This window comes from Salmo trutta, unplaced genomic scaffold, assembly GCF_901001165.1.
Source record: "Salmo trutta unplaced genomic scaffold, fSalTru1.1, whole genome shotgun sequence".
NCBI classification, from domain to species: domain Eukaryota; kingdom Metazoa; phylum Chordata; class Actinopteri; order Salmoniformes; family Salmonidae; genus Salmo; species Salmo trutta.
Window position 1 is genome coordinate 11,657,981 of NW_021822911.1, and position 144,179 is coordinate 11,802,159.

Below are 144,179 nucleotides of genomic sequence, written 5' to 3' on the forward strand. Positions count from 1 at the left end.
AGTTGCCATGGATAACAATTTATTTTGAGTGCACGTTTTTCCATATTGGAGATTAATTTTGTTTGGGCTCGTTCCAAGGGGACGAGAATTCTAGAAGCTAGTGAGTTTTAGGAAGACGAGAGTTCTAGAAGCTAGTGAGTTTTAGGAAGACGAGAGTTCTAGAAGCTAGTGAGTTTTAGGAAGACGAGAGTTCTAGAAGCTAGTGGGGGGGAAAATATTTGTTTTTTGTTTTTAATTGTTGACAGCCAGTAGACACCATGTTTATATTGGTGAAGGTGAAGCATTGTAGATGATTATTATTTCAAAATTAGTTTTGGAAAGAAAAAGCAGAAAACGAATAAAATTGTATTATTTAGAAATGTGTTTTTTTATTGTTTTTAATTGTTGACAGGAGGTGAAGCATTTTAGTTGATTTTAATATGAAATTGACGTTGTTTTCTGTTGGTGGTGAGAACTTGTCCAACAAAAATATAGGATATATTTGTTGTCTTAAGGGGGAAGGTGTTACAGGCTTTGGGTTTTCCATTTATGTTTTGAGGTTGGACTTTAGCACGTATAGCTCCTTAGCACGTATAGCTCGTTAGCACGTCTAGCTTGTTAGCACTGTGAGGGAAATTTCTATTAAACCTTACTAATGCTGGTGCAGTAAAATATAATTCTTTAAGCTGAGGCATTGGGCTTGAGATTGTTAAAGAACCTAACTCCTATAACATAGAACAGGCCTCTATCAACACACTTTTCTAACTGTTCTGGGTGTGTAGAATGAACCCATGATGTTCTAACTGTTCTGGGTGTGTAGAATGAACCCATGATGTTCTAACATTTCTGGGTGTGTAGAATGAACCCATGATGTTCTAACATTTCTGGGTGTGTAGAATGAACCCATGATGTTCTAACTGTTCTGGGTGTGTACAATGAACCCATGATGTTCTAACATTTCTGGGTGTGTAGAATGAACCCATGATGTTCTACCTGTTATGGGTGTGTAGAATGAACCCATGATGTTCTAACTGTTCTGGGTGTGTAGAATGAACCCATGATGTTCTAACTGTTCTGGGTGTGTAGAATGAACCCATGATGTTCAGACACTCAGCCAAGAATACGAGTAAAACATGACATATTATTTCCTAACCATTCACAATGCTGGCTGAGGTACGAGTAAAACATGACATATTATTTCCTAACCATTCACAATGCTGGCTGAGGTACGAGTAAAACATGACATATTATTTCCTAACCATTCACAATGCTGGCTGAGGTACGAGTAAAACATGACATATTATTTCCTAACCATTCACAATGCTGGCTGAGGTACGAGTAAAACATGACATATTATTTCCTAACCATTCACAATGCTGGCTGAGGTACGAGTAAAACATGACATATTATTTCCTAACCATTCACAATGCTGGCTGAGGTACTAGTAAAACATGACATACTATTTCCTAACCGTTCACAATGCCGGCTGAGGTACGAGTAAAACATGACATGTTATTTCCTAACCATTCACAATGCCGGCTGAGGTACAAGTAAAACATGACATATTATTTCCTAACCATTCACAATGCTGGCTGAGGTACGAGTAAAACATGACATATTATTTCATAATTGTCAAAAAATCACCACTCCTTAATCAACTAGTCTCTCACTGTTTAACCAGAATAACATGAGTTGTGTCCTTCAAGCTGTTAGACTGTTAGTCCTTAATCAACTAGTCTCTCACAGAGACAGCTTTGATGACCCAATAAAAAAAACAGTACGTTTCTGCCAGCCAATGTGATAATTCCAGTACAGTACATGTGTAGAGGGATAATTCCAGTACAGTACATGTGTAGAGGGATAATTCCAGTGCAGTACATGTGTATAGGGATAATTCCAGTACAGTACATGTGTAGAGGGATAATTCCAGTATAGTACATGTGTAGAGGGATAATTCCAGTACAGTACATGTGTAAAGGGTGTAGAGGAATAATTCCAGTGCACCGGTTATTGACTGGAGACTTAAAATGCTGAAAACAGGTCCCTAGTGGAATGACAACAACATGGCTGCTTGTTAAAGAAGAGATAGAGAGGTAACCATATACATTGCACATGGACCGTAAGAAATCCTGAATGTATTGGAATGCCTGGGCTCGCAGGGGATGTGGTAATTCATAACCCATCATTTATGCCTGTTAATTCATAACCCATCATTTATACCTGTTAATTCATAACCCATCATTTATACCTGTTAATTCATAACCCATCATTTATACCTGTTAGTTCATTACCCATCATTTATACCTGTTAGTTCATAACCCATCATTTATACCTGTTAATTCATAACCCATCATTTATACCTGTTAGTTCATAACCCATCATTTATACCTGTTAATTCATAATCCATCATTTATACCTGTTAATTCATAACCCATCATTTATACCTGTTAGTTCATAACCCATCATTTATACCTGTTAGTTCATAACCCATCATTTATACCTGTTAATTCATAACCCATCATTTATACCTGTTAGTTCATAACCCATCATTTATACCTGTTAATTCATAACCCATCATTTATACCTGTTAGTTCATAACCCATCATTTATACCTGTTAATTCATAACCCATCATTTATACCTGTTAATTCATAACCCATCATTTATACCTGTTAATTCATAACCCATCATTTATACCTGTTAATTCATAACCCATCATTTATACCTGTTAATTCATAACCCATCATTTATACCTGTTAGTTCATAACCCATCATTTATACCTGTTAGTTCATAACCCATCATTTATACCTGTTAATTCATAACCCATCATTTATACCTGTTAATTCATAACCCATCATGTATACCTGTTAATTCATAACCCATCATGTATACCTGTTAATTCATAACCCATCATGTATACCTGTTAGTTCATAACCCATCATGTATACCTGTTAGTTCATAACCCATCATGTATACCTGTTAATTCATAACCCATCATGTATACCTGTTAATTTATAACCCATCATTTATACCTGTTAATTCATAACCCATCATTTATACCTGTTAATTCATAACCCATCATTTATACCTGTTAGTTCATAACCCATCATTTATACCTGTTAATTTATAACCCATCATTTATACCTGTTAATTCAGGGGCGGTTCAGGCAGGCTGGCACGCTCCCTAACCATACTCGGCAGGAACTCATGGGGATCCATAATAAACCCCAGGAAGAGTAGCTGCTGCCTTGACAGGAACTAATGGGGATCCATAATAAACCCCAGGAAGAGTATCTGCTGCCTTGGCAGGAACTCATGGGGATCCATAATAAATCCCAGGAAGAGTAGCTGCTGCCTTGGCAGGAACTAATGGGGATTCATAATAAACCCCAGGAAGAGTAGCTGCTGCCTTGACAGGAACTAATGTGGATCCATAATAAACCCCAGGAAGACTAGTTGCTGCCTTGGCAGGAACTAATGGGGATCCATAATCAATACAAATACTTGCATCAATATATTTGTCTCTCTTTACTCTCGGATTCGAAAAAGCTAATTAGCATCAAAGTAGACGACATGCAAGACTACAAATCCCTGCAAGCTCCTGCATGTCATCTCTAGCCGACTCCTTTCACAGAACAGTTCACTGAATTGTCCATTGAAATAAATTTTTACAATTTAATCATTGCTACATTAAGGCCTGATTGCTGGAGTGCTGCAGAGATGGTTGTCCTTCTGGAAGGTTCTCCCATCTCCACAGAGGAGCTCTGTCAGAGTGAACATCAGGTTCTTGTTCACCTACCTGACCAAGGCCATTCTCCCACGATTTCTCAGTTTGGCCGGGCGGCCGGCTCTAGGAAGAGTCTTGGTGGTTCCAAACTTCTTCCATTTAAGAATGATGGAGGCCAGTGTGTTCTTGGGGACCTTCAATGCTGAAGACATTTTTTGGTACCCTTCCCCAGATCTGTGCCTCGACACAATCCTGTCTCAGAGCAATATGGACAATTCCTTTGACCTCATGGCTTGGTTTTTGCTCTGACATGCACTGTAAACTGTGGGACCTTATATAGACAGTTGTGTGCCTTTCCAAATCATGTCCAATCAATTAAATTTACCACAAGTGGACTCCAAGTTGTAGAAACATTTCAAGGAAGATCAATTGAATCAGGATGCATCTGAGCTCAATTTCGAGTCTCATAGCAAAGGGTCTGAATACTTAAGTCAATACATTTGTAAAAATGTTTTTTTTTAATTATTTTGTTTTGTCATTATGGGTTATTGTGATGTCATTATGGGGTATTGATTATTCAATTATAAAATTATTCAACTTTAGAATAAGGCTGTAATGTAATTAAATGTTTAAAAAGTGAAGGTGTCTGAATACTTAATGAATGCACTGTATACCCCTTGCAGTTTTGTACACAGTCATGTGATACGTGGTATAGAAGAGTCCAATCTTAGGAGAGTACATGGGAGGCACTATAATGTGTGTCTGCAGGTGTCTATCTGGTTAAAACCACTGTTACAGGAGCCCCTCCACCCTCTGGTGGGATGGATCATGTCTACAGAGAAACCTAGATTCAAATACTTAGATTTGTGTGTATTGGGTAAATGTTGTGAAATTGTTAGATATTACTTATTAGATATTACTGCACTGTCGGAGCTAGAAACACAAGCATTTCACTACACCCACAATAACATCTGCTAAACACGTGTATGTGACCAATAAAATGTGATTTTGATTTGAAATAAACGTCCTATTTATCAAAGGTGCTTTTGTCTGGGGTCAAAATGACTCCAAAGGATTTGAATTTGTTAAAAGTCCATATTGATATAGAAACACTAAAACATGATTTAGATTTATTAAGAACAAGTTTATTGACAAAGTCATGAAAATTTGGTAGAATTGAATAAACCACAATTTGACTATGATAAAAGATATGCCTCTGGGGTCAAAATGAACCATGTCAGAAGTATGGTTCAATGAGAATATGTAGTGGGTGTAAAGTTTGTTTTAAATTCTCACTCATTAAACACGAATCTATCAACACATGCTTCTCTTTGAACGACTTAATATAATATAAAACCTTTTCTGAAATAAATTAAAAATCACCGTTTGGTTCCTCAACTGCCTTTTGGAGTGGGTCTGTGGACTTTTCCATGTGAATATTAAAGTCACCAAAATTAGAATATTATCTGCGATGACTACAAGGTTCGATAGGAATTCAGGGAACTCAGTGAGGAACGCTGCATATGGCCCAGGAGGCCTGTAAACAGTAGCTATAAAAAGTGAGTGAGTAGGCTGCATAGATTTCATGACTAGAAGCTCAAAAGACAAAAACGTTGTTGTTGTTTTTTGGGGGGTAAATTTAAATTTGCTATCGTAAATGTTAGCAACACCTCCGCCTTTGCGGGATGCGCGGGGGATGTGGTCGCTAGTGTAACCAGGGGGTGAGGCCTCATTTAACACAGTAAATTCATCAGGCTTAAGCCATGTTTCAGTCAAGCCAATCACATCAAGATTATGATTAGTGATTAGTTCATTGACTATAACTGCCTTTGAAGTGAGGGATCTAACATTAAGTAGTCCTATTTTGAGATGTGAGGTATCACAATCTCTTTCAATAATGGCAGGGATCGAGAAGGTCTTTATACTAGTGAGATTGCTAAGGCGAAAACCGCCATCTTTAATTTTGTCCAACCTAGGTCGAGGCACAGACACGGTCTCAATGGGGATAGCTGAGCTGACTACACTGACTGTGCTAGTGGCAGACTCCACTAAGCTGGCAGGCTGGCTAACGGTTGAGGGCACATCGGACGGAATTACATCGGCATCTTCCGCGCCTGGCTCGAGGCTAACTGGTGCTAGCTTCGGGACAAGGGCGTCACCGACATCCTGCAAAGGCCAGTTGAGGGCACATCGGACGGATTACGGTGGCAGACCAGTCATGATGGATCGGCGGGGCTCCATGTTTACAAAGGGTCCAGGCCAATTGGCAAAAGAGGTATTGTAGCTGGAGTAATTTGTTTGCTAGCCGGGAGATGCACCTGGCTCGAAGCTAACTGGTGCTAGTTTCGGGACAAGGGCATTAGCCACTATAGCCACTCCGGTGCAAAGGTCCAGAATTTCCGGCAGGAATCCGGTGATGTAGTGTCTTCTAGTCGTCTTAGTGAAGAGTCTGGGAGGCATCAGCTGTGTAGCCGAGTGATCATAGGGTCCACTGAGCAGGCCGGGAGATGGGCCTGGCTCAAGGCTAGCTTTGGGGCTGGGTCACTCGGTAGCAGCTAGCTAGCTGCGATTATCCGGTGTAATGGTCCAGAGCTTACGGCAGGAATACGGTGATGTAGTGGAGAAAAACAGTCCGATATGCTCAGGGTTGATATCGCGCTGTGAAGACTGGCATGTATTATCCAGGCAAAAAGCGGCTGGTATCTGAGCTAAAAAGGTAAAGCAGTGGCTAACAATGACTAAATAGCTAGTAGCTAATTAGCTGGTTAGCTTCTGATGGCTAGCTGCTGATGGAGGTTCTAGCTATAAGGTCTAAAATATAGCAGATCCGTATCACATTGGGTGAAGTGTGTTGCCGGAAGGTATATTTAATTTAAAAATGGAAAAAGAGATTGAAATATTTTGCAATATATACAAAAAAGACGAAAAGAACATAACATTTACAACAAACACGTCTTACTGCTACGCCATCTAGGATTACAAGATGACTCTCAGTTAAAAAACATTGGATTTAGCAAATTCTGAAATTATTTAGTATTTCTGTGCCCACGAAAACTGTTTTCCCAGCATAACATAAGGAGCCACTAAATGATACGTAGTTCGAGTGCATTTCAGAATACAAAAAAGAACTGTCGGACAGCAAGATCCCGTATTTAATTTGAAGTTCATCACATGACAAGCGTAACGTTATGACTATAACTATTGTTCCCTTTCAGTCGGTCAACTTCAGTACAACATACTATTGGAAAAGATAATCATTCCCCATTCCGACCCAAACGGACACTAAATGAAGCGGCCCCTGGCAGACCACCCAGATCTGACCCCGCAATTTGCGTCAGTTTTGCCAATTTATTCATTGTCTTTGTTTGAAACACTCCTGTCAATGTTGAGTAAGGACGCACACCTTATTACGCATATAGAAGTAGGACTAGTCTACCTGGCCCGTGTGCAAATGTAGGCCTATAAATGTGCCCAGTTGGGGATGTCTGATAGTATTTCTGATTGTCTTAATGCACCACCACTAATGAGCTGTGGAGCTTCTCAAAGCTAATTTTTCTTCACCCCAAACAGCAAGTAAACAAAGTCTAATCAAAATCAATTGCAAATGACAATAGTTCCTCAAAGTATTTTCGTTAAATATTTCCAGCAGCAATATTTCCACCTTTCGATAACCACTCAGCATAAAAGGGAAAAATGTAATGCTTTGATCCAGTGGAAATGTCATAAAATACCTGATTACTTCTTATTCTTTGCACAAATAGCCTACAGCTGTGTCTGTCCAGAACTCACTGGAGCAGGAAACTGAGGGCCCAGAATATTTGATACAATGTTGCAAGCTGCTATCTGAGTTTTGCTGACCCAGTTGATACAATGTTTCAAGTTTGTTTTAGACAGGCCATGTGCAGCCAATGTGATTTCTATGATATTTATTTTTATCAGGATATTTTCTACCTGCAGAATGCAATGTTTTTATTTGTTGGCTTTATGTAGGCTATTTTTTTACATAGTTGGCAATGGCAATAAAAGTTACTTTTAGATTTGTAAAATTTTCTTTTAGATTTAGATAGAATGTAGATTAATCACAGACAATAATTTTGAGATACTATTATAAATTAAATGAAACTGTTCCACGAAAATGTGCATATGAAAATCATAACTGGCACACAGATTGGTAGAAATGGTCAGATAAATTGGCACTCAAACTGGAAAAGGTTGCCGATTGCTGGTGTAGTCAATTACTGAAAATTTCAGGAGCAGAACGGCAGAATTTACGAAGTCCAGCAGCAGAGGGGGAAGGGGGGCTCCCTCTAGTCAGGTTATGTTGACGACTGGCTCCCTCTAGTCATTTGTGTGTCTTATTTATTTAATCAAACAGCGTGCTTAAAGCATCAGACAAGTTCAGTACATATAGTTGATTGTATAAAAACACATGGGGTGATTGGTAGAAAGAACAGATGACTCTTGGTTGACCAAGATGTATTTTAGTTGGGGACAGCACTAGAACATGACTTTGGGGCTCCCGAGTAGCACAGCGGACACTGCATCTCAGTGCTTGAGGCGTCACTACAGACACCCTGGTTCAAATCTAGGCTGTATCACAACCGGCCGTGATTGGGAGTCCCATAGGCCGGCGCACAATTGGCCCAGCGTTGTCCGGGGTAGGCAGTCATTGTAAATAAGAATTTGTTCTTAACTGACTTGCCTAGTTAAATAAAGTTTACATTTAAATACATTTAAAAAATAGAGTTTCCTGACAATCCATTTTTTACAAATCCGGCAAGGCACCAATTTTGAGAAGGGTTTAAAACAAAGGTTTCAAACCAATTCATGAATGTAATTGAATCTAGGTATGTCTTGCCTTTAATGTAATGGCATGAAAAACAATTGGCTGAATATTATACAATGACTTATCAACAGCTCTAATAATTTGCCTCCACAGGAAATCTACACTGGCAGTTATAGAATATACGATATATCCTAGAAACCTGGTTAAACTATCATTATGACATCATGGATGAATTCTAGAATATACTATATATCCTAGAAACCTGGTTAAACTATCATTATGACATCATGGATGAATTCTAGAATACACTATATATCCTTGAAACCTGGTTAAACTATCATTATGACATCATGGATGAATTCTAGAATACACTATATAGCCTAGAAACCTGGTTAAACTATCACTATGACATCATGGATGAATTCTAGAATATACTATATATCCTAGAAACCTGGTTAAACTATCATTATGACATCCTGGATGAATACATTTGAGTGGTTACACTCCTCCTTCCCCCATCCCTCAGCTGTTTACCAAACCAAGCCTCTGGGCAGCCATTTTGTTACTGTTGAATAAACCCACACAACCCAGCAATCTGCAGTTCATACAATAACAAAGCTGTCATTCCACCACTGTTTTGGTTATAAGATGTTGATGTGGTTGGAGAAATGTAACTACTCTCAAATTCATAGACAGACCTATGGATGCAAGGACTGACCATCCATGATATCAACATTATAGTTTTAACTATGTTGAGGCTATACAGTGTTGGTTTACATTTCTAAACATTGGAGTAAAAAAAAGCTTATTTGGGGTTCTGATGGGGTAAACAGTTGAACTAAGCTCATGAGGCATGTGTTATATTCTTCAACAATCAATGGCTATAAATAAATAATTTAAAAGTCACAATATGGATGTAGCTATTGCATATTTCCCCTTTAACACCACACATCAGTTCAACAACTGCAGAGTTTGTGCCTCTGTTTTTAAGACAGTACTTACTAGTGTTAATCAGGGAACGGTTTCTCAAAACCATCTTATTGCTAAGTTCACCGTTAGAACCATTGGACGCCTTAAGATGCGTTTGGGAAACCGGGTCCAGATATCCAGTTTCCTCCTCTTCTTCCTCCTCCTTTTTCGATGTGATCTCCTCCTCTTCCTCTTTCACTCCATAAACTGCATCCTCCTCTTTCTCTTCCTCCTCTCCTTTTACTGTAACGTCCTCCTCCTCTTTCACTCTGAACGCGTCTTTTTCTTCTTTCACAGTAACGGCCTCACCCTCTACTTCTTGTTTTACTGTGACATCCTCCTCCTCTTTCACTCTGAACGCGTCTTTTTCTTCTTTCACAGTAACAGCCTCACCCTCTACTTCTTGTTTTACTGTAACATCCTCCTCCTCTTTCACTCTGAATGCGTCTTTTTCTTCTTTCACAGTAATGGCCTCACCCTCTACTTCTTGTTTTACTGTGATGTTCTCTTCTTTAACAGGAGAGTAGCTTAGTGAACTCATGGTCGGGGATGTTAGCTAGCTAGGCTAATGCTAAGTTAACCAACCCGCTAGCTGACCAATAACAACAACACCGTAAATATGAAATTAAATCGGAGGACTAACTAGACGACAGTAGTGGGTTTAAAACACTGTGGCTAATATACACTAAAGCGTTTAAAGAGCTTTATTGGTTCGGCTATTTTGTCTAGCAAGCTACCGAGGTGGGTGACGAACTGTTGTTGCTGTTGAAAGAAGAGTTCCGTCCACTAGATTATACGTCACACCAACAGCATTACCTTAAATTCCCAGACCGCCATCTGCTGACTGGAGTGGGTAACGCAGTTGAGTAAAATGTACATTTTATTTTCAGACAAAAAGTTAAAGTGTAGGAAGCATGAGTTTTTACTCACCAGTGTAACAACACAGTGTGGTTAAAGACTTAGTAAGCTAGTTGTAGTCACGATCTGGTTCCCTATAAGTACAAACAGTTATGTTTTTGCATTATTACAAATGTATTAACTTATTTCGGGAAATCTTCTAAACTACCCACAATGCACTATTTCCCAACGTCATATGTATTATCAACTCTATGCTACCGAGTTTGTATGCCAGTGTAACGGTGTAATGAAGTTACATTAAAAAAAATGTATTTAACCTTTATTTAAACATGTCACAGTATCTAACGAAGGTGGCGCCCCTCCTCGGTCGGGCGGCGCTCGCCGGCCTATTAGCTGCAACCGATCGTTGTTTCTGTGTCTTTTGGTTTTGTCTGTCTATCCCGCACCTGTTTTGTGTTTGTCATTCGTGGGGGGTTATTTAGTGTGTATTTTCAGTTGGGGTTCTCGTGCGGGATTGTTTATTGTTACTCATTGTATCCTGTTAGTATCCATTATATTGCCGGGCTGCGCCCCGTGCGCTGTTTTTTTCCAGTGCGCTTATTTTGGGTGTTTTCCCCTGGCGGACTTCGCCACGCGCCCTGTGCCCTACGGCTATTGCATTTTTCTATTATTATTAAAACACAGTTGCTCCGGCCCTCTGTCTCCTGCTCCTGATTCCACATCTCCACTGGTCCTAGACAACCGTGACAAAACAGGCAAGCCAGCTAAGGACAAATTCTTATTTACAATGACGGCCAAACCCTAACCCAGACGATGCTGGGCTACTGTGCGTTGCCCTATGGGACTCCCAATCCCGGCCTGTTATGATACAGCCTAGTTTTGAACCAGGCTCTGTAGTGATGCCTCTAGCACTGAGATGCAGGGCCTTAGATCGCTGCTCGTGTGTTTACATTACAGTCAGTGATAAAGGTATGGGATTCTGGGTAATCCACAGCAGATTTATGGAGAAATTGGAAATTGAGTGGTCCTGGGATAGAAATGTATAAAGTTGACATTAGATCATAAAATCCACCTTTTACATCATAAATTAGCAATTTATGTTTTAGTAACTTCTGTTGTTGGTTTGGCCTCTCTTTATATGTTATTTGCCGAATCTCAGTTTTCCATGTGGGTTTTATGCAGAAGTTCCCTCTTTCAAGTTGGTAGCAAACTGGAAAATGCATCTTCTATAGGAGTGCTATTTATATCCTGATCATTCATCCACACTGCATCTTCTATAGGAGTGCTATTTATATCCTGATCATTCATCCACACTGCATCTTCTATAGGAGTGCTATTTATATCCTGATCATTCATCCACACTGCATCTTCTATAGGAGTGCTATTTATATCCTGATCATTCATCCACACTGCATCTTCTAAAGGAGTGCTATTTATATCCTGATCATTCATCCACACTGCATCTTCTATAGGAGTGCTATTTATATCCTGATCATTCATCCACACTGCATCTTCTATAGGAGTGCTATTTATATCCTGATCATTCATCCACACTGCATCTTCCTTAGGAGTGCTATTTATATCCTGATCATTCATCCTCACTGCATCTTCTATAAGAGTGCTATTTATAGCCTGATCATTCATCCACACTACATCTTCTATAGGAGTGCTATTTATATCCTGATCATTCATCCTCACTGCATCTTCTATAGGAGTGCTATTTATATCCTGATCATTCATCCACACTGCATCTTCTATAGGAGTGCTATTTATATCCTGATCATTCATCCACACTCCATCTTCTATAGGAGTGCTATTTATATCCTGATCATTCATCCACACTCCATCTTCTATAGGAGTGCTATTTATATTCTGATCATTCATCCACACTTCATCTTCTATAGGAGTGCTATTTATATCCTGATCATTCATCCACACTGCATCTTCTATAGGAGTGCTATTTATATCCTGATCATTCATCCACACTGCATCTTCTATAGGAGTGCTATTTATATCCTGATCATTCATCCACACTGCATCTTCTATAGGAGTGCTATTTATATCCTGATCATTCATCCACACTGCATCTTCTATAGGAGTGCTATTTATATCCTGATCATTCATCCACACTGCATCTTCTATAGGAGTGCTATTTATATCCTGATCATTCATCCCCACTGCATCTTCTATAGGAGTGCTATTTATATCCTGATCATTCATCCTCACTGCATCTTCTATAGGAGTGCTATTTATATCCTGATCATTCATCCACACTGCATCTTCTATAGGAGTGCTATTTATATCCTGATCATTCATCCACACTGCATCTTCTATAGGAGTGCTATTTATATCCTGATCATTCATCCACACTGCATCTTCTATAGGAGTGCTATTTATATCCTGATCATTCATCCACACTGCATCTTGTAAAGGAGTGCTATTTATATCCTGATCATTCATCCACACTGCATCTTCTATAGGAGTGCTATTTATATCCTGATCATTCATCTTCACTGCATCTTCTATAGGAATGCTATTTATATCCTGATCATTCATCCACACTGCATCTTCTATAGTAGTGCTATTTATATCCTGATCATTCATCCTCACTGCATCTTCTATAGGAGTGCTATTTATATCCTGATCATTCATCCACACTGCATCTTCTATAGGAGTGCTATTTATATCCTGATCATTCATCCACACTGCATCTTCTATAGGAGTGCTATTTATATCCTGATCATTCATCCACACTGCATCTTCTATAGGAGTGCTATTTATATCCTGATCATTCATCCACACTGCATCTTCTAAAGGAGTGCTATTTATATCCTGATCATTCATCCACACTGCATCTTCTATAGGAGTGCTATTTATATCCTGATCATTCATCCACACTGCATCTTGTAAAGGAGTGCTATTTATATCCTGATCATTCATCCACACTGCATCTTCTATAGGAGTGCTATTTATATCCTGATCATTCATCCACACTGCATCTTCTATAGGAGTGCTATTTATATCCTGATCATTCATCCACACTGCATCTTCTATAGGAGTGCTATTTATATCCTGATCATTCATCCACACTGCATCTTCTATAGGAGTGCTTATTATATCCTGATCATTCATCCACACTGCATCTTCTATAGGAGTGCTATTTATATCCTGATCATTCATCCACACTGCATCTTCTATAGGAGTGCTATTTATATCCTGATCATTCATCCACACTGCATCTTCTATAGGAGTGCTATTTATATCCTGATCATTCATCCACACTGCATCTTCTATAGGAGTGCTATTTATATCCTGATCATTCATCCACACTGCATCTTCTATAGGAGTGCTATTTATATCCTGATCATTCATCCACACTGCATCTTCTATAGGAGTGCTATTTATATCCTGATCATTCATCCTCACTGCATCTTCTATAGGAGTGCTATTTATATCCTGATCATTCATCCACACTGCATCTTCTATAGGAGTGCTATTTATATCCTGATCATTCATCCACACTGCATCTTCCTTAGGAGTGCTATTTATATCCTGATCATTCATCCTCACTGCATCTTCTATAGGAGTGCTATTTATATCCTGATCATTCATCCACACTGCATCTTCTATAGGAGTGCTATTTATAGCCTGATCATTCATCCTCACTGCATCTTCTTTAGGAGTGCTATTTATATCCTGATCATTCATCCTCACTGCATCTTCTATAGGAGTGCTATTTATATCCTGATCATTCATCCACACTGCATCTTCTATAGGAGTGCTATTTATATCCTGATCATTCATCCTCACTGTGTGTCTCATCAATGCAGGTAATTTATGACATGTATAAAGTATGTGTTTTGGAGTGATGCATTTAAATTTAGGGGTCGCTTATCAAAGGAATGCAAAACTTATTTGTCATAACTCATCAATATCATGCTAAAATCATTTGTGCAAGAGGAGGGAGATGAGGTTGCACGTCCTGTTAAAACTAACAGCTCAAAAACCACACGGAATCTGGGAAAAATGTGTACATCCCTGGTTAGAGGACAATTTGTAGAAAACATCTAGCTACATTTTGAGGTGATGCATTTTGATTCCAGTGGGTCACCAACGTGGTATGTGTAACACAACTCTTTTTTTGTTAGTCACTTTTTATTAAATCACATAAATACACACAAAAAATGCATGAAATGAAATGTATGAATTCACTACTGTAAGTCGCTCTGGATAAGAGCGTCTGCTAAATGACTAAAATGTAAATGTAAATGTAGTAACTCGTTCAATTCAGAGCCTGGATTTTCCCCCTGAGGCTAATATTCATATCATGTTGAAATCAATTGAACAGGGGACAAACGTTTATTGTACATTGTGACATCATTAAAATACTCCTACAATGTTAAAACATTCTACATTGTGACATTAATTCATTGATATCATGAAACAACTCCTTCATGCATGTATTTTCTAATATTTGATCAGAGATCTTTTATCAGAATATCACTGGTCACAGCTACGATGTTTCTCTTGTGTGTGTGTTCTCTGGTGTTGTACCAGGTTGTTTGACTGAGTAAAACTCTTCCCACATTGATTACAGCTATACGGTTTCTCTCCTGTGTGTGTTCTTTGGTGTCGAGTCAGATTAAAAGAACCAGTAAAACTCTTCCCACATTCATCACAGCCATAGGGTTTCTCTCCTGTGTGTGTTCTCTGGTGTGATATCAGGTTGCTTAACTGAGTAAAACGCTTCCCGCATTGAGTACAGCTATAAGGTTTCTCTCCTGTGTGTGTTCTCTGGTGTGTAGTCAACTTGCTAGACATAGAAAAAGTCTTCCCACATTGAGCACAGCTATAAGGTTTCTCTCCTCTGTGTGTTCTCTGGTGTCGAATCAGATTGCTAGAACCAGTAAAACTCTTCGCACATTCATCACAGCTATAGGGTTTCTCTCCTGTGTGTGTTCTCTGGTGTGATATCAGGCTGGTTGAACGAGTAAAACTCTTCCCACATTCATCACAGCCAAAGGGTTTCTCTCCTGTGTGTGTTCTCTGGTGTGATATCAGGTTGCTTAGCTGAGTAAAACTCTTCCCACATTGAGTACAGCTATAAGGTTTCTCTCCTGTGTGTATTCTCTGGTGTAGAGTCAGATTTCTAAATGCAGTAAAACTCTTCCCACATTCATCACAGCTATATGGTTTATCTCCTGTGTGTGATCTCTGGTGTGATATCAGGCTGGTTGAATGAGTAAAACTCTTCCCACATTGAGTACAGCTATAAGGTTTCTCTACAGTGTGGATTCTCTGATGAATTATAATGCCTGCTGTCGAGTTGAATCTCTTCCCACAGTCAGAGCAGCAGTGAGGTTTCTTCCCTGTGGATCTCTGCGGGTGTTTCTTGAGGTGTTCGAATGTGGAGACACTCTTCTCTGCCTCTTCAGCATCATGAGGTTGTTGAGGCTCCCCAGAGGATCCACGATAGTCACGTCTCTCTCCTGTGTGAATAACAAAGTCAGACAGATGATTAAAGGCCCAAAACAGCAGAATCCACTGTAAAAGGTGATTCCAACAGCGGAGCCATGATATACAACAATTGACGTCTGTAATGAATGTTACAATTATTTAATTGTCTTAAAATGAGCAAGAATAGTCATATTTAGTCTTGTTTTCACATTAGTAGTAAAACTGATGATTGTAGGCTAGAAATAAATTATTAAAGTTGTTGAAATCCTAAGCAGTGTGCCAAACGACTTTTGGTCTCCAATACAGGCCCCTTTCTGTGTTTGCTAAAATTGCGACACGAGGGCAATTTGGTTGTAGAAACTCCTCCCTGCTAATGAGGAAACCGATTGTTATGGATGTAGTATATCTGGTAATGAGGAAAATTACTAGTTATAGATGTAGTATATCTGGTAATGAGGAAACCACTAGTTATGGATGTAGTATATCTGGTAATGAGGAAACAACTAGTTATGGATGTAGTATATCTGGTAATGAGGAAACCACTAGTTATAGATGTAGTATATCTGGTAATGAGGAAACCACTAGTTATGGATGTAGTATATCTGGTAATGAGGAAACCACTAGTTATGGATGTAGTATATCTGGTAATGAGGAAACCACTAGTTATGGATGTAGTATATCTGGTAATGAGGAAACCACTAGTTATGGATGTAGTATATCTGGTAATGAGGAAACCACTAGTTATGGATGTAGTATATCTGCTAATGAGGAAACCACTAGTTATGGATGTAGTATATCTGCTAATGAGGAAACCACTAGTTATGGATGTAGTATATCTGCTAATGAGGAAACCACTAGTTATGGATGTAGTATATCTGGTAATGAGGAAACCACTAGTTATGGATGTAGTATATCTGGTAATGAGGAAACCACTAGTTATGGATGTAGTATATCTGCCTGGAGCAAAAATGGTGAGCAAAGATTTTAGTTTTTCACAATGTATTCTGAATGTGAATAGGGGAAAACTCAGGGGAGTAACCTTCATTTCCAGGTTGCTTATGAGTACATTTCACACTACTTTGGATTATAATTGTAAGGCTCGTTTGAATGTCCTGCTTAATATAATGTTTGTGTCATCATCGCAAATCAACCGCATTGTACTTAAAAAACACTTCAAACAGTAAAATGCTCTTTGTCTAGCTTTTCTATCAGTATGAAAATGAGGGTTTGCACACTGTTTGCCAAATTGGCCCATAACTTCACCTAACAACAAACATACCTATGTAATGAACGAAGAAGCACTTTGGTTGTTGTTGCATGACACACATAGTGTCCTCTAGGACCCATAACAATAACATAGACCTACTGTAGGACCCATAACAATAACATAGACCTACTGTAGGACCCATAACATCACCTAACAATAACATAGACCTACTGTAGGACCCATAACTTCACCTAACAATAACATAGACCTACTGTAGGATCCATAACAATAACATAGACCTACTGTAGGATCCATAACAATAACATAGACCTACTGTACGACCCATAACTTCACCTAACAATAACATACCTACTGTAGGACCCATAACTTCACCTAATAACAACATAGACCTACTGTAGGACCCATAACATCACCTAACAATAACATAGACCTACTGTAGGACCCATAACTTCACCTAACAATAACATAGACCTACTGTAGGACCCATAACTTCACCTAATAATAACATAGACTTACTGTAGGACCCATAACAACAACATAGACCTACTGTAGGACCCATAACTTCACCTAACAATAACATAGACTTACTGTAGGACCCATAACAACAACATAGACCTACTGTAGGACCCATAACTTCACCTAACAACATAGACCTACTGTAGGACCCATAACATCACCTAACAATAACATAGACCTACTGTAGGACCCATAACTTCACCTAACAATAACATAGACCTACTGTAGGACCCATAACTTCACCTAACAATAACATAGACCTACTGTAGGACCCATAACTTCAACTAACAACAACATAGACCTACTGTAGGACCCATAACTACACCTAACAATAACATATACCTACTGTAGGACCCATAACTTCACCTAACAATAACATAGACCTACTGTAGGACCCATAACTTCAACTAACAACAACATAGACCCACCGTAGGACCCATAACTTCACCTAACAATAACATAGACCTACTGTAGGACCCATAACTTCACCTAACAACAACATAGACCTACTGTAGGACCCATAACTTCACCTAATAACAAATATAGGAAAATAGCTCTGTGTGTTGTACAATAGCCTATCCATCAAGGAACAGTTCTCTACACATTATGAGCAAAGTATCTGTGTGCAAACAGACTAACGAGACCCTACTGTAAATTAAACAGACAATAACACATTATAAACATCAATTTGTTAGGGATGTTGGATCCAACATGGAGCACAGCATAACTGTCTTTACCAGAGTAATGAATGAAGAAGCACTTTGGTTGTTGTTGCATGTCGTGATGTTTGTTGTTGAACTAAGGCACGTGTTATATTCTTCAAGAATCAATGGCTATAAATAAATAATTTAAAAGTCACAATATGGATGTAGATATTGCATATTTCCCCTGTAACACCACACATCAGTTCAACAACTGCATAGTTTGTGCCTCTGTTTTTAAGACAGTACTTACTAGTGTTAATCAGGGAACGTTCATCGTTAGAACCATTGGACGCCTTAAGATGCGTTCGGGCCCAAATATCCAGTTTCCTCCTCTTTCATTCTGAACGCGTCCTTCTCTTCTTCTTTCACTGTAACAGCCTCACCCTCTACTTGTTTTTGTATTGTGACATCCTCTTCCTCCTCTACTTGTTTTACTGTAACATCCTCCTCTTCCTCCTCTTTCACGACAACGTTCAGCCACAGTCCCTCTTTCTCCGTCCAGCTGACCTCCTCTTCTTTAGCAGGAGGAGAGTAGCTTAGTGAACTCATGGTCGGAGATGGTAGCTAGCTAGGCTAATGCTAACTTAACCAGCCCGCTAGCTGACCAATAACAACACCGTAAATATGAAATTAAATCGGATAACTAACTAGACGACAGAAGTGGGTTTAAAACACAGTGGCTAATATACACTAAAGCGTCTAAAGAGCTTTATTGGTTCGGCTATTTTGTCTAGCAAGCTACCGAGGTGGCTGACGAACTGTTGTTGCTGTTGAAAGAAGCGTTCCGTCCACTAGATTATACGTCACACCAACAGCATCGACTTAAAGCCCCACATGATGTATTGTTACACCATGTAGGAGCAGTATAGACCTAGTCTGTTCATTATATACATCTACATGATGTATTGTTACACCATGTAGGAGCAGTATAGACCTAGTCTGTTCATTATATACATCTACATGATGTATTGTTACACCATGTAGGATCAGTATAGACCTAGTCTGTTTATTATATACATCTACATGATGTATTGTTACACCATGTAGGAGCAGTATAGACCTAGTCTGTTCATTATATACATCTACATGATGTATTGTTACACCATGTAGGAGCAGTATAGACCTAGTCTGTTCATTATATACATCTACATGATGTATTGTTACACCATGTAGGAGCAGTATAGACCTAGTCTGTTCATTATATACATCTACATGATGTATTGTTACACCATGTAGGAGCAGTATAGACCTACAGTACCTGGCTACTTATTAAGATTTAGTTTGACTTAGTGAAACTGTCTTAAATGTGCTGTAGTAAACATTTTTTATTCTCACTAATCAACCAACACATTCCTGTCTTTCTATGTCTCAATATAATAGTATTATTTAATTAAATCCATGTAAAATAATCTTTGTCTGAAAATAAAATGTGATCCTCAACTGCGTTTCCCTCCAGTCAGCAGACGGCGATGTGCGTCTTTCAGGCGATGCTGCAGCGTGACGTATAATCTAGTGGACGGTTCTTCATAAACAGCTCGTCAACCACCTCGGTAGCTTGCTAGCCAACATAGCCGAAACATTCAAGCTATTTATACGCTTTCGGTCTATATTAGCTACTGTGTTTTAGACACACTTCTGTCGTATCTACTTGTTAACCTATTTAATTTAATATTACGTTATTTTTTATTAGTCAGCTATAGTAGCTGGCTGGTTAAGTTAGCATTAGCCTAGTCGCTAATGATAGCTAGCTAGCTAACATCCCCGAACATGAGCTCCCTAAACTACTCCCCTCCTGTTAAAGAAGAGGAGGTCTGCTGGACGGAGAAAGAAGCTCTGGGGCTGAACATTGTCGTGAAAGAGGAGAAGGAAGAGGAGGATGTTACAGTTAAACAAGGAGTAGAGGGTGAGGCTGTTACAGTGAAAGAAGAAGAGAAAGACGTTTCAGTTAAACAAGAGGAAGAAGAGGATGATGCTGTTTTTGGAGTGAAGAAGGAAGGAGAGATTACTGTCACATTGAAAGATGAAGAGGAGGAGATAGGAGATCTGAGTAACACCAGTAAGTACCACCTTCAATTAGTTTTTATCTTTGGATATTCGGAGTTGGCTCGTCAATACCTCTTCAACGGAGGGTCCTGGGATGATGACTGATATGTCTAGAATCAGACGACGTAGAGAACAAGCTACCCCTTGTTTTCTCCGTTCCGTTTCCAAAAAGTGACTTAACATATATATTTGAGGAGGGTCTATCTGCTGACCGCAGACTGGGGGGCCACGGTATGTAGTGATTTTAATGTAGTGATGTTTTACTACACACCGTGACCCCCAATAGAGCCATGTGAGAGTTGGGTTGGCTACACCAAAGATTATGGATATACTGACAAGATGTCTCTCCGCCCTAACAAGGGGAGTCGTTGTCCACAAAGCTGCACTGTGGGTCTCCCACCTATCCTGTCTTTGGATTGGTGGATACATCTTACATTTACATTACATTTTAGTCATTTAGCAGACGCTCTTATCCAGAGCGACTTACAGTAGTGAATGCATACATTTCATTTTTTGTACTGGTCCCCCGTGGGGATCGAACCCACAACCCTGGCGTTGCAAACACCATGCTCTACCAACTGAGCCACACGGGTCCAATTATCCCAGCGGAACAGACAGACAGGTATCTTACTTCATTGAAAGGGGACTCTGGTCGGGGAAAGCAGGCCGTAGTTTGGGCATGCAGACTGTAGAGCCAGGCATGTCCCCATCCCCCTGGGGGCCAGGCCAATCCAACACCCGCTGAGGCCACAGGCAATGGGACTCCTGCAGGGCCCGTACAGACACGGGGCTCTCACGGTTACTCCCTAGGAGGGTGAACTTGGCAAACTAAATCTTCAAAACCTAAGAGAGCATTTATCTTATTATTGTAATCTATTGTTTATATTCTATGAGGGTTGTTGACGTCAACCGCCTGTATTCAATGGAGAGAGATGCTAAGATACTAGCATGAATATGCATAGCGATCTGGAGACAACTCCTATAGTGTTTTATCAAAGTTGTCGGTATGTCACGTGTCCACATAACAACTTAATCATTACGAAACTTCTGTTAGATCAAGTAAACCTCACGTAGCAAATAAGCCATTCATTTTGTTGTTGACCAAATTCAACACTTTCCACATTGGGTTGATAATTGTTAACACTTGGATACAACCTACTGTAGTCTACTGGCATGACCTAGAGAGATACAACCTACTGTAACCTACTGGCATGACCTAGAGAGATACAACCTACTGTAACCTACTGGCATGACCTAGAGAGTTACAACCTACTGTAACCTACTGGCATGACCTAGAGAGATACAACCTACTGTAACCTACTGGCATGACCTAGAGAGTTACAACCTACTGTAACCTACTGGCATGACCTAGAGAGATACAACCTACTGTAACCTACTGGCATGACCTAGAGAGATACAACCTACTGTAGCCTACTGGCATGACCTAGAGAGTTACAACCTACTGTAACCTACTGGCATGACCTAGAGAGTTACAACCTACTGTAACCTACTGGCATGACCTAGAGAGTTACAACCTACTGTAATCTACTGGCATGACCTAGAGAGATACAACCTACTGTAACCTACTGGCATGACCTAGAGAGTTACAACCTACTGTAACCTACTGGCATGACCTAGAGAGATACAACCTACTGTAGCCTACTGGCATGACCTAGAGAGATACAACCTACTGTAGCCTACTGGCATGACCTAGAGAGATACAACCTACTGTAGCCTACTGGCATGACCTAGAGAGTTACAACCTACTGTAACCTACTGGCATGACCTAGAGAGTTACAACCTACTGTAACCTACTGGCATGACCTGGAGTTACAACCTACTGGCATGACCTACAGAGATAACATCTACTGTAACCTACTGGCATGACCTAGAGAGTTACAACCTACTGTAGCTTATTGGCATGACCTAGAGAGTTACAACCTGCTGTAACCTACTGGCATGACCTACAGCGATAAAACCTACTGTAACCTACTGGCATGACCTACAGCGATAAAACCTACTGTAACCTACTGGCATGACCTAGATAGATACAACCTACTTTAACCTACTGGCATGACCTAGAGAGATACAACCTACTGTAGCCTACTGGCATGACCTAGAGAGATACAACCTACTGTAGCCTACTGGCATGACCTAGAGAGATACAACCACTGGTATGCATGCATTTCTATGCATGCAACAACAACCAAAGTGCTTCTTCATTCATTACTCTGGTAAAGACAGTTATGCCGTGCTCCATGTTGGATCCAACATCCCTAACAAATTGATGTTTATAAAGTGTTATTGTCTGCTTGATTTCCAGTAGGGTCTCATTAGTCTGTCTGGACACAGAGATACTTAGCTCATAATGTGTAGAGAACTGTTCCTTGATGGCAGAAATAAATAATAATAATTATGTGTATTCACAACAGTGATGAGTACATTTAAGCCCAAGCATGTGGTCTCACATTTTCAACGTTCTATCTGTTACATTTACAACACACAGAGCTATTTTCCTTTATTCATTACATTTAGAATGACAACTCATTACAGAGTAGCCTAGTGGGATTATTCACAACATTATCAGGTTATGAAATGTCATGACAAAGACATTTTAGTTTCCTTGTTTCACCTGAAATATTAAATATATAGTCCTAGGTCTATGTTGTTGTTAGGTGAAGCTATGGGCCAATTTGTTAAACACTTAGTGTACAAACCCTCATTGTCAGGCTGATGGCAAAGCTAGCTAAAGAGCATTTTACTGGTTGAACGAGCTTTACAATTATAATCCAAAGGTAGTTTTGAAATGCACTCATAAGCAACCTGGAAATGGAGGCTATTTTTGCTGTCAGCCTATGAGAACTCCCCTGAGTTTTCCCCCATGGTGGTGAATTAGTGAATAGACACAGAGCTTAATGTGAGTTTCCTTGAGTAACACTCCTGATCTTGTGCTGTAATATTCAGAATACATTGTGAAAAACTAAAATCTTCGTTCACCAGTTTTTCTCCAGGCAGATATACTACATCCATAACTAGTGGTTTCCTCATTACCAGATATACTACATCCATAACTAGTGGTTTCCTCATTAGCAGATATACTACATCCATAACTAGTGGTTTCCTCATTACCAGATATACTACATCCATAACTAGTGGTTTCCTCATTAGCAGATATACTACATCCATAACTAGTGGTTTCCTCATTACCAGATATACTACATCCATAACTAGTGGTTTCCTCATTACCAGATATACTACATCCATAACTAGTGTTTTCCTCATTACCAGATATACTACATCCATAACTAGTGGTTTCCTCATTACCAGATATACTACATCCATAACTAGTGGTTTCCTCATTACCAGATATACTACATCCATAACTAGTGGTTTCCTCATTACCAGATATACTACATCCATAACTAGTGGTTTCCTCATTACCAGATATACTACATCCATAACTAGTGGTTTCCTCATTACCAGATATACTACATCCATAACTAGTGGTTTCCTCATTAGCAGATATACTACATCCATAACTAGTGGTTTCCTCATTACCAGATATACTACATCCATAACTAGTGGTTTCCTCATTACCAGATATACTACATCCATAACTAGTGGTTTCCTCATTACCAGATATACTACATCCATAACTAGTGGTTTCCTCATTACCAGATATACTACATCCATAACTAGTGGTTTCCTCATTACCAGATATACTACATCCATAACTAGTGGTTTCCTCATTACCAGATATACTACATCCATAACTAGTGGTTTCCTCATTACCAGATATACTACATCCATAACTAGTGGGTTCCTCATTACCAGATATACTACATCCATAACTAGTGGGTTCCTCATTACCAGATATACTACATCCATAACTAGTGGGTTCCTCATTACCAGATATACTACATCCATAACTAGTGGTTTCCTCATTACCAGATATACTACATCCATAACTAGTGGTTTCCTCATTACCAGATATACTACATCCATAACTAGCGGTTTCCTCATTAGCAGATATACTACATCCATAACTAGTGGTTTCCTCATTAGCAGATATACTACATCCATAACTAGTGGTTTCCTCATTACCAGATATATTACATCCATAACTAGTGGTTTCCTCATCATCAGATATACTACATCCATAACTAGTGGTTTCCTTATTACCAGATATACTACATCCATAACTATCGGTTTCCTCATTAGCAGGGAGGAGTTTCTGCAATCAAATTGCCCTCGTGCCGCAATTTTAGCAAACACAGAAAGGGGCCTATATTGGAGAACAAAAGTTGTCTGGCACACTGCTTAGAGTTTCAACAACATGAATATCTTATTTCTAGCCTACAATCATGAATGTTACTACTAATGTGAAAATGACACATGGTTGAGTTGCGTAATTTTCACTATCTGCAGGTGGCCATATGACAATAGCTCTAGGCTGTTTTTAACAACTTCCGGTTGTCACAGGAAGCTCTTGCTTCACACACGTTGTCTTTGGGGTAGTCTCAGTCCTGTCTGATGCTGTCTGGTCAGTGAAACAGTCTGTCTCAGTCCTGTCTGATGCTGTCCGGTCAGTGAAACAGTCTGTCTCAGTCCTGTCTGATGCTGTCTGGACAGTGAAACAGTCTGTCTCAGTCCTGTCTGATGCTGTCTGGTCATAAAGAGTATAACATTGTTGCTGCCCGTAGCGTTGAAGGCAAGGGAAGCCAGTGAGCATTTGGCTTCCTTTGATTGTGTTGGCTGTGCTAGCTGTGTTAGCTGTGCTAGCTGTGCAAGCTGTGGTAGCTGTGCAAGCTGTGCTAGCTGTGCAAGCTGTGCTAGCTGTGTTGGCTGTGCTAGCTGTGTTGGCTGTGCTAGCTGTGCTGGCTGTGTTAGGGGTGTTAGCTGTGCTAGCTGTGTTAGCTGTGCTAGCTGTTTTAGCTGTGCTAACTGTGTTAGCTGTGCTAGCTGTGCTGGCTGTGTTAGCTGTGCTAGCTGTGTTAGCGGTGTTAGCTGTGTAAGCCGTTTTAGCTGTGCTAACTGTGTTAGCTGTGTTAGCTGTGCTAACTGTGTTAGCTGTGCCAGCTGTGTTAGCTGTGCTAATCCAAGTTTATGGTTTTAAAAAAGGGCAAAATTAAAGACAGATCGTAACTGTAGGTGCTGAACTCTCTGTGTCGTTTTAAAGCAATAGTCGTTTTGTCGTCCCTAAAACGTCTGAAACATATATTTTGCTTTGATCGTGCTGCAGGTCACCTAACTGTTGTGGGTAGTGTAGTCCTACCTCCTCCTGTATGTACTGCAGTAGGAGGGGGTTGTGGGTAGTGTAGTCCAACCTCCTCTGTACTCTAGTTGGAGGGGGGTGTGGGTAGTGTAGTCCTACCTCCTCCTGGATGTACTGCAGTAGGAGGGGGTTGTGGGTAGTGTAGTCCTACCTCCTCCTGGATGTACTGCAGTAGGAGGGGGTTGTGGGTAGTGTAGTCCTACCTCCTCCTGTATGTACTGTAGTAGGAGGGGGTTGTGGGTAGTGTAGTCCTACCTCCTCCTGGATGTACTGCAGTAGGAGGGGGTTGTGGGTAGTGTAGTCCTACCTCCTCCTGTATGTACTGCAGTAGGAGGGTGTTGTGGGTAGTGTAGTCCTACATCCTCCTGGATGTACTGTAGTAGGAGGGGGTTGTGGGTAGTGTAGTCCTCCCTCCTCCTGTATGTACTGCAGTAGGAGGGGGTTGTGGGTAGTGTAGTCCTACATCCTCCTGGATGTACTGTAGTAGGAGGGGGTTGTGGGTAGTGTAGTCCTACCTCCTCCTGTATGTACTGCAGTAGGAGGGGGTTGCGGGTAGTGTAGTCCTACCTCCTCCTGTATGTACTGCAGTAGGAGGGGGTTGTGGGTAGTGTAGTCCTACCTCCTGTATGTACTGAAGTAGGAGGAGGTTTTGGGTAGTGTAGTCCTACTTCCTCCTGGATGTACTGCAGTAGGAGGGGGTTGTGGGTAGTGTAGTCCTACCTCCTCCTGGATGTACTGTAGTAGGAGGGGGTTGTGGGTAGTGTAGTCCTACCTCCTCCTGGATGTACTGCAGTAGGAGGGGGTTGTGGGTAGTGTAGTCCTACCTCCTCCTGTATGTACTGCAGTAAGAGGGGGTTGTGGGTAGTGTAGTCCTACCTCCTCCTGTATGTACTGCAGTAGGAGGGGGTTGTGGGTAGTGTAGTCCTACCTCCTCCTGGATGTCTGCAGTAGGAGGGGGTTGTGGGTAGTGTAGTCCTACTTCCTCCTGTATGTACTGCAGTATGAGGGGGTTGTGGGTAGTGTAGTCCTACCTCCTCCTATATGTACTGAAGTAGGAGGGGGTTGTGGGTAGTGTAGTCCTACCTCCTCCTGTATGTACTGTAGTAGGAGGGGGTTGTGGGTAGTGTAGTCCTACCTCCTCCTGTATGTACTGTAGTAGGAGAGGGTTGTGGGTAGTGTAGTCCTACCTCCTCCTGGATGTACTGCAGTAGGAGGGGGTTGTGGGTAGTGTACTGCAGTAGGAGGGGGTTGTGGGTAGTGTAGTCCTACCTCCTCCTGTATGTACTGCAGTAGAGGGAGTTGTGGGTAGTGTAGTCCTACCTCCTCCTGTATGTACTGTAGTAGGAAGGGAGAAGCTCTCAGGTTGTCCACTGGGATGTTGAAGAAACCCTGAATCTCCTTCTGATGAAGATCCACGGTGATGAGATGGGTCAGACCTACACACACACACACACACACACACACACACACACGTCAGACCTAACACAGTGTAGACGACCTGTTATCTCCAACCTAACACAGTGTAGATGACCCGTTATCTCCAACCTAACACAGTGTAGATGACCTGTTATCTCCAACCTAACAGTGTAGATGACCTGTTATCTCCAACCTAACACAGTGTAGATGACCTGTTATCTCCAACCTAACACAGTGTAGATGACCTGTTATCTCCAACCTAACAGTGTAGATGACCCGTTATCTCCAACCTAACACAGTGTAGATGACCTGTTATCACCAACCTAACACAGTGTAGATGACCCGTTATCTCCAACCTAACACAGTGTAGATGACCCGTTATCTCCAACCTAACACAGTGTAGATGACCCGTTATCTCCAACCTAACACAGTGTAGAAGACCCTTTATCTCCAACCTAACACAGTGTAGGTGATCCGTTATCTCCAACCTAACACAGTGTAGATGACCCGTTATCTTCAACCTAACACAGTGTAGATGACCCGTTATCTCCAACCTAACACAATGTACATGACCTGTTATCTCCAACCTAACACAGTGTAGATGACCCGTTATCTCCAACCTAACACAGTGTAGATGACCCGTTATCTCCGTTGTCTCACCTGCCCGACACATCAGAGAGGCGATCAGCTTCCAGACGACGGATCCCCGCTTCTTCGTTTTCCACTGTTTACTGTAGGGTAGGAACGGCAGGACGCCGCACACACTCCTCACACACGCCGTCACGCACGCCATCACGCAGAACTCCATCAGGCACCGGTTCACATCCCTGGAGGGAGAGGGAGAGACAGAGAGAGAGGGAGGAGAATCCAGTATAATCTAAACGGTGTACACCCGGTGTATCCAGTATAATCTAAACGGTGTACACCCGGTGTATCCAGTATAAACTAAACGGTGTACACCCGGTGTATCCAGTATAAACTAAATGGTGTACACCCGGTGTATCCATTATAAACTAAACGGTGTACACCCGGTGTATCCAGTATAAACTAAACGGTGTACACCCGGTGTATCCAGTATAAACTAAACGGTGTACACCCGGTGTATTCAGTATAAACAGACGGTGTACACCCGGTGTATCCAGTATTAACTAAACGGTGTACACCCGGTGTATCCAGAATAAACTAAACGGTGTACACCCGGTGTATCCAGTATAAACTAAACGGTGTACACCCGGTGTATCAGTATAAACTAAACGGTGTACACCCGGTGTATCCAGTATAAACTAAACGGTGTACACCCGGTGTATCCAGTATAAACGGAGAATCACTTAGCCTTTCAACTAATTTTCAAATGATAGGATGCCTATTTAAAAACACTTTTTCAACATTTCAAGATAGCAGTTAGTTCAGTTTGATCTTATTAAAGACAGCTGTATCATTTTTTTATTCATTTTGACATATTTTTTGGGACCACTTTTTTTGCTCTGTTTGAAGGCTGTCAACTTCTTGTCAGGAGGAGAATCACTTAGCCTTTCAACTAATTTTCAAATGATAGGATGCCTATTTAAAAACACTTTTTCAACATTTCAAGATAGCAGTTAGTTCAGTTTGATCTTATTAAAGACAGCTGTATCATTTTTTTATTCATTTTGACATATTTTTTGGGACCACTTTTTTTGCACTATGCTTGAAGGCTGTCAGCTTCTTCTCAGGAGGAGAATCACTTAGCCTTTCAACTAATTTTCAAATGATAGGATGCCTATTTTAAAACACTTTCTCTACATTTCAAGATAGCAGTTAGTTAATTTTGAGCATATCAAAGACAGCTGCAACTTTATTTTATTAATTTTCACAATGTTTTTTTTTTTACCCAAAATTATTCTAAGTCCACAGTCTCTGTCATTGAACCATGTTGAGCCGTGTGCCTGGTGATTGAACAGGTTACCAGGTGTGTTTTTGAATATAGTTCTTAATGGCTTCAGTGGTGTGCTGGGGTCCATTGCTTGCTAAGGGGGAACCTCCCACCCGGGTTCAGCCAACAGGGGGCGCACCCAACCCCTCTAGTAAAACTGAATGTCTCTCTCTCTCTCTTTCTCTCAGGCTATGAAAAAAGCCCCACCTCCTCTCGCTCAGCCATTCTAACAGTGGAAGCCAGGATCTGTGAGAAACTATGATAATAAACTGTGAACAATAATGAAGCCATGTTTGTCTGTGTGAGTGAGGATTTATTATTTAATTGTGTGATAACTTTAATTCTGTGATAACTTATATCGAAACAAGAAAAAAACCTGTGTTTAAAGTTGTGTTAAATTGATCATTCAGGAGATGAGATTAACACCTTGCATTGATTGTCCATCCAAGGTGGTTGCCTACGTCATTGTTATGTTGAGGTCAGAGGATCATCAGGGTGATTCATTTCAGGGCTGGGCTCTCTTTCATTCAGTAATACAGAGGCAGGGCAATCAAAGGCTCCAACTCACTGAACTGCCCATCAGCCCAGCCATTGTTATTAGTCATACTGTTTGGAAACAGGTTCTATTCAGAACCTCTCAGACTAGAAAATATAAATTATATTTACTATAGTGTTTACACCTATAACAGTAATCATGTAACAAGTCGACAGGCTCCCAGAGGCAGGGGAATCAAAGGCTCCAACTCACACTCATTTAGAACCCTCTGTTAGAACACTCATTTAGAACCCTCTGTTAGAACACTCATTTAGAACCCTCTGTTAGAACCCTCATTTAGAACGCTCGTTTAGAACCCTCTTTAAAACGGACAGTTACCAATGACGCAACAATCAGCGTTTGAGCTGGACACACTTTTTTCAGAAACTATTTACACAAAACACACAGTCCTTACAAAGTTTATCTCCTGAATGTGAGCAGTTTATTTTTGGATGCAAATGGTTCAGATATTCACAGAAGTATATATATATATATATATATATATAGCACAACACAATCATCCTAACCGGAAAAAATGTAGGCTACATTTGTCCCAGCGCTAACTGAAGAAAGATTGACCCAACACAAGCAGTCATCATTTCTAACTCTCGGCTGACGTAAACTACAATATGAATTAGCTAATTGCAATTACTATGTATGTATTATGTACTATGTATATAACCTTGTAGTCAAAGTCAGGAATCAGATTCTGACAGTGAGGAGCTGCCCCCCCCCCCCAACCTTGTAGCCATTGAGAACCCTGAATCTGAGGTTCCCTTGTCCACTGACCAAGTACCAGGTCCCTTTGAAGATGCTGGTGGTGATGGAGGCAGACCGACAGTGGATGAAGTACAGGAGTTCTGTGGTAGCTGGAAGGCCGCCAGTCATTTCACCCCTCCTGGCCCTGCTGTTTGTTTTGATGAGTCCCAGTCCGGAGTCCATTTCCATCTGAGGCAGAGTGCTTCAAGTTGTTTCTGACAGAGGAGCTGGTGGGAAACATAGTACAGGAGACCAATCACTATGCCTTGGAGCTACAGGAGAAGAGAGAGCCAGGAGTGAGGGGGAAACTCGCTAAATGGGTGACAACCACAATTAGTGAAATGTATACCTTCCTGGTGACAGTCCTCCTCATGGGGATAGTAAAGAAGAACTCCCTAAGAGAATACTGGAGCACAGATCCTATGTTTGCAACTCCCTTCTTTGCCACCCTCTTTTCCCCAAGACCGCTTCCTAATTCTGCTGCGATGCCTGCATTTCGTCAACAATGCTACTGCCATCCTAACGCTTCGAACACACCGACTGCGTTATTGCGTTTCGATACACCAGAAGTACATTCATTTCCAATGTAACACTGCGTTTGCCTTGCAGCATTGCGTTGCAGAGGCAGTTGCAGTGCGTTCTGTGTGGTGCATCGATTTATCGAACGTATGCGTCAAATTGTATGCGTAGACTTGACAGAAAGTAGCAAAATGTGAATGTTGAATTTTTGTTGCACACATATCCAGTAAAAAGTGGGATTACATAAAAACAGTTTGACTGGAGAATTTTTTACATTTTTTATTGATTTATTTGCCAAGTATATTATTTATTCGATGACATCCACAAATGAATTGTGAGAGCCTATAATATAATTTCCCTCCAAAATGCAGTTAAGTATCCTAAGTATTCAAGTACAGGAAAGAACATGACCGGTACGTGTAAAAAATGTTTAAAAAAAATACAACTATTGAAAGAGGTGTGTGTGTAAACATTTAAAAAAGAGCATCTGTGAATTCTTCAGTGTATGAATTCTGTCAATTCAGAAATCTATGTAACACTAATAATGAATGCTATCCCGAGACTTTATAAACAAATGACTATGAATTGACTGAATTTAAACGGAACGGACGTGTGTGAAAAGAAAGGTACAATGAGGGAGGTCAAAAACAACAACCAGACAACTCCTCTCCTCTTCCTGTCCTTCCTGTGAGCTGGTCGGCTAAATGGACTCCATCTCTGGAAGGGAAGAGAAAAACAACAACCAGACAACTCCTCTCCTCTTCCTGTCCTTCCTGTGAGCTGGTCGGCTAAATGGACTCCATCTCTGGAAGGGAAGAGAAAAACAACAACCAGACAACTCCTCTCCTCTTCCTGTCCTTCCTGTGAGCTGGTCGGCTAAATGGACTCCATCTCTGGAAGGGAAGAGAAAAACAACACATACAAGCTTAACATAAAAGAAAACCATAAAAGGTGAGATTTATGTGAACTAAATACTGCTTGTATAGTGTAGTTAGAGGCATAAATATTGGAACAGTGCAGTAAAGTTGGTAATACTTGCTGTTTACTCATGGAATTTGTATTTCAGAGATAAAGATGAATATGACAGGAAAATATTTAGACAGTAAACTGTTGTTTAGGGATATTTTCTAACCTAGAAACAACAGCTGTACATTTGCCTCATATTAATACTTTGATCTGAAATACCAATTAGCCTACATGAGTATACTGTAAAGAATGACCTACTTCACTGTCACAACACTTATGACACTACCTGTGATGTGGAGAAGAAAAAAAAACGTACCATTGAACTGGGCTTGGAAAAGCAGCTGATACATTTTAACTTTGACTGCTGCTTTTCTTTGCTGAGGCAGCCTCTTCAGGGTTGGCACCAGGCTCATGGCAAAGAGGGTCTCTTCATCCTCCTTCCTGTGAGCATCAGGTTGGGCTGCATCCCTCTCCACGGCTTGGAGGAGCCTCTGCTGAAATGAGTTGAGTGGATCTGGAACCTTCGATGACGCCTGGTGTGACGTTGTTCCTCTTCGTTTCTCTCTCTGTTTGTCTCCACGGCCACATCCTGTTCAACGAGGTCCTCAGTGGTCACTTCCGTGAGGTTCATAATAATCTCAGGTGGTCCTAGATCCAGAGGTGCTTCCTCCATTTCATCGTCTTCCATGGCTGCACCGATGGTGGTCATACTTGTGGATGATGTAGACATTGTAGAGGGTCTCGCTGCACCGGTGGAGGCGGTGGTCTCACTTGTAGGTGACGTTGAGGGTCTTGATGCACCGGTGGGGGACAACACTTGTGGATGATGTAGTAGAGGGTCTGGCTGTAAAATTGCCACTCGTTGCCCAAGGCACAATAAATGGATCCAGAAAAGAAAGGATGTGGCAGAAGCGCCAAGGCTGCTGGCCTGAAGCTGCTGACCCAGACCTCTTCTTCTCTCTCTCTGATACCTGTCCCTGAATCCTCTCCACTTCCTCCTACAGTCTTCTTCTACATAGACATGATAAGCCAAACCATTACCTAGCATACCTATAGTTATTAGATAGCTATCATGGATATGTCACCTACTGTACACATAGACACACACACACGGTTATCTGACCAAATTATCAGGGGTACAGTAGTATCTACCATTTCTATGACTATTTATGACATACACACTCACTCTTTCAAACATGATTATTTGGTAAAGTTATCAGGGGTAGTAACTAGCATAATTTATTTGACTATTTCTTTCACACACACACCTCATTGGCTAGGTTAGCAAGCTAGGTTAGCTAGCTAGCTAACTAGCCACATCTAGCACGTGCTCACTACTAAACTGACCTGGCAATCCTACTATCGTGGACACTTGTCTCCAAGCAGCATTTTTTTGTGTTTATGTCCCTGTAGCTGTCAGCAGTTGTGTCAAAAAGACACGGTTTTGAGGATACTGCGAAAATGATTCTCTCCTCCATGTGTACAACCGCATGCGACCATCTGCAAAAGGTTCCTGCGTCAGTATAGTTGCCTAGCAGCGCAAAATGTTACGTAGCAGTGATGCAATGACGCAGTCGGTGTGTTCGATGCGTCAGTATAGTTGCCGAGCTGCGCAAAATGTTACGTAGCAGTGATGCAATGACACAGTCGGTGTGTTCGAAGCGTCAGTATAGTTGCCGAGCTGCGCAAAATGTTACGTAGCAGTGATGCAACGACGCAGTCGGTGTGTTCGAAGCGTAAGTGACCCGTTATACAAAATAAGAATTGTTCTTATCAGCCTGACTAGGGCTGGGCGATATATCGATATATATTTTAAATGTGATATGAAATTAGACCATTTCGCATATATCGATATAGTTGAAATTTGCGCTTTGATCCTTGCTCCAAGCAAGCTGCAGACCCGGAGCTCTCTGCGCTGCTCCCCGCGCCTCCTCTTTCATGCACAGAGGGCGGAGGGGCAGGAACAGACACTTCAACAAACATGGAGGAAGCAACAGCGTCTGCGGAGCGTTTTGACGAGGAATTGGTTAGTAAAAGAAAAAGCATTGGCTCAGTCATTTGGAGATGGTTCGGATTCAAAGTATCAGATGAGCAACAAAATCACGTTATATGTAGGCAGTGCCATAAAAAAAGTTCCAGCACTACAAATCTTTTTCACCACCTAAAACAGTGGCACAAACTGCAATACGAAGAGTGTGTGAAACTGCGCGCTGCAGAAGCCCCAGCCGCAAGCCGTCGACAACCTGAAAAAGCTCCAGCCCCGAAACAAAGCTCACTGCAAACTTCATTTTCCCGCAGTGTGGTGCCTAATGAAAAGAAAATTGGCAAGTGGTGTACTATAACTAAAGCGGTGTCCTATCACATTGCTAAAGATATGGTCCCTGTTGCAACTGTGGAACAAGTCGGATTCAAAAAGCTACTGAAAACTATGGACCCGAGATATGAGCTTCCCAACTACTTTGCACGAGAAGCACTGCCACAAATGTCCACTGAAGTCAGGCAGAGCCTTGCTGACCGGCTCGCTAACGGGACCCATTTTGCGTTGACCAGCGATATGTGGTCGAGCAGGACATGTGAGCCTGAGATGATGATGAAAACAGCGTCGTGTCGTCTCCAAAACAAGTTATTTCCCCCCCCCCAGGATCACACCGGTGAGCATATAGCTGAGGCCTTGCAGGACGCAAGCTGGGAAACTCCCGAGAAAAGCATCCGGTTGCTATAACAACCGACAACGGGAGCAACGTGGTCAAAGCGGTGGAGCTGAACGAGCGGCTGAGGATGCAGTGCTTCGGTCCGACTACACTTGGCTATTGGGGAGTGCAGTGTTTTAACGACTATTCACACATTTTACTGATTACAATAGTACTTTTTCATTATTTTTTCCTTTGTGTCTTGTCTGCAACTTTTTTTGGTTTTATGCTGCTGTCTTGGCCAAAAATTGATTAAGTAGATTAATAAAACATATTAAAATATTAGTTTTTCATTATTTTCCTTTGTGTCTTGTTTGCAACTTTTTTTGTTTTATGCTGCTGTCTTGGATTAAGTAGATTAATAAAACACAAAACATAAAGTACTTTAAAGAAAAAAACATATTAAAATATTAGTTTTTCATTATTTTCCTTTGTGTCTTGTCTGCAACTTTTTTTGGTTTTATGCTGCTGTCTTGGCCACAAATGATTAAGTAGATTAATAAAACATATTAAAATATTAGTTTTTCATTATTTTCCTTTGTGTCTTGTCTGCAACTTTTTTTGTTTTATGCTGCTGTCTTGGCCCAAAAATTGATTAAGTAGATTAATAAAACATATTAAAATATTACTTTTTCATTATTTTCCTTTGTGTCTTGTCTGCAACTTTTTTTGTTTTATGCTGCTGTCTTGGCCCAAAAATTGATTAATAAAACACAAAACATAAAGTGCTAAAAGTAAAATCACTTACAATACAGGATGGTAGATTTCAGAACCATATTTATTAGGTTATTGGATAAGAATTAGTGATGCATTGATGTGTTTACCACTTTAATGTTACAGCTGGTAAAGGTGAGGTAATTATGACTTTAAAATGCTGGTTAGCCTGTTGATATCATCAAGGTAACATATTTAGTTATTATGATAGACTATAGTTTTTTCTCTGGATTGAAAGAGCCAACTGCAAAGTAACTAGAAACTATATAATATTTCTAAAGCTTGATTTTGGAAAGCACTTAGTTGTATGAGTGTGTTAAAGTGAAAACAGAGTCAAATTTCTCGCATAAGCACATTTGTTTAATAGTTTTTTTATGGTTCTGACAGGACATGGCATGAATGACAAGCGCGTCACCCGGGCCATTTCTCTGTGCAAGAGAATTGTAAGCTGTTTTTCGTACAGCTGGAAGAAAAGGAGACATCTTGCTGAAGTCCAGATTCAGCTGGGTCTGCCAAGTCACCAACTCATAACCGAGTCTGCCACACGCTGGGGATCAAGGCAGCAGATGATAGAGAGAGTCCTGGAGCAGGAAGGAGCACTGGCCAAAGTCCTGTCTAATGACAAAAAGACCAGGCACCTTGTCCCTACCTGGCAGGACTTAGAGGTCCTAGAAGCAGTCCAAAAGGTCCTGAAACCTCTCCAGGACTTTACCGATGCTTTGTCAGGTGAGGAGTACGTCACTCTATCATCTGTAAAACCTGTGCTGCACCTTTTTAACGACAGTCTCCTGGCATGTGAAGAGGGTGATAGCGAGCTTTGCAAATCAATCAAGACCAGCATTGTTGAGTACCTCAACCGCAAGTATTCTGACCCAGCCACTACTGACCTATTGGAGATGGCTTCATTTGTGGATCCACGTTTCAGGGCCACCTATATCTCAAGTGAAAAAGTTGATGCATTGAAGCACAGAGCTGTCTTGGAGGTGGAGACGCTACTGGCTGATCAGAGCAGCTGTCAACCGCCTCACCTACGTGTGCCAACTGAGCCTGAGCCTGCAGATGGAGAAGCAGCAGTGGCACCAAAAGCTAAGACACTGGCTTCTTCAAGCAGCGCACAGCCACCAACACTGCGCCACCAACCAAGAGGGAGGCTATTGAAAATGAACTGTCAAGTTACTTGCAGTCAGCAAGTGTGGAGAGTGACACTGATCCCCTCAAGTGGTGGAAGGATCATGAAGTTGTCTTTCCAGCTCTGAGCCACCTGGCAAAAAAAAGTATCTCTTGGTACCAGCTACCAGTTCACCCTCCGAAAGGGTTTTCAGCTGCAGTGGCAATATCGTGACCTGCCACAGAGCATCTCTGAAGCCGGATGCCGTTGACAGGCTGGTGTTTCTCGCACAAAATCTTTAAACGAAGGAGGACACGCTTGTCTTCTAATGTCTACCTCAAGACAGCATTACTGTTTATCAAAGTAAAAAAATTGGGGAAATGTTTATTGAGTTGATGGTCTGTTTCTTGTGCAACTGGTTGAGGCTGTTCAGATGAGAAATTGAGTTAACAAAAAGCAAATGGTAATCTCAGGCTGATGTTTAAAAAACATTTTCTCAAACTGAGCACTTTATTTTGTTCTTTATTTATATATAATTGCTGCCCTTACTAGGGTTTGTCATATTTTATTATTTTGTAATGTTCGTTATTTGCATCTGTGGATTTGTTAGAAAGGAGAAGAAATCTGTAATTTGATTTTAATAAGCCATTTAAAAGTTGTCAAACTAAAAAAAAAGTTGACTTTTCTCATAAATATATATAATATTTATTTCAGAAAAAGATAGGCCTGTTTTATTTTATAGGCTATTTTTGTTTAAGATATTTGTATTTATTTAAATGTGCACCTTATGGAGCTTTGATTTCAAAAAAGGTACTCCTGTTGTTATACAGTGTTTATGTTTACATGTTATTGTTATTTGAACAGCTGAGCATTTAATCTGAACCAGGTGAAGAGCCCTGTTTATTATTTATTCATTTGATTTTTCAACTGTTCACTGAAATAGCCGGTTTCAATAAAACTACTTGAGACATGTCATATCTGGCTTTGACTTTGACTGAACATTTGCTCTCACTTTGCTGAAAAAATATCAGGATATATATCTTATATCGATATTCAGCCTAAATATATCACACACAGGAATACACACTCTGAGCCTGCACTTGCATGTTTTGCTCACCTCATTCTTTAAAAGAAAACTAGGTTTGAGTTGTGGTATCCACTCAGATTAAAGGTGGGTTCATCTGCTCTGTTCCCGAAGTGTGGTCTCCCTCAGATCCCAAGTTAGAGGGATCCCTCGTGCACCATTTACCCAGGTCATCAGGAGCCAGGTCATTGACCCAGGTCATCAGGAGTCAGGTCATTGACCCAGGTCATCAGGAGCCAGGTCATTTACCCAGGTCATCAGGTCATTTACCCAGGTCATCAGGTCATTTACCCAGGTCGTCAGGAGTCAGGTCATTTACCCAGGTCATCAGGAGTCAGGTCATTTACCCAGGTCGTCAGGAGTCAGGCCATTTACCCAGGTCATCAGGAGTCAGGTCATTTACCCAGGTCATTTACCCAGGTCGTCAGGAGTCAGGTCATTTACCCAGGTCATCAGGTCATTTACCCAGGTCGTCAGGTCATTTACCCAGGTCGTCAGGAGCCAGGTCATTTACCCAGGTCATCAGGAGCCAGCTCATTTACCCAGGTCGTCAGGAGTCAGGTCATTTACCCAGGTCATCAGGAGTCAGGTCATTTACCCAGGTCATCAGGAGCCAGGTCATTTACCCAGGTCATCAGGAGCCAGGTCATTTACCCAGGTTGTCAGGAGACAGGTCATTTACCCAGGTCGTCAGGTCATTTACCCAAGTCGTCAGGTCATTTACCCAGGTCGTCAGGAGTCAGGCCATTTACCCAGGTCGTCAGGAGCCAGGTCATTTACCCAGGTCGTCAGGAGTCAGGTCATTGACCCAGGTCATCAGGAGTCAGGTCATTTACCCAGGTCATCAGGAGTCAGGTCATTTACCCAGGTCATCAGGAGCCAGGTCATTTACCCAGGTCGTCAGGAGACAGGTCATTTACCCAGGTCGTCAGGTCATTTACCCAGGTCGTCAGGAGCCAGGTCAATTACCCAGGTCGTCAGGAGACAGGTCATTTACCCAGGTCGTCAGGTCATTTACCCAGGTCGTCAGGTCATTTACCCAGGTCATCAGGAGCCAGGTCATTTACCCAGGTCGTCAGGAGTCAGGTCATTGACCCAGGTCATCAGGAGTCAGGTCATTTACCCAGGTCGTCAGGAGCCAGGTCATTTACCCAGGTCATCAGGAGTCAGGTCATTTACCCAGGTCGTCAGGAGCCAGGTCATTGACCCAGGTCGCCAGGAGCCAGGTCATTTACCCAGGTCGTCAGGAGTCAGGTAATTTACCCAGGTCGTCAGGAGTCAGGTCATTTACCCAGGTCGTCAGGTCATTTACCCAGGTCGTCAGGAGCCAGGTCATTTACCCAGGTCGTCAGGAGTCAGGTCATTTACCCAGGTCATTTACCCAGGTCATTTACCCAGGTCGTCAGGAGCCAGGTCATTTACCCAGGTCGTCAGGTCATTTACCCAGGTTGTCAGTCACCAAGTCAAGATTCACATTCCCATCGCCAAATGTGGTTGTTAATTTCTTTAATATCAAATGAGACAAACTTATCACACAAGTCAGAGTTATACTTAAACTAAATCTTTATTCACTTAATAATAAGGGAGCAGGTCAATACAACATACAATTATAAAGTGAATCAATTGAGTGCTCTACGATAATGATGGCTGGTCGACGAATCACCCCCAGATGATTCATTGAGAGCCATGAGACAAAAGAACCAAGGTCTTTTGCACCCCTTTCAACCTACGTGACAAACAACAGATGTATAGAACGGGTCACAAGGTTAAGATTTGTATGAAAGATAGTTATAATTCTCAGCAGACAGTATCTGCTGTAAAAACAGTACTCTTTGTGTAGAGACCAGGGTCCGGCCCTGAGGTCATCTCTCCCTGGTACCATATAGAACAGAAACATTAACTCATGCTCTGGAATGTGGTCTCTTTAGGTTTAATCACCCAAAAGACATTGTAAATCTCCTGTCAGTGTTTTCTCCCAGAGGCCCATCCTCAGTAGAACACAGACACAATAGTTCTAAGAACCCTCTATTCTGTTGCATAAAACAACCATTTGATGCAATAAAAGTATTATAACATAATCTTGCAGTTTTGCTCACAGTGTCCACTGAAAGTTGACTAGTAACAACAACTGGGACCTAAAATACACCCACCATGAGACCCACTAAATCTGCCCAAGAAGAGGCAAACAAAAGAAAAACCCACACCAAACTTAAAGACAGGAAGCAAACCAAAAAGGTGGAGCAACTAAAGGTGTTGACTCTCCACATGTATCAAGACAACTGGAGCACTGGGCCAGACACTCTTAAATAGAACCTGGACCAGCTCAGGTGAAACACCTTCCCACTAACGAGATGGACAAGCCAGCACAGGTGTAACACATACTGACTAACGAGGTGACACCAATCAGTGCGTCCTACGTGCTAACGAGCTAGACGGTGCTAACGAGCTAGACGTGCTAACGAGCTAGACGTGCTAACGAGCTAGACGTGCTAACGAGCTAGACGTGCTAACGAGCTAGACGTGCTAAAGTCCAACCTCAAAACAAAATGGAAAAACCAAAGACTAACACCTTAAAAGTTTGCTTACCACCAACAGAAAACAACTTCAATTTCACATTATAATCAACTACAATGCTTCACCTTCACCAATATAAACATGGTGTCTACTGGCTGTCAACAATTAAAAACAAGAAAAAAACCTTGTCTTCCTAAAACTCACTAGCTTCTGGAACAAATTTTTTATATTTTTTTCCCCACTAGCTTCTAGAACTCTGGTCCCCTTGGAACGAAAAATACGGAAAAGAATAAGAGATAAAACTCATCTCCAATACGGAAAACCAGTCAAAATAAATTGTAATCAATGGCAACACACTGGCTAACGCAAAACTTTTTAACTGCCCACAATCAGCAACCAAGTTGTCCTTACCACAGACATGTCTGATTTCAAGAGGAAACTCCTGCAATATCCGTAGTAACTTTCCACCTCACTACAGAGCTTCTCTCTCTTTTCAGGGTTCACTAGATAGGCATGTTGTTGGATCGGGGCCCAGTCTCCAATGTCATGCTCTAGTACATTTGGGTTGGCACATCTGAGAATGAACCCTGATATTCTAATAGCAGGGCAACAATGTCAATATAATTGTACCAAAAATTGTCAGTTGGTTGCATAAATAAATATTTGGTTGCATAGTCCTTTTTTCAAAGTATTTTCAATTACATTTTTCTCGGTGGGATAGCCCCAATGTCAAAACAGTTTTAACATGTACAAATCAATAACCAATATGCAGAAACAGTTTGTGATATATTGAAAACCTAAACATAAAATGGGCCACACTGCTTACACAAACATCTGCCACAATAATCATATTACTTGTATTATTTAAAACAAGCAACTTATAAACTGTACAAGCACCAAAAACGCTGTTGTTTTGACAAGTAGCAATAAATCACTGATATCGATTAGGGGGGAAATCAGGTTGTACGGGATGTTGAAACTAACACAACTAAAAAAACACATGGAAATGGGAGATATATTTTACCTCACTGGTTAGAGGACAACCTGCCAAAGACAGTCAGCTACATTTTGGAGTGATACATTTAGGGGTCGCTAAACAAAGGAACACAACACTTATTTGTCATAACTCATCACTAAAATCAATTGTGCCGAGAGGAGGGAGATGAGGTTGCAAGTCCTGTTAAAACTAACAGCTCAAAAACCACACGGAATCTGGGAATAATGTGTACATCACTGGTTAGAGGACAATTTGTAGAAAACAGCTAGCTACATTTTGAAGTGTTGCATTTTGATTCCAGAGGGTCACCAACGTGGTAAGTGTAACACAACTCTTTTTTTGTTAGTCACTTTTTGTTAAATCACATAAATAGTAACTCTTCCATTTCAGAGCCTGGATTTTCCCCCTGAGGCTAATATCCATATCATGCTGAAATCAATAGAACAGGGGACAAACGTTTAAGGTTCTACATTGTGACATCATTAAAATACTCCTTCTACAATGTTAAAACATTCTACATTGTGAGATTTCATTTCATTGATATCATGAAACAATTCCTTCATGTATGTATTTTCTGATGTTTGATCAGAGATCTTTTATCAGAGTATCTCTTCCCACATATATCACAGCTATAAGGTTTCTCTCCTGTGTGTGTTCTCTGGTGTGATACCAGATGGCCAGATCCACCAAAACTCTTCCCACATTGGTCACAGCTATAAGATTTCTCTCCTGTGTGTACTCTCTGGTGTGATACCAGATGGCCAGATTGACCAAAAAACTTCCCACATTGATCACACCTATAAGATTTCTCTCCTGTGTGTATTCTCTGGTGTTGAGTCACAGTGCCAAATGTAGTAAAACTCTTCCCACATTGACCACAGCTATAAGATTTCTCTCCTGTGTGTGTTCTCTGGTGTGCAGTCAGATTTCCAGACCCACCAAAACTCTTCCCACATTGACCACAGATATAAGATTTCTCTCCTGTGTGTGTTCTCTGGTGTGCAGTCAGATTTCCAGAACCACCAAAATTCTTCCCACATTGAGTACAGCTAAAAGGTTTCTCTCCTGTGTGTGTTCTCTGGTGTTGAGTCAGAGAGCCAAATGTAGTAAAACTCTTCCCACATTGACCAGCTGTGGTCAATGTGGGAAGAGTTTTACTACATTTGGCTTATAGGTGTAAGATTTCTCTCCTGTGTGTATTCTCTGATGCATTTTAATGCCTGATGAGGTGAATCTCTTCCCACACTCAGAGCAGCAGTGAGTTCTCTTCCCTGTGGATCTCTGCAGGTGTTTCTTGAGGTGTTCTGATGTGGAGAGACTCTTCTCTGCCTCTTCAGCATCATGAGGTTGTTGAGGCTCCCCAGAGGATGCACGATAGTCCCATATCTCTCCTGTGTAAACAACAAAGTCAGACAGATGATATAAAGGCCCACAACAGCGGTAATCCACTGTAAAAGGTGATGCCAACAGCGGAGCCATGATGTTGGACAACAATTGACGTCTGTAATGAATGTTAAAATTATTTGATATTTGCCTTAAAATGAGCAAGAATAGTCATATTTTGTCTTGTTTTCACATTCGTAGTGACATTGATGATTGTAGGCTAGAAATAAGTTATTCATGTTGTTGAAACTCTAAGCAGTGTGCCAGGCGACTTTTGGTCTCCAATATAGGCCCCTTTCTGTGTTTGCTAAAATTGCAGCACGAGGGCAATTTGATTGCAGAAACTCCTCCCTGCTAATGAGGAAACCGATAGTTATGGATGTAGTATATCTGCCTGGAGCAAAAATGGTGAGGAAAGATTTTAGTTTTTCACAATGTATTCTTGTATTCTTTTTCACAATGTATATTTGAATGTGAATGGGGGAAATTCAGGGGAGTAACCTCCATTTCCAGGTTGCTTATGAGTACATTTCACACTACCTTGGATTATAATTGTAAGGATATTTTTGAATGTCCTGTTTAATAAAATGTTTGCTACAGTATTATGAATTATGTGTAATTATTGAAGAACCGTGTTAATGACAGTATCCATTTGGGTGTTGTCAGTAAAGTTCAGATTTTATTTATTTATTTAACCAGGTAGGCCAGTTGAGAACAAGTTCTCATTTACAACTGCGACCTGGCCAAGATAAAGCAAAGCAGTGCGACACAAACAACATAGAGTTACACATGGAATAAACAAACGTACAGTCAATAACACAACAGAAAAATCTATATACAGTGTGTACAAATGGATTAAGGAGGTAAGGCAATAAATAGACCATAGAAGCAGAGTAATTACAATTTAGCAAATTAACACTGGAGTGATAGATGTGCAGATGATGTGCAAGTAGAAATACTGGGGTGCAAAAGAGCAGAAAAAGTAAATAAAAACATGGGGATGAGGTAGGTAGTTGGATAGGCTATTTACAGATGGACTGTGTACAGCTGCAGCGATCGGTTAGCTGCTCAGATAGCTGATGCTTAAAGTTAGTGAGGGAGATATAAGTCTTTAAAGTCAGCGATTGTTGCAATTCCTTCCATTCTTTTACATTTTAGTCATTTAGCAGACGCTCTTATCCAGAGCGACTTACAGTAGTGAATGCATATATTTCATACATTTTTTTCCTGTTCCAGTGATTGGCAGCAGAGAACTGGAAGGAAAGTCGGCCAAAGTAGGTGTTGGCTTTGGGGATGACCAGTGAGATATACCTCCTGGAGCGCGTGCTATGGATGGGTGCTGCTATGGTGACCAGTGAGCTGAGTTAAGGCGGCCTAGCAAAGGCTTGTAGATGACCTGGAGCCAGTGGGTTTGGCGACGAATATGTAGCGAGGGTCAGCCGACGAGAGCATACAGTTTGCAGTGGTGGGTGCTATATGGGGCTTTGGTGACAAAACGGTTGGCACTGTGATAGACTGCATCCAGTTTGCTGAGTAGAGTGTTGGAGGCTATTTTGAAAATGACATCGCCGAAGTCAAGGATCTATAAGATAGTCAGTTTTACGAGGGTATATTTGGCAGCGTGAGTGAAGGAGGCTTTGTTTGCGAAATAGGAAGCCGATTCTAGATTTAATTTTGGATTGGAGATGCTTAATATGAGTCTGAAAGGAGAGTTTACCAGACACTTAGGTATTTGTTGTTGTCCACATATTCTAAGTCAGAATCGTCCAGAGTAGTGATGCTAGTCAGGCGGCGGGTGCAGAGAAGATTGGTTGAAGAGCATGCATTTAATTTTACTAGCAATTAAGAGCAGTTGGTGGCCACAGAAGGAGTTTGGTATTGCATTGAATGGCATTGAAGCTCATTTGGAGGTTTGTTAACCTGTTATGGATAGGGGGCCGTATTTTCATGGCCGGATAAAAAAAAATCCACGATTTAATCTGGTTATTACTCCTGCCCAGAAACTAGAATATGCATATAATTGTTTGATTTGGATAGAAAACACCCTAAAGTTTCTAAAACTGTTTGAATGGTGTCTGTGAGTATAACAGAACTCATATGGCAGGCTAAAACCTGAGAAGATTCTATACAGGAAGTGCCCTCTGACCATTTCTTGGCCTTCTATAGCCTCTTTATCGAAAACAGAGGATCTCTGCTGTAACGTGACATTTTCTAAGGCTCCCATAGGCTCTCAGAAGGCGCCAGAATGTTGAATGATGACTCTGCAGTCCCTGGGCTAAAAACAGTAGCGCATTTGCATAGTGGTTGATCTGAGAACAATGACATGGGTGCGCGCGTGCACATGAAGACACCATTTCTTCTGTCAGTCTTTGAACGAAAAAACAATGTCTCCCGGTCGGAATATTATCGCTATTTTACGAGAAAAATCGCATAAAAATTGATTTTAAACAGTGTTTGACATGCTTCGAAGTGCGGTAATGGAATATTTTGAAATCTTTTGTCACGATACGCGCCAGCGCATCACCCTTCGGATAGTGTCTTGAACTCAAGAACAAAACGCCGCTATTTGGATATAACTATGGATTATTTGGAACCAATACAACATTAGGTGTAAAGTACAAGTCCTGGGAGTGCATTCTGATGAAGAACAGCAAAGGTAATCCAATTTTTCTTATAGTAAATCTCAGTTTGGTGAGTGCCAAAATTGGTAGGTGTCAAAATAGCTAGCCTGTGATGGCCGGGCCATCTACTCAGAATATTGCAAAATGTGCTTTCACCGAAAAGCGGACACCGCGATTGCATAAAGGAGTTCTGTATCTATAATTCTTAAAATAATTGTTATGTTTTTTGTGAACGTTTATCGTGAGTAATTTAGTAAATTCACCGGTAGTTTTCGGTGGGTATGCTAGTTCTGAAAGTCACATGCTAATGTAAAAAGCTGGTATTTGATATAAAAATGAACTTGATTGAACAAAACATGCATGTATTGTATAACATAATGTCATCTGATGAAGATCATCAAAGGTTAGTGCTGCATTTAGCTGTGGTTTTGGTTTTTGTGACATTATATGAAAAATGGGTGTCTGATTATTTCTGGCTGGGTACTCTCCTGACAATCTAATGTTTTGCTTTCTCTGTAAAGCCTTTTTGAAATCGGACAATGTGGTTAGATTAACGAGTCTTGTCTTTAAAATGCTGTAAAATAGTCATATGTTTGAGAAATTTAAGTTATAGCATTTTTGAGGTATTTGTATTTCGCGCCACGTGATTCCACTGGCTGTTGACCTCGCCTAGACAGGTTAACCTCTCTCGGGTATGTGGGACGAATCGTCCCAGTCAACAGCCAGTGGAATCGAGTGGCGCGAAATACGAAAAACCTTAGAAATGCTATTACTTCAATTTCTCAAACATATGACTATTTTACACCATTTTAAAAGACAAGACTCTCGTTAATCTAACCACATTGTCCGATTTCAAAAAGGCTTTACAACGAAAGCAAAACATTAGATTATGTCAGCAGAGTACCCAGCCAGAAATAATCAGACACCCATTTTTCAAGCTAGCATATAATGTCACATAAACCCAAACCACAGCTAAATGCAGCACTAACCTTTGATGATCTTCATCAGATGACAACCCTAGGACATTATGTTATACAATACATGCATGTTTTGTTCAATCAAGTTCAAATTTATATCAAAACCCAGCTTTTTACATTAGCATGTGACGTTCAGAACTAGCAAGCACACCGAAAACTTCCGGTGAATTTACTAAATTACTCTTGATAATCGTTTACAAAATACATAACAATTATTGAAAGAATTATAGATACAGAACTCCTTTATGCAATCGCGGTGTCAGATTTTAAAATAGCTTTTCGGCAAAAGCACATTTTGCAATATTCTGAGTACATAGCTCGGCCATCACAGGCTAGTTAATTTGACACCCACCAAGTTTGGGGCTCACTAAACTCAGAATTACTATAAGAAAAATTTGATTACCTTTGCTGTTCTTCGTCAGAATGCACTCCCAGGACTTCTACTTCAACCACAAATGTTGTTTTGGTTCAAAATAATCCATAGTTATGTTCAAATATCCTCCGTTTTGTCCGTGCGTTCAGGTCCCTATCTGAACGGTGACGCGCGGATGTATGTCGTGACAAAAAAATTCTAAATATTCCATTACTGTACTTCGAAGCATGTCAAACGCTGTTTAAAATCAATTTTTATGCTAAAAGGTATTTAAAATGGGCCTACCAGACATCTTCTTGAGAGAAGATAAGGTCAGGGACTCCTGACTGACTTTACTCTTCGTCATGTTGAAATATGACAAAAGCTCTAGGCTGTTTTTAACAACTTCCGGTTGTCACAGGAAGCTCTTGCTTCACACACGTTGTCTTTGGGGTAGTCTCAGTCCTGTCTGATGCTGTCTGGTCAGTGAAACAGTATGTCTCAGTCCTGTCTGATAAGTGAAACAGTTTGTCTCAGTCCTGTCTGGTCAGTGAAACAGTCTGTCTCAGTCCTGTCTGATGCTGTCCGGTCAGTGAAACAGTCTGTCTCAGTCCTGTCTGATGTTGTCCGGTCATAAAGAGTATAACATTGTTGCTGCCCGTAGCGTTGAAGGCAAGGGAAGCCAGTGAGCATTTGGCTTCCTATGATTGTGTTGGCTGTGCTAGCTGTGTTAGCTGTGCTAGCTGTGTTAGCTGTGTTAGCTGTGCTAGAGGCGTTAGCTGTGCTAGCGGCGCTAGCTGTGTTAGCTGTGCTAGCTGTGTTAGCTGTGCTAGCTGTGTTAGCTGTGCTAATCCAAATTTATGGTTTTAAAAGTGGGCAAAATTAAAGACAGATCGTAACTGTAGGTGCTGAACTCTCTGTGTCGTTTTAAAGCAATAGTCGTTTTGTCGTCCCTTAAACGTCTGAAACAGTTCGAAACCAGGCGGAAACAACGCTCATTGACAAATTCAAGAAGTACCGTAATGGTAACAGAGAATTTCATTAATGCCTTATTTTGGAAATTCGAATACGTGCCATGAATTTCAGTAAAATTCGGTTTCCTCCTCGTAGCTAAATGTAGCAGCAGTTTCTGTAGTGTAGTGGTTATCATGTTCGCTTAACACGCGAAAAGTCCTCGGTTCGAAACCGGTCGGAAACAACGCTCAATGACACATTCAAGAAGTATCATAGTGGTAACAGAGAAATTTGTTAATGCCTTATTTTGGAAATTCGAATACGTGCCATGAATATAGGTAAAATTCGGTTTACTCCTTGCAGCTAATTGTAGAAGCAGTTTCTGTAGTGTAGTGGTTATCACGTTCGCTTAACACGCGAAAGGTCCTCGGATCGAAACTGGGCGGAAACAGTGCTCTTTATCACTTGCAGTAGGTACTTTACTTTTAACAGAGAATAGTTATTTTCATAAATACTTAATTTTGGAAATTTGAACACGTGCCATGTATATCAGTAAAATTCGGTTTACTCCTTGCAGAGAACTGTAGCAGCAGTTTCTGTGGTGTAGTGTTTATCACGTTCGCTTCACACACGAAAGGTTCCTGGTTCGAAACCATGGGAAACAATGCTAATTGACACATTCAAGAAGTACTATAGCGGTAACAGAGAATTTCATTAATGCCTTATTTTGGAAATTCGAATACGTGCCATGAATATCTGTAAAATTCGGTTTACTCCTTGTAGCAAAATGTAGCAGCAGTTTCTGTAGTGTAGTGGTTATCACGTTTGCTTAACACGCGAAAGTTCCTCCGTTCGAAACCGGGTGGAAACAGTGCTCTTTGACACGTCCAGTAAGGTACTGTACTTTTAACAGAGAATAGTTATTTTCATAAATTCTGTATTTTGGAAATTCCAATAAGTGCCATGAATATCAGTAAAATTCTGTTTCCTCTTCGTAGCTAAATGTAGCAGCAGTTTCTGTAGTGTAGTGGTTATCACGTTCGCTTAACACGCGAAAAGTCCTCGGTTCGAAACCGGGCCGAAACAGTGCTCTTTGACACGTGCAGTAGGCACTATACTTTTAACAGAGAATAGTTATTTTCATAAATTCTGTATTTTGGAAATTCGAATACGTGCCATGAATATCTGTAAAATTCGGTTTACTCCTTGTAGATAAATGTAGCAGCAGTTTCTGTAGTGTAGTGGTTATCACGTTTGCTTCACATGCGAAAAGTCTTTGGTTCGAAACCGGTCGGAAACAACGCTCAATGACACATTCAAGAAGTATCATAGTGGTAACAGAGAAATTTGTTAATGCCTTATTTTGGAAATTCGAATACGTGCCATGAATATCGGTAAAATTCGGTTTACTCCTTGCAGCTAATTGTAGAAGCAGTTTCTGTAGTGTAGTGGTTATCACGTTCGCTTAACACGCGAAAGGTCCTCGGATCGAAACCGGGCGGAAACAGTGCTCTTTATCACTTGCAGTAGGTACTTTACTTTTAACAGAGAATAGTTATTTTCATAAATACCTAATTTTGGAAATTTGAACACGTGCCATGTATATCAGTAAAATTCGGTTTACTCCTTGCAGATAATTGTAGCAGCAGTTTCTGTGGTGTAGTGTTTATCACGTTCGCTTCACACACGAAAGGTCCCTGGTTCGAAACCAGCGGAAACAATGCTAATTGACACATTCAAGAAGTACTATAGCGGTAACAGAGCATTTCATTAATGCCTTATTTTGGAAATTCGAATACGTGTCAATGAATATCTGTAAAATTCGGTTTACTCCTTGCAGAAAAATCAAGCAGCAGTTTCTGTAGTGTAGTGGTTATCACGTTCGCTTCACACGTGAAAGGTCCCCGGTTTGAAACCGGTTGGAAACAACGCTCATTGACACATTCAATTAGTACCACAGAGAAGTTCATGAATCCCTTACTTTGGAAATTCGAATACGTTCCATGAATATCTTTAAAATTCGGTTTACTCCTTGCAGCTAATTGTAGCAGTAGTTTCTGTGGTGTAGTGTTTATCACGTTCGCTTCACACACGAAAGGTTCCTGGTTCGAAACCAGCGGAAACAATGCTCATTGACACATTCAAGAAGTACTATAGCGGCAACAGAGAATTTCATTAATGCCTTATTTTGGAAATTCGAATACGTGCCATGAATATCTGTAAAATTCGGTTTACTCCTTGTAGATAAATGTAGCAGCAGTTTCTGTAGTGTAGTGGTTATCACATTTGCTTCACATGCGAAAAGTCTTTGGTTCGAAACCGGTCGGAAACAACGCTCAATGACACATTCAAGAAGTATCATAGTGGTAACAGAGAAATTTGTTAATGCCTTATTTTGGAAATTCGAATACGTGCCATGAATATCGGTAAAATTCGGTTTACTCCTTGTAGCTAATTGTAGAAGCAGTTTCTGTAGTGTAGTGGTTATCACGTTTGCTTAACAGGCGAAAGGTCCTCGGTTCAAAACCGGGCGGAAACAGTGCTCTTTGTCACGTGCAGTAGGTACTGTACTTTAAACAGAGAATAGTTATTTTCATAAATTCTGTATTTTGGAAATTCGAATACGTGCCATGAATGTCTGTAAAATTCGGTTTACTCCTTGTAGATAAGTGTAGCAGCAGTTTCTGTAGTGTAGTGGTTATCACGTTCGCTTCACACGTGAAAGGTCCCCGGTTCGAAACCAGGCGGAAACAACGCTCATTGACACATTCAATTAGTACCACAGAGAAGTTCATGAATCCCTTACTTTGGAAATTCGAATACGTTCCATGAATATCTTTAAAATTCGGTTTACTCCTTGCAGCTAATTGTAGCAGTAGTTTCTGTGGTGTAGTGTTTATCACGTTCGCTTCACACACGAAAGGTCCCTGGTTCGAAAACAGCGGAAACAACGCTCATTGACACATTCATGAAGTACTATAGCGGTAACAGAGAATTTCATTAATCCCTTATTTTGGAAATTCGAATACGTGCCATGAATATCTGTAAAATTCGGTTTACTCCTTGTAGCAAAATGTAGCAGCAGTTTCTGTAGTGTAGTGGTAATCACTTTTGCTTAACACGCGAAAGGTCCTCGGTTCGAAACCGGGTGGAAACAGTGCTCTTTGTCACGTGCAGTAGGCACTGTACTTTTAACAGAGAATAGTTATTTTCATAAATTCTGTATTGTGGAAATTCGAATACGTGCCATGAATATCTGTAAAATTCGGTTTACTCCTTGTAGGTAAATGTAGCAGCAGTTTCTGTAGTGTAGTGGTTATCAAGTTTGCTTCACATGCGAAAAGTCTTTGGTTCGAAACCGGTCGGAAACAACGCTCAATGACACATTCAAGAAGTATCGTAGTGGTAACAGAGAAATTTGTTAATGCCTTATTTTGGAAATTCGAATACGTGCCATGAATATCGGTAAAATTCGGTTTACTCCTTGCAGCTAATTGTAGAAGCAGTTCCTGTAGTGTAGTGGTTATCACGTTCGCTTAACACGCGAAAGGTCCTCTGATCGAAACCGGGCGGAAACAGTGCTCTTTATCCCTTGCAGTAGGTACTTTACTTTTAACAGAGAATAGTTATTTTCATAAATACCTAATTTTGGAAATTTGAACAAGTGCCATGTATATCAGTAAAATTCGGTTTACTCCTTGCAAAATAATTGTAGCAGCAGTTTCTGTAGTGTAGTGGTAATCACGTTTGCTTCACACGTGAAAGGTCCCTGGTTCGAAACCGGGCGGAAACAACGCTCATTGACATTCAAGAAGTACTATAGCGGTAACAGAGAATTTTATTAGTGACTTATTTTGGAAATTCGAATACGTGCCATGAATATCTGTAAAATTCGGTTTACTCCTTGTAGAAAAATCAAGCAGCAGTTTCTGTAGTGTAATGGTTATCACGTTTGCTTCACACGCGGAAGGTCCCTGGTTCGAAACCGGGCGGAAACAACGCTCATTGACACATTCAATTAGTACCACAGAGAATTTGATGAATCCCTTATTTTGGAAATTCGAATACGTTCCATGAATATCTTTAAAATTCGGTTTACTCCTTGCAGATAATTGTAGCAGAAGTTTCTGTGGTGTAGAGTTTATCACGTTAGCTTCACACACGAAAGGTCCCTGGTTCGAAACCAGCGGAAACAATGCTAATTGACACATTCAAGAAGTATTATAGCGGTAACAGAGAATGTCATTAATGCCTTATTTTGGAAATTCGAATACGTGCCATGAATATCTGTAAAATTCGGTTTACTCCTTGTAGCAAAATGTAGCAGCAGTTTCTGTAGTGTAGTGGTTATCACGTTTGCTTAACACGCGAAAGGTCCTCCGTTCGAAACCGGGTGGAAACAGTGCTCTTTGACACGTCCAGTAAGGTACTGTACTTTCAACAGAGAGAAGTTATTTTCATAAATTCTGTATTTTGGAAATTCCAATACGTGCCATGAATATCAGTAAAATTCTGTTTCCTCCTCGTAGCTAAATGTAGCAGCAGTTTCTGTAGTGTAGTGGTTATCACGTTCGCTTAACACGCGAAAAGTCCTTGGTTCGAAACCGGGCCGAAACAGTGCTCTTTGACACGTGCAGTAGGCACTATACTTTTAACAGAGAATAGTTATTTTCATAAATTCTGTATTTTGGAAATTCGAATACGTGCCATGAATATCTGTAAAATTCGGTTTACTCCTTGTAGATAAGTGTAGCAGCAGTTTCTGTAGTGTAGTGGTTATCACGTTCGCTTAACAGGCGAAAGGTCCTCGGTTCAAAACCGGGCGGAAACAGTGCTCTTTGTCACGTGCAGTAGGTACTGTACTTTTAACAGAGAATAGTTATTTTCATAAATTCTGTATTTTGGAAATTCGAATACGTGCCATGAATATCTGTAAAATTCGGTTATTCTCCTTGAATATAAATGTAGCAGCAGTTTCTGTAGTGTAGTGGTTATTACGTTTGCTTCACATGCGAAAAGTCCTTGGTTCGAAACCGGTCGGAAACAACGCTCAATGACACATTCAAGAAGTATCATAGTGGTAACAGAAAAATTCGTTCATGCATTATTTTGGAAATTCGAATACGTGCCATGAATATCGGTAAAATTCGGTTTACTCCTTGCAGCTAATTGTATAAGCAGTTTCTGTAGTGTAGTGGTTATCACGTTCGCTTAACAAGCGAAAGGTCCTCGGACCGAAACCGTGCGGAAACAGTGCTCTTTAACCCGTGCAGTAGGTACTTTACTTTTAACAGAGAATAGTTATTTTCATAAATACCTAATTTTGGAAATTTGAACACGTGCCATGTATATCAGTAAAATTCGGTTTACTCCTTGCAAGATAATTGTAGCAGCAGTTTCTGCAGTGTAGTGGTTATCTCGTTTGCTTCACACGCGAAAGGTCCCTGGTTCGAAACCGGGCGGAAACATCGCTCATTGACAAATTCAAGAAGTACTATAGCGGTAACAGAGAATTTCATTGATGACTTATTTTGGAAATTCGAATACGTGCCATAAATATCTGTAAAATTCGGTTTACTCCTTGTAGCAGTTTCTGTAGTGTAGTGGTATCACGTTTGCTTAACACGCGAAATGTCCTCGGTTCGAATCCGGTTGGAAACAGTGCTCTTTGACACGTGCAGTAGGCACTATACTTTTAACAGAGAATAGTTATTTTCATAAATTCTGTATTTTGGAAATTCGAATACGTGCCATGAATATCTGTAAAATTCGGTTTAGTCATTGCAGATAATTGTAGCAGCAGTTTCTGTAGTGTAGGGGTTATCATGTTTGCTTCACACGCGAAAGGTCCCTGGTTCGAAACCAGGCGGAAACAATGCTAATTGACACATTCACGAAGTATCATAGTGATAACAGAGAATTTCATTAATGACTTATTTTGGAAATTCGAATACGTGCCATGAATATCGATAAAATTCGGTTTACTCCTTGCAGCTAATTGTAGTACTAGTTTCTGTGGTGTAGTGGTTATCATGTTTGCTTCACACGCGAAAGGTCCCTGGTTCGAAACCGGGCGAAAACAACACTCATTGACACATTAGAGAAGTACTGTAGCGGTAACAGAGAATTTCATTAATGCCTTATTTTGGAAATTTGAATACGTGCCATGAATATCTGTAAAATTCGGTTTACTCCTTGCATAAAAATCAAGCAGCAGTTTCTGTAGTGTAGTGGTTATCACGTTTGCTTCACACGCGAAAGGTCCCTGGTTCGAAACCAGGCGGAAACAACGCTCATTAGCACATTCAATTAGTACCACAGAGAATTTCATGAATCCCTTATTTTGGAAATTCGAATACGTTCCATGAATATCTTTAAAATTCGGTTTACTCCTTGAAGCTAATTGTAGCAGTAGTTTCTGTGGTGTAGTGTTTATCACGTTCGCTTCACACGCGAAAGGTCCTCGGTTCGAAACCGGGTGGAAACAGTGCTCTTTGACATGTGCAGTAGGTACTATACTTTTAACAGAGAATAGTTATTTTCATAAATACCTAATTTTGGAAATTTGAACGCGTGCCATGAATATCAGTAAAATTCGGTTTACTCCTTGCAAAACTATAGCAGCAGTTTCTGTAGTGTAGTGGTCATCATGTTTGCTTCACACGTGAAAGGTCCCTGGTTCGAAACCAGGCGGAAACAACGCTCATTGACACATTTAAGAAGTACCACAGTGGTAACAGAGAATTTCATTAATCCCTTATTTTGGAAATTCGAATACGTGCCATGAATATCTTTAAAATTCGGTTTACTCCTTGCAGCTAATTGTAGCAGTAGTTTCTGTGGTGTAGTGTTTATCACGTTCGCTTCACACACGAAAGGTCCCTGGTTCGAAACCAGCGGAAACAACGCTCATTGACACATTCATGAAGTACTATAGCGGTAACAGAGAATTTCATTAATCCCTTATTTTGGAAATTCGAATACGTGCCATGAATATCTGTAAAATTCGGTTTACTCCTTGTAGCAAAATGTAGCAGCAGTTTCTGTAGTGTAGTGGTAGTCACATTTGCTTAACACGCGAAAGGTCCTCGGTTCGAAACCGGGTGGAAACAGTGCTCTTTGTCACGTGCAGTAGGCACTGTACTTTTAACAGAGAATAGTTATTTTCATAAATTCTGTATTGTGGAAATTCGAATACGTTCCATGAATATCTGTAAAATTCGGTTTACTCCTTGTAGGTAAATGTAGCAGCAGTTTCTGTAGTGTAGTGGTTATCACGTTTGCTTCACATGCGAAAAGTCTTTGGTTCGAAACCGGTCGGAAACAACGCTCAATGACACATTCAAGAAGTATCGTAGTGGTAACAGAGAAATTTGTTAATGCCTTATTTTGGAAATTCGAATACGTGCCATGAATATCGGTAAAATGCGGTTTACTCCTTGCAGCTAATTGTAGAAGCAGTTCCTGTAGTGTAGTGGTTATCACGTTCGCTTAACACGCGAAAGGTCCTCTGATCGAAACCGGGCGGAAACAGTGCTCTTTATCCCTTGCAGTAGGTACTTTACTTTTAACAGAGAATAGTTATTTTCATAAATACCTAATTTTGGAAATTTGAACACGTGCCATGAATATCTTTAAAATTCGGATTACTCCTTGCAGCTAATTGTAGAAGCAGTTTCTGTAGTGTAGTGGTAATCACGTTTGCTTAACACGCAAAAGGTCCTCGGATCGAAACCGGGCGGAAACTGTGCTCTTTAACACCTGCACTAGGTACTTTACTTTTAACAGAGAATAGTTATTTTCATAAAGACCTAATTTTGGAAATTTGAACACGTGCCATGAATATCAGTAAAATTCGGTTTACTCCTTGCAAAAATTGTAGCAGCAGTTTCTGTACTGTAGTGTTTATCACGTTTGCTTCACACGCGACAGGTCCCTGATTCGAAAACAGGTGGGAACAACGCTCATTGACACAATGAAGAAGAACCATAGTGGTAACAGAGAATTTCATTAATCCCTTAATTCGGAAATTCGAACACGTGCCATGAATATCTTTAAAATTCGGTTTACTCCTTGCAACTAATTGTAGTACTAGTTTCTGTGGTGTAGTGGTTATCACGGTCGCTACACATGCAAAAGGTCCCTGGTTCGAAGCCAGGCGAAAACAACGCTCATTGATACATTCAAGAAGTACTTTCGCGGTAAAAGAGAATTTCATTAATGCCATATTTTGGAAATTCGAATACGTGCCATGAATATCTGTAAAATTCGGTTTACTCCTTGAAGATAAATCAAGCAGCAGTTTCTGTAGTGTAGTGGTTATCATGTTCGCTTCACACGTGAAAGGTCCACGGTTCGAACCCAGGCGGAAACAACGCTCATTGACACATTCAATTAGTACCACAGAGAAGTTCATGAATCCCTTACTTTGGAAATTCGAATACGTTCCATGAATATCTTTAAAATTCGGTTTACTCCTTGCAGCTAATTGTAGCAGTAGTTTCTGTGGTGTAGTGTTTATCACGTTTGCTTCACATGCGAAAAGTCCTTGGTTCGAAACCGGTCGGAAACAACGCTCAATGACACATTCAAGAAGTATCATAGTGGTAACAGAGAAATTCGTTAATGCCTTATTTTGGAAATTCGAATACGTGCCATGAATATCTGTAAAATTCGGTTTACTCCTTGTAGCAAAATGTAGCAGCAGTTTCTGTAGTGTATTGGTAATCACGTTTGCTTAACACGCGAAAGGTCCTCGGTTCGAAACCGGGCAGAAACAGTGCTCTTTGACACATGCATTAGGTACTGTACTTTAAACAGAGAATAATTATTTTCATAAATGCCTTATTTTGGAAATTCGAATACGTGCCATGAATATCTGTAAAATTCGGTTTACTTCTTGCAGAAAAATCAAGCAGCAGTTACTGTAGTCTAGTGGTTATCACAATCGCTTTACACGCGAAATGTCCTCGGTTCGAAAAACGGGTGGAAACAGTGCTCTTTAACACGTGCAGTAGGTACTATACTTTTAACAGAGAATAAATATTTTCATAAATACCTAATTTTGGAAATTTGAACACATGCCATGAATATCAGTAAAATTCGGTTTCCTCCTCGTAGCTAAATGTAGCAGCAGTTTCTGTAGTGTCGTGGTTATCATGTTTGCTTTACACGCGAAAGGTCCTCGGTTCGAAACCGGGCAGGGACAACGCTCATTGACACATTCAAGAAGTATCATAGTGGTAACAGAGAAATTCATTAATGCCTTATTTTGGAAATTCGAATACGTGCCATGAATATCTGTAAAATTCGGTTTACTCCTTGTAGATAAATGTAGCAGCAGGTTCTGTAGTGTAGTGGTTATCACGTTTGCTTCACATGCGAAAAGTCTTTGGTTCGAAACCGGTCGGAAACAACGCTCAATGACATATTCAAGAAGTCTCATAGTGGTAACAGAGGAATTCGTTAATGCATTATTTAGGAAATTCGAATACAAGCCATGAATATCAGTAAAATTCGGTTTACTCCTTGCAGCTAATTGTAGAAGCAGTTTCTGTAGTGTAGTGGTTTTCACGTTTGCTTAACACGCGAAAGGTCCTCGTATCGAAACAGGGCGGAAACAGTGCTCTTTAACACGTGCAATAGGTACTTTACTTTTAACAGAGAATAGTTATTTTCATAAATACCTAATTTTTGGAAATTTGAACACGTGCCATGTATATCAGTAACATTCGGTTTACTCCTTGAAAGATAATTGTAGCAGCAGTTTCTGTAGTGTAGTGGTTATCACGTTTGCTTTACAAGCTAAAGGTCCTTGGTTCGAAACCGGGTTGAAACAGTGCTATTTGACACGTGCAGTAGGTACTGTACTTTTAACAGAGAAAAGTTATTTTCATAAATTCTGTATTTTGGAAATTCGAATACGTGCCATGAATATCAGTAAAATTCGGTTTCCTCCTCATAGCTAAATGTAGCAGCAGTTTCTGTAGTGTAGTGGTTATCACGTTCGCTTTACACGCGAAAAGTCCTCGGTTCGAAACAGGTCGGAAACAGTGCTCTTTGAGACGTGCAGTAGGCACTATACTTTTAACAGAGAATAGTTATTTTCATAAATTCTGTATTTTGTAAATTCAAATACATGCCATGAATATCTGTAAAATTCGGTTTACTCCTTGTAGATAAATGTAGCAGCAGTTTCTGTAGTGTAGTGGTTATCACGTTTGCTTCACATGCGAAAAGTCCTTGGTTCGAAACCAGTCGGAAACAACGCTCAATGACACATTCAAGAAGTATCATAGTGGTAACAGAGAAATTCGTTAATGCATTATTTTGGAAATTCGAATACGTGCCATGAATATCTGTAAAATTCGGTTTACTCCTTGCATCTAATTGTAGCAGCAGTTTCTATAGTGTAGTGGTTATCATTTTCGCTTTACACGCGAAAGGTCCTCGAATCAAAACCGGGTGGAAATAGTGCTCTTTGACACGTGCAGTAGGTACTGTACTTTTAACAGAGAATAGTTATTTTCATAAATTCTGTATTTTGGAAATTCGAATACGTGCCATGAATATCTGTAAAATTCGTTTTACTCCTTGTAGCAAAATGTAGCAGCAGTTTCTGTAGTGTAGAGGTAATCACGTTTGCTTAGCACGCGAAAGGTCCTTGGTTTGAAACCGGGCAGAAACAGTGCTCTTTGACACATGCATTAGGTACTGTACTTTAAACAGAGAATAATTATTTTCATAAATGCCTTATTTTGGAAATTCGAATACGTGCCATGAATATCTGTAAAATTCGGTTTACTCCTTGCAGCTAATTATAGCAGTAGTTGCTGTAGTGTAGTGGTTATCACATTCGCTTTACACGCGAAAGGTCCTTGGTTTCAAACCGGGCAGAAACAGTGGTCTTTGACACCTGCAGTAGGTACTGTACTTATAACAGAGAATAATTATTTTCATAAATGCCTTCTTTTGGAAATTCGAATACGTGCCATGTATATCTGTAAAATTCGGTTTACTCCTTGTAGCTAAATGTAGCAGCAGTTTCTGTAGTGTAGTTGTTATCACGTTTGCTTCACATCCGAAAAGTCCTTGGTTCGAAACCGGTCGGAAACAACGCTCATTGACACATTCACGAAGTATCATAGTGGTAACAGAGAAATCCGTTAATGCCTTATTTTGGAAATTTGAATATGTGCCATGAATATCGGTAAAATTCGGTTTACTCCTTGCAGCTAATTGTAGAAGCAGTTTCTGTAGTGTTGTGGTTATCACGTTTGCTTAACACGCAAAAGGTCCTCGGATCGAAACCGGGCGGAAACAGTGCTCTTTGACACGTGCAGTAGGTACTTTACTTATAACAGAGAATAGTTATTTTCATAAATACCTAATTTTGGAAATTTGAACACGTGCCATGAATATCAGTAAAATTCGGTTTACTCCTTGCAGCTAATTGTAGCAGCAGTTTCTGTAGTGTAGTAGTTATCACGTTTGCTTCACACGCGAAAGGTCCCTGGTTCGAAACCGGGCGGAAACAACGCTCATTGACAAATTCAAGAAGTACTATAGCGGTAACAGAGATTTTAATTGATGCCTTATTTTGGAAATTCGAATACGTGCCATGAATATCTGTAAAATTCGGTTTACTCCTTGTGGCAAAATGTAGCAGCAGTTTCTGTAGTGTAGTGGTTATCACGTTTGCTTAACACGCGAAAGGTCCTCGGTTCGAAACCGGGCGGAAATAGTGCTCTTTGTCAAGTGCAGTAGGTACTGTACTTTTAACAGAGAAAAGTTATTTTCATAAATTCTGTATTTTGGAAATTCAAATACGTGCCATGAATATCTGTAAAATTCGCTTTACTCCTTGCAGCTAATTGTAGCAGCAGTTTCTGTAGTGTAGTGGTTATCACGTTCGCTTTACACGCGAAAGATCCTCGAATCAAAACAGGTGGAAATAGTGCTCTTTGACACGTGCAGTAGGTACTGTACTTTTGACAGAGAATAGTTATTTTCATAAATTCTGTATTTTGGAAATTCGAATACATGCCATGAATATCTGTAAAATTCGGTTTACTCCTTGTAGATAAAAGTAGCAGCAGGTTCTGTAGTGTAGTGGTTATCACGTTTGCTTCACAAGCGAAAAGTCTTTGGTTCGAAACAGGTCGGAAAAAACACTCAATGACACATTCAAGAAATATCATACTGGTAACAGAGAAATTCGTTCATGCCTTATTTTGGAAATTCGAATACGTGCCATGAATATCGGTAAAATTCGGTTTACTCCTTGCAGCTAGTTGCAGAAGCAGTTTCTGTAGTGTAGTGGTTATCACGTTCGCTTAACACGCAAAAGGTCCTTGGATCGAAACCGGGCAGAAACAGTGCTCTTTAACACGTGCAGTAGGTACTTTACTTTTAACAGAGAATAGTTATTTTCATAAATACCTAATTTTGGAAATTTGATCACGTGCCATGAATATCAGTAAAATTCGGTTTACTCCTTGCAAGATAATTGTAGCAGCAGTTTCTGTATTGTAGTGGTTATCACATTTGCTTCACACGCGAAAGGTCCCTGGTTTGAAACCGGGTGGAAACAACGCTCATTGACACATTCAAGAAGTACTATAGCGGTAACAGAGAATTTCATTGATGCCTTATTTTGGAAATTCGAATACGTGCCATAAATATCTGTAAAATTCGGTTTACTCCTTGCAGAAAAATCAAGCAGCAGTTTCTGTAGTGTAGTGGTTATCACGTTTGCTTAACACGCGAAAGGTCCTCGGTTCGAAACCGGGTGGAAACAGTGCTCTTTGACACGTGCAGTAGGTACTGTACTTTTAACAGAGAAAAGTTATTTTCATAAATTTTGTATTTTGGAAATTCCAATACGTGCCATGAATATCAGTAAAATTCGGTTTACTCCTTGTAGGAAAATTAAGTTGCAGTTTCTGTAGTGTAGTGGTTATCACGTTTGCTTTACAAGCGAAAGGTCCTCGGTTCGAAACCGGGCGGGGACAACGCTCATTGACACATTCAAGAAGTATCATAGTGGTAACAGAGAAATTCATTAAAGCATTATTTTGGAAATTCGAATACATGCCATGAATATCTGTAAAATTCGGTTTACTCCTTGTAGATAAATGTAGCAGCAGGTTCTGTAATGTAGTGGTTATCACGTTTGCTTCACATGCGAAAAGTCTTTGGTTCGAAACCGTTCGGAAACAACGCTCAATGACATATTCAAGAAGTATCATAGTGGTAACAGAGGTATTCGTTAATGCCTTATTTTGGAAATTCGAATACGTGCCATGAGTATCGGTAAAATTTGGTTTACTCCTTGCAGCTAATTGTAGAAGCAGTTTCTGTAGTGTAGTGGTTTTCACGTTTGCTTAACACGTGAAAGGTCCTCGGATCGAAACTGGGTGGAAACAGTGCTCTTTAACACGTGCAATAGGTACTTTACTTTTAACAGAGAATAGTTATTTTCATAAATACCTAATTTTTGGAAATTTGAACACGTGCCATGTATATCAGTAAAATTCGGTTTACTCCTTGCAAGATAATTGTAGCAGCAGTTTCTGTAGTGTAGTGGTTATCACGTTTGCTTTACAAGCTAAAGGTCCTTGGTTCGAAATCGGGTGGAAACAGAGCTATTTGACACGTGCAGTAGGTACTGTACTTTTAACAGAGAAAAGTTATTTTCATAAATTCTGTATTTTGGAAATTCGAATACGTGCCATGAATATCAGTAAAATTCGGTTTCCTCCTCATAGCTAAATGTAGCAGCAGTTTCTGTAGTGTAGTGGTTATCACGTTCGCTTAACACGCGAAAAGTCCTCGGTTCGAAACAGGGCGGAAACAGTGCTCTTTGAGACGTGCAGTAGGCACTATACTTTTAACAGAGAATAGTTATTTTCATAAATTCTGTATTTTGTAAATTCAAATACATGCCATGAATATCTGTAAAATTCGGTTTACTCCTTGTAGATAAATGTAGCAGCAGTTTCTGTAGTGTAGTGGTTATCATGTTTGCTTCACATGCGAAAAGTCCTTGGTTCGAAACCGGTCGGAAACAACGCTCAATGACACATTCAAGAATTATCATAGTGGTAACATAGAAATTCGTTAAAACCTTATTTTGGAAATTCGAATACGTGCCATGAATATCTGTAAAATTCGGTTTACTCCTTGTAGCAAAATGTAGCAGCAGTTTCTGTAATGTAGTGGTTATCACGTTCGCTTAACATGCGAAAGGTCCTCGGTTCGAAACCGGGCGGAAACAGTGCTCTTTGTCACGTGCAGTAGGTACTGTAACTTTTAACAGAGAATAGTTATTTTCATAAATTCTGTATTCTGGAAATTCGAATACGTGCCATGAATATCTGTAAAATTCGGTTTACTCCTTGCAGCTAATTGTAGCAGCAGTTTCTATAGTGAAGTGGTTATCACGTTCGCTTTACACGCGAAAGGTCCTCGAATCAAAACCGGGTGGAAATAGTGCTCTTTGACACGTGCAGTAGGTACTGTACTTTTAACAGAGAATAGTTATTTTCATAAATTCTGTATTTTGGAAATTCGAATACGTGCCATGAATATCTGTAAAATTCGGTTTACTCCTTGCAGATAATTGTAGCAGCAGTTTCTGTAGTGTAGTGGTTATCATGTTTGCTTCACATGTGAAAGGTCCCTGGTTCGAAACCGGGCGGAAACGATGCTCATTGACACATTCAAGAAGTATCATAGTGGTAACAGAGAAATCCGTTAATGCCTTATTTTGGAAATTTGAATATGTGCCATGAATATCGGTAAAATTCGGTTTACTCCTTGCAGCTAATTGTAGAAGCAGTTTCTGTAGTGTTGTGGTTATCACGTTTGCTTAACACGCAAAAGGTCCTCGGATCGAAACCGGGCGGAAACAGTGCTCTTTGACACGTGCAGTAGGTACTTTACTTATAACAGAGAATAGTTATTTTCATAAATACCTAATTTTGGAAATTTGAACACGTGCCATGAATATCAGTAAAATTCGGTTTACTCCTTGCAGCTAATTGTAGCAGCAGTTTCTGTATTGTAGTGGTTATCACATTTGCTTCACACGCGAAAGGTCCCTGGTTTGAAACCGGGTGGAAACAACGCTCATTGACACATTCAAGAAGTACTATAGCGGTAACAGAGAATTTCATTGATGCCTTATTTTGGAAATTCGAATACGTGCCATAAATATCTGTAAAATTCGGTTTACTCCTTGCAGAAAAATCAAGCAGCAGTTTCTGTAGTGTAGTGGTTATCACGTTTGCTTAACACGCGAAAGGTCCTCGGTTCGAAACCGGGTGGAAACAGTGCTCTTTGACACGTGCAGTAGGTACTGTACTTTTAACAGAGAAAAGTTATTTTCATAAATTTTGTATTTTGGAAATTCCAATACGTGCCATGAATATCAGTAAAATTCGGTTTACTCCTTGTAGGAAAATTAAGTTGCAGTTTCTGTAGTGTAGTGGTTATCACGTTTGCTTTACAAGCGAAAGGTCCTCGGTTCGAAACCGGGCGGGGACAACGCTCATTGACACATTCAAGAAGTATCATAGTGGTAACAGAGAAATTCATTAAAGCATTATTTTGGAAATTCGAATACATGCCATGAATATCTGTAAAATTCGGTTTACTCCTTGTAGATAAATGTAGCAGCAGGTTCTGTAATGTAGTGGTTATCACGTTTGCTTCACATGCGAAAAGTCTTTGGTTCGAAACCGTTCGGAAACAACGCTCAATGACATATTCAAGAAGTATCATAGTGGTAACAGAGGAATTCGTTAATGCCTTATTTTGGAAATTCGAATACGTGCCATGAGTATCGGTAAAATTTGGTTTACTCCTTGCAGCTAATTGTAGAAGCAGTTTCTGTAGTGTTGTGGTTTTCACGTTTGCTTAACACGTGAAAGTTCCTCGGATCGAAACTGGGTGGAAACAGTGCTCTTTAACACGTGCAATAGGTACTTTACTTTTAACAGAGAATAGTTATTTTCATAAATACCTAATTTTTGGAAATTTGAACACGTGCCATGTATATCAGTAAAATTCGGTTTACTCCTTGCAAGATAATTGTAGCAGCAGTTTCTGTAGTGTAGTGGTTATCACGTTTGCTTTACAAGCTAAAGGTCCTTGGTTCGAAATCGGGTGGAAACAGAGCTATTTGACACGTGCAGTAGGTACTGTACTTTTAACAGAGAAAAGTTATTTTCATAAATTCTGTATTTTGGAAATTCGAATACGTGCCATGAATATCAGTAAAATTCGGTTTCCTCCTCATAGCTAAATGTAGCAGCAGTTTCTGTAGTGTAGTGGTTATCACGTTCGCTTAACACGCGAAAAGTCCTCGGTTCGAAACAGGGCGGAAACAGTGCTCTTTGAGACGTGCAGTAGGCACTATACTTTTAACAGAGAATAGTTATTTTCATAAATTCTGTATTTTGTAAATTCAAATACATGCCATGAATATCTGTAAAATTCGGTTTACTCCTTGTAGATAAATGTAGCAGCAGTTTCTGTAGTGTAGTGGTTATCATGTTTGCTTCACATGCGAAAAGTCCTTGGTTCGAAACCGGTCGGAAACAACGCTCAATGACACATTCAAGAATTATCATAGTGGTAACATAGAAATTCGTTAAAACCTTATTTTGGAAATTCGAATACGTGCCATGAATATCTGTAAAATTCGGTTTACTCCTTGTAGCAAAATGTAGCAGCAGTTTCTGTAATGTAGTGGTTATCACGTTCGCTTAACATGCGAAAGGTCCTCGGTTCGAAACCGGGCGGAAACAGTGCTCTTTGTCACGTGCAGTAGGTACTGTAACTTTTAACAGAGAATAGTTATTTTCATAAATTCTGTATTCTGGAAATTCGAATACGTGCCATGAATATCTGTAAAATTCGGTTTACTCCTTGCAGCTAATTGTAGCAGCAGTTTCTATAGTGAAGTGGTTATCACGTTCGCTTTACACGCGAAAGGTCCTCGAATCAAAACCGGGTGGAAATAGTGCTCTTTGTCACGTGCAGTAGGTACTGTAACTTTTAACAGAGAATAGTTATTTTCATAAATTCTGTATTCTGGAAATTCGAATACGTGCCATGAATATCTGTAAAATTCGGTTTACTCCTTGCAGCTAATTGTAGCAGCAGTTTCTATAGTGAAGTGGTTATCACGTTCGCTTTACACGCGAAAGGTCCTCGAATCAAAACCGGGTGGAAATAGTGCTCTTTGACACGTGCAGTAGGTACTGTACTTTTAACAGAGAATAGTTATTTTCATAAATTCTGTATTTTGGAAATTCGAATACGTGCCATGAATATCTGTAAAATTCGGTTTACTCCTTGCAGATAATTGTAGCAGCAGTTTCTGTAGTGTAGTGGTTATCATGTTTGCTTCACATGTGAAAGGTCCCTGGTTCGAAACCGGGCGGAAACGATGCTCATTGACACATTCAAGAAGTATCATAGTGGTAACAGAGAAATCCGTTAATGCCTTATTTTGGAAATTCGAATATGTGCCATGAATATCTGTAAAATTCGGTTTACTCCTTGTAGCAAAATGTAGCAGCAGTTTCTGTAATGTAGTGGTTATCACGTTCGCTTAACATGCGAAAGGTCCTCGGTTCGAAACCGGGCGGAAACAGTGCTCTTTGTCACGTGCAGTAGGTACTGTAACTTTTAACAGAGAATAGTTATTTTCATAAATTCTGTATTCTGGAAATTCGAATACGTGCCATGAATATCTGTAAAATTCGGTTTACTCCTTGCAGCTAATTGTAGCAGCAGTTTCTATAGTGAAGTGGTTATCACGTTCGCTTTACACGCGAAAGGTCCTCGAATCAAAACCGGGTGGAAATAGTGCTCTTTGACACGTGCAGTAGGTACTGTACTTTTAACAGAGAATAGTTATTTTCATAAATTCTGTATTTTGGAAATTCGAATACGTGCCATGAATATCTGTAAAATTCGGTTTACTCCTTGCAGATAATTGTAGCAGCAGTTTCTGTAGTGTAGTGGTTATCATGTTTGCTTCACATGTGAAAGGTCCCTGGTTCGAAACCGGGCGGAAACGATGCTCATTGACACATTCAAGAAGTATCATAGTGGTAACAGAGAAATCCGTTAATGCCTTATTTTGGAAATTTGAATATGTGCCATGAATATCGGTAAAATTCGGTTTACTCCTTGCAGCTAATTGTAGAAGCAGTTTCTGTAGTGTTGTGGTTATCACGTTTGCTTAACACGCAAAAGGTCCTCGGATCGAAACCGGGCGGAAACAGTGCTCTTTGACACGTGCAGTAGGTACTTTACTTATAACAGAGAATAGTTATTTTCATAAATACCTAATTTTGGAAATTTGAACACGTGCCATGAATATCAGTAAAATTCGGTTTACTCCTTGCAGCTAATTGTAGCAGCAGTTTCTGTAGTGTAGTAGTTATCACGTTTGCTTCACACGCGAAAGGTCCCTGGTTCGAAACCGGGCGGAAACAACGCCCATTGAAAAATTCAAGAAGTACTATAGCGGTAACAGAGATTTTCATTGATGCCTTATTTTGGAAATTCGAATACGTGCCATGAATTTCTGTAAAATTCGGTTTACTCCTTGTAGCAAACTGTAGCAGCAGTTTCTGTAGTGTAGTGGTTATCACGTTTGCTTAACAAGCGAAAGGTCCTCAGATCGAAACCAGGCAGAAACAGTGCTCTTTAACACGTGCAGTAGGTACTTTACTTTTAACAGAGAATAGTTATTTTCATAAATACCTTATTTTGGAAATTCGAATACGTGCCATGAATATCTGTAAAATTCGGTTTACTCCTTGTAGCAAATTGTAGCAGCAGTTTCTGTAGTATAGTGGTTATCACGTTCGCTTAATACGCGAAAGGTCCTCGGTTCGAAACCGGGTTGAAACAGTGTTCTTTGACACGTCCAGTAAGGTACTGTAATTTTAACAGAGAAAAGTTATTTTTATAAATTCTGTATTTTGGAAGTTCGAGTACGCGCCATGAATATCAGTAAAATTCGGTTTACTCCTTGTAGCTAAATGAAGCAGCAGTTTCTGTAGTGTAGTGGTTATCACGTTCGCTTAATACGCGAAAGGTCCTCGGTTCGAAACTGGGCGGAAACAGTGCACTTTGACACGTGCAGTAGGCACTATACGTTTACTGGAGAATAGTTATTTTCATAAATTCTGTATTTTGGAAGTTCGAATACGCGCCATGAATATCAGTAAAATTCGGTTTACTCCTTGTAGCTAAATGTAGCAGCAGTTTCTGTATTGTAGTGGTTATCATGTTTGCTTCACACGCGAAAGGTCCCTGGTTCGAAACCAGGCGGAAACAACGCTCATTGACATATTCAAGAAGTACTGTAGCATTAACAGATAATTTCATTAATGCCTTATTTTGGAAAATTGAATACGTGCCATGAATATCTGTAAAATTCAGTTTACTCCTTGCAGAAAAATCAAGCAGCAGTTTCTGTAGTGTAGCGGTTATCACGTTCGCTTCACACGCGAAAGGTCCCTGGTTTGAAACCAGGCGGAAACAACGCTCATTAACACATTCAATTAGTACCACAGAGAATTTCATTAATCCCTTATTTTGGAAATTCGAATACGTTCCATGAAAATCTTTAAAATTTGGTTTACTCCTTGCAGCTAATTGTAGCAGTAGTTTCTGTGGTGTAGTATTTATCACGTTCGCTTCACACACGAAAGGTCCCTGGTTCGAAACCAGTGGAAACAATGCTCATTGACACGTTCAAGAAGTATCATAGTGATAACAGAGAAATTCATTAATGACTTATTTTGGAAATTCGAATACGTGCCATGAATATCGGTAAAATTCGGTTTACTCCTTGCAAAACGATCGAGCAGCGGTTTCTGTAGTGTAGTGGTTATCACGTTCGCTTTACACGCGAAAGGTCTTCGTTTCAAAACCGGGCGGAAACAGTGCTCTTTGACATGTGCAGTAGGTACTGTACTTTTAACAGAGAATAATTATTTTCATAAATCCCTAATTTTGGAAATTCGAATACGTGCCATGAATATCTGTAAAATTCGGTTTACTCCTTGTAGCTAAATGTAGCAGCAGTTTCTGTAGTGTAGTGGTTATCATGTTTGCTTCACACGTGAAAAGTCCCTGGTTCGAAACCGTGCGGGAACAACGCTCATTGACACATTCAAGAAGTACCATAGTTGTAACAGAGAATTTCTATAATTCTTTATTTTGGAAATTCGAATACGTGCCATGAATATCTGTAAAATTCGGTTTACTCCTTGCAGAAAAATTAAATAGCAGTTTCTGTAGTGTAGTGGTTATCACGTTTGCTTTACATGCGAAAGGTCCTCGGTTTGAAACCGGGCAGAAACAGTGCTCTTTGACAAGTGCAGTAGGTACTGTACTTTTAACAGAGAAAAGTTATTTTCATAAATTCTGTATTTTGGAAATTCGAATACGTGCCATGAATATCTGTAAAATTCGGTTTACTAATTGTAGCTAACTGTAGCAGCAGTTTCTGTATTGTAGTGGTTATCACGTTTGCTTTACACGCGAAAGGTCCTCGGTTCGAAACCGGGCGGGGACAACGCTCATTGACACATTCAAGAAGTATCATAGTGGTAACAGAGAAATTCATTAATGCCTTATTTTGGAAGTTCGAATACGTGCCATGAATATCGGTAAAATTAGCTTTACCACTTGCAGAAAGATCGAGCAGCGGTTTCTGTAGTGTAGTGGTTATCACGTTCGCTTTACACGCGAAAAGTCCTCGGTTCGAAACCGGGCGTAGGTTGAGTCTAGTAGGTCCGCTCTCCTGACTGGTCGATGAGTGGAGGGACGGTCCATTCTCCAGGTGGTGTTGACTTCCCATTGGCCCTGGGCAGTGTCCTTTGTCCTCGGAGTCCAACACCCCTAAGTGTGTTTTTCTGCTAATTCGTGTCTGGTTGGTTACGATATTCATGGAATGTTGTTTTTTACACCAGTGGTCAGTTCGTGTGGCTAGGGCGCTTTCATGTCTTGACATTTTTGTGTGAGTGCTTAAGTCAGCCATCTGTCTCTGGGTGTGGTCGTGATTGGTATCAGTTGGTTGCTCAATATGTCTCTGGAATTTTGTTGTGTGCTGTTGTGAAGCATGTTGTGCAAATGCCCTCCTTATATATCATTAGGTAAAATGTTAGATTATCTTTATTACAAATCCCCCTCTTCACGTCTGCAAGACGTGACAAAGAAAAAGGGGAACAGGCTTGCTCGGCGGTAGGTACTTGTCGTCTCATTGATCTGAACTTTCACTCGGTCCGTAGCTCACCATCTGCTCCATTATCATCTCTCTAAAGTTCTGGTTATTAAACCTCTTGCACACGGGACCAAACAACAACCACACAACCCAAACACACTCATACAGGTTAAAGCAGCCCATAATACAGTTCTTGCAACACTTTTCCATTTCCCAAACATGAGCTGTGTTATCAAAAATGTACGTACAGCAATGAACCTAACCATTCTACCTACACCATCCTCTTTGCCCGTAACCTATCGAGAGTCAGTCTATTTTACCAGGTCATGAGGGAGGTGGCGGATAATTGGTCAGAGAACCTCTTTACTGCATCCCCTGTTTCATTCATGAATCTCTGTTGATTAAATGATGTCATTAATTCAATCCACATTATTATTTATTGTCAACTACCAACATAATGTAGTGTTAAAGCCTTCACATATTTGATTCATAACTTTGTATTCATCTGGAACCTCCCTGAGGATGCCAATAGCATCCATCTAGACAAAGCCATTCCCATCCTTATCAAAACTCCTCCTGTACCTACTTTAGCCTCCTATAACTGGTCTCTTATCACTAATTCAAACTGGTTGGACCAATAACCCCAGGGCGCAAGTTCCTAACCACCCTTTGTGGTAATTCTTGTCGTATGCGTCCTTTGCTGGTACTAGCCCACCCTTCATCAGTTATAGGTGCTATGAGGTTACACATTTTCTCCTGTGCTTTCAAACCTAAGTCAGTCACATTAACGATTACCTTTCCAGCCGTTAAAATCATCTCAATTCTCGGTGCCATTCTTGTATCTATAACACTGGTGCTCATCAGGAATCCAGGTGAACCGAGGTGGGTTGGCTGAGTACTTCAATCTGGCCAACCCCAATTCCTGTACAGTTGTCTGCTTCCCCAGGAAATTGTTTAATGTTTACCTAAAAATCTACATCTTGATCTTCTTTGATTCCTTATTCTGTAAGTCACTCATCAGTGTATTATATAGTTTATCTTTTCATTCTTATAAATGACAACGGTATCGTATGATTAGTGCCAGAAGGTGGTGGATCAATGTATCAGTCAGATTAGACTATGATGCAGCTCAGAGTCTCTACTCTTCTTAAAAACCGCCAACCCTCTCCTGCCCTTAGTCTCTCTGCTAGGTACCATCCCATACTCACACCTCTAGGAGCACACACAGTGATGAACGGTCGGGATAGGAAATCTTCGTTAAGGAGGTAACCCCCGGACCCTGTTGGTATCGATTCTTCTCCTAACTCTGTGTGTGATCAACAGTGTTCATATGTGTACATACCTCCTTGCAGTGGGTAACGTGGACCCAAGTGACTCTCTCAGCTTTTGTAATGGCAAAGGCAGTGGTTTAACAGAACCTGGTATGGGCCTTCCCAACGGGACTGCTTCCAGTTTCCTCAGGGACTGGATCTACACCCAATCTCCTAGTTGGATTGAGTGAATCACCTTCTCCTGTAATTCACCTGTTGGACACAAAATCTTGGACATACGGGTTTGGTTAACAAACAGTCTTCTCATGTGCTCTGCTAGTATTTCTTCAACTTCTATGTCTACCAGTTCTGGTATTTCTAACTCTGGCATTCTATAGGCTCTACCTGATTAGCTAAACTGTCATCCATCATTTAAAGAGATGGCTCCTAGTAAACCAACTCTAGGGATAATATCTTGACTTAATATTTTAGCTACCATAATCATGTCCACCAAGTAAGTTGTGAATGCTTCTACCCATTTGCTATACTTATCTGTTATTGTTAAACACCCTTCTTCCCCTCCTTTCGGAATATTTCAATAAGTCCAATTCCAAATGTTGGAATGGAGCTTCTTACAAAAAATTTTTGTTTAAGTAATTATCCTCTAGGCCATCACTCTTTCCTAACTACTCTACTATACTCCCTTCCCCTTGATACATTGCTTAGCCTATGTATCAATTTTGCTGCGTATCCATACAATTTCTTTGGTAGGATAAGTAAATTATCCTTATGTCAGATCTTCTCTTGTAGGATGCCCCCTTTCATTTTCTACATGTCCAATTCTCCCTGGGGCCTTCATCCTCGGCTATTCTGTAAAAATTCTCTGTCTAGTTTCTTATCGTCTTTAAGATTTATCTATGCTGCTTTGTATGGTTTTAAATGTCTATGTGCTTGTCTGTGTAAATAGTAACTATAGACCTTCTGCTGCTTTCTAAAATATCATCCCTCTTATTATCCACATTTCAATCATCTGATTAAGCATATTTCTATGTGTTACTATCCAAACGACAGATTAAGACTCATTTCCACAGTCAAACAACTCTCATATCACAGTCACACAACTCTCATATCACAGTCACACAACTCTCATATCACAGTCACACAACTCTCATATCACAGTCACACAACTCTCATATCACAGTCACACAACTCTCATATCACAGTCACACAACTCTCATATCAGTCACACAACTCTCATATCACAGTCACACAACTCTCATATCACAGTCACACAACTCTCATATCACAGTCACACAACTCTCATATCACAGTCACACAACTCTCATATCACAGTCACACAACTCTCATATCACAGTCACACAACTCTCATATCACAGTCACACAACTCTCATATCACAGTCACAACGCTCATATCACAGTCACACAACTCCCATATCAGTCACACAACTCTCATATCACAGCCACACAATGCTATTCCCAAACATACCTAATCAATTAGTTGTTTTTCAACAATATTTTAACCTGCAGGAATATTTTCTAATTTCTATCTCATGGTTAGTTCCTAGGACAATGTAACTCATACATTTACATCTTTCAATACTTCTAAAATGGGGTCCAGGTTTAAAACAATTACAGGTTTAAAACAATTACAGGTGCACCTTACTATCTTATACTATATCATAAATGGTCTTAACTAGTAAACACAGATTCTAGTTCTCATCCAGTTCACACAGATAGCCGACTCAGCCTCAGAGCCTCCTGACTGGGCCCTATTTACACCTCCACACAGGAATACACACTCAGAGCCTACTGACTGGGCCCTGTTTACACCTCCACACAGGAATAGACACTCAGAGCCTCCTGACTGGGCCCTGTTTACACCTCCACACAGGAATACACACTCAGAGCCTACTGACTGGGCCCTGTTTACACCTCCACACAGGAATACACACTCAGAGCCTACGAGACTTTTCTAAAACCTCCACTTTGCGTGTTTCGCTCACCTCTTTCTTTTAAACTACGTTGGAGATGTGGTATCCACTCGGCTCACTGCCTCTCAGAACAAAGGTGGGTCCATTTGCTCCATTCCCGAAGTGTGGTCTCCCTGAGATCCCAAGTTTGAGGGATCCCTCGTGCACCATTTACCCAGGAGCGGTCACCAAGTGAAGATTCACATCCCCATCGCCAAATGTGGTTAATTTCTTTAATATCAAATGAGGAGACAAACTTATCACACAAGTCTGAGTTATTCTGAAACTAAATCTTTATTCACTTATTAAGGCAGCAGGTCAATAAAACACACATATATGGTGAATCAATTGAGTGCTCTATGATAATGATGGCTGGTCGATGAATCACCCCCAGATGATTCGTTGAGAGCCACGATACAAAAGTACAAAGGTCTTTTACAGCCAAGATACACCCATTTCAACCTACATGACGAACAACAGATGTATAGAACGGGTCACAAGGTTAAGATTTGTATGAAAGATACTTATAATTCTCAGCAGAGTGTATCTGCTGTAAAAACAGTACTCTTTGTGTAGAGACCAGGGTCTGGCCCTGGGGTCATCTCTCCCTGGTACCATATAGAACAGAAACATTAACTCATGCTCTGGAATGCGGTCTCTTTAGGTTTTATCACCCAAAAGACATTGTAAATCTCCTGTCAGTGTTTTCTCCCAGATGCCCATCCTCAGTAGAACACACAGACACAATAGTTCTAAGAACCCTCTATTCTGTTGCATAAAATAACCGTTTGATGCAATAAAAGTATTATAACATAATCTTGCAGTTTTGCTCTCAGTGTCCACTGGAAGTTGACTAGTAACAACAACTGGGACATAAAAGACACCCACCATGAGACCCACTAAATCTGCCCAAGAAAAGGCAAACAAAAGAAAAACCCACACCAAACTTAACGACAGGTAGCAAACCAAAAAGGTGGAGCAACTAAAGGTGTTGACTCTCCACATGTATCAAGACAACTGGAGCACTGGGCCAGACACTCTTAAATAGAACCTGGACCAGCTCAGGTGAAACACCTTCCCACTAACGAGATGGACAAGCCAGCACAGGTGTAACACATACTGACTAACGAGGTGACACCAATCAGTGCGTCCTACGTGCTAACGAGCTATACATGCTAAAATCCAAACCTCAAAACATAAATGGAAAAACCAAAGACTGTAACACCTTAAGAGAATGCTTACCACCAACAGAAAACAACTTATATTTCATATTATAATCAACTACAATGCTTCACCTTCACCAATATAAACATGTTGTCTACTGACTGTCAACAATTAAAAACAAGAAAAAAAAATGTTTTTCCCCACTAGCTTCTAGAACTCTTGTCCCCTTGGAACAAAATGAATCTTCAGGAAGGAACGCAACACTTATTTGTCATCACTCATCGATATCATGTTGAAATCAATTGCGTGAGAGGAGGGAGATGAGGTTGAACGTCCTGTTAAAACAAACAGCTAAAAACCACACAGAATCTGGGAATAATGTGTACATCACTGGTTAGAGGACAACTTGTAGAAAACTGCTAGCTACATTGTGAAGTGTTGCATTTTGATTCAAGTGGGTGACCAACATGGTAAGTGTAACACAGCTCTTTTTTTGTTAGTCACTTTTTGTTAAATCACATAAATAGTACTCATCCATTTCAGAGCCTGGATTTTCTCCCTGAGGCTAATATCCATATCATGTTGAAATCAATAGAACAGGGGACAAACATTTAGGGTTCTACATTGTGACATCATTAAAATACTCCTACTACAATGTTAAAACATTCTACATTGTGACATTAATTCATTGATATCATGAAACAACTCCATGTATTTTCTGATGTTTAGTCAGAGATCTTTTATCAGAGTATCTCTTCCCACATTAAGTACAGCTATAAGGATTCTGTCCTGTGTGTATTCTCTGATGTGATTTCAGGGTTTGTAGCCGAATAAAACTCTTCCCACATTGATCACAGCCATAAGGTTTCTCTCCTGTGTGTGTTCTCTGGTGTATAGTTAGATAGCTAGATGTAGTAAAACTCTTCCCACATTGATCACAGCCATAAGGTTTCTCTCCAGTGTGTATTCTCTGATGTGATTTCAGGGTTTGTAGCCGAATAAAACTCTTCCCACATTGATCACAGCTATAAGGATTCTGTCCTGTGTGTATTCTCTGATGTGATTTCAGGGTTTGTAGCCGAATAAAACTCTTCCCACATTGATCACAGCCATAAGGTTTCTCTCCTGTGTGTGTTCTCTGGTGTATAGTTAGATAGCTAGATGTAGTAAAACTCTTCCCACATTGATCACAGCCATAAGGTTTCTCTCCAGTGTGTATTCTCTGATGTGATTTCAGGGTTTGTAGCCGAATAAAACTCTTCCCACATTGATCACAGCTATAAGGATTCTGTCCTGTGTGTATTCTCTGATGTGATTTCAGGGTTTGTAGCCGAATAAAACTCTTCCCACATTGATCACAGCCATAAGGTTTCTCTCCTGTGTGTGTTCTCTGGTGTATAGTTAGATAGCTAGATGTAGTAAAACTCTTCCCACATTGATCACAGCCATAAGGTTTCTCTCCAGTGTGTGTTCTCTGGTGCATAGTTAGATAGCTAGATGTAGTAAAACTCTTCCCACATTGATCACAGCCATAAGGTTTCTCTCCAGTGTGTATTCTCTGATGTGATTTCAGCGTTTGTAGCCGAATAAAACTCTTCCCACATTGATCACAGCCATAAGGTTTCTCTCCAGTGTGTATTCTCTGATGTGATTTCAGGGTTTGTAGCCGAATAAAACTCTTCCCACATTGATCACATCCATAAGGTTTCTCTCCTGTGTGTGTTCTCTGGTGTATAGTTAGATAGCTAGATGTAGAAAAACTCTTCCCACATTGACTACAGCAATAAGGTTTTTCTCCTGTGTGTGTCCGTTGGTGTACTATCAGGCTGTTTAGCTGAGTAAAACTCTTCCCACATTGATCACAGCCATAAGGTTTCTCTCCAGTGTGTATTCTCTGATGTGATTTCAGGGTTGGTAGCCAAATAAAACTCTTCCCACATTGACTACAGCCAAAAGATTTCTCTTCAGTGTGAATTCTTTGATGTATTTTAAGTTTTACTGAAGAGGTGAATCTTTTCCCACTGTCAGAGCAGCAGTTAGATTTCTTCCCTGTGGGTCTCTGCAGGTGTTTCTTGAGGAGTTCTGATCTGGAGTGACTCTTCTCTGCCTCTTCAGCATCATGATGTTGAGGCTCCCCAGAGGATCCACGATAGTTAAGTATCTCTCCTGTGTGAATGACAAAGTCAGACAGATGGTTAAAGGCCCACAACAGCAGAAATCCATTGTTTATTTCTGGTAAAATGTGATGCCCAGAGCATACCCATGAAGTTGTACAACAATTGACATCTGTTAAATTATTTGACAATTAACCTGTTGCATCTAGACGTTCCGCTAGCGGAACGCCTCGCCAATATCCAATGGAAGGGCGTGGCGCGAAATACAAAAACCTCAAAAATGCAATAATTTCAATTTTTCAAACATACGACTATTTTACACCATTTTAAAGATAAGACTCTCGTTAATCTAACCACATTGTCCGATTTCAAAAAGGCTTCACAGCGAAAGCAAAACATTAGATTATGTTAGGAGAGTATATAGCCAAAAATAAATCACACAGCCATTTTCCAAGCAAGCATATATGTCACAAAAACCCAAAACACAGCTAAATGAAGCACTAACCTTTGATGATCTTCATCAGATGACACTCCTAGGACATTATGTTATACAATACATGCATGTTTTGTTCAATCAAGTTCATATTTATATAAAAAAACAGCTTTTTACATTGGTGTGTGATGTTCTGAAAATGTATTCCCACCGAAAACTTCCGGTGAATGTGCACATCAATTTACTAAATTACTCATCATAAACGTTGACAAAATACATAACAATTATTTTAAGAATTATAGATACAGAACTCCTTTATGCAATCGCTATGTCAGATTTTAAAATAGCTTTTCGGCGAAAGCACATTTTGCAATATTTTGAGTACATAGCCCAGCTATCACGGCTAGCTAAATTGACACCAGCCAAGTTCGGGGCACACTAAACTCAGAATTAGTATTCGAAAAATTGTATTACCTTTGCTGAGCTTCGTCAGAATGCACACCCAGGACTACTACTTCCACAAGAAATGTTGTTTTTGTTCCAAATAATCCATAGTTATGTCCAAATACCTCCAAATACCTTTTTTTTGTGCGTTCAGGTCACTATCCAAAGGGTAACGCGCGAGCGCATATCGAGAAGAGAAAATTCAAAATGTTCCATTACCGTACTTAGAAGCATGTCAAACGCTGTTAAAAATCAATTTTTATGGTATTTTTCTCGTAAAATAGCGATAATATTCCAACCGAACAATAGTGTATTCATTCAAAGAGGAAAAGAAAAAACAGCGTAGTCTCGTGAATGCGCATATCCAATCTCTTCGTCACCGGGCAGACCACTGACAAACTGAGCTACTATACTCTGCCCAGAGACAGGAGATGCCTCAATCCGCTTTCTGAAGGCTTTAGAGAGCCAATGGAAGCCTTAAAAAGTGCTACGTAACCGCATAGATACTGTAGTTTCGATAGAGAACCAAAAGAAGAACTACAAATTCTCAGACAGGCCACTTCCTGCTTGGATACCTCTCAGGTTTTTGCCTGCCATATGAGTTCTGTTATACTCACAGACACCATTCAAACAGTTTTAGAAACTTCAGAGTGTTTTCTATCCAAATCTACTAATAATATGCATATTCTCGTTTCTGGGCAAGAGTAGTAACCAATTTAAATCGGAATAGTTTTTTCATCTGGCCGTGAAAATACTGCCCCCTATCCCAAAGAAGTTTTAAGACAGTCAACTTAGCAACAATCATATTTTGTCTTGTTTTTGCATTAGTGGTAACTAGAAATAAGTTATTAAAGTTGTTGAAATCCTAAGCAGTGTGCCAGAAAACTATTGGTCTCCAATATAGGCCCTTTTCTGTGTTTGCTAAATTTGCAGCACGAGGGCAACGCACACACAATCTGGTTGCAGAAAATCCTCCCTGCTAATGAGGAAACCACTAGTTATGGATGTAGTATATCTGGTAATGAGGAAACCACTAGTTATGGATGTAGTATATCTGGTGATGAGGAAACCACTAGTTATGGATGTAGTATATCTGGTAATGAGGAAACCACTAGTTATGGATGTAGTATATCTGGTAATGAGGAAACCACTAGTTATGGATGTACTATATCTGCCTGGAGCAAAATGTTGAGCAAAGATTCTAGTTTTTCACAATGTATTCTGAATATTACAGCTCACTATCACGAGTGCTACTGAAGGAAACTCACATTAAGCTCTGTGTTTATTCACTAATTCACCACCGTGGGGGAAAACTCAGGGGAGTTCTCATAGGCTGACAGTAAAAACAGCCTACATTCCGAGGTTGCTTATGAGTACATTTCACATTACTTTTGGATTATAATCGTAAGGCTTGTTTGAATGTCCTGGTTAATATGTTTGTGTTGTCATGACGTTGCCCTCTTTGGGTTTTCTATGCACCATCCCCCTACCTCCCCCTACCCAGGCTCTGTGAGAGCGGTCGTAAATTCCTAAAAGAATGTCCTACCTCATGGCCACAGTTTTGAGACAGAGTGTGTTTCATAGAAAGAACCCAGGAATTCTTCCACCTCACAGGACTGGAGAACCAAACGACATTTATGTTCTGGATAAGGTATAAAAGATCGGTGAAGAATCCAGCTACGAACTGGTCCGTTTGGTACAATTTTGTGAAACTCATGAGAGACAATACGGCCACATTACCATGGCGCTGTTTATATAATAGCCTCAGTTGTGAGACTTACATCTAATGGTTGTATAAAAATGAATGAATAAGGATAAAGCTATTTGGAATATGTTGGGATGATTATAAGATGTTAATGTGAGAGAATTGTATTTCTGTGTAAAGTTTCACCAAGTCATCGGCACACCCCCATGAACAGACGGGACCTGGCGTCATAAGACAGCCCTTTTCCGAATTCCGAATATAACCCCCACCCAGGGTTTCTATCACCAGACCGAGCTTACCTCCATTACGAGTGGCTAAAGGTTGGAGACCATGCATTCCTCTGTCTGAACTTTAACCATACCACGTGGTTAAACTCTTAGACTATTGATACCGACAGAATAATAACAAGTCTTTGATATTAATTACTAGTCTGCAGCTAGGAATTCGGTATCATTGAATGCGAAGACCGACGAAACATCTGTCCTATAACGACATTAATGAATGTCACTTTGAAATATCCATTCTAACACAGAGAGAGAGAGAGAGAGAGAGAGAGAGAGAGAGAGCGAGAGAGAGAATGCGAGGACAACCTCTCCAACAGAACGAACTTTTCAACAAAGATCCCAAAGACACACTGAGCGTAAATATATATATTGATTGGAATTGTTCCCGAATGATTCCCGAATGAGTGAGCGTTCATGTGCAAAGGATTAGCATTTCAATTGTTATAATTATCAACTCTTATCAACCTTTTGTCTAACCACCATGCTGGTTTAGCCCACAAGGGCACATTCCTTTATCATTTATTTGTAACGATATCCATTTGTTATGCATTTCTGTGAATGACTTAGTAAATAAATGATTTTAAGACAATTGATGTATGTATGACTCATAGTGAAGACTGGGTTCGTGCAGATAACCAACAATTTACGACGTTTGGAATGAGACTGACGAGGTAAACAAATACATCATTAATCAGAAGACTAATAGATCAGATATTATAATATCTGAAAGTTATATTAGGAAAATTATAACTTTTTAATCTGAATATTTTCCTTGGTGCCCCGACCGCCTAGTTAATTACAGTTACACGATTAATCAGTTTAAATCGCGTAATAATAATTACAGAGAGTTATTTGATAAACATGTCTTCAGTTTAATGATGTCATAGACATGACAGTGTTATTGTCGCAAATCAACTGCTTTATACTTAAAAAACAGTAAAATGGTCTTTGGCTAGCTTTGCCATCAGCCTGACAATGAGGGTTTGTACACTAAGTGTTAAACAAATTGGCCCATAACTTCACCAAACAATAATACAGACCTCCTGTAGGACACATAACATCAACCAACAACAACATTGACCTCCTGTAGGACACATAATATCACCTAACAACAACATACAGTGGGGGAAAAAGTATTTGATCCCCTGCTGATTTTGTACGTTTGCCCACTGACAAAGAAATGATCAGTCTATAATTTTAATGGTGGTTTATTGAACAGTGAGAGACAGAATAACAACAAAAAAATCCAGAAAAACGCATGTCAAATATGTTATAAATTGATTTGCATTTTAATGAGGGAAATAAGTATTTGACCCCCTCTCAATCAGAAAGATTTCTGGCTCCCAGGTGTCTTTTATACAGGTAACGAGCTGAGATAAGGGGCACACTCTTAAAGGGAGTGCTCCTAACCGCAGCTTGTTACCTGTAAAAAAAAAAAGACACCTGTCCACAGATGCAATCAATCAATCAGATTCCAAACTCTCCATCATGGCCAAGACCAAAGAGCTCTCCAAGGATGACAGGGACAAGATTGTAGACCTACACAAGGCTGGAATGGGCTACAAGACCCTCGCCAAGCAGCTTGGTGAGAAGGTGACAACATTTGGTGTGATTATTCGCAGATGGAAGAAACACAAAAGAACTGTCAATATCCCTCGGCCTGGGGCTCCATGCAAGATCTCACCTCGTGGAGTTGCAATGATCATGAGAACGGTGAGGAATCAGCCCAGAATTACACGGGAGGATCTTGTCAATGATTTCAAGGCAGCTGGGACCATAGTCACCAAGAAAACAATTGGTAACACACTACGCCGTGAAGGACTGAAATCCTGCAGCGCCCGCAAGGTCCCCCTGCTCAAGAATACATATACATGCCTGTCTGAAGTATGCCAATGAACATCTGAATGACTCAGAGGACAACTGGTGAAAGTGTTGTGGTCAGATGAGACCAAAATGGAGCTCTTTGACATCAACTCGCCGTGTTTGGAGGAGGAGGAATGCTGCCTATGACCCCAAGAACACCATCTCCACCGTCAAACATGGAGGTGGAAACATTATGCTTTGGGGGTGTTTTTCTGCTAAGGGGTCAGGACAACTTCACCGCATCAAAGGGACGATGGACAGGGCCATGTACCGTCAAATCTTGGGTGAGAACCTCCTTCCCTCAGCCAGGGCATTAAAAATGGGTCGTGGATTGGCATTCCAGCATGACAATGACCCAAAACACATGGCCAAGGCAACAAAGGAGTGGCTCAAGAAGAAGCACATTAAGGTCCTGGAGTGGCCTAGCCAGTCTCCAGACCTTAATCCCATAGAAAATCTGTAGAGGGAGCTGAAGGTTCGAGTTGCCAAACGTCAGCCTCGAAACCATAATGACTTGGAGAAGATCTGCAAAGAGTGGGACAAAATCCCTCCTGAGATGTGTGCAAACCTGGTGGCCAACTACAAGAAACATCTGACCTCTGTGATTGCCAACAAGGGTTTTGCCACCAAGTACTAAGTCATGTTTTGCAGAAGGGTCAAATACGTATTTCCCTCATTAAAATGCAAATCATTTTATAACATTTTTGACATGCGTTTTTCTGCATATGTTTGTTGTTATTCTATCTCTCACGGTTCAAATAAACCTACTATTAAAATTATAGACTGATAATTTCTTTGTAAGTGGGCAACGTACAAAATCAGCAGGGGATCAAATACTTTTTTCCCCCACTGTAGACCTACTGTAGGACCCATAACTTCACCTAACAACAACATAGACCTACTGTAGAACCCATAACTTCACCTAACAACAACATAGACCTACTGTAGGAGCCATAACTTCACCTAACAACAACATAGACCTTGGACTATAAATAATTTAATATTTCAGGTGAAACATGGAAACTAAAATGTCTCTTATGACATTTCATAACCTGATCACCAGATAAGTTTGTGAATAATCCCACTAGGCTACTCTGTAATGGGTTGTCATTCTAAATGTCCCGAATAAAGGAACATGACGGAATTGCGCATCACATTTAACAAACCAAACATTGAAATACCCTTATAGAAGGTAAAGTAAAAACCCAAACCGGTCCGTGCATCAATACTGGTATATAGTAAAATATGGTTTACCGCCCATCCCCAAGGCTAGGTTGAGAGTGGGCAGACATCGTACACATCACACTCGGGCAGACAAGACGTTTGATCCGACCAAAGACCCAATCCATCTATACTATTAGTTCATGTTAGTAAACTATAAACAAACTGTATCCTTTCAGTTGAGCGTACTAGCACTATGCCTGTCTACCAATCCATCTATACTATTAGTTCATGTTAGTAAACAGTAAACAAACTGGATCCTTTCAGTTGAGCGTACTAGCGCTATGCCTGTCTACCAATCCATCTATACTATTAGTTCATGTTAGTAAACTGTAAACAAACTGTATCCTTTCAGTTGAGCGTACTAGCACTACGCCTGTCTACCAATCCATCTCTACTATTAGTTCATGTTAGTAAACTGTAAACAAACTGGATCCTTTCAGTTGAGCGTACTAGCACTACGCCTGTCTACCAGAAGTTGATGCTGTTGCTATGCAACCTCGCTACCAATCTATTCCTAGTATTTACTGAATATCTGTCTACCAAGTTGTTAAGTTGTTTGTTCTCCCTTTGTACCACCTCCACCTTGCCATGAATAGAGTCTACAGCACCTTTCATCCCTTTGTACCACCTCCACCTTGCCATGAATAGAGTCTACAGCACCTTTCATCCCTTTGTACCACCTCCACCTTGCCATGAATAGAGTCTACAGTACCTTCCAGCTCCGTGTTCAACATCCATATCAGTAAACCTCTCCCCACTTGCCCTCTTACTAGGGGATGGTTTGGTTCCATCGCTGATACCTATTGGCCAACTTGGTTTTGTTTTGTTGATTGGGTTGGTTGTCCTTAACAACGATGATGCTGGAATCCTCTGAAACCAGCGACATGTTTCTTTGAGTTCGTAAGTATCTCTCGTCAATGAATCGTTCAAGCTCTTCAATGGATACTGAATCCTCCAGCATGTTTACAGGGATAGTTAAACACTGCTCTCTGGTACTCAGACGAGATGCTCTGAAATCAGAGTAGATAAATTCACTCTATGAAAGCACCCGAATGTCCATTGAGAAAGCACTACGACTATACCATTTAGCTAAGCTAAGAATGACGGGAATAATCAAGTCAATAAACGTTGGGTAGTTAGTTAGATAGAATATAGTTCATATACTGGCAAGTTTGATGTATAATCAGCCAGCTAACAGTAGGTAGCTAGTTAACACACCGATACATACTGCTGTAATAACATGCTAACAAATTGTCAGCCAGAATAACATGTAAGGTAACTTATTTGAAAAGTCATTACTTTATTACATTGCTCAACATTTTTGTAACATTTGTCAAAATTAGTTAAAGCAAAGAATTTGTATCGGCTCTAGTTGGACTTCGGCTGAATATTTTCCTCCATTTTCTTCAAATCTGAAAAGCCACGCCCAGGTCGCAGTTGTAAATGAGAACTTGTTCTCAACTGGCCTACGTGGTTTATGAAGAATTGCATTATGGGCCCTAAAAGCACGGAAATAGTGGCCACTGCTCGTATACTTTGTGTTTTGGCGAATTTAGTAGGACATCCAGGAACTTTTGGCATACTAACTACATCATACTATGACCAATAAGCACACTATATACTCAGTTAACATCACAAATAGTACGGTTAGTATGAGTATTCTAACACAGCTTAGGTCTCTGGGCTGCCATTTTGTTTCTGTTTAAATCCTAGGTTTAAAAAAAGCCACACAACAATCTGTCAATCTGCAGTTGAAACAATAACAAAGCTGTAATTCCACCACTGTTTGGTAATAAGATGATGATGATGATGATGGAGAAATGTAACTACTCTCAAATTCATAGACAGACCTATGGATGCAAGGACTGACCATCCATGATAACAACATTATAGTTTTAACCATGTTGAGGCTATACAGTGTTGGTTTACATTGTTTCTAAACATTGGAGTAAAAAAACGTATATTCTGATGGGGTAAAACAGTTGAACTAAGCTCATGAGGCATGTGTTATATTCTTCAAGAATCAATGGCTATAAATAAATAATTTAAAAGTCACAATATGGATGTAGCTATTGCATATTTACCCTTTAACACCACACATCAGTTCAACAACTGCAGAGTTTGTGCCTCTGTATTTAAGACAGTACTTACTAGTGTTAATCAGGGAACGGTTTCTCAAACCCATCTTATGGCTAAGTTCACCGTTAGAACCATTGGACGCCTTAAGATGCGTTTGGGAAACCGGGCCCAGATATCCAGTTTCCTCCTCTTCTTCCTCCTCCTCTATCAATGTAACAGTCATCTCCCCCTCTTCCTCTTTCACTCCATAAACAGCATCCTCCTCTTGCTCTTTCTCTTCCTCCTCTCCTTTTACTGTAACATCCTCCTCCTCTTTCACTCTGAACGCGTCTTTTTCTTCTTTCACAGTAACAGCCTCACCCTCTACTTCTTGTTTTACTGTGATGTCCTCCTCTTCTTTCACTCTGAACGCGTCTTTTTCTTCTTTCACAGTAACGGCCTCACCCTCTACTTCTTGTTTTACTGTGATGTTCTCTTCTTTAGCAGGAGGAGAGTAGCTTAGTGAACTCATGGTCGGAGATGTTAGCTAGCTAGGCTAATGCTAACTTAACCAGCCCGCTAGCTGAATAATAACAACAACACCGTAAATATGAAATTAAATCGGATAACTAACTAGACGACAGAAGTGGGTTTAAAACACAGTGGCTAATATACACTAAAGCGTCTAAAGAGCTTTATTGGTTTGGCTATTTTGTCTAGCAAGCTACCGTGGTGTCTGACGAACTATTGTTGCTGTTGAAAGAAGCGTTCCGTCCACTAGATTATACGTCACACCAACAGCATTACCTTAAATTCCCACACCGCCATCTGCTGACTGGAGTGGGTAACGCAGTTGAGTAAAATGTATATTTTATTGTCAGACAAGAAGTTAAAGGGTAGGAATAAGGGACATCGCTGGTATTAAAATATTCATTAGCCCCCCCCTAAATAAATCAATATCAGTCAATATATTTTTTCTGTGATTTCTTTTTTTTGTCAACGTCGCATCTTAAACTTCCTATCAGGCCGGCACTAGGACCGGGGGAGGCTGCTGCTGCACTAGTGACTGTGAGACTTTCTTCAGCAAAGATGGCGGACAGAAACACTAGGAGAGAGGGGTTTTTTTTAATTATTTTTTTAAAGTTTGCACAAATCTTTATTTAACTTGTTGTAAATAACAGTAACATGCAAAACATAAACATAACATAACAAAACAGCCAGAGGGAATCCAAAGAAATTAGAGAACAATTTAAAAAACTATTATATCAAATCAAATACAGACATATATCGAATACATTTTTTTTACATTTTGTTTTGTATACGTTTTAAAGATTCTACGTACTGTTCCAAATCAGATAAAAAAATTAAGAAAAGGGGCTTTTTCTTCATAAATTTTGATTTGTGGATGAAAGATTTTCATAATAAAATAAAGAGATTTATGACATACTCACGTTCAATTGTGGAATCAGTGTAGTAAAATAATATGTCAAACTTAGTAATATCAATGGTTGTATGCAATTTGCGGCTAAGATATAGTTTTACATCAGTCCAAAACACTTCACTATATAAACAATTACAGAATAAGTGTTCAATAGATTCAGTTTCTAGTTCACAAAAACTGCATTCACTGGTAACGTCAAATATATATTTAGAAATCAAGCTATTACATGGATAGCATCTATGGATTATCTTAAAGGAGATCTCCTTTACTTTATTGGTCACCATAAATCTGTGTGGAGTGAGCCAAGCACGGCGCCAGTTTACATCAAACGATGAAGCCCAACAAAATATCGCAGAGGGAATAGACTTCCTGTAGAAAATATCCCTTATTAAATGATTGTTGAATTTTGTATCTAGTAGACCAATGCCATTCAACTGAATATCGCTTACAATCGGAGATATTCCAAAATATGCATTATTCTGAAGTAAAGTTTTTATCCCACTAGGTATAGCTTTAATAACAGTGTCATATTCCTTGCTTGAAACCTCAAAGTTGTATATTTCCATAAATTCTCTCCGTGTAAATAGATTCCCACTGTTATTAACCAATTGGCTGACAAGAACAATGTTTTTCGAGAACCAGTTATGGTTAAATAACATCTTATTTCTATGTAATATTGACCCATTGTTCCAAATAAAACATTTATGAGGTGAAAAGTTGTGTTTATACAACAAAGCCCAGCACATTAAAGCCTGCTTGTGAAAATCCGCCAGTTTCACAGGAATTTTACCCACAATATATGGACATTGTAGTAAAAAATTAAGCCCGCCGAACTTCTGAAAAACAAAATGAGGTATAATATTCCAGAAGCTATGAGGATATTTTATGTACCTTTTAATCCAGTTGACCTTTGATATCTGATTGAAGAGAGTGAAATCTAAGACATTTAGACCGCCATCACAAACCCTGTTGGTGATAACATCTCTTTTTATCTTATGTGGCTTGTTTTTCCATATGAAGTTGTACTAAAGTCTATCTAAGGTACAGCAAGTGGATTTGGGAATGTCAATAGATGAAAAAAGATAGGATGCACGAGATAGCCCCTCAGCTTTGGATAAAAGCACCCTTCCTTGAAGACTTAAATCCCGCCCTAACCATGAGGATATTTTTTTTTGTGACAGATTCAGTTACAGGGTTCAAATTAAGATCATTCATAGCCTTAAGATTTTTGGTGATCTTTACACCGAGGTAGGTTACAGTATCTTTTTCAGAGATGTTACAATCTGCTGGGTTGATAGATATATATATATATACACACTTCTGTGAATATCTGAACCATTTGCATCCAAAAATAAACTGCTCACATTCAGGAGATAAACTTTGTAAGGACTGTGTGTGTTTTTGTGTAAATAGTTTCTGAAAAGAAGTGTGTCCAGCTCAAACGCTGATTGTTGCGTCATTGGTAACTGTCCGTTTTAAAGAGGGTTCTAAACGAGCGTTCTAAAGGAGCGTTCTAAATGAGTGTTCTAAAGGAGCGTTCTAAATGAGTGTTCTAAACAAGCGTTCTAAACGAGCGTTCTAAAGGAGCGTTCTAAATGAGCGTTCTAAATGAGTGTGTCCAGCTCAAACGCTGATTGTTGCGTCATTTGTAACTGTCCGTTTTAACGAGGGTTCTAAACGAGCGTTCTAAAGGAGTGTGTCCAGCTCAAACGCTGATTGTTGCGTCATTGTAAAGTGTCCGTTGTAACGGGGTTCCAACCTACTAATCAACCCGCTTCAGGGACTGTAGAACGGCTGGTAGGAATATTAACAATGGCTGGGCTGATGGGCACTTCAGTGACTTGGAGCCTTTGATTGCCCTGCCTCTGGGAGCCTGTCGACTTGTTACATGATTACTGAGTTGACAGCTCCTTTCACAACAAACAACTCACACATGTTTTAAATCATCATGCAATAACAATGAGTTATTTAGTTTCCAGTAACCACCAGAGTATTTCTTACCATCATTACTGCATATTCTTACAGTCAACCATATGACTTTATGATCCGTCAGGACTGCAGGCAGTATTTTTACCTCTACAGTGTTGGGCACAAGACTAGAGGTTATCACCCACAAATCAATTCTTGATTGTAAGGAACGATCTCTATTACTCCATGTGTATTGTATCTCTCCAGGGTTTTTTACTCTCCATATGTCAATTAAGTCCAGGCTTTGGCAGAAATTCACCAACTTGTTCACACCAATGTTAGGCCTATGAGGCAATCTATCAGTCTCATTAGAATAAACCATATTAAAATCTCCACCAACTATTATCTGACTGGATGGATATTTTCTCAGAAGATTTTTAAGAATTTCTTCAATTTCCTCTAGAAGTAAGTTATTTGGAGGACTAGAACAGTATCCATATACATTACACAACACAAATAATCTGTCCATGTGGTTGATGACCGCTACTAGCCAATGTCCATTGGAGTCCATTTGAGTAAACAAAAATGTCCCTTTGAAATTGTGTGCTAAAATTGCAACCCCAGCTGAATAATTTGTCCCGTGGGCCCAAAAAATGTCACTGCCCCACTGATTTTTCCAATAATTATAGTCCTCTTTGCATGAATGTGTTTCTTGAACGAATACAAGATCTGCGTTGCAGTCCTTACAAAACAGAAAAAAGCTTTTCTCTTCAACAGGTTTCGTATCCCCCTGGCATTGATTGACATTAACTTCAAGTCCATATCTATAGAATAGAAAGAAAAATCCTATGCAATCTCAACTTTACCCTCTCTATAAAAAGTTGCTTCATATATGTATTAACAGAATTCTTAACTTGTAAAATAGTAATACCATGTTTCAAAAGTAGAACGTTCAGTTTGCAGTGGGGAAGGAACTATCTTGTAAACCTACCGACAGAACAAATCAAATCACCCCGGTCGTATTTCTTTACCGTTGGCGAAAAAAGCTCTGATTCCCCTGTAGTATCCACCGTTTCCTTGATTTCGGGCCTGTTGTACGAGAGGCCACAATTTTGCCTTTGCTGCCTTGTCTGCTGCAGTCAAGTCCTCACCGAATCTAAGTTTTCTTTCTTTCAGAAAGGCGCTTTCCTTTGCTTTCTTCCAAACTGCATCTCTCGCTGTGCGAAAAGCAAACTGGATGATGATCGATCGGCTGACGATGGCATCTTGTTTCTTCCCAATACGATGAGCGACATCCACAGCCATATCCATATATCCATCAGGGAAGTCCGGTGCCACACAGTTACAGATGTCTCTTACTAAGCGCTTCACATTCTCATCCTGGTCCTCGGGGACACCGTAAAGCCCTAGCCCTCACCTTCTCCGGTATCGCTCTGCTTCCGATAAGCGCTCTTGCATGTCTGCGATGGTCTTCTCCTGAGCAGTGCATTTCTCAGACGTAGCAGTGTTTGCAAGTTTAAGATCGTCGATACTGTTGTATGCATGATTCAGAGAGGTCTCGAGGTCAACTATTTTTTATGTGTTTTCGCGTATCATTTTCTCCAGACCGTCGGCTCTTTCGTTTACAGCATCGATTATGTTGATCTGTAGTTCGCGCAAAGACAATTCTTTCTGTGTCTTTTTGGGTGCAGGACTATTGACTGCATTTTCAGAATCAACCGAATGTCCAGAATCCTCCATTTCTTCTCCTGAGGAGTCAGGTGGCGGTTTTTCTCCAGTGTATGAGTGCTCAGCTAGCAACTGCCTTCTCCTCCCTTTGCTCTTTCGCACATTTTTTCCTTCCATTTCTCAAAGTTATGAATCAAATTATCGGTCAACTAAGTGTTGTTCTCTATTGTGTTTACTATAAGCCAAGTTCCGTTACATTTAAGTAAGTTTGAGAGGGATAAAAGTTAAGGTTACTCGGAGCAAGCTGGAATCTCGTCTGCACTCGCCGCCATCTTCAGCGCCCCCTCGCGACTAGCCTAGTGATAGGCTAATTTATCAAGCCAGCTACCGTTACCTGACTAAACGGAAATATGACATTAAATGGAGAAAATAGTTATAAGACAGAATTATGTTTAAAATACAGTGACAAATATACACCGAAGCAGTCTGAACAGCTTGAATGATTCGGCTAGGAAGCTACCGAGGTGTCTGACTAGATGTTGTTGAAGAAGTGTTCCGTCCACTAGATTATACGTCACGCTGAAAGCATCGCCTGAAAGACGCACATCTCCGTCTGTTGACTGGAGGGAAACGCAGATAAATGTTGATTTTATTTCCAGACAAAAAGTGCATTTTTACATTTATTTCATTAAATAATAATATAAAAGTCAGACAACTGCAGATTTGTAATAAGTAATAATAACCTACTTCCACATTCGACCAACCCAACAGATGTTTCTACTACAGTGAATATTAACCAATGAGGTGGGTCTTTCCACATTCTACCAACCCAACAGATGTTTCTACTACAGTGAATATTAACCAATGAGGTGGGTCTTTCCACGTTCTACCAACACAACAGATGTTTCTACTACAGTGAATATTAACCAATGAGGTGGGTCTTTCCACATTCTACCAACCCAACAGATGTTAATACTACAGTGAATATTAACCAATGAGGTGGGTCTTTCCACATTCTACCAACCCAACAGATGTTTCTACTACAGTGAATATTAACCAATGAGGTGGGTCTTTCTACATTCTACCAACCCAACAGATGTTTCTACTACAGTGAATATTAACCAATGAGGTGGGTCTTTACACATTCTACCAACCCAACAGATGTTTCTACTACAGTGAATATTAACCAATGAGGTGGGTCTTTACACATTCTACCAACCCAACAGATGTTTCCACTACAGTGAATATTAACCAATGAGGTGGGTCTTTCCACATTCTACCAACACAACAGATGTTTCTACTACAGTGAATATTAACCAATGAGGTGGGTCTTTACACATTCTACCAACACAACAGATGTTTCTACTACAGTGAATATTAACCAATGAGGTGGGTCTTTACACATTCTACTAACCCAACAGATGTTTCTACTACAGTGAATATTAACCAATGAGGTGGGTCTTTCCACATTCTACCAACCCAACAGATGTTTCTACTACAGTGAATATTAACCAATGAGGTGGGTCTTTCCACATTCTACCAACCCAACAGATGTTTCTACTACAGTGAATATTAACCAATGAGGTGGGTCTTTCCACATTCTACTAACCCAACAGATGTTTCTACTACAGTGAATATTAACCAATGAGGTGGGTCTTTCCACATTCTACCAACCCAACAGATGTTTCTACTACAGTGAATATTAACCAATGAGGTGGGTCTTTCCACATTCTACCAACCCAACAGATGTTTCTACTACAGTGAATATTAACCAATGAGGTGGGTCTTTCCACATTCTACCAACCCAACAGATGTTTCTACTACAGTGAATATTAACCAATGAGGTGGGTCTTTACACATTCTACCAACACAACAGATGGTAATACTACAGTGAATATTAACCAATGAGGTGGGTCTTTCCACATTCTACCAACCCAACAGATGTTTCCACTACAGTGAATATTAACCAATGAGGTGGGTCTTTCCACATTCTACCAACCCAACAGGTGTTTCTACTACAGTGAATATTAACCAATGAGGTGGGTCTTTCCACATTCTACCAACCCAACAGATGTTAATACTACAGTGAATATTAACCAATGAGGTGGGTCTTTCCACATTCTACCAACCCAACAGATGTTTCTACTACAGTGAATATTAACCAATGAGGTGGGTCTTTACACATTCTACCAACACAACAGATGTTTCTACTACAGTGAATATTAACCAATGAGGTGGGTCTTTACACATTCTACCAACCCAACAGATGGTAATACTATGAAGCAATGCTTTCAGGTTAATAAAAGTTTAATTCCCAAATAGCCTCTACAGGTTTGGTCATTATCAGATATTGGAGCGTTGAAAGATGATGCACAACAACGGTTTCTTCCAGGAAACCACGACTCCAATAACCACCACAGTCAAAATAACTGTAAAGTACTTCACTATCGAAACAACTACCGCTATAATCAACCTGTTCGCAATACATGGGTATTGGGATCTAACCTCATTGATCTGTCAGTAAGCTATGTCTACATGGGTATTGGGATCCAACCTCATTGATCTGTCAGTAAGCTATGTCTACATGGGTATTGGGATCTGACCTCATTGATCTGTCAGTAAGCTATGTCTACATGGGTATTGGGATCTAACCTCATTGATCTGTCAGTAAGCTATGTCTACATGGGTATTGGGATCTGACCTCATTGATCTGTCAGTAAGCTATGTTTACATGGGTATTGGGATCTGACCTCCTTGATCTGTCAGTAAGCTATGTCTACATGGGTATTGGGATCTGACCTCATTGATCTGTCAGTAAGCTATGTCTACATGGGTATTGGGATCTGACCTCATTGATCTGTCAGTAAGCTATGTTTACATGGGTATTGGGATCTAACCTCATTGATCTGTCAGTAAGCTATGTCAACATGGGTATTGGGATCTAACCTCATTGATCTGTCAGTAAGCTATGTCTACATGGGTATTGGGATCTGACCTCATTGATATGTCAGTAAGCTATGTCTACATGGGTATTGGGATCTGACCTCATTGATCTGTCAGTAAGCTATGTCTACATGGGTATTGGGATCCAACCTCATTGATCTGTCAGTAAGCTATGTCTACATGGGTATTGGGATCTGACCTCATTGATCTGTCAGTAAGCTATGTCTACATGGGTATTGGGATCTGACCTCATTGATCTGTCAGTAAGCTATGTCTACATGGGTATTGGGATCTAACCTCATTGATCTGTCAGTAAGCTATGTCTACATGGGTATTGGGATCTAACCTCATTGATCTGTCAGTAAGCTATGTCTACATGGGTATTGGGATCCAACCTCATTGATCTGTCAGTAAGCTATGTCTACATGGGTATTGGGATCTGACCTCATTGATCTGTCAGTAAGCTATGTCTACATGGGTATTGGGATCTGACCTCATTGATCTGTCAGTAAGCTATGTCTACATGGGTATTGGGATCTAACCTCATTGATCTGTCAGTAAGCTATGTCAACATGGGTATTGGGATCTGACCTCATTGATCTGTCAGTAAGCTATGTTTACATGGGTATTGGGATCTGACCTCATTGATCTGTCAGTAAGCTATGTTTACATGGGTATTGGGATCTAACCTCATTGATCTGTCAGTAAGCTATGTTTACATGGGTATTGGGATCTCAGCTATAGTATAATCCAGCAAAGCCGTCCTACCAGCTAGCAGTGTAATGAACCTTGTCTGATAGCCAATCAACCGTGTCCTAATTAACTACAATGACCATAATCCATTATGCCTACTTGTCTTGTCTGTTTATTTTACACTTGCTATGTAAATGAGACAGAAGAATGTATGATGATCAATGCTATCTGGGATCCTTGGGACATCTCTACCCTAAACCCTAACCTTAACCCCTACCTTAACCATTTTAAATGTCAACTTCAATGGGCTAGGGACGTCCCAAGGATGTATCTCTACCTGAAAATACATGATCTAAGTGATTGATAGATGGTATTCAGCAGTCATAAAGCCTAATTTACTTTAATAAACTACTAAAATAGTGATTTTGTCAGACAGCATAGACAGCAGCTCTACACTTTATTGACTGACTGATCCATTCATCTTTCCATCCCTCCTCAGCCTTCCTCTCCTCTGAAGACCCAGTGAGGGTGGAGCTCAGTCAGAGAGCTGTTGAGGGACTGGTTAGGAAGAACACTTCTACAGCCAGAGAGGTGAGAGGTCACACATGGTTTAGATGGTAAATATTTATGTCCCCTTAGTGGTTCATCACGTAAGCAAAAGGGAGGTGATGCATTAGTGCAAATTGTCCACTGATATTGGTGTAATTTCTCACCCCTTTTGGCTGTATGAAAGTTAATTTCCCCTCAGACACACACATTTGTTCTTTGATATTATGAAGGTCATTTGTGTCAAATGTACTTTTCCCCTCATTCACCCCATCTCTTTAAATTTTTTATGCATATTCAGTGGCCTGACTGTGCCAAAGGCCCATCCTGGTAGATCTGAACCTAATGCAGCTTGGAGTGATCAGATGACAGAAGTCACATTTAGGTGCCAGGTGTAACTGAGGCCATAGATGCTCCATATCCATTACTTTGAGTGTTTTATATAATATGACTAAATGTGTTTCTGTGTTACAGGGGCAGTCAATAAATGGAACAGCAAGGCCACAGAACATGACATAAGCAGAGCTGTGGGAGACCACCTCAAGCCCCTGGTAGAGCCGGGGGTGGTGTTTACCACTCCACCACGCCTTCAGCAGGCTGGAAAAGTGGGATTGATCTGGTTGATCCATTTGTTTGTTTCCGTTTTCAGTAGTTGAATCCTTTGATGTAAACATTTCATTTTCAACAAATTAACTGGGTTGGTTGAAAAGTGATACTAAACGTACATATCATGCACTATTTTGAGATAGTGGAAGAAATACTGAATTTATACTAAGATGGACCAAGATATGTGTTACTTTTGCACAGATTTGTTCATTGGTTTGACAAGAGTTTGTTGATTGGTCGGTCATTGGGTTCATTTGTTTCACAATATGTTCAAATCAAGCTTTATTTAAACAGCACATTTCAGACATGGATGCAACACAATGGGTTCACAGGAAAAACCAAATAAATGAAAATAAACAAATATATGATAAAAAACAGAAGACTAACAATTCAAAGACTAGTGAACATTCTAAGGAAATGCCATTGATTAAAATATTAACAATTGGATGCAACATCCAACCCAAAATATCAGCTTGTTTTACTACATTGTTTGTTACATTCCCGAGCAAGAAAATCAGAAATGTCCCTTAAACAGAAGAGGGAACAAACAAAGAGTCACTGACAACAACAAAAACTAAACAGGTGGGGTTTTAGGAGGGCTCTGAAAGACACTATGGGGGTGTCCACTGAAAGTTGACTAGTAACAACAACTGGGACCTAAAAGACACCCACCATGAGACCCACTAAATCTGCCCAAGAGGAAAACAAAAGAAAAACCCACACCAAACTTAAAGACAGGAAGTAAACCAAAAAGGTGGAGCAACTAAAGGTGTTGACTCTCCACATGTATCAAGACAACTGGAGCACTGGGCCAGACACTCTTAAATAGAACCTGGACCAGCTCAGGTGAAACACCTTCCCACTAACGAGATGGACAAGCCAGCACAGGTGTAACACATACTGACTAACGAGGTGACACCAATATGTACCCAAGGCACATTTCAGTTGAATGCGTTCAGTTGTACAGTCAATCAATCAAATGTATTTATGAAGCCCTTCTTACATCAGCTGATGTCACAGAGTGCTGTACAGAAACCCAGCCTAAAACCCCAAACAGCAAGCAATGCAGGGGTAGAAGCACGGTGGCTAGGAAAAACTCCCTAGAAAGACCAGAACCTAGGAAGAAACCTAGAGAGGAACCAGGCTCTGAGGGGTGGCCAGTCCTCTTCTGGCTGCGCCGGGTGGAGATTATAACAGAACATGGCCAAGATGTTCAAATGTTCATAGATGACCAGCAGGGTCAAATAATAATAATCATAGTGGTTGTCGAGGGTGCAACAGGTCAGCACCTCAGGAGTAAATGTCAGTTGGCTTTTCATAGCCGATCATTCAGATCTCTACAACTTCCATTTCACTTACTGCTTCACAATGCTTCACCTTCTACAATATAAACATGGTGTCTACTGGCTGTCAACAATTAAAAACACGTATTTCTAAATAATAATTGCATAATTTTTAAGATCCATTTTCTTTCCATAGAATCCTAAAACCCACTAGCTTCTAGAACTCTCGTCTTCCTAAAACTCACTAGCTTCTAGAACTCTCGTCTTCCTAAAACTCACTAGCTTCTAGAACTCTCGTCCCCTTGGAACGAGCCCAAACAAACCACATCTCCAATACGGAAAAACGTGCAGTCAAAATAAATTGTGATCCATGCTTTAAGCACTGGTTAAATGCACAACACAAGTCTTTTTGACTGCCCACCCTTGAGACAATCAGCAACCAAGTTGTCCTTACCACAGACATGTCTGATTTCAAGAGGAAACTCCTGCAATATCCGTAGTAACTTTCCACCTCACTGCAGAGCTTCTCTCTCTTTTCAGGGTTCACTAGATAGGAATGTTGTTGGATCGGGGCCCAGTCCCCAATGTCATGCTCTAGTACATTTGGTTTGGCACATCTGAGAATGAACCCTGATATTCTAAAAGCAGGGCAACAATGTCAATATAATTGTACCAAAAAACTGTCAGTTGGTTACATAAATAATTATCATTACTAAATGTTACATGAATTGTAAATATGAAATATTTGATTGCATAGTCTTATTTTCGACGTCTTTTCAATGACATTTTGCTAGGTGGGACAGCCCCAATGTCAAAACAAAGTTTTAACGTGTCCAAATCAATAACCAATATGCAGAAACAGTTTGTGATAAATTGAAAACCTAAACATAACATGTGCTATGTACACAAACATCTGCCACAATAATCATATTACTTGTATTTTTTAAAACAAGCTCCTTATAAACTGCAGAAGCACCAAAAACGCTGTTGTTTTGACAAGTAGCAATAAATCACTGATATCGATTAGGGGGAAAATCAGGTTGTACGTGATGTTGAAACTATCAACTAAACAAAAACACATGGAAATGGGAGATATATATTTCACCTCACTGGTTAGAGGACAACCTGCAGAAGACATTCAGCTACATTTTGGAGTGATGCATTTAAATTTAGGGGTCGCTAAACAAAGGAACACAACACTTATTCATCGATATCATGCTAAATTAATTTGTGTGACAGGAGGGAGATGAAGTTGCACGTCCTGTTAAAACGAACAGCTCAAAAACCACATGGAATCTGGGAATAATGTGTACATCACTGGTTAGAGGACAATTTGTAGAAAGCAGCTCGCTACATTTTGAAGTGTTGCATTTTGATTCAAGTGTGTCACCAACGTGGTAAGTGTAACACAGCTCTTTTTTTGTTAGTCACTTTTTGTTAAATCTCATAAATAGTACTCTTCCATTTCAGAGCCTGGATTTTCCCCCTGAGGCTAATATCCATATCATGTTGAAATCAATAGAACAGGGGACAAACGTTTAGGGTTCTACATTGTGACATCATTAAAATACTCCTACTACAATGGTAAAACATTCTACATTGTGACATTAATTCATTGATATCATGAAACAACTCCTTCATGTATTTTCTGATGTTTAATCAGAGATCTTTTATCAGAGTATCTCTTCCCACATTGATCACAGCTAGGAGGTTTCTCTCCTGTGTGTGTTCTCTGATGTGATACTAGGCTGGTTAGCCAAGCAAATCTTATCCCACATTGACTACAGCTATATTATTTCTCTCCTGTGTGTGTTCTCTGGTGTATAGTGAGATAGCTAGACGTAGAAAAACTCTTCCCACATTGAGTACAGCTGTATGGTTTCTCTCCTGTATGAGTTATCTGGTGTTTAGTGAGAACTCTAGATGTAGAAAAACTATTCCCACATTGGTTACAGCTATAAGGTTTCTCTCCTGTGTGTGTTCTCTGGTGTAATTTTAGGCTGTCTGGCCGAGTAAAACTCTTCCCACATTGATTACAGCTATAAGGTTTCTCTCCTGTGTGTGTTTTCTGGTGCTTCTTCATATTCTGTGAAGATGAGAATCTTTTTCCACAATCTGAACAGTGGAATGGCTTCTCTCCTGTGTGTACTCGCTGGTGTCTAGTCAGATGGCAAGATGAAATATAAGTCTTCCCACATTGATCACAGCAATAAGGTTTCTCTCCTGTGTGTGTTCTCTGGTGTACAGTCAGTTCACTAGATGTAATAAAACTTTTCACACATTGATTGCAACTAAAAGATTTCTCTCCTGTGTGTGTCCTCTGGTGTGATAACAGGTTGCTTGACTGAGTAAAACTCTTCCCACATTGAGTACAGCTGTACGGTTTCTCTCCTGTATGTGTTCTCTGGTGTATAATCAGATAGCTAGATGTAGTAAAACTCTTCCCACATTGATCACAGCTGTAAGGTTTCTCTCCAGTGTGAATTCTCAGGTGTACTTTTAGTGATTTTAATCTTAAGTAACTCTTCCCACAATCAAAACAGTGGTGAGATTTCTCTCCTGTGTGTACTCGCTGGTGTATTTTAAATTCTGATGAAGATTTGCAACTTATTCCACAGTCAGAGCAGCAGATATATTTCTTCCCTGTGGGTCTCTGCTGGTGTTTCTTGAGGTGATAGAATCTGGACAGACTTGTCTCTGCCTCGTTAGCATCATGATGTTGAGGCTCCCCAGAGGATCCATGATAGTCACGTCTCTCTCCTGTGTGAACAAGTCAGATAGATAAAGGCTCACAACAGCAGAAATCCACTGAAAAAGGTGATGCAAACAGCGTAGCCATGATACTGTACAACAATTGACGTTTGTAATGTATGTTAAAATTACTTGACAATTGTCTTAAGACAGTCAAGTGAGCAACAATAGTCATATTTAGTCTTGTTTTCACATTAGTAGTAACTAGAAATAAGTAAAAGGTGAACTCCTAAGCAGTGTGCTAGGCGACTTTTGTTCTCAAATATAGGCACCTTTCTGTGTTTGCTAAAATTGCGACAAGGGCGATGCACACACAATTTGATTGCAGAAACACCTCCCTGCTAATGCAGAAACCGCTAGTTATGGATGTAGTATATCAACCTGGAGCAAAAATGGTGAGCAAGTGGCCTAAGCTGTGCCATTAGAGATTCTGGGTTCGAGTCCAAGCTCTGTTGCAGCCGGCCGCGACCGGGAGGCCCATGGGGCGACGCACAATTGGCCCACCGTCGTCTGGGTTAGGGGAGGGTTTGGCCGGCAGGAATATTCTTGTCTCATCGCGCATTAGCGTCTCCTGTGGCGGGCCGGGCGCTGTGCACGCTGACCAGGTCGCCAAGTGTACGGTGTTTCCTCCGACACATTGGTGCTGCTGGCTTCCGGGTTGGATGGGCATTGTGTCAAGAAGCAGCGCTGGGTTGTGTTTCGGATTACGCATGGCTCTCGACCTTCGCCTCTCCAGAGTCCGTATGGGAGTTGCAGCGATGAAACAAGACTGTAAGTACCAATTGGGGAGAAAAAAGGGGTGAAAAAAAAATATATATATTTAAAAAATGGTGAGCAAAGATTAGTTTTCACAATGTATTCTGAATATTACAGCACTAGATCAGGATGCTACTCAAGGAAACTCACATTAAGCTCCGTGTCTATTCACTAATTCACCACCGTGGGGGAAAACTCAGGGGAGTTCTCATAGGCTGACAGCAAATAAAGCCTCCATTTCCAGGTTGATTATGATTATTATTATCATTTGACACTACTTTGGATTATAATTGTAAGGCTCGTTTGAATGTCCTGATTTAATATAATGTTTGTGTTATTGTCGAAAATGTACTACTTTATATTTAAAAACGACTTCAACCAGTAAAATGATCATTGGCTAGGTTTCCATCAGCCTGACATCAGCCTAACAATGAGGTTTTGTCCACTAAGTGTATGCCAAAATGGTCTATAATCTCACCTAACAATAACATAGACCTACTGTAGGACCCATAACTTCACCTAACAACAACATAGACCTACTGTAGGACCCATAACTTCACCTAACAACAACATAGACCTACTGTAGGACCCATAACTTCACCTAACAACAACATAGACCTACTGTAGGACCCATAACTTCACCTAACAATAACACAGACCTACTGTAGGACCCATAACTTCACCTAACAATAACACAGACCTACTGTAGGACCCATAACTTCAACTAACAACAACACAGACCTACTGTAGGACCCATAACTTCACCAAACAACATAGACCTACTGTAGGACCCATAACTTCACCTAACAATAACATAGACCTACTGTAGGACCCATAACAACAACATAGACCTACTGTAGGACCCATAACTTCAACTAACAACAACACAGACCTACTGTAGGACCCATAACTTCACCTAACATAGACCTACTGTAGGACCCATAACTTCACCTAACAATAACATAGACCTACTGTAGGACCCATAACAACAACATAGACCTACTGTAGGACCCATAACTTCACCTAACAATAACATAGACCTACTGTAGGACCCATAACTACACCTAACAATAACATAGACCTACTGTAGGACCCATAACTTCACCTAACAACAACATAGACCTACTGTAGGACCCATAACTTCACCTAACAATAACATAGACCTACTGTAGGACCCATAACTTCACCTAACAACAACATAGACCTAGGACTATAAATCATTTAATATTTTGGGTGAAACAAGGAGACTAAAATGTCTTTGTCATGACATTTCATAACCTGATCACCAGATAATTTTGTGAATAATCCCACTAGGCTACTCTGTAATGTGTTGTCATTCTAAATGTCCTGAATAAAGGAAAATAGCTCTGTGTGTTGTACAATAGCCTATCCACCAAGGAACAGTTCTCTACACATTATGAGCTAAGTATCTCAGTTTCCAAACGGACTAACGAGACCCTACTGTAAATCAAGTAGACAATAACACATTATAAATATCGATTTGTTTGGGATGATGGATCCAACGTGGAGAACAGCATAACTGTCTTTACCAGAGTAATGAATGAAGAACTACATTTGACTGGCATGCAGAAAATGATTTCCTGGATCAGCTGATGATAGTTGAACATGTGACTGTAACTAAACAGCTACAGTATTAAGTATTATGTGTAATTATTGAAGAACCGCATTAATGACAGTATCCATTTGGGTGTTGTCAATAAAGTTAAGGTGACTCTCGGTTAGAACCATTGGATTTAGTAAACTGAAATGATTTAGGATTTCTGTGCCCATGAAAACTGTTTTCCCAGTGTAACATAAGGAGACAATAAATGTTACGTAGTTAGAGAGCATTTCAGAGATCTGAATACAAAAAACTGTCCGACAGCAAGATCCAGTATTTAAGTTAAAGTTCATAATATGACAAGCTTAACGTTATGACTATAACTACTGTTCCCTGAAGGAGGTAAACTAGGTACAACATGCTATTAAATCCACACGTTATGACTATAACTACTGTTCCCTGAAGGAGGGAAACTAGGTACAACATTCTATTAAATCCACACCTCACTGGAAGCCCCGCGTTCAACACAGGTGATGAGCGTGAGGCTTGGATTTATTCCTTAAATGTAATATCTCACTTCACCGACCCAGGAAGTGGCGGAGCCAAACAGGTGTCGTAACTCGTTCATAACTGGCACGCAGATCGGTAGAAATGGTAAGATAAATTGGCACTTCAAACGGAAATGGAAAAAGTTTGCCTATTTTACCGGAAACTTCAGGAGCATAACGTCAGAATTTACAAAGGCCAGCAGCAGGTGGGGAATTGGTTATTTTCTTCTGGTTATATTGACCTCTGGCTTCCTCAAGTCATTTGTGTGTGTTAATTATTTAATCAAACGCTTGAAGCATCAGTTCAGTTCAAGTTCTGCACATACAGTTGATTTTATTAAATACATGGGGTGTGTCTATATGAACAAATACACGTCATAACATTTCAACCAATCAATTGGTAGAAAGAAAATACAATTTTTTATTTTTATTTGGGACAGCCCTAGAACATAGTGCATTCAGACCCCTTCCCTTTTTACACATTTTGTTACGTTACGTTACAGCCTTATTCTGAAATTGATTACTTTTTTTTAAGGATCAATCTTCAGACAATACCTCATAATGACATCACAATACCCCATAATGACATCACAATACCCCATAAAAGTCAGAAGAAAGTTTAGAAATGCTTGCATACCAGTGGTTGTATTTCTGTAGGACATGCCAGTAGGCTACAGTAGGTTGTATCTCTCTAGGTCATACCAGTAGGCTACAGTAGGTTGTATCTCTCTAGGTCATGCCAGTAGGTTACAGTAGGTTGTATCTCTCTAGGTCATGCCAGTAGGTTACAGTAGGTTGTATCTCTCTAGGTCATAACTCTCTAGGTCATGCCAGTAGGCTACAGTAGGTTGTATCTCTCTAGGTCATGCCAGTAGGTTACAGTAGATTGTATCTCTCTAGGTCATGCCAGTAGGTTACAGTAGGTTGTATCTCTCGAGGTCATGCCAGTAGGTTGTAACTCTCTAGGTCATGCCAGTAGGTTACAGTAGGTTGTAACTCTCTAGGTCATGTCAGTAGGCTACAGTAGGTTGTATCTCTCTAGGTCATAACTCTCTAGGTCATGCCAGCAGGCTACAGTAGGTTGTAACTCTCTAGGTCATGCCAGTAGGTTGTAACTCTCTAGGTCATGCCAGTAGGTTACAGTAGGTTGTATCTCTCTAGGTCAAGCCAGTAGGTTACAGTAGGTTGTATTTCTCTAGGTCATGCCAGTAGGTTACAGTAGGTTGTTTCTCTCTAGGTCATGCCAGTAGACTACAGTAGGTTGTATCCAAGTGGTTTTATCTCTCTAGGTCATGCCAGTAGGCTACAGTAGGTTGTAACTCTAGGTTGTGCCAGTAGGTTACAGTAGGTTGTAACTCTCTAGGTCATGCCAGTAGGTTACAGTAGGTTGTGTCTCTAGGTCATGCCAGTAGGTTACAGTAGGTTGTATCTCTCTAGGTCATGCCAGTAGGCTACAGTAGGTTGTAACTATCTAGGTCATGCCAGTAGGCTACAGTAGGTTGTATCTCTCTAGGTCATGCCAGTAGGTTACAGTAGGTTGTATCTCTCTAGGTCATGCCAGTAGGTTACAGAAGGTTGTAAATCTCTAGGACATGCCAGTAGGTTACAGTAGGTTGTAACTATCTAGGTCATGCCAGTAGGCTACAGTAGGTTGTATCTCTCTAGGTCATGCCAGTAGGTTACAGTAGGTTGTATCTCTCTAGGTCATGCCAGTAGGTTACAGTAGGTTGTAACTCTCTAGGTCATGCCAGTAGGTTACAGTAAGTTGTAACTCTCTAGGTCATGCCAGTAGGTTACAGTAGGTTGTAACTCTCTAGGTCATGCTAGTAGGTTACAGTAGGTTGTAACTCTCTAGGTCATGCCAGTAGGTTACAGTAGGTTGTAACTCTCTAGGTCATGCCAGTAGGCTACAGTAGGTTGTAACTCTAGGTCATGCCAGTAGGTTACAGTAGGTTGTAACTCTCTAGGTCATGCCAGTAGGTTGTAACTCTCTAGGTCATGCCAGTAGGTTACAGTAGGTTGTATCTCTCTAGGTCATGCCAGTAGGTTACAGTTGGTTGTAACTCTCTAGGACATGTCATTAGGTTACAGTATGTTGTAACTCTCTAGGTCATGCCAGTAGGTTACAGTAGGTTGTAACTCTCTAGGTCATGCCAGTAGGCTACAGTAGGTTGTATCTCTCTAGGTCATGCCAGTAGGTTACAGTTGGTTGTATCCAAGTGGAAACAATTATCAACCCAATGTGGAAAGTGTTGAATTTGGTCAACAACAAAATGAATGGCTTATTTGCTACGTGAGGTTTACTTGATCCAACAGAAGTTTCGTAATGATTAAGTTGTTATGTGGACACGTGACATACCGACAACTTTGATAAAACACTATAGGAGTTGTCTCCAGATTGCTATGCATATTCATGCTAGTAGCTTAGCATCTCTCTCCATTGAATACAGGCGGTTGACGTCAACAACCCTCATAGAATATAAACAATAGATTACAATAATAAGATGTATCCACCAATCCAAAGACAGGATAGGTGGGAGATAGACAACCCACAGTGCCGCTTTGTGGACAACGACTCCCCTTGTTAGGACGGAGAGACATCTTGTCAGTATATCCATAATCTTTGGTGTAGCCAACCCAACTCTCACATGGCTCTATTGGGGGTCACGGTGTGTAGTAAAACATCACTACATTAAAATCACTACATGCCGTGGCCCCCCAGTCTGCGGTCAGCAGATAGACCCTCCTCAAATATATATGTTAAGTCACTTTTTGGAAACGGAACGGAGAAAACAAGGGGTAGCTTGTTCTCTACGTCGTCTGATTCTAGACATATCAGTCATCATCCCAGGGCCCTCCGTTGAAGAGGTATTGACGAGCCAACTCCGAATATCCAAAGTTAAAAACTAATTGAAGGCGGTACTTACTGGTGTTAATCAGATCTCCTGTCTCCTCCTCTTCATCTTTAAATGTGACAGTAATCTCTCCTTCCTTCTTCACTCCAAAAACAGCATCCTCCTCTTCCTCTTTTACTGTAACATCCTCCTCCTCTTTCACTCTGAACACGTCTTCCTCTTCTTTCACTGAAACGTCTTTCTCTTCTTCTTTCACTGTAACAGCTTTACCCTCTACTTCTTGTTTTACTGTAACATCCTCCTCTTCCTTCTCCTCTTTCACGACAATGTTCAGTCCCAGAGCTTCTTTCTCCGTCCAGCAGACCTCCTCTTCTTTAACAGGAGGGGAGTAGTTTAGGGAGCTCATGTTCGGGGATGTTAGCTAGCTAGCTATCATTAGCGACCAGGCTAAACGCTAACTTAACCAGCCAGCTACTATAGCTGACTAATAAACAATAACGTAATATTAAATAGGTTAACAAGTAGATACGACAGAAGTGTGTCTAAAACACAGTAGCTAATATAGACCGAAAGCGTATAAATATCTTGAATCTTTCGGCTATGTTGGCTAGCAAGCTACCGAGGTGGTTGACGAGCTGTTTATGAAGAACCGTCCACTAGATTATACGTCACGCTGCAGCATCGCCTGAAAGACGCACATCGCCGTCTGCTGACTGGAGGGAAACGCAGTTGAGGATCAGATTTTATATTCAGACAAAGAGTATTTTACATGGATTTAATGAAATAATACTATTATATTGAGACATACAAAGACAGGAATGTGGTGATTGATTAGTGAGAATAAAAAATGTTTACTACAGCACATTTAAGGCAGTTTCATTCAGTCGAACAACATATAAATAAGTAGCCAGCTACTGTAGGTCTATACTGCTCCTACATGGTGTAACATTACATCATGTAGATGTATATAATGAGCAGACTAGGTCTATACTGCTCCTACATGGTGTAACAATACATCATGTAGATGTATATAATGAACAGACTAGGTCTATACTGCTCCTACATGGTGTAACAATACAGTGCATTAGGAAAGTATTCAGACCCCTTCACTTTTTCCACATTTTGTTACATTACAGCCTTATTCTAAAATAATTAACACTACCGTTCAAAAGGTTGGAGTCACTTAGAAATGTTCTTGTTTTTGAAAGAAAAACACTTTTTTTGTCCATTAAAATAACATCAAATTGATCTGAAATACAGTGTAGACATTGTTAATGTTGTAAATGACTATTGTAGCTGGAAACAGCTGATTGTTTATGGAATATCAACATAGGCGTACAGAGGATCATTATCAGCAACCATCACTCCTGTGTTCCAATATCACGTTGTGTTAGCTAATCCAAGTTTATCATTTTAAAGGCTAATTGATCATTAGAAAACCCTTTTACAATTATGTTAGCACAGCAGAAAACTGTTGTGCTGATTTAACAAAGCTTTTGTAAACAGTGTTGTTGCATAACAATCAGGCAGTAGAACAACAATAATCATCACCCTCTTGACCAATCTTCCCTCCCCTTAACATTGGGTTGATTCAGACCCTGTCAGTGTACCAGGTGGACATTGGGTTGATTCAGACCCTGTCAGTGTACCAGGTGGACATTGGGTTTAATTCAGACCCTGCCAGTGTACCAGGTGGACATTGGGTTTGATTCAGACCCTGCCAGTGTACCAGGTGGACATTGGGTTTGATTCAGACCCTGCCAGTGTACCAGGTGGACATTGGGTTTCATTCAGACCCTGCCAGTGTACCAGGTGGACATTGGGTTTGATTCAGACCCTGCCAGTGTACCAGGTGGACATTGGGTTTGATTCAGACCCTGTCAGTGTACCAGGTGGACATTGGGTTGATTCAGACCCTGTCAGTGTACCAGGTGGACATTGGGTTTGATTCAGACCCTGTCGGTGTACCAGGTGGACATTGGGTTTAATTCAGACCCTGCCAGTGTACCAGGTGGACATTGGGTTTAATTCAGACCCTGCCAGTGTACCAGGTGGACATTGGGTTTAATTCAGACCCTGCCAGTGTACCAGGTGGACATTGGGTTTGATTCAGACCCTGCCAGTGTACCAGGTGGACATTGGGTTTGATTCAGACCCTGCCAGTGTACCAGGTGGACATTGGGTTTGATTCAGGCCCTGCCAGTGTACCAGGTGGACATTGGGTTTGTTTCAGACCCTGTCAGTGTGCCAGGTGGACATTGGGTTTGATTCAGACCCTGCCAGTATGCCAGGTGGACATTGGGTTTGATTCAGACCCTGCCAGCATGGCCAGAAATGTATTCCAAGGTCAGTAACTTATAACCACAGAACCACCCCAGACCTTTCATGCCTGACTAAAAACACCTAAGTATTAGATTTACTGCCATGGTCTAGTATGTCACTGCATCAGACACCATTCACAATGCTGGCTGAGGTACGAGTAAAACATGAAATATTATTTCCTAACCATTCACAATGCTGGCTGAGGTACGAGTAAAACATGACATATTATTTCCTAACCATTCACAATGCTGGCTGAGGTACGAGTAAAACATGACATATTATTTCCTAACCATTCACAATGCTGGCTGAGGTACGAGTAAAACATGACATATTATTTCCTAACCATTCACAATGCTGGCTGAGGTACGAGTAAAACATGACATATTATTTCCTAACCATTCACAATGCTGGCTGAGGTACGAGTAAAACATGACATATTATTTCGTAATTGTAAAAAATTCCCCAATCTTTTAAAAAAGATCTGAAATGGCAAGGCTTTAGTTCAGTGGGCTTTTCCATTGTTGAGGAAAGCAGGGGAAGTGTTGTGAGTAACAGAACTGCCTACGGTGTGGGGGAAGGGACGCTGCTCACTGATTGGCTGTAGTGACAAGGGTCCCTCCAAAAATCTATCACTATTCCAACTCAAATTCTCCCCCAAATCTACCACTAATAGGCCAAGCCTCCACAGACCCTGTCTTGTATTGACAAACAGAACAAATCATTTGACATTCAAATATGTCATTTTAAATAGCTCAATTCAATCCAGCTGGGCCTTTTTAACACAGACAGTTGTTCCTGCTGTAGATGTTATGCCTTTGTACAGATCTAAGATCAGTTCTCCTCCACAATGCATATTCAGTACCGGGTCAATTGTTTGGACACACCTACAAATTCAATGTTTTTTCTTTATTTTAACTGTTGTCTAAGTTGGCCTTCCCTGTGGCTCAGTTGGTAGAGCATGGTGTGTGCAACGCCAGGGTCGTGGGTTCAATTCCCACGGGGGGCCAGTACAAAAAAAAAAATGCATGAAATGTATGCATTCACTACTGTAAGTTGCTCTGGATAAGAGCTTCTGCTAAATAACTCAAATGTAAATGTAAAAAATTTACAATAATAGTGAAGACAACACATCTATGAAGTAACTCATATGGAATCATGTAGTAACCAAAAAAGTGTTAAACAAATCAAAATATATTTTATATTTGAAATTCTTCAAAGTAGCCACCCTTTGCCTTGATGACAGCTTTGCACACTCTTTGCATTTTCTCAACCAGCTTCACCTGGAATGCTTTTCCAACAGTCTTGAAGGAGTTCCCACATATGCTGAGCAATTGTTGGCTGCATTTCCTTCACTCTGCGGTCCGATTCATCCCAAACCATCTCATAGGCATAGTTGTTGTCTTCACAGTTAACTCTAATGAACGTATCTTCTGCAGCAGAGGTAACTCTGGGTCTTCCTTTCCTGTGGCAATCCTCATGAGACCCAGCTTCATCATAGTGATGGATGGTTTTTGCGACTGCGCTTGAAGAATCTTTCAAAGTTCCTGAAAGTTTCCGCATTGACTGACCTTCATGTGTTAAAGTAATGACGGACTGTCATTTCTTTTTGCTTATTTGAGATGTTCTTGCCATAATATAGACAAATAGGGCTATCTTCTGTATACCACCCCTACATTGTCACAACACAACTGATTGGCTCAAATGCATTAACAAAGAAAGAAATTCCACAAATTAACATTTAACAAGGCACACCTGTAAATTGAAATGCATTCCAGGTGACTACCTCATGATAGATGATAGGAGATGGTCAAAAGATAAGTTGTTTTTATTTTTTTAAGTCAAAATCAAACATAATAAAAAGTACATTTGAATGACACTAAGTGGCAGTGTTTTTACAACTAATGCCGGTTTGCCTGAGGCTGATGCCGTGCAGGTGTTGGAACATGCATATTCACACACTCTCATTCAAACAAACACATACAAGAACACACACATACATGTAATAGTGCCAGACATGCACAAAAACATATACAGTTGGCATTGCTGTTATGATTTTAGTTGTCCTTGATGTCCTTTGTTTTAAATGTATTATTTTGTTTTATAATTTTTTTGCATTGTTTGCTGTTTTCTTCTGTCTTTTCCTTTTTTCTCTTTAGTTCATTCTCTTGGTTGTTGGTGCATTGGGGGGTTCTTGGAGGTGGGGAATGGAATTAATTGTCTTTTTCTATTAGGGGGGACTGTGTAAGGAGTCTCGAATGGTTGAGGGACAGCTATTGGGGAACTGTGGGGGGGTCTTGGAGGGTTGAGGAACAGCTATTGGGGAACTGTGGGGGGATCTTGGAGGGTTGAGGGACAGCTATTGGGGAACTGTGGGGGGGATCTTGGAGGGTTGAGGGACAGCTATTGGGGAACTGTGGGGGGATCTTGGAGGGTTGAGGGACAGCTATTGGGGAACTGTGGGGGGATCTTGGAGGGTTGAGGGACAGCTATTGGGGAACTGTGGGGGGGATCTTGGAGGGTTGAGGGACAGCTATTGGGGAACTGTGGGGGGATCTTGGAGGGTTGAGGGACAGCTATTGGGGAACTGTGGGGGGGATCTTGGAGGGTTGAGGAACAGCTATTGGGGAACTGTGGGGGGATCTTGGAGGGTTGAGGAACAGCTATTGGGGAACTGTGGGGGGATCTTGGAGGGTTGAGGGACAGCTATTGGGGAACTGTGGGGGGGATCTTGGAGGGTTGAGGGACAGCTATTGGGGAACTGTGGGGGGGATCTTGGAGGGTTGAGGAACAGCTATTGGGGAACTGTGGGGGGATCTTGGAGAGTTGAGGAACAGCTATTGGGGAACTGTGGGGGGATCTTGGAGGGTTGAGGGACAGCTATTGGGGAACTGTGGGGGGGATCTTGGAGGGTTGAGGGACAGCTATTGGGGAACTGTGGGGGGATCTTGGAGGGTTGAGGGACAGCTATTAGGGAACTGTGGGGGGGATCTTGGAGGATTGAGGGACAGCTATTGGGGAACTGTGGGGGGATCTTGGAGGGTTGAGGGAGAGCTATTGGGGAACTGTGGGGGGATCTTGGAGGGTTCGGGTTTCACTAGATTGTGATCATGAAAAAGGAAACTATGACATATATTTTATATCACTATCATGCACACGCACCCTCACACATAAGGATGGCTCTGTTGTGGACAGACTGATACATGTTTGATAGTGTCTTGATGCTGTATTGTTTGTCCTTCATGTTCTAATACTTTAATGTTACCCCTTCCTTGTGTTGTTTGTAATAAATAATAATATATATATATATATTTAAATCAGTCGGGGTCTAAACTTACTGTTGAGAGTTAGAATAGAAGAATAGACCAGGTGTAATTTCGAAATGTGCATCAGCAGTTTTTCTCTTGGAAAAAAATAAAGAGGTGGGGAAAAGTACATTCTACACAAATGACCTTCATTATATCAAAGAACAAATGTGTGTCTGAGGGGAAATTAACTTTCATACAGCCACAAGGGGTGAGAAGTTATACCAATATCAGTGGACAATTTGCACTGCTGCTGAAACACATCCCCACAGCATGATGCTACCACCACCATGCTTCACCGTAGGGATGGTGCAAATTTTCCTCCAGACGTGACACTTGGCATTCAGGCCAAAGAGTTCAATCTTAGTTTAAGCAGACCAGAGAATCTTGTTTCTCATGGTCTGAGAGTCCTTTAGGTGCCTTTTGGCAAACTCCAAGTGGGCTGTCATGTGCCTTTTACTGAGGAGTGGCTTCCATCTGGCCTCTCTACCATAAAGGCCTGATTGGTGGAGTGCTGCAGAGATGATGGTCCTTCTGGAAGGTTCTCCCATCTCCACAGAGGAACTCTGGAGCTCTGTCAGAGTGACCATCGGGTTCTTGGTTACCTCCCTGACCAAGGCACTTCTCCCCTGATTGCTCAGTTTGGCCAGGCGGCCAGCTCTAGGAAGAGTCTTGGTGGTTCCAAACTTCTTCCATTTAAGAATGATGGAGGCCACTGTGTTCTTGGGGACCTTCAATGCTGAAGATATTTTTTGGTACCTTTCCCCAGATCTGTGCCTCAAATCAATCCTGTCTCAGCGTTCTATGGACAATACCTTTGACCTCATGGCTTGGTTTTTGCTCTGACATGCACTGTGAACTGTGGGACCATATATAGACAGGTGTGTGCCTTCCAAATCATATCCAATCAATTTAATTTACCACAGGTGGACTCCAAACAAGTTGTAGAAACATCTAATGGATGATTAATGGAAACAAGATGCACCTGAGTCTCACAGCAAATGGTCTGAATACTTAGGTAAAAAAGGTATTTCTGTTTTTTACCTTATTTACCTGTTTTCGCTTTGTCATTATGGGCTATTGATGACACCCCTCTGAAACAAGATAGCCTAACCATCAGAAAAAAAACTCTTCCTTAGCCTACTCTTCCCGCTGCTGCTGGCCTTCGTAAATTCTGATGTTATGCTCCTATAGTTTCTGGTAATAGGCTACACCAGCAGTCGTTAAGATATAGTTTCTGGTAATAGACTACACCAGCAGTCGTTATGCTCCTATAGTTTCTGGTAATAGGCTACACCAGCAGTCGTTATGCTCCTATAGTTTCTGGTAATAGGCTACACCAGCAGTCGTTATGCTCCTATAGTTTATGGTAATAGGCTACACCAGCAGTCGTTATGCTCCTATAGTTTCTGGTAATAGGCTACACCAGCAGTCGTTATGCTTCTATAGTTTCTGGTAATAGACTACACCAGCAGTCGTTCTGCTCCTATAGTTTCTGGTAATAGACTACACCAGCAGTCGTTCTGCTCCTATAGTTTCTGGTAATAGGCTACACCAGCAGTCGTTATGCTCCTATAGTTTCTGGTAATAGGCTACACCAGCAGTCGTTATGCTCCTATAGTTTCTGGTAATAGGCTACACCAGCAGTCGTTATGCTCCTATAGTTTCTGGTAATAGGCTACACCAGCAGTCGTTATGCTCCTATAGTTTATGGTAATAGACTACACCAGCAGTCGTTATGCTCCTATAGTTTCTGGTAATAGACTACACCAGCAGTCGTTATGTTCCTATAGTTTCTGGTAATAGGCTACACCAGCAGTCGTTATGCTCCTATAGTTTCTGGTAATAGGCTACACCAGCAGTCGTTATGCTCCTATAGTTTATGGTAATAGGCTACACCAGCAGTCGTTATGTTCCTATAGTTTCTGGTAATAGGCTACACCAGCAGTCGTTATGCTCCTATAGTTTCTGGTAATAGGCTACACCAGCAGTCGTTATGCTCCTATAGTTTCTGGTAATAGGCTACACCAGCAGTCATTATGCTCCTATAGTTTCTGGTAATAGGCTACACCAGCAGTCGTTCTGCTCCTATAGTTTCTGGTAATAGGCTACACCAGCAGTCGTTATGCTCCTATAGTTTCTGGTAATAGGCTACACCAGCAGTCGTTATGCTCCTATAGTTTCTGGTAATAGGCTACACCAGCAGTCGTTATGCTCCTATAGTTTCTGGTAATAGGCTACACCAGCAGTCGTTATGCTCCTATAGTTTCTGGTAATAGGCTACACCAGCAGTCGTTATGCTCCTATAGTTTCTGGTAATAGACTACACCAGCAGTCGTTATGCTCCTATAGTTTCTGGTAATAGGCTACACCAGCAGTCGTTCTGCTCCTATAGTTTCTGGTAATAGGCTACACCAGCAGTCGTTATGCTCCTATAGTTTCTGGTAATAGGCTACACCAGCAGTCGTTATGCTCCTATAGTTTCTGGTAATAGGCTACACCAGCAGTCGTTATGCTCCTATAGTTTCTGGTAATAGGCTACACCAGCAGTCGTTATGCTCCTATAGTTTCTGGTATTAGGCTACACCAGCAGTCGTTATGCTCCTATAGTTTCTGGTAATAGGCTACACCAGCAGTCAGCAACCTTTTCCATTTGGTGCCAATTTATCTGACCATTTCTACTGATCTGGTGCCAGTTATGATTTTCATATTCACATTTTACTGGAACAGTTTCATTTAATAATTATAATATTCTTTGTATCTCAACATAATTCTCTGTGGTTAATCTACATTCAATTTAAATGAGAATTATAAATAAACATTTTTATTGCCATTGCTAGGTTTTTATTAAATAACCAACATAAAGCTAAAAACATTTAACATTGCAGCCTGCAGGTAGAAAATATCCTGATAAAAATAAATATCTTATAAATCACATTGGCTGCTCATGGCCTGTCTGCAACGAACTTGAAACATTTTATCAACTATCAACTGGGTCGGCCCAAAACTCAGATAGCAAGCTTGCAATATTGTATAAAATATTCTGGGCCTTCAGTTTCCTGCTCCAGTGAGTTCTGGACAGACACAGCTGTAGGCTATTTGTGCAAAGGATAAGAAGTAATCAGGTATTTTATGACATTTCCACAGGATCAGTGAATTGCATTTTTCCCTTTTATGCCGAGTGGTTATCGAAAGGGTGAGAGCTGGCAATATTTTCCGAAAATACTTTGAGGAACTATTGTCATTCGCAATTGATTTTGATTAGACTTTGTTTACTTGCTGTTTGAGGTGAAGAAAAAAATTACTTTGAGAAGCTCCACAATTCATTAGTGGTGGTGCATTAAGACAATCAGAAATACTATCAGACATCCCCAAATGGGCACATTTATAGGCCTACATTTGCGAGCAGGACAGGTAGACTAGTCCTACTTCTATATGTGTAACCAGGTAGACTAGTCCTACTTCTATCAAATCAAAATGTATTTGTCACGTGCGCCAAATACAACAGGTCAGTGAAATGCTGACTTACAGGCTCTAACCAATAGTGCAATTTCTAAGTTAAAAAAATGCACTCAAACTATGTAACATTTAGTGTTTCCTTATGTTACGCTGGGAAAACAGTTTTCATGGGCACAGAAATCCTAAATCTTTTCAGAGTTTGCTAAATCCAATTGTTTTAACAGAGAGTTACCTTAACTTTATTGACAACACCCAAATGGATACTGTCATTAACGCGGTTATTCAATAATTACACATAATACTTAATACTGTAGCTGTTTAGTTACAGTCACATGTTCAACTATCATCAGCTGATCCAGGAAATCATTTTCTGAATGACAGTCACATGACAAACATCACGACATGCAACAACAACCAAAGTGCTTCTTCATTCATTACTCTGGTAAAGACAGTTATGCTGTGCTCCGCGTTGGATCCAACATCCCTAACAAATTGATGTTTATAAAGTGTTATTGTCTGCTTGATTTACTGTAGGGTCTCGTTAGTCCGTTTGGAAACGGAGATACTTAGCTCATAATGTGTAGAGAACTGTTCCTTGGTGGATAGGCTATTGTACAACACACAGAGATATTTTCCTTTATTCAGGACATTTAGAATGACAACACATTACAGAGTAGCCTAGTGGGATTATTCACAAAATGATCTGGTGATCCGGTTATGAAATGTCATGACAAAGACATTTTAGTTTCCATGTTTCACCTGAAATATTAAATGATTTATAGTCCTAGGTCTATGTTGTTGTTAGGTGAAGTTATGGGTCCTACAGTAGGTCTATGTTATTGTTAGGTGAGATTATAGACCATTTTGGCATACACTTAATGGACAAAACCTCATTGTCAGGCTGATGGAAAACTAGCCAATGAGCATTTTACTGGTTGAAGTAGTTTTTAAATATAAAGTAGTACATTTGACAATAACACAAACATTATATTAAATCAGGACATTCAAACGAGCCTTACAATTATAATCCAAAGTAGTGTCAAATGATAATAATAATCATAATCAACCAGTAAATGGAGGCTATATTTGCTGTCAGCCTATGAGAACTCTCCTGAGTTTTCCCCCACGGTGGTGAATTAGTGAATAGACACAGAGCTTAATGTGAGTTTCCTTGAGTAGCACTCCTGATCTAGTGCTGTAATATTCAGAATACATTGTGAAAACTAATCTTTGCTCACCATTTGTTAAATATATATTTTTTTTTCACCCCTTTTTTCTCCCCAATTGGTACTTACAGTCTTGTCTCATCGCTGCAACTCCCATACGGACTCTGGAGAGGCGAAGGTCGAGAGCCATGCGTCCTCCGAAACACAACCCAACCTAGCCGCGATGCTTCTTGACACAATGCCTATCCAACCCGGAAGCCAGCAGCACCAATGTGTCGGAGGAAACACCGTACACCTGGCGACTTGGTCAGTGTGCACTGCGCCCGGCCCGCCACATGAGTTGCTAGTGCGCGATGAGACAAGGATATCCCTGCCGGCCAAACCCTCCCCTAACCCGGACGACGGTGGGCCAATTGTGCGTCTCCCCATGGGCCTCCCGGTCGCGGCCGGCTGCAACAGAGCTTGGACTCGAACCCAGAATCTCTAATGGCACAGCTTAGGCCACTTGCTCACCATTTTTGCTCCAGGCAGATATACTACATCCATAACTAGCAGTTTCTGCATTAGCAGGGAGGTGTTTCTGCAATCAAATTGTGTGTGCATTGCCCTTGTCGCAATTTTAGCAAACACAGAAAGGTGCCTATATTTGAGAACAAAAGTCGCCTAGCACACTGCTTAGGAGTTCAACACATTTGACTTATTTCTAGTTACTACTAATGTGAAAACAAGACTAAATATGACTATTGTTGCTCACTTGACTGTCTTAAGACAATTGTCAAGTAATTTTAACATTCATTACAGACGTCAATTGTTGTACAGTATCATGGCTACGCTGTTTGCATCACCTTTTTCAATGGATTTCTGCTGTTGTGAGCCTATAACTATCTATCTGACTTGTTCACACAGGAGAGAGACGTGACTATCATGGATCCTCTGGGGAGCCTCAACATCATGATGCTAACGAGGCAGAGACAAGTCTGTCCAGATTCTATCACCTCAAGAAACACCAGCAGACACCCACAGGGAAGAAATATATCTGCTGCTCTGACTGTGGAATACGTTGCAAATCTTCATCAGAATTGAAAATACACCAGCGAGTACACACAGGAGAGAAATTTCACCACTGTTTTGATTGTGGGAAGAGTTACTTAAGATTAAAATCACTAAAAGTACACCTGAGAATTCACACTGGAGAGAAACCTTACAGCTGTGATCAATGTGGGAAAAGTTTTACTACATCTAGCTATCTGATTATACACCAGAGAACACATACAGGAGAGAAACCATACAGCTGTACTGAATGTGGGAAGAGTTTTACTCAGTCAAGCAACCTGTTATCACACCAGAGGACACACACAGGAGAGAAATATTTTAGTTGTAATCAATGTGTGAAAAGTTTTAATACATCTAGTGAACTGACTGTACACCAGAGAACACACACAGGAGAGAAACCTTATTGCTGTGATCAATGTGGGAAGACTTATATTTCATCTTGCCATCTGACTAGACACCAGCGAGTACACACAGGAGAGAAGCCATTCCACTGTTCAGATTGTGGAAAAAGATTCTCATCTTCACAGAATATGAAGAAGCACGAGAAAACACACACAGGAGAGAAACCTTATAGCTGTAATCAATGTGGGAAGAGTTTTACTCGGCCAGACAGCCTAAAATTACACCAGAGAACACACACAGGAGAGAAACAATATAGCTGTAGTCAATGTGGGATAAGATTTGCTTGGCTAACCAGCCTAGTATCACATCAGAGAACACACACAGGAGAGAAACCTCCTAGCTGTGATCAATGTGGGAAGAGATACTCTGATAAAAGATCTCTGATTAAACATCAGAAAATACATGAAGGAGTTGTTTCATGATATCAATGAAATAATGTCACAATGTAGAATGTTTTAACATTGTAGTAGGAGTATTTTAATGATGTCACAATGTAGAACCTAAATGTTTGTCCCCTGTTCTATTGATTTCAACATGATATGGATATTATCCTCAGGGGGAAAATCCAGGCTCTGAATTGAGAGAGTTACTATATATGAGATTTAACAAAAAGTGATTAACAAAAAAAGAGCTGTGTTACACTTACCACGTTGGTGACACACTTGAATCAAAATGCAACACTTCAAAATGTAGCGAGCTGCTTTCTACAAATTGTCCTCTAACCAGTGATGTACACATTATTCCCAGATTCCATGTGGTTTTTGAGCTGTTCGTTTTAACAGGACGTGCAACTTCATCTCCCTCCTGTCACACAAATGATTTTAGCATGATATCGATGAATAAGTGTTGTGTTCCTTTGTTTAGCGACCCCTACATTTAAATGCATCACTCCAAAATGTAGCTGACTGTCTTCTGCAGGTTGTCCTCTAACCAGTGAGGTGAAATATATCTCCCATTTCCATGTGTTTTTGTTTAGTTGTTAGTTTCAACATCACGTACAACCTGATTTCCCCCCTAATCGATGTCAGTGATTTATTGCTACTTGTCAAAACAACAGCGTTTTTGGTGCTTCTGCAGTTTATAAGGAGCTTGTTTTAAAAAATACAAGTAATATTATTATTGTGGCAGATGTTTGTGTACATAGCACATGTTATGTTTAGGTTTTCAATTTATCACAAACTGTTTCTGCATATTGGTTATTGATTTGGACACGTTAAAACTTTGTTTTGACATTGGGGCTATCCCACCTAGCAAAATGTCATTGAAAAGACGTCGAAAATAAGACTGTGCAATCAAATATTTCATATTTACAATTCATGTAACATTTAGTAATGATATATATTTATGCAACCAACTGACAATTTTTTTGGTACAATTATATTCACATTGTTGCCGCGTTTTTATGAATATCAGGGTTAATTCTCCGATTTGCCAACCCAAATGTTCTAGAGCATGACATTGGAGACTGGTCCCCCGATCCAACAACATGCCTATCTAGTGAACCCTGAAAAGAGAGAGAAGCTCTGCAGTGAGGTGGAAAGTTACTACGGATATTGCAGGAGTTTCCTCTTGAAATCAGACATGTCCGTGGTAAGGACAACTTGGTTGCTAATTGTCTCAAGGATGGGCAGTCAAAAAGATTTGTGTTTTGCGTTTAGCCAGTGAGTTGCCATGGATCACAATTTATTTTGACTACATGTTTTTCTGTATTGGAGATGAGTTTTGTTTGGGCTCGTTCCAAGGGGATGAGAGTTCTAGAAGCTAGTGGGATTTAGAAAGAGGAGAGTTCTAGAAGCTAGTGAGTTTTAGGAAGACGAGAGTTCTAGAAGCTAGTGAGTTTTAGGAAGACGAGAGTTCTAGAAGCTAGTGTGATTTAGGATTCTATCGAAAGAAAAAGGAGAGAAAATAAAACGATTGTATATTATTGTTTAGAAATATGTGTTTTTCTTGTTTTTAATTGATGACAGCCAGTAGACACCATGTTTATATTGGTGAAGGTGAAGCATTGTAGATGATCATAATGTGAAATGGAAGTTGTTTTCTGTTGGTGGTGAGCAAACTTGTCCATCAAAAACATAGGATATATTTGTTGTCTTAAAGGGGAAGGTGTTACAGGCTTTGGTATTTCGATTTATGTTTTGAGGTTGGACTTTAGCAGGTATAGCTCGTTAGCACGTCTAGCTCGTTAGCACGTCTAGCTCGTTAGCACGTCTAGCTCGTTAGCACGTCTAGCTCGTTAGCACGTCTAGCTCGTTAGCACGTCTAGCTCGTTAGCACGTCTAGCTCGTTACGTTAGCACGTCTAGCTCGTTAACACGTAGGACGCACTGATTGGTGTCACCTCGTTAGTCAGTATGTGTTACACCTGTGCTGGCTTGTCCATCTCGTTAGTGGGAAGGTGTTTCACCTGAGCTGGTCCAGGTTCTATTTAAGAGTGTCTGGTCCAGTGCTCCAGTTGTCTTGATACATGTGGAGAGTCAACACCTTTAGTTGCTCCACCTTTTTGGTTTCCTGTCTTTAAGTTTGGTGTGGGTTTTTCTTTTGTTTGCCTCTTCTTGGGCAGATTTAGTGGGTCTCATGGTGGGTGTCTTTTAGGTCCCAGTTGTTGTTACTAGTCAACTTTCAGTGGACACCCCCATAGTGTCTATCAGAACCCCTCCTAAAACCCCACCTGTTTAGTTGTGGTTGTTGTCAGTGACTCTTTGTTAGTTCCCTCTTCTATTTGAGCAACATTTGAGATTTTTCTTGCTGGGGAACGTAACAACAAACAATGTAGTAAAACAAGCTGGTATTTTGGGTTGGATATTGCATCCAATTAATATTTTAATCAATGGCATTTCCTTAGAATGCTCATTAGTCTTTCAGTTGTTAGTCTTCTGTTTTTTATCCTCTTACGTTTGTTGTGTACTAAAGTCTTCCCTGTGGCTCAGTTGGTAGAGCATGGTGTTTGCAATGCCAGCATGGCGTGTGCATCGCCAGGGTTGTGGGTTCGATTCCCATGGGGGGCCAGTACAAAAAAAATTTGCATTAAATGTATGCATTCAAGTCGCTCTGGATAAGAGCGTCTGCTAAATGATTAAAATGTAAATGTACTAAATATTTGTTTATTTTCATTGGTTTTTTTTTCACTGTGAAGCCATTGCGTTGCATCCATGTCTGAAATGTGCTGTATAAATAAAGCTTCATTTGATTTGAACATATTGTAAAACAAATGAACCCGATGACTGACCATGTGCATCTTAGTATGAAAAACAGTATCAATCCCACTTTTCCAGCCTGCTGAAGGCGTGGTGGAGTGGTAAACACCACCCCCGGCTCTACCAGGGGCTTGAGGTGGTCTCCCACAGCTCTGCTTCTGTCATGTTCTGTGGCCTTGCTGTTCCATTTATTGACTGTCCCTGCAACACAGAAACACATTTAGTCATATTATATATAACACTCAAAGTAATGGATATGGAGCATCTATAGCCTCAGTTACACCTGGCACTTAAATGTGACTTCTGTCATCTGATCACTCCAAACTGCATTAGGTCTGGATGCACAAAAGTCACAATGTGCTGCATTAGGTTTAGATCTGCCAGCATTGTGTTCGGAATTTGAGTCTGGCCACCGAATATGCAAATTAACGTTCATACAGCCAGAAGGGGTGAGAAATTACACCAATATCAGTGGATAATTTTCACTAATGTAAATAAATATAGATGATGGAACATATTCCCTTTTGCTGACGTGATGAACCACTAAGGGAACATAAATATTTACCATCTAAACCATGTGTGACCTCTCACCTCTCTGGCTGTAGAAGTGTTCTTCCTAACCAGTCCCTCAACAGCTCTCTGACTGAGCTCCACCCTCACTGGGTCTTCAGAGGAGAGGAAGGCTGAGGAGGGATGGAAGGATGAATGGATCAGTCAGTCAATAAAGTGTAGAGCTGCTGTCTATGCTGTCTGACAAAACCACTATTTTAGTAGTTAATTAAAGTAAATAAGGCTTTATGACTGCTGAATACCAACTATCAATCACTTAGATCATGTATTTTCAGGTAGAGATACATCCTTGGGACGTCCCTAGCCCATTGAAGTTGACATTTAAAATGGTTAAGGTAGGGGGTTAAGGTTAGGGTTTAGGGTAGGGATGTCCCAAGGATCCAAGATTGCATTGACCGTTGTGCATTCTTCTGTCTCTTTTACATAGCAGGTGTAAAAGAAACACAGACAAGACAAGTCGGCATGCAGTGCATTATGGTCATTGTAGTTTAAAAAATAGCATCTAATTATGCCAGTCTGTATGTGGGGTTGTTAGAGAAGAATGTGATTGTCAGCCCTAACAATCCATTCTAGCACCTTATCAGGCTCTGAAAATGACTTCATTGATGTTACATCTATTCCTTCTATTCCAGAGGACAGCAGAGGAACTTCATCGATTCTACTCTTTCATCAATACAAGCAGTGAACATCTGAAATTCACCATCAACTTTGATGCACATGAAACAAGTTATCTGGACATTTTGATTTAAGAGGAATGGGGATGGCTTTAGCACAGACCTATACTGGAAGCCGACTGACAGTAATTCTCTCTTACGGGGAGTCAGCTTCCACCCTACACCCGTAAAAAAAAACCAATTGTAATACTTGAGTGAAGAAAACATTTTAAAATGTAAATTTGTAATTTTAATTTTGTAAATTTAAAACAAAAACATAACTGTTTGTACTTATAGGGAACCAGATCGTGGCTACAACTAACTTACTAAGTCTTTAACCACACTGTGTTGTTACACTGGTGAGTAAAAACTCATGCTTCCTACACTTTAACTTGTTGTCTGAAGATAAAATGTACATTTTACTGAACTGCGTCCAGTCAGCAGATGGACTAGATGCCTCTTAGGCCGCCCATTGTGACTCCATCAAGAATTCAGCAGAGCAAGTTTGTATGAAGGTCTGGTTATTAAATGGGTACATAGTTCAACAGTAATATCCTCTAAAACGCTCTGGTGACAAACTTTGCTGCGTTGTTTCTAATTGCCCACATGGCTGGAAGAACCTATTCAAGTAAGTAAATAATGTATTATTAGCTAACTAGCTACAGTGCAGGCTAACTCAAATGAGCTGCTAAATGAGCTATCTAGACAACTTCACATTCTGTATAGATGGATAGGTAGCTAACTCAAATGAGCTGCTAAATGAGCTATCTAACCAACTTCACATACTGTATAGATAGATACCTAGCTAAGTGAATGAAACATCACCAGCTACCTAACTTCATATTAGCTAGCTATCTTGATGTATTTATCACTGTAAAAAACAAACTCCAAATACATTTGTAGGTAGCTAGCTAACAGCCATGGAGGAGGGTGAAAGGATAGCAGCCCCAACTGTCAGTGAGAGAGGAGGCTATTCTGGATAGGGCAGGTACTTTTGTGTAGTTCCTGTCCCTAGAAGTGAGGACGGAGATAATAGTAACATAATATTCAGTGTGGTGTAATTTGACTATAATGAAGTCTGTTTCTTGTGAGGTTTTCTGTCCTCAGATAAAGAGCTCTATGAAAGCAAGTCTACATATGAAGAGGTCCCAATGAAGAGCAGTGGTTCTCAGTCCTGGGGACTCAGAGGGGCACATTGTTGTTTTTGCCTTCACACTGCACAGCTGATTCAAATGATCGAGCTTCAAGTGGTATTTATGTATTCATTTGTGATGCCGTCCTTGATATGATCCTGTTATTGTCACATGCTACACATGTACATATGTGTGCCCATGCATCTATCGATCCAATGTTATCATGATTTGTAATCAGGGATATTATACTTTAGTAATCCACAATGACCTGGTCATGTAACAGTCTAATAATTACATTGTCTTACATATTCCTACAGAGACCCTGTAACTGGAGATTCCTTCAAAACGATTGCCTACAGTTACCGTGTAGGGCACTGCAAGGTTGGGTGACCAGGGTCATCTAGGACTGCCTCCTGGAGGAATTCAGGTGTGTGAAGGCTACCTGTGTCCTGCGTAACTTCATGAGGATGGACACGAGGACCAGGGGATCTGCAGCTCGCCGCCGTGTGCCAGAGGAGGAGTCTGCTGCTCTGCAGGATGTTTCAAGGATGGGGTCCAACAACACAGCAAGAGAGGCAATCCGTGTGCAGGAGATCTTCACCTCCTACTTCTTCAAAGAGGGTGCTGTTCCCTGGCAACACCATAGACTACACTATGCACAACAAAGGCTCTTTTAAGAGCCATTCACATTGCAATAAGAGTATTCTTCCATTTACTTAACTATGTCAACTGCAGTTATTCAATTCCCAGTTTCTCTCCCTTTGATTTCTACTTCTCAGGTGAGGGTGCTGTTTAGGTAAGGGTGTGATGTCTGTGCAAAAACAAAACAGGCTATTTTAAATCATCCATATTGAAAACATTTTTTACAATTAGACACCCTATGACCCACACCTACACACTCATGTATCAATCTGATTGATCGATTGTGTTGTGCAGTAAACAGGTTCAGGTGTATAACTGTGGCTCCTTCCACCTTCAAAGAACAGGCAAGAGGGCCAACCATGGAGAATAGTAAGACACTTCATTATTTCTATAACTATGCTGTATTGTTTGTCCTTGTGGGTCCGTTCATGTTTTTCAACATAAAGTACTCTGCAGCCACTTAGTGTGGTGTGGACACCAGGTGAGGCCACACACAGATTCCTGTTGAACACTGTCGCTTTAACTACCTTATTTTCTCAATAACAGTCTCTCTCCTTCACTTCATCCCTCTCTCCCCTTCTCCCTAAATCCTCTAGGTTATATCAGCTGTGTCGGTGAACCCCTCCTGCATCTGAACTGGCTACATAGAGGGCACAGCATGATCAGAGGTGAGAGGTCACTTGGTCAGGTCAACAGGAAGTATTATTTAAGAGATGCTTTACATTGAAATACAGATAGAGATGCAGTAGTCCCAGAGTTAATGATCCAAGGTCAGTTTTGCATTTCACCTCCTGATTGATGACTAACAAAGTTAAAATAAAAACACAAGGCTTAAACATGCTCTCTCTCTCCATCTGTCTCTCCTCTGCAGGTATGTTTTGATGTGAGAGGAGGCCATCCCGCAGTCCCATCATCGCCACCTCACCTGCTTTTAAGGTAACCTTTGGGCTGACGATGTTAGAATAAAAAATATAAACACAAGGCTTAAACATGCTCTCTCTCTCCATCTGTCTCTCGTCTGCAGATATGTTTTGATGTGAGAGGATGCCAACCCCCAGTCCCATCATCGCCACCTCACCTGCTTTTAAGAACCTTTGGGCCAACGAGAGACACTATTATGTAATTGTGATGAACTGAGAGAATATTTATGTAGCACTGTGATTCATTAATCATGTGCTGCCTTCCCTGCTCCTATGTGCTTACCTCTTTCCCTTTCTGTCTTTTACACCTCTCTCACCACCTCCTCTTTCTTCCTCTGTTTTTATAATGCACAACAGATGTGCATTGAAGGACAGATTAAACTTGTATTTATAACACTTGGATAATGAGCTTTTCAATAAAGCGTTTCACATTCGCTACCGGTTGAAATGAAGTGTAATGTGATGAAATACTCCACCTATCCTGTGTTTACCAGATCAATGCCGAGGAAGGGCATCAGATGTTGAGATGAACCAGTGTTAGAGTATTTACATGATGCATAGGAAGTGTAGTGTTCTGTTTTTTAACATTAAATTTCTGTATATATGAATTAACTAGTTAAATCCTGTTTCTAGTCTATTAGTTACAAAGTGTAACCATTGATGTCCCAGGACCAAGATTGGTAAACACTGTTGAAGTGTATAATTGTAATACATACATGCAGACACAGCGTCATTTAAAGACTGGAATTTGATACTCCTGGTATTGGATATGACTGAAAAATAATCTCAAAGACATTCATACCTAAACTGTCCCTTTATTTGCCAAGGTAGAGTACATGATCAGTGAATATATTAAATGTACAGGCTACAATGTGGGGATCTCATGCATGGTAATAACTACATGTATATACGACTTGAATCCTTGGTACAACATGATATTATATTCTACTCAATCCATAGGCTTCATTAATGTCATTCAGGCTGTTTTGAAGTTGATACAACTGGCTATGATAGCTGAGGTTCATAGGTTCTGAACTAATATGTATACCAAACGTTTGGGTCCATACACAGATCGGCTAGATAGCTAGCTACACATCCATAGGCATACAGGTATTTTAATCATCCACTGCACAATAAGCAAGAACATAGCTAGCTACGTTATTTCATCTATCTGCATGGCAAATATCAGCAAGGCAAGCTTACGAAATTGTACATTCAATTTACAGTAAATTCTTCAGCTAGCTAGATTCTATACATCCACTGTTTCACAAATTGACAGCCTGGTTTGCTGGTTGTTTCAGGTGTCCCTAAAACAACCAGAATGACAATTTCATACTCATGTCACAACACCCATAAAGCTAGTCAGCTAGCTGGCTAATGTTAGCTAGTCAGCTAGCTGGTTAATGTTAGCTAGTCAGCTAGCTGGTTAATGTTAGCTAGTCAGCTAGCTGGCTAATGTTAGCTAGTCAGCTAGCTGGCTAATGTTAGCTAGTCAGCTAGCTGGTTAATGTTAGCTAGTCAGCTAGCTGGCTAATGTTAGCTAGTCAGCTAGCTGGCTAATGTTAGTTAGTCAGCTAGTTGGTTAATGTTAGCTAGTCAGCTAGCTCGTTAATGTTAGCCAGTCAGCTAGCTGGCTAATGTTAGTCAGCTAGTTGGTTAATGTTAGCTAGTCAGCTAGTTGGTTAATGTTAGCTAGTCAGCTAGCTGGTTAATGTTAGCTAGTCAGCTAGCTGGCTAATATTAGCTAGTCAGCTAGTTGGTTAATGTTAGCTAGTCAGCTAGCTTGTTGAATCGCGATTTTCGTAAATCAACTTCATGATAAAAAAATGCATAATCGTTTGTCTCTACATTAACTAACATTCCTGTCAACTGTACATGTTTCTGCATGATTCGTTATGATGTTATAATCCCTTACATTTGCTTCCATCCTAGTATTTCTGTCCGCCATCTTTGATCCAGTTCAGTTCTGTGTAGGGGTACCCCTCTCTCCTAGTATTTCTGTCCGCCATCTTTGATCCAGATCAGTTCTGTGTAGGGGTACCCCTCTCTCCTAGTATTTCTGTCCGCCATCTTTGATCCAGTTCAGTTCTGTGTAGGGGTACCCCTCTCTCCTAGTATTTCTGTCCGCCATCTTTGACCCAGTTCAGTTCTGTGTAGGGGTACCCCTCTCTCCTAGTATTTCTGTCCTCCATCTTTGATCCAGTTCAGTTCTGTGTAGGGGTACCCCTCTCTCCTAGTATTTCTGTCCTCCATCTTTGATCCAGTTCAGTTCTGTGTAGGGGTACCCCTCTCTCCTAGTATTTCTGTCCGCCATCTTTGATCCAGTTCAGTTCTGTGTAGGGGTACCCCTCTCTCCTAGTGTTTCTGTCCGCCATCTTTGATCCAGTTCAGTTCTGTGTTGGGGTACCCCTCTCTCCTAGTATTTCTGTCCACCATCTTTGATCCAGTTCAGTTCTGTGTTGGGGTACCCCTCTCTCCTAGTATTTCTGTCCGCCATCTTTGATCCAGTTCAGTTCTGTGTAGGGGTACCCCTCTCTCCTAGTGTTTCTGTCCGCCATCTTTGATCCAGATCAGTTCTGTGTTGGGGTACCCCTCTCTCCTAGTATTTCTGTCCGCCATCTTTGATCCAGTTCAGTTCTGTGTAGGGGTACCCCTCTCTCCTAGTATTTCTGTCCTCCATCTTTGATCCAGTTCAGTTCTGTGTAGGCGTACCCCTCTCTCCTAGTGTTTCTGTCCGCCATCTTTGCTGAAGAAAGTCTAACAGTCACTAGTGCAGCAGCAGCCTCCCCTGGTCCTAGTGCAGCAGCAGCCTCCCCCGGTCCTAGTGCCGCCCGGTAAGAAGTTTAAGATGCGATGGAACGGTTGACGAAAAAAAAAAAATCACAGAAAAAATATATTTACTGATATTGATTTATTTAGGGGGGGGCTAATGAATATTTTAGGACCAGCGTTGTCCCTTATTCCTACCCTTTAACTTTTTGTCTGACAATAAAATAAACATTTTACTGAACTGCGTTACCCACTCCAGTCAGCAGATGGCGGTGTGGGAATTTAAGGCGATGCTGTTGGTGTGACGTATAATCTAGTGGACGGAACTCTTCTTTCAACAGTAGCAACAGTTATTCAGCCACCTCGGTAGCTTGCTAGACAAAATAGCCGAACCGATAAAGCTCTTTAGACGCTTTAGTGTATATTAGCCACTGTGTTTTAAACCCTCTTCTGTCGTCTAGTTAGTTATCCGATTTAATTTCATATTAACGGTGTTGTTGTTATTAGTCAGCTAGCGGGCTGGTTAAGTTAGCATTAGCCTAGCTAGCTAACATCTCCGAACATGAGTTCACTAAGCTACTGTCCTCCTGCTAAAGAAGAGGTCTGCTGGACGGAGAAAGAGGGTCTCGTCAAAGACGAGGAGGAGGATGTTACAATACAAAAACAAGTAGAGGAGGTTACAGTGAAAGAAGAAGAGAAAGACGTTTCAGTTAAACAAGAGGAAGACGCGTTCAGAGTGAAGGAGGAGGAGGATGTTACAGTAAAAGAAGAGGAGGATGCTGTTTTTGGAGTGAAAGAGGAGGAGGGGGAGATCACTGTCACATCGAAAAAGGAAGAAGAGGAGGTAACTGGATATCTGGGTCCGGTTTTCCAAACGCATCTTAAGGCGTCCAATGGTTCTAACGGTGAACTTTGCCGTAAGATGGTTTTGAGAAACCGTTCCCTGATTAACACTAGTAAGTACTGTCTTAAAGACAGAGGCACAAACTCTGCAGTTGAACTGATGTGTGGTGTTAAAGGGGAAATCTGCAATTGCTACATTCATATTGTGACTTTTAAATTATTTATTTATAACCATTGATTGTTGAAGAATATAACACATGCCTCATGAGCTTAGTTCAACTGTTGTACCCCATCAGATCCACAAATAAGCTTTTTTTACTCCAATGTCTAGAAACAATGTAAATCAACACTGTATAGCCTCAACATGGTTAAAACTATAATGTTGATATCATGGATGGTCGGTCCTTGCATAAAAGGTCTGTCTATGAATTAGAGACCTGTTACATTTCTCCAGACCCATCCATCATCTTATTACCAAAACAGTGTTTTAACTGCAGATTGGTTGATTTATTGTTTTTTTTAAACAGCAACAAAATGGCTGCCCAGAGACTTGGCGTAACTGTTATAAGGTGTTGGCTTGACAGTTGCTGGACCCAGATTTGAGTTCAGCTCAGGGCAACCCCCTGAATTCACTACACTATGAATACAAAGACTGGCCATCCATGATGTCATAATGATAGTTTAACCAGGTTTCTAGCATATATAGTATATTCTAGAATTCATCCAGGATGTCATAATGATAGTTTAACCAGGTTTCTAGCATATATAGTATATTCTAGAATTCATCCATGATGTCATAATGATAGTTTAACCATGTTTCTAGGCTAGATAGTGTATTCTAGAATTCATCCATGATGTCATAATGATAGTTTAACCAGGTTTCTAGGCTATATAGTATATTCTAGAATTCATCCATGATGTCGTAATGATAGTTTAACCAGGTTACTAGGCTATATAGTATATTCTAGAATTCATCCATGATGTCATAATGATAGTTTAACCAGGTTTGTAGGCTATATAGTATATTCTAGAATTCATCCATAATGTCATAATGATTGTTTAACCAGGTTTCTAGGCGGGGGGATATATATATATATATATATATATTAGTATATTCTATAACTGCCAGTGAAGGTTTCCGGGCCATTAATCAGGAATTAACCATTAATCACGTTATTAGAGCTGTTGATAAAAATTGGCTGAATATTACACAATGACTTTTCATGCCATTACATTAAATTCATAGAGAAAGCTATTGTAGAAACCGTAACTCAACACCTAGCGACCTCGTCAAGAAGTTCAGACATCTTGGTGTAACAGTTGTAAGGTGTTGGCTTGACAGTCACTGGACCCAGATTTGAGTTCAGCTCAGGGCAACCCCCTGAATTCACTACACTATGAATACAAAGACTGGCCATCCATGATGTCATAATGATAGTTTAACCAGGTTTCTAGCATATATAGTATATTCTAGAATTCATCCAGGATGTCATAATGATAGTTTAACCAGGTTTCTAGCATATATAGTATATTCTAGAATTCATCCATGATGTCATAATGATAGTTTAACCATGTTTCTAGGCTAGATAGTGTATTCTAGAATTCATCCATGATGTCATAATGATAGTTTAACCAGGTTTCTAGGCTATATAGTATATTCTAGAATTCATCCATGATGTCATAATGATAGTTTAACCAGATTTCTAGGATATATAGTATATTCTATAACTGCCAGTGTAGATTTCCTGTGGAGGCACATTGTTAGAGCTGTTGATAAGTCATTGTATAATATTCAGCCAATTTTTTTTTTCATGCCATTACATTAAAGGCAAGACATACCTAGATTCAATTACATTCATGAATTGGTTTGAAACCTTCGTTTTAAACCCTTCTCAAAGTTGGTGCCTTGACGGATTTGTAAAAAACGATTTGTCATAAAACACTTTTTTATTTATTTAAATGTAACCTTTATTTAACTAGGCAAGTCAGTTTTAAGAACAAATTCTTATTTACAATGACTGCCTACCCAGGACAACGCTGGGCCAATTGTGCGCCGCCCTATGGGACTCCCAATCACGGCCGGTTGTGATACAGCCTGGATTTGAACCAGGGCGCCTCAAGCATGCAGTGTCTTAGACCGCTGCGCCACTCGGGAGCCCCAAAATCATGTTCTAGTGCTGTCCCCAACTAAAATAAATCTTGGTCAACCAAGAGTCATCTGTTCTTTCTACCAATCGCCCCATGTGTTTTAATAAAATCAACTATATGTACGTAACTTTTTTGATTAAATAATTAAGACACACAAGTTACTTGAGGGAGCCAGTCATCAATATAACCTGACCAGAAGAAGAAAAAACTCTAACCGACTGCCGTTTTGCTCCTGACGTTTTCAGTAATAGACTACACCAGCGGTCATCAAACTTTTTCCAGTTGCAGTGCCAATGTATCTTAACCATTTCTAACGATCTGTGTGCCAGTTATGATTTTCATATGCACATTTTTGTGGAAGAGTTTCATTTAATTTATAATATAGTATCTCAAAATCATTGTCTGATTAACCTATATTCTATCTAATTGAAAGTTATACAAATCTACAAGTAACTATTATTGGCAACTATGTAAAAATAGCCGACATAAAGCCAACAAATAAAAACATTGCAGCCTGCAGGTAGAAAATATCCTGATAAAAATAAATATCCTAGAAATCACCTATAAATCAGATCAGAGTTTCCCGCTCAAGTGAGTTCGGGACAGACACAGCTGTCGGCTATTTGTGCAAAGGATAAGAAGTAATCAGGTATTTTGACATTTCCACTGGATCAGAGCATTACATTTTTCCCTTTCATGCCGAGTGGAAATATTTTACGAAAATACTTTGAGGAACTATTGTCGTACGCAATTGATTTTGATTAGACTTTGTTTACTTGCTGTTTGAGGTGAAGAAAAAAATAAATTGAGAAGCTCCACAGCTCATTAGTGGTGGTGCATTAAGACAATCAGAAATACTATCAGACATCCCCAAATGGGCACATTTATAGGCCTACATTTGCACACAGGCCAGGTAGACTAGTCCTACTTCTATATGTGTAACCAGGTAGACTAGGCCTACTTCTATATGTGTAATCAGGTAGACTAGTCCTACTTCTATATGTGTAACCAGGTAGACTAGTCCTACTTCTATATGGGTAACCAGGTAGACTAGTCCTACTTCTATATGGGTAACCAGGTAGACTAGTCCTACTTCTATATGGGTAACCAGGTAGACTAGTCCTACTTCTATATGGGTAATAAGGTGTGTGTCCTTACTCAACATTGACAGGAGTGTTTCAAACAAAAGACAATGAATAAATTGACAACTGACGCATCTTGCGTTGTCAGGTCTGGGTGGTCTGCCAGGGGCCGTTTCATTTAGTATCCGTTTGGGTCGGCATGGGGAATGATTGTATTTCCCCATAGTATGTTGTACCGAAGTTGACCGACTGAAAGGGAGTGTAACTGTATGACTATTGTTGGATTCGGGCTCAACTTTGAACATTGAGATATTAAAGACATGATAGATAAGACACAGAGTATATAAAGGAGTGAGATCTGTAGAAAGACAGAGTGGCTGTGGAATGTGCTGGGTGGACGGGAGGAGATCACAGGATTGCTATGTGGATGGACATCTGTTACTCTTGTCATATGTTTTTTAACTGAGTCATCTTCTAATCCAAGATGGTGTAGCAGTATGACGTGTTTGTTGTAAATGTTATGTTTTTTTGTATATATTGCAATATATTTCAATCTCTTTTTCCATTTTTAAATTAAATATACCTTCCGGCAACCTGCCTCCCCCAATGTGATGCGGATCTGCTATTTTTTAGACCTTATAGCTAGAACCTCCATCAGAAGCTAACCATCAGAAGCTAACCAGCTAATGAGCTACTAGCTATTTAGTCATTGTTAGCCACTACTAGAGGTCTTTACCTTTTTAGCTCAGATACCAGCCACTTTTAGCCTGGATAATACCTGCCAGTCTGCACAGCGCGATATCAACACTGAGCATATTGGACTGTTTTTCTCCACTACATCACTGTATTCCTGCTGTTAGCTCTGGACCATTACACCAGATAATCGCAGCTAGCTAGCTGCCACCGAGTGGCCCAGCCCCATCTCCCGGCCTGCTCAGTGGACCCTATGATCACTCGGCTACACAGCTGATGCCTCCCAGACTCTTCACTAAGACGACTAATAGCCACTACATCACCGGATTCCTGCCGTAAGCTCTGGATCTTTGCACCGGATTGGCTATAGTGGCTAATTCCCTTGTCCCGAAGCTAGCACCAGTTAGCCTCGAGCCAGGCGCATCTCCCAGCTAGCAAACAAAATTACTCCAGCTACAATACCTCTTTTGCCAATTGGCCTGGACCCTTTGTCGACACGGAGCCCCGCCGATCCATCACGACTGGTCTGCCGACGTAATTCCGTCCAATGTGCCCTCACCCGGCCTTTGCCAGACGTCGGTGATGCCCTTGTCCCGAAGCTAGCACCAGTTAGCCTCGAGCCAAGTGCATCTCCCGGCTAGCGTAGTAATGACTACCTAACGGCTTCCCTGTTTCATATATTCCTGTTCACTGGACCCTATGATCACTTGGCTATATAGCTGATGCCTGCTGGACTGTTATTTTATTTTGTTGATCCGTCAGCCCCAGCCTCGAACTCAGGCCCCGTGTGTAGTTAACTGACCCTCTCTGCCCATTCATCGCCATTTTACCTGTTGTTTTTGTCTTAGCTGATTAACTGTGGTCTTACCCGTTGTTGTCTTAGCTAGCTCTCCCAATCAACACTTGCGATTGCTTTTTGCCTCGCTTTATGTCTCTCTAATGTCAATATGCCTTGTATACTGTTGTTTAGGGTAGTTATCATTGTTTTATTTTACTGCGGAGCCCCTCGTCCCACTCAACATGCCTCAGAGAGCTCTTTTGTCCCACCTCCCACATGCAGTGACCTCTGTGGTGGTTCATTTCTTTACTATCAAATGAGGAGAGACAAACTTCACACAAGTCAGAGTTATACTTAAACTATATCTTTAATAATAAGAGCTTTGCAATAGCAATGACTTATCAACGATTCACCATTTTCTAATGATCCGTTGAGAGTGGCAAAACAAAAGTACAAAGATCTTTTATAGCCAAGATACACCCCTTTCAACCTACATGACGAACAACAGATACATTGAATGGTCACAAGGTTAAGATTTGTATGAAAGATATCTATAATACATAGCAGACAGCATCTGCTGTGTCAACAGTTTTCATTGTATAGACCAGTGTCTGTTCCTCCTACTCCAAACTGGAACCGTCTCTTCCTGGTACGGTATAGAATAGAACCATTAACCCATGTTCTCTGGAATGCTCTTTAGGTTTTATCACCCAAAGACATCGTAAATCTCCTCTGTCAGTGTTATCTCATAGAGGCCCATCCTCAGTAGAACACACACACAATAGTTTACAGAATACTCTATTCTGTCGAATAAAACAACAATTATAATGCAATACAAGCATTATAAAATAATCTTGCAATTTCCCTGACACTTCACCTAGCATAACTGGTGCCTCCAGAGATGCAACCTCTCTTATCGTCACTCAATGCCTAGGTTTACCTCCACTGTACCGCACCCTGCCATACCCCTGTCTGTACATTATGCCTTGAATCTATCCTACCACGCCCAGAAATCTGCTCCTTTTATTCTCTGTTCACAACGCACTAGATGACCAATTCTGATAGCCTTTAGCCGTACCCTCATCCTACTCCTCTGTTCCTCGGGTGATGTAGAGGTTAACCCAGGCCCTGTGTGTCCCCAGGCGCTCTCATTTGTTGACTTCTGTAACCGTAAAAGCCTTGGTTTTATGCATGTTAACATCAGAAGCCTCCTCCCTAAGTTTGTTTTACTCACTGCTTTAGCACACTCCGCAAACCTTGATGTCTTTGCCGTGTCTGAATGAATCTCTCCAGAAATGTCTCTCACTGTTGCCGCCTGTTATAGACCCCCCTCAGCTCCCAGCTGTGCCCTGGACACCATATGTGAATTGATTGCCCCCCATCTATCTTCAGAGTTTATTCTGTTAGGTGACCTAAACTGGGATATCCTTAACACCCCAGCCGTCCAACAATCCAAGCTAGATGCCCTCAATCTCACACAAATTATCAAGGAACCCACCAGGTACAACCCTAAATCCGTAAACATGGGCACCCTCGCTGATATTATCCTGACCAACTTGCCCTCCAAATACACCTCTGCTGTTTTCAATCATGATCTCAGCGATCACTGCCTCATTGCCTGCATCCGTTATGGGTCCGTGGTCAAACGATCACCACTCATCAATGTCAAACGCTCCCTAAAACACTTCTGCAAGCAGGCATTTCTAATCGACCTGGCCCGAGTCTCCTGGAAGGATATTGACCTCATCCCGTCAGTAGAGGATGCCTGGTTATTCTTTAATTATAATTTCCTCACCACCTTAAATAAGCATGCCCCTTTCAAAAAATGTAGAACTAAGAACAGATATAGTCCTTGGTTCACTCCAGACCTGACTGCCCTCAACCAGCACAAAAACATCCTGTGGCATACTGCACTAACAGCTCCCCACCCCCCGCAGCTACTTCCCCAAGCCTCCCCAGCTTCTCCTTCACCCAAATCCAGATAGCTGATGTTCTGAAAGAGTTGCAAAACCTGGACCTGTACAAATCAGCTGAGCTTGACAATCTGGACCCTCTCTTTCTAAAATTATCCACCGCCATTGTGGAAACCCCTATTACTAGTCTGTTCAACTTCTCTTTCGTATCGTCCGAGATTCCTAAAGATTGGAACGCTTCCGCGGTCATCCCTCTCTTCAAAGGGGGTGACACTCTAGACCCAAACTGTTACAGACCTATATCCCTGCCTTTCTAAAGTCTTCGAAAGTCAAGTTAACAAACAGATCACTGACCATTTTGAATCCCACCGTACCTCCTCCGCTGTGCAATCCAGTTTCCGAGCTGGTCACGGGTGCAGCTCAGCCACGTTCAAGGCACTAAACGTACAGTGAGTGAAAAAAGTATTTGATCCCCAGCTGATTTTGTACGTTTGCCCACTGACAAAGAAGTGATCAGTCTATAATTGTAATGGTATGTTTGTTTTGAATAACAACCAAAAAATCCAGAAAGAAAGCATGTCAAAAATGTAGTACAAGGATTTGCATTTTAATGAGGGAAATAAGTATTTGACCCCTCTGCAAAACATGACTTAGTACTTGGTGGCAAAACCCTTGTTGGCAATCACAGAGGTCAGACGTTTCTTGTAGTTGGCCACCAGGTTTGCACACATCTCAGGAGGGATTTTGTCCCACTCCTCTTTGCAGATCTTCTCCAAGTCATTAAGGTTTCGAGGCTGACGTTTGGCAACTCGAACCTTCAGCTCCCTCCACAGATTTTCTATGGGATTAAGGTCTGGAGACTGGCTAGGCCACTCCAGGAACTTAATGTGCTTCTTCTTGAGCCACTCCTTTGTTGCCTTGGCCGTGTGTTTTGGGTCATTGTCATGCTGGAATACCCATCCACAACCCATTTTCAATGCCCTGGCTGAGGGAAGGAGGTTCTCACCCAAGATTTGACGGTACATGGCCCCGTCTATCGTCCCTTTGATGCGGTGAAGTTGTCCTGTCCCCTTAGCAGAAAAACACCCCCAAAGCATAATGTTTCCACCTCCATGTTTGAATGTGGAGATGGTGTTCTTGGAGTCATAGGCAGCATTCCTCCTCCTCCAAACACGGCGAGTTGAGTTGATGCCAAAGAGCTCCATTTTGGTCTCATCTGACCACAACATTTTCACCCAGTTGTCCTCTGAATCATTCAGATGTTCATTGGCAAACTTCAGATGGGCATGTATATGTGCTTTCTTGAGCAGGGGGACCTTGCGGGCACTGCAGGATTTCAGTCCTTCACGGCATAGTGTGTTACCAATTGTTTTCTTGGTGACTATGGTCCCAGCTGCCTTGAGATCATTGACAAGATCCTCCCGTGTAGTTCTGGGCTGATTCCTCACCGTTCTCATGATCATTGCAACTCCACGAGGTGAGATCTTGCATGGAGCCCCAGGCCGAGTGAAATTGACAGTTATTTTGTGTTACTTCCATTTGCGAATAATCGCACCAACTGTTGTCACCATCTCACCAAGCTGCTTGGCGATAGTCTTGTAGCCCATTCCAGCCTTGTCTACAATCTTGTCCCTGACATCATTGGAGAGCTCTTTGGTCTTGGCCATGGTGGAGAGTTTGGAATCTGATTGATTGATTGATTGCTTCTGTGGACAGGTGTCTTTTATACAGGTAACAAGCGGAGATTAGGAGCACTCCCTTTAACCTCTATGGGCTAGGTGGGACGCAAGCCCACCCCTTAAAACATATTGGAACGAGAGTACCCAAACATGCACTCGCGCGCCAGAGTAGTATTGGCCATCCGCTTATGACCAACGTTCCAAGTCTCTTGTTCGGTCAGTTTTCACAGTAGAAGACTCAAACCACTTTGCAAAGACTGGTGACATCTAGTGGATGGCGTAGGAAGTGCTCAATGATTAATAAGTCCCTGTGTGTTTCAATGGCATAGGCTTAAAAGTAATTCAACACATCAGGTATCCACTTCCTGTCAGAATTTGTCTCAGGGTTTTGACTGCCATATGAGTTCTGTTATACTTACAGACACCATTCAAACAGTTTTAGAAAATTCAGAGTGTTTTCTATCCAAATCTGTTAATACAGTGCATATCCTAACTTCTGAGTTGGTGTAGGAGGCAGTTAAAAATGGGCACATTTTTTTTCAAAATTCTCAATACTGCCCCCTAGCCCCAACAGGTTTTAAGATTGTGCTCCTAATCTCAGCTCGTTACCTGTATAAAAGACATCTGGGAGCCAGAAATCTTTCTGATTGAGAATGGGTCAAATACTTATTTCCCTTATTAAAATGCAAATCAATTTATAACATTTTTGACGTGTTTTTCAGGATTTTTTTGTTTTTATTCTATCTCACTGTTCAAATAAACCTACCATTAAAATTATAGACTGATATTTTCTTTGTCAGTGGGCAAACGTACAAAATCAGAAGGGGATCAAATACTTTTTTCCCTCACTGTATCATAAACGCCATCGATAAAAGACAGTACTGTGCAGCCGTCTTCATCAACCTGGCCAAGGCTTTCAACTCTGGCAATCACCCTATTCTTATGGGCAGACTCAAATAGCCTTGGTTTCTCAAATGACTGACTCGCCTGGTTCACCAACTACTTCTCAGACAGAGTTCAGTGTGTCAAATCGGAGGGCCTGTTGTCCGGACCTCTGGCAGTCTCTATGGAGCTACCACAGGGTTCAATTCTCGGAACGACTCTTTTCTCTGTTCAACGATGTTGCTCTTGCTGCGGGTGATTCCTTGATCCACCTCTACGCAGACGACACCATTCTGTATACATCTGGCCCTTCTTTGGACACTGTGTTAACAAACCTCCAAACGAGCTTCAATGCCATACAACACTCAATCTGTGGCCTCCAACTGCTCTTAAATGCTAGTAAAACTAAATGTATGCTCTTCAACCTGTCGCTGCCCGCACCCGCCCGTCCAGCATCACTACTCTGGACGGTTTTAACTTAGAATATGTGGACACCTATAAATACCTAGGTGTCTGGCTAGACTGTAAACTCTCCTTCCAGACTAATATTAAGCATTTCCAATCCAAAATTAAATCTAGAACCGGCTTCCTATTTCGCAACAAAGCCTCCTTCACTCACGCTGCCAAACATACCCTCGTAAAACTGACTATCCTACCGATCCTTGACTTTGGCGATGTAATTTTCAAAATAGCCTCCAACACTCTACTCAGCAAACTGGATGCGGGCTATCACAGTGCCATCCGTTTTGTCACCAAAGCCCCATATACTACCCACCACTGCGACCTGTATGCTCTCGTCGGCTGGCCCTCGCTACATATTCGTCGCCAAACCCACTGGCTCCAGGTCATCTGTAAGTCTATGCTAGGCCGCCGTCACTCAGCTCACTGGTCACCATAGCAACACCCACCCATAGCACGCATATCTCACTGGTCATCCCCAAAGCCAACACCTACTTTGGCCGCCTTTCCTTCCAGTTCTCTGCTGCCAATCACTGGAACGAATTGCAAAAATCGCTGAAGTTGGAGACATATATCTCCCTCACTAACTTTAAACATCAGCTATCTGAGCAGCTTACCGATCGCTGCAGCTGTTCACAGCCCATCTGTAAATAGTCCATCCAACTGCCTACCTCATCCCCACGTTTTTATTTACTTTTTTGCTCTTTTGCACAACAGTATTTCTACTTGCACATCATCATCTGCACATCTATCACTCCAGGTTTCATTTGTTAAATTGTAATTACTTCGCTACTATGGCCTATTTATTGCCTTACCTCCTTGCTACATTTGCACACACTGTATATACATTTTTCTGTTGTGTTATTGACTGTACATTTGTTTTTCCCAAAAATCTCAAATGTGTAACTCTGTTGTTTTTTTGTCGCACTGCTTTGCTTTATCTTGGCCAGGTCACAGTTGTAAATGAGAACTTGTTCTCAACTGGCCCACCTGGTTAAATAAAGGTTATTTAATGCAATGCACTCATAAGCAACCTGGAAATGGAGGTTACTCCCCTGAGTTTTCCCCCATTCACATTCAGAATACATTGTGAAAACTAAAATCTTTGCTCACCATTTTTGCTCCAGGCAGATATACTACATCCATAACTATCGGTTTCCTCATTAGTGGGGAGGAGTTTCTGCAATCAAATTGCCCTCGTGCTGCAATTTTAGCAAACACAGAAAGGGGCCATTATTGGAGACCAAAAGTCGTCTGGCACACTGCTTAGGATTTGAACAACATGAATAACTTATTTCTAGCCTACAATCATCGATGTTACTACTAATGTGAAAACAAGACAAAATATGACTATTCTTGCTCATTTTAAGACAATTGTCAAAAATAATTAACATTCATTACAGACGTCAATTGTTGTATAACATCATGGCTACGCTGTTGGCATCACCTTTTACAATGGATTACCGCTGTTGTGGGCCTTTAATCATCTGTCTGACTTTGTTGTTCACACAGGAGAGATACGGGACTATCGTGGATCCTCTGGGGAGCCTCAACAACCTCGTGATGCTGAAGAGGCAGAGAAGAGTCTCTCCAGATCAGAACACCTCAAGAAACACCTGCAGAGATCCACAGGGAAGAGAACTCACTGCTGCTCTGACTGTGGGAAGAGATTCACCTCATCAGGCATTAAAATTCATCAGAGAACACACACAGGAGAGAAACCTTATAGCTGTGATCAATGTGGGAAGAGTTTTACAGACTCTAGCGGTCTGACTAAACACCAGAGAATACACACAGGAGAGAAACCTTATAGCTGTGATCAATGTGGGAAGAGTTTTCGTGGATCTGGCCACCTGGTATCACACCAGAGAACACACACAGGAGAGAAATCTTATCGCTGTGGTCAATGTGGGAAGAGTTTTGGTCAATCTGGAGAGCTGACAGTGCACCGGAGAACACACACAGGAGAAAAACCTTATAGCTGTGGTCAATGTGGGATGAGTTTTCGTCAATCTGGAGAGCTGACAGTGCACCGGAGAACACACACAGGAGAAAAACCTTATAGCTGTGGTCAATGTGGGATGAGTTTTTGTCAATCTGGAGAGCTGACAGTGCACCGGAGAACACACACAGGAGAGAAACCTTACAGCTGTGATCAATGTGGGAAGAGTTTTGGTCAATCTGGAGACCTGACAGTGCACCAGAGAATACACACAGGAGAGAAACCTTATAGCTGTGATCAATGTGGGAAGAGTTTTGATCGGTCTGGAGCGCTGACAGTGCACCAGAGAACACACACAGGAGAGAAACCTTACAGCTGTGATCAATGTGGGAAGAGTTTTCCTACATCTGGCTCTCTGACTCTACACCAGAGAACACACACAGGAGAGAAACCTTATAGCTGTGATCAATGTGGGAAGAGTTTTGGTCAATCTGGCCATCTGGTATCACACCAGATAACACACACAGGAGAGAAATCTTATAGCTGTGGTCAATGTGGGAAGAGTTTTGCTGCATCTAGAACTCTGACTCAACACCAGAGAACACACACAGGAGAGAAACCTTATAGCTGTGATCAATGTGGGAAGAGTTTTGGTCAATCTGGCCATCTGGTATCACACCAGAGAACACACACAGGAGAGAAATCTTATAGCTGTGATCAGTGTGACAAGAGATACTTTGATAAAAGATCTCTGATCAAACATCAGGAAATACATGAAGGAGTTGTTTCATGGCATCAATGAAAAAATGTAATATGATTATTGTAGCAGATGTTTGTGTACATAGCACATTTTATGTTTAGGTTTTCAATATATCCTAAACTGTTTCTGCATATTGGTTATTGATTTAGACACGTTAAAACTTAGTTTTGACATTGGGGATATCCCACCTAGCAAAATGTCAATGAAGAGCTGTTGAAAATAAGACGATGCAACCAAATATTTCATTTTTACTGTTCATGTAACATTTAGTAATCATTATTTATGCAACCAACTGACAATTTTTTTTTACAATTATATTAACATTGTTTCCCTGCTTTTAGAATATCAGGGTTCATTCTCAGATGTGCCAACCCAAATGTACTAGAGCATGACATTGGGGACTGGGCCCTGATCCAACAACATGCCTATCTAGTGAACCCTGAAAAGAGAGAAACTCTGCAGTGAGGTGAAAAGGTACTACGGATAATGCAGGAGTTTCCTCTTGAAATCAGACATGTCCGTGGTAAGGACAACGTGCTGTCTCAAGGGTGGGCAGTCAAAAAGTTTTGTGTTTTGCCAGTGAGTTACCAAGATCACAATTTATTATGACTGCACGTTTTTCCGTGTTGGAGATGAGTTTTATTTGGGCTCGTTCCAAAGGGACGAGAGTTCTAGAAGCTAGTGGGATTTAGAAAGAGGAGAGTTCTAGAAGCTAGTTAGTTTTAGGAAGACTAGAGTTCTAGAAGCTAGTGAGTTTTAGGAAGACGAGAGTTCTAGAAGCTAATTAGTTTTAGGAAGACGAGAGTTCTAGAAGCTAGTGAGTTTTAGGAAGATGAGAGTTCTAGAAGCTAGTGAGTTTTAGGATTCTATAGAAAGAAAAAGGACAAAAGATACGATTGTATATTATTATTTAGAAATACGTGTTTTTTCTTCTTTTTAATTGTTGACAACCAGTAGACACCATGTTTATATTGGTGAAGGTGAAGTATTGTAGTTGATTATATTGGGAAATTAAGTTGTTTTCTGTTGGTGGCGAGCAAACTTGTCCAACAAAAATGTAGGATATATTTGTTGTCTTAATGGGGAAGGTGTTACAGGCTTTGGTTTTTCCATTTATGTTTTGAGGTTGGACTTTAGCACGTCTAGCTCGTTAGCACGTAGGACGCACTGATTGGTGTCACCTCGTTAGTCAGTATGTGTTACACCTGTGCTGGCTTGTCCATCTCGTTAGTGGGAAGGTGTTTCACCTGAGCTGGTCCAGGTTCTATTTAAGAGTGTCTGGCCCAGTGCTCCAGTTGTCTTGATACATGTGGAGAGTCAACACCTTTAGTTGCGCTACCTTTTTGGTTTGCTTCCTGTCTTTAAGTTTGGTGTGGGTTTTTCTTTTGTTTGCCTCTTCTTGGGCAGATTTATTGGGTCTCATGGTGGGTTTCTTTTATGTGCCAGTTGTTGTTACTAGTCAACTTCCAGTGGACACCCCCATAGTGTCTTTCAGAACCCCTCCTAAAAACAAGTTATATTTTGGGTTGGATATTGCATCATATTGTTGATATTTTAATCAATGGCATTTCCTTACAATGCTCATTAGTCTTTCAGTTGTTATTATTGTTTTTTATCCTCATATTTGTGTACTAAATATTTCTGATTATTTTCATAGTTTTTTTCTGTGAAGCCATTGTGTTGCATCCATGTCTGACATGTGCTGTATAAATAAAGCTTGATTTGATTTGAACATATTGTAAAACAAATTAACCCAATGACTGACCAATCAACAAACTCTTGGTCCACCTTAGTATGAAAAACTGTATCAATCCCACTTTTCCAGCCTGCTGAAGGCATGGTGGAGTGGTAAACACCACCCCCGGCTCTACCAGGGGCTTGAGGTGGTCTCCCACAGCTCTGATTATGTCATGTTCTGTGGCCTTGCTGTTCCATTTCTGACTGTCCCTGCAACACAGAAAGAAACACATTTAGTCATATTATATAAAACACTCAAAGTAATGGATATGGAGCATCTTTGGCCTCAGTTACACCTGGCACCTAAATGTGACTTCTGTCATCCGATCACTCCAAGCTGCATTAGGTTCAGATCTACCAGGATGGGCCTTTGACAGTCTGGATGCAGTCAGGCCACCGAATATCCATAAGCAATGTAAAGAGATGGGGTGAATGAGTGGGGAAAAGTACATTTGACACAAATTACCTTCAAAATATCAATGAACAAATGTGTGCCTGAGGGGAAATTAACTTTCATACAGCCAAAAGGGATGAGAAATTACACCAATATCAGTGGACAATTTGCACTAATGTAAATAAGCATAGATGATGGAACATATTCCTTTTTGCTTACTTGATGAACCGCTAAGGGGACATAAATATTTACCATCTAAACCATGTGTGACCTCTCACCTCTCTGGCTGTAGAAGTGTTCTTCCTAACCAGTCCCCCAAAACAGCGCTCTGACTGAGCTCCACCCTCACTGGGTCTTCAGAGGAGAGGAAGGCTGAGGAGGGATGGAAGGATGAATGGATCAGTCAGTCAATAAAGTGTAGAGCTGCTGTCTATACTGTCTGACAAAATCACTATTTTAGTAGTTCATTAAAGTAAATTAGGCTTTATGACTGCTGAATACCAATGATCAATCATTTAGATCATGTATTTTCAGGTAGAGATACAACCTTGGGATGTCCCTAGCCCATTAAAGTTGACATTTAAAATGGTTAAGGTAGGGGTTAAGGTTAGGGTTTAGGGTAGGGATGTCCCAAGGATCCCAGATAGCATTGACCATTGTGCATTCTTCTGTCTCTTTTACAAAGCAGGTGTAAAAGAAACACAGACAAGACAAGTAGGCATGCAGTGCATTATGGTCATTGTAGTTAAAAAAATAGCATCTAATTATGCCAATCTGTATGTGGGGTTGTTGGAGAAGAATGTGATTGTCAGCCCTAACAATCCATTCTAGCACCTCATCAGGCTCTGAAAAAGACATCCTTGATGACGTGTTCCATCTATTCCAGGGGACAGCAGAGGAACTTCATCAATTCCACTCCTTCATCAATACAAGCAGTGAACATCTGAAATTCACCCTCACCTTCCATGTGCATAAAACAAGTTATCTGGACATTTTGACTAAGAGGGACGGGGGTTGGTTTTAGCACAGACCTATACAGGAAGCCGATGGACAGGAATTCCCTGTTACGCGGAGTCAGCTTCCACCCTACACCCCTAAAAGAGATCCTCACCATCGACCAATAAAGTCACATACACAGGATTTGTAGTACACAGAGTGACTATGACAAACAAGCTGACTGTCTGAGTGTTTCAGACAGCGGGGTTACCCAGAGGAATGGCTGGATGAGTGTTTCAGACAGCGGGGTTACCCAGAGGAATGGCTGGATGAGTGTTTCAGACAGCGGGGTTACCCAGAGGAATGGCTGGATGAGTGTTTCAGACAGCGGGGTTACCCAGAGGAATGGCTGGATGAGTGTTTCAGACAGCGGGGTTACCCAGAGGAATGGCTGGTTGAGTGTTTCAGACAGCGGGGTTACCCAGAGGAATGGCTGGATGAGTGTTTCAGACAGCGGGGTTACCCAGAGGAATGGCTGGATGAGTGTTTCAGACAGCGGGGTTACACAGAGGAATGGCTGGATGAGTGTTTCAGACAGCGGGGTTACCCAGAGGAATGGCTGGATGAGTGTTTCAGACAGCGGGGTTACCCAGAGGAATGGCTGGATGAGTGTTTCAGACAGCGGGGTTACCCAGAGGAATGGCTGGATGAGTGTTTCAGACAGCGGGGTTACCCAGAGGAATGGCTGGATGAGTGTTTCAGACAGCGGGGTTACCCAGAGGAATGGCTGGATGAGTGTTTCAGACAGCGGGGTTACACAGAGGAATGGCTGGATGAGTGTTTCAGACAGCGGGGTTACCCAGAGGAATGGCTGGATGAGTGTTTCAGACAGCGGGGTTACCCAGAGGAACGGCTGGATGAGTGTTTCAGACAGCGGGGTTACCCAGAGGAATGGCTGGATGAGTGTTTCAGACAGCGGGGTTACCCAGAGGAACGGCTGGATGAGTGGTTCAGACAGCGGGGTTACCCAGAGGAATGGCTGGATGAGTGTTTCAGACAGCGGGGTTACCCAGAGGAATGGCTGGATGAGTGTTTCAGACAGCGGGGTTACACAGAGGAATGGCTGGATGAGTGTTTCAGACAGCGGGGTTACACAGAGGAATGGCTGGATGAGTGTTTCAGACAGCGGGGTTACCCAGAGGAATGGCTGGATGAGTGTTTCAGACAGCGGGGTTACCCAGAGGAACGGCTGGATGAGTGTTTCAGACAGCGGGGTTACCCAGAGGAATGGCTGGATGAGTGTTTCAGACAGCGGGGTTACCCAGAGGAATGGCTGGATGAGTGTTTCAGACAGCGGGGTTACCCAGAGGAATGGCTGGATGAGTGTTTCAGACAGCGGGGTTACCCAGAGGAATGGCTGGATGAGTGTTTCAGACAGCGGGGTTACCCAGAGGAATGGCTGGATGAGCGTTTCAGACAGCGGGGTTACCCAGAGGAATGGCTGGATGAGTGTTTCAGACAGCGGGGTTACCCAGAGGAATGGCTGGATGAGTGTTTCAGACAGCGGGGTTACCCAGAGGAATGGCTGGATGAGCGTTTCAGACAGCGGGGTTACCCAGAGGAATGGCTGGATGAGTGTTTCAGACAGAGGGGTTACCCAGAGGAATGGCTGGATGAGTGTTTCAGACAGCGGGGTTACCCAGAGGAACGGCTGGATGAGTGTTTCAGACAGCGGGGTTACCCAGAGGAATGGCTGGATGAGTGTTTCAGACAGCGGGGTTACCCAGAGGAATGGCTGGTTGAGTGTTTCAGACAGCGGGGTTACCCAGAGGAATGGCTGGATGAGTGTTTCAGACAGCGGGGTTACCCAGAGGAATGGCTGGATGAGTGTTTCAGACAGCGGGGTTACACAGAGGAATGGCTGGATGAGTGTTTCAGACAGCGGGGTTACCCAGAGGAATGGCTGGATGAGTGTTTCAGACAGCGGGGTTACCCAGAGGAATGGCTGGATGAGTGTTTCAGACAGCGTAGTTACCCAGAGGAATGGCTGGATGAGTGTTTCAGACAGCGGGGTTACCCAGAGGAATGGCTGGATGAGTGTTTCAGACAGCGGGGTTACCCAGAGGAACGGCTGGATGAGTGTTTCAGACAGCGGGGTTACCCAGAGGAATGGCTGGATGAGTGTTTCAGACAGCGGGGTTACCCAGAGGAACGGCTGGATGAGTGTTTCAGACAGCGGGGTTACCCAGAGGAATGGCTGGATGAGTGTTTCAGACAGCGGGGTTACCCAGAGGAATGGCTGGATGAGTGTTTCAGACAGCGGGGTTACCCAGAGGAATGGCTGGATGAGTGTTTCAGACAGCGGGGTTACCCAGAGGAATGGCTGGATGAGTGTTTCAGACAGCGGGGTTACCCAGAGGAATGGCTGGATGAGTGTTTCAGACAGCGGGGTTACCCAGAGGAATGGCTGGATGAGTGTTTCAGACAGCGGGGTTACCCAGAGGAATGGCTGGATGAGTGTTTCAGACAGCGGGGTTACCCAGAGGAATGGCTGGATGAGCGTTTCAGACAGCGGGGTTACCCAGAGGAATGGCTGGATGAGTGTTTCAGACAGCGGGGTTACCCAGAGGAATGGCTGGATGAGCGTTTCAGACAGCGGGGTTACCCAGAGGAATGGCTGGATGAGTGTTTCAGACAGCGGGGTTACCCAGAGGAATGGCTGGATGAGTGTTTCAGACAGCGGGGTTACCCAGAGGAACGGCTGGATGAGTGTTTCAGACAGCGGGGTTACCCAGAGGAATGGCTGGATGAGTGTTTCAGACAGCGGGGTTACCCAGAGGAATGGCTGGATGAGGGTTTCAGACAGCGGGGTTACACAGAGGAATGGCTGGATGAGTGTTTCAGACAGCGGGGTTACCCAGAGGAACGGCTGGATGAGTGTTTCAGACAGCGGGGTTACCCAGAGGAATGGCTGGATGAGTGTTTCAGACAGCGGGGTTACCCAGAGGAACGGCTGGATGAGTGTTTCAGACAGCGGGGTTACCCAGAGGAATGGCTGGATGAGTGTTTCAGACAGCGGGGTTACCCAGAGGAATGGCTGCATGACGAAAGGGATCGTTATAAAAATACAGTGGTGTAAAAAGTACGCAATATACATTGTACTCAACTGCGTCCAGTCAGCAGATGTGACAAACTTTGCTGCCCTGTTTCCAGTTGTCCACAAAGAACCTATTCAAGTAAGTAAGTAAATAGATTTTGAAAATGTAAAAAAAACGATGTATTATTAGCTAACTAGCTACAGTGCAGGCTAACTCAAATGAGCTGCTAAATGAGCTATTTAGACAACTTCAAATACTGTATAGATAGATAGCTAGCTAAGTTAATTAAATATCACCAGCTACCTAACGTCATATTAGCTAGCTATCTTGATGTATTCATCACTGTAAAAAACAAACTCCAAATGCATTTGTAGGTAGCTAGCTAGCAGCCATGGAGGAGGGTGAAAGGATAGCAGCCCCAACTGTCAGTGAGAGATGAGGCTATTCTGGATAGGGCAGGTACTTTTGTGTAGTTCCTGTCCCTAGAAGTGAGGACAGAGATAATAGTAACATAATATTCAGTGTGGTGTAATTTGACTATAATGAAGTCTGTTTCTTGTGAGGTTGTCTGTCCTCAGATAAAGAGCTCTATGAAAGCCAGTCTACATATGAAGAGGTCCCAATGAAGAGCAGTGGTTCTCAGTCCTGGGGACTCAGAGGGGAACATTGTTGTTTTTGCCTTCACACTGCACAGCTGATTCAAATGATCAACTCATCATCAAGCTTCAAGTGGTATTTATGTATTCATTTGTGATGCCTTCCTTGATATGATCCTGTTATTGTCACATGCTACACATGTACATATGTGTGCCCATGCATCTATCAATCCAATGTTATCATGATTTGTTATCAGCGAT

At 40.9% G+C, this 144,179-nt stretch overlaps 4 protein-coding genes and 13 non-coding genes across 17 annotated transcripts; 15 read left to right on the top strand and 2 right to left on the bottom strand.

Moving 5' to 3' along the window:
* Positions 1–14,740: 14,740 nt before the first annotated feature.
* LOC115186472 (zinc finger protein 2 homolog) lies at positions 14,741–17,532 on the bottom strand. The gene is made up of 2 exons (XM_029746096.1): positions 17,521–17,532; positions 14,741–15,653 (listed from the first exon to the last, which is right to left on the bottom strand). Exons 1-2 carry the CDS (start codon positions 17,530–17,532, stop codon positions 14,820–14,822), a joined length of 846 nt encoding a protein of 281 aa, XP_029601956.1. The 3' UTR covers positions 14,741–14,819.
* Positions 17,533–31,530: 13,998 nt separating this feature from the next.
* LOC115186473 (zinc finger BED domain-containing protein 4-like) lies at positions 31,531–36,309 on the top strand. The gene is made up of 2 exons (XM_029746097.1): positions 31,531–31,634; positions 35,441–36,309. The coding sequence occupies exon 2, from the start codon at positions 35,449–35,451 to the stop codon at positions 36,307–36,309; it is 861 nt and encodes a 286-aa protein (XP_029601957.1). The 5' UTR covers positions 31,531–31,634; positions 35,441–35,448.
* A 12,168-nt stretch (positions 36,310–48,477) lies between these two features.
* On the top strand, positions 48,478–48,550 carry trnav-aac (transfer RNA valine (anticodon AAC)). The gene has a single exon. It is a non-coding gene; the product is annotated as a tRNA-Val (tRNA).
* A 3,251-nt stretch (positions 48,551–51,801) lies between these two features.
* Positions 51,802–51,874, top strand: trnav-aac (transfer RNA valine (anticodon AAC)). The gene has a single exon. It is a non-coding gene; the product is annotated as a tRNA-Val (tRNA).
* Positions 51,875–53,259: 1,385 nt separating this feature from the next.
* Positions 53,260–53,332, top strand: trnav-cac (transfer RNA valine (anticodon CAC)). The gene has a single exon. It is a non-coding gene; the product is annotated as a tRNA-Val (tRNA).
* A 3,476-nt stretch (positions 53,333–56,808) lies between these two features.
* Positions 56,809–56,881, top strand: trnav-uac (transfer RNA valine (anticodon UAC)). The gene has a single exon. It is a non-coding gene; the product is annotated as a tRNA-Val (tRNA).
* A 776-nt stretch (positions 56,882–57,657) lies between these two features.
* trnaa-agc (transfer RNA alanine (anticodon AGC)) lies at positions 57,658–57,730 on the top strand. The gene has a single exon. It is a non-coding gene; the product is annotated as a tRNA-Ala (tRNA).
* Positions 57,731–59,983: 2,253 nt separating this feature from the next.
* trnav-uac (transfer RNA valine (anticodon UAC)) lies at positions 59,984–60,056 on the top strand. The gene has a single exon. It is a non-coding gene; the product is annotated as a tRNA-Val (tRNA).
* A 557-nt stretch (positions 60,057–60,613) lies between these two features.
* On the top strand, positions 60,614–60,686 carry trnav-uac (transfer RNA valine (anticodon UAC)). Its single transcript has one exon. It is a non-coding gene; the product is annotated as a tRNA-Val (tRNA).
* A 1,833-nt stretch (positions 60,687–62,519) lies between these two features.
* Positions 62,520–62,592, top strand: trnav-uac (transfer RNA valine (anticodon UAC)). The gene has a single exon. It is a non-coding gene; the product is annotated as a tRNA-Val (tRNA).
* Positions 62,593–63,149: 557 nt separating this feature from the next.
* Positions 63,150–63,222, top strand: trnav-uac (transfer RNA valine (anticodon UAC)). Its single transcript has one exon. It is a non-coding gene; the product is annotated as a tRNA-Val (tRNA).
* A 2,684-nt stretch (positions 63,223–65,906) lies between these two features.
* Positions 65,907–65,979, top strand: trnai-aau (transfer RNA isoleucine (anticodon AAU)). Its single transcript has one exon. It is a non-coding gene; the product is annotated as a tRNA-Ile (tRNA).
* A 142-nt stretch (positions 65,980–66,121) lies between these two features.
* On the top strand, positions 66,122–66,194 carry trnai-aau (transfer RNA isoleucine (anticodon AAU)). The gene has a single exon. It is a non-coding gene; the product is annotated as a tRNA-Ile (tRNA).
* A 752-nt stretch (positions 66,195–66,946) lies between these two features.
* trnav-uac (transfer RNA valine (anticodon UAC)) lies at positions 66,947–67,019 on the top strand. The gene has a single exon. It is a non-coding gene; the product is annotated as a tRNA-Val (tRNA).
* Positions 67,020–67,367: 348 nt separating this feature from the next.
* trnav-uac (transfer RNA valine (anticodon UAC)) lies at positions 67,368–67,440 on the top strand. Its single transcript has one exon. It is a non-coding gene; the product is annotated as a tRNA-Val (tRNA).
* Positions 67,441–73,497: 6,057 nt separating this feature from the next.
* Positions 73,498–88,181, bottom strand: LOC115186474 (zinc finger protein 135-like; the record flags this gene model as incomplete). Its single annotated transcript, XM_029746098.1, has 3 exons — positions 88,144–88,181; positions 87,599–87,712; positions 73,498–74,818 (listed from the first exon to the last, which is right to left on the bottom strand). Coding segments are annotated over exons 1-3 (1,473 nt in total), but the record flags the coding sequence as incomplete, so codon positions are not given.
* Positions 88,182–125,355: 37,174 nt separating this feature from the next.
* LOC115186475 (zinc finger protein 180-like) lies at positions 125,356–137,109 on the top strand (the record flags this gene model as incomplete). Its single annotated transcript, XM_029746099.1, has 3 exons — positions 125,356–125,376; positions 136,156–136,311; positions 136,393–137,109. Coding segments are annotated over exons 1-3 (894 nt in total), but the record flags the coding sequence as incomplete, so codon positions are not given.
* Positions 137,110–144,179: the final 7,070 nt, after the last annotated feature.

Excerpts from the sequence above, each read along its gene's own strand:
- LOC115186473 (XM_029746097.1), top strand. The coding sequence starts at position 35,449 with ATGAATGACAAGCGCGTCACCCGGGCCATTTCTCTGTGCAAGAGAATT.